General features: G+C 42.5%; 2 protein-coding genes and 1 long non-coding RNA gene across 8 annotated transcripts in view; 1 reads left to right on the top strand and 2 right to left on the bottom strand.

The window, feature by feature from the left end:
• Positions 1-44,048, bottom strand: part of UBAP1 (ubiquitin associated protein 1) — a 61,425-nt gene extending 17,377 nt beyond the window's left edge. For 2 of the 5 annotated variants that reach the window (XM_082694613.1, XM_082694614.1), the window contains exons 1-3: positions 43,814-44,016; positions 30,126-30,205; positions 12,209-12,249 (exon numbers count right to left, since the gene is read on the bottom strand). In XM_082694613.1, coding sequence (XP_082550739.1) covers positions 12,209-12,242 — 34 coding nt within the window. In that variant the 5' untranslated portion in view covers positions 12,243-12,249; positions 30,126-30,205; positions 43,814-44,016. Of the gene's footprint in view, positions 1-10,089; positions 10,158-12,208; positions 12,250-30,125; positions 30,206-43,813 lie in introns of all 5 variants that reach the window. The other 3 variants (XM_082694616.1, XM_082694615.1, XM_082694612.1) reach the window with 3 other exon arrangements.
• Positions 44,049-79,501: 35,453 nt separating this feature from the next.
• DCAF12 (DDB1 and CUL4 associated factor 12) lies at positions 79,502-109,382 on the top strand. Of its 2 annotated transcripts, none has more exons than XM_082694618.1 (9): positions 79,502-79,663; positions 82,188-82,442; positions 94,644-94,850; positions 95,961-96,021; positions 100,136-100,329; positions 101,308-101,373; positions 102,467-102,629; positions 106,563-106,741; positions 107,280-109,382. In XM_082694618.1, the coding sequence occupies exons 1-9, from the start codon at positions 79,640-79,642 to the stop codon at positions 107,436-107,438; spliced, it is 1,308 nt and encodes a 435-aa protein (XP_082550744.1). In that variant the 5' UTR covers positions 79,502-79,639; the 3' UTR covers positions 107,439-109,382. The 2 variants fall into 2 exon arrangements, with proteins under 2 accessions (XP_082550744.1, XP_082550743.1); XM_082694617.1 differs by lacking the exon at positions 79,502-79,663 and adding an exon at positions 80,304-81,112.
• A 9,818-nt stretch (positions 109,383-119,200) lies between these two features.
• On the bottom strand, positions 119,201-123,551 carry LOC309846053. Its single transcript, XR_014301711.1, has 2 exons — positions 120,910-123,551; positions 119,201-120,699 (listed from the first exon to the last, which is right to left on the bottom strand). It is a non-coding gene; the product is annotated as an uncharacterized lncRNA (long non-coding RNA).
• Positions 123,552-144,179: the final 20,628 nt, after the last annotated feature.

The raw sequence follows: 144,179 nt of genomic DNA, 5'->3' as shown, positions 1-144,179 counted from the left end.
GTTCTGCTATTATCTTACATCTAGGATACAACATAAATTTATGCTATCCTAAAACTAGAAGTTAGAGACTTGCCGCTCTGACTGCTTACCTTCTCCTGACCTTAGACCTCTGTGGAGGAAATCCTGCTTGAGCCTACTTGATCTTACTAGGGTTTATTTTCAATTACATTTAGTATAAATGCCAAAGAACTCATAGAAGCCTAAAAGGCCTCTCCAAATCCCACTACACTAACTCACAGTAACTGCTCCTCAACCACGACAAGGTCAAACCCACCTCACAATTTCTGCAGTGGCTGCTCCTTCTATCTGAAATGTCCTTCCCTGAAATATTCACGTGACTTATTCCTTCGACTTCTTCAAGTCTTTGCTCAAATATCACTCTCTCAATGAAGCTTCCTATGACCACTCTATTCAAAACCACCTGACCCTCGTTGCAGTACTCCCATGTCACCACCTATCCTTTCGCCCACAGCACTTATTACCATCTAACATATTAAGGAATTCATTTTCAAATTATATTTACTGTCTGTCTGGCCCAATGGAATATAAGCTCCTTGCAGACAAGCAAATAAGTCTATTTTATTCACTGACGTACTGCCAAAACCTATACATATTAGGCACTTAATACTGATGAATTGACAGAACATCCACAAAAGAACCTCTTTGACTAGGAGTTCTCTATTTTAGAATCATTTCTAATTAATACAAAGAATTACTCTGCATTTTTTTATTTTTTAAAAGATTTTTATTTACTTATTTGACACAGAGAGAGAGATCACAAGTAGGCAGAGGCAGGCAAGGGGGGGAAGGTGTGTGCGGTGGGGAGAAGCAGGCTCCTTGCTGAGCAGAGATCCTGATGCGGGGCTTGATCCCAGGACCCTGAGATCATGACCTGGACCAAAGGCAGAGGCTTAACCCACTGAGACACCCAGGTGCCCCTACTCTGCATTTTTTAAACTATATTCTGCAGCAGATGTAGAAATATTCAAGAAGCATAGCACTTATGAAAAAAGGAAAACCAGGGGTGCTAGAGTGGCTGTCAGTTAAGGGTCTGCCCTCAGTTCAGGTCATGAACTCAGGGTCTCAGGATCAACTCTCACATCGGGCTTCCCTGCTTGGTGCGGAGTCGGCTTCTCGCTCTCCCTCTGCTCCTCCTCGCTGTTCATGGTCTCTCTTAAATAAGTAAATAAAAACAAACAAACAAACAAAACAGACAAGATTATGGGAATCAAAAAAGGATTAATCAGGAGATATAAACCACATACAGCTGAACTGCTCTAACTCCCTGAAGGCTAAATAAGCCTAAATGCTGAATCATACAGAAAGACCAGGATATTATCACTGATTTAGAGTCAGACAAAATGAGAGTGGCTCTTATATATGACTCTAACTATACACTCCCAATTGTACATGGTTTCTTTTCTGGACCAGATCTGGGGCTAACTTACTGGCAGAACCATCATGGACAATGAAATAGTTCCTACTTTTTTACTATTAACAGCTAGTAAAATAAGGATTGTTGGGACACCTGGGTGGCTCAGTCAGTTAAGCCCCTGCCTTCGGCTCAGGTCATGATCCCAGAATTCTGGGATCAAGGCCCAAGTTGGACTGCCTGCTCAGTGGAGAGCCTGCTTCTCCCTTTCCTGCCTGCTTCTGCTCTCTCTCTCAAATAAATAAATAAAATCTTTTAAAAAAGGATTGCTTCTGGGCCTCACACTAGTTTACTTCCTTGAATGCTTAGAATTATAGACAGAATATTACAATTACAAGTATATATACACAAATAATATATATACAAATAATATACAAATATTAGACAGAATAATACAATTACCCCTCTTCCATGAAGATAGCTTCTCTCCCTTTCTAAAAACAGATTTCAAGACTTAACAAACTCAAGATATATTTGAAATCTTCTCATCATTCCCATTTCCTGAAGTAAATACTGCTCTGATACACCTGAAACCCTCCAGCAGAAAGAAGGCCCCTAGTTGCACCCTTGGGGCTGGCGTCTCTCGTTTCCCTATCTTCTAGTCAGAACTGAAACATTTTATGTATCTCCCACTCAGCAAGCAAATTAAATTCACAATCGTGCTCAATTTAACAATTTTTCTGGGGAATAACCATAATTTTTAATACTCTAGGATCTTCATTGGTCATATCTATAGATGTACTATTTTCTCAAATGGCAATACCTATCACATTCCCACCCTTTTTTTTTTTACTTGATTATTTCTAGTCCTGTAAGAATGAGCTTAACAACTTCCTTCTTAATCTCAGAACACCCAGTTCATACCAGCACCTCAGGTCTTAACATTCTGTGCCTAGACACTCTGAGTGAAAATCCTGAGTGTCCCTTAAGAAGGGATAAATGCTTTTTATCTACACCTCCCAACCCCAGCATAACTGGCAGATAAGATGCTCAGTAAGAACAAAAAAAGAAGCATGTTCTATACTTCTTTCATATTTAACTCTCACCCCTATGCTAACTCACATTCGATTAACTTTTATTAAAATTCAAAATGATTTACCTAAAATGGCAAGGCTACTCATAAAAATATACGAGGTGCTTCCCCACCAAAGTATCAGGTATCATCACAGGTTGCCCAAAAAAAAACAAGTACTGGTTATAACCCTAAAACCCTGCCACTTAAAAAATATTTACATTATAGAAATTAATAGCAAAGTTCTAACTTAAATTTTTTTTATCTGTCTTCCATGAAAACAGGTGCTCAAATTTTACTAGAGATTAGATTTTAACTTTAGCTAGAGCCCTGATAGGAGACAAAGCTGAAACTAGCATTTTCTAAGAAGCACTGGCAAGATTTACAGTCAAATTAACAATCACAAAATTAAGTCTAGTTTCACAATGTTTATTCATTCAAAGTAAGTTAATTATCACACACTCACACACACACACACACACACACACACACACTCTGAAAAATATCCTACCCATAATAACATAAAAGTGTATGATATACAAATATTAAGAAAACCCATCCAGGGGCGCTTGGGTGGCTTAGTGGGTTGAGCCTTTGCCTTCAGCTCAGATCATGATCCCAAAGTCCTAGGACTGAGCCCCAGTTTGGGCTCTCTGTTTGGCAAGGAGCCTGCTTCCCCCTCTGTCTCTGCCTGCCTCTCTGCCTACTTGTGATCTCTCTCTCCATCAAATAAATAAATAAAAATCTTTAAAAAAAAAAAATCCACACTAAAACTAACAAAATTTTCTTTTTCCTAACAAAATTTCTTAAATGAACAGTTCTATTGCAGAATGGTGATGGGAGCTGAAGGAGAAAATTATTTATAAAAAATAACATACTTAACATATCTGAGCCAAATGAGTTATCTTTCAAAGGGTGTTCAGTTTCCTTGCCCAACTTTCAGTTCGGAAACTATGACAGTGCTGTATACACTGATGATTTCTATTCTGTAAATTGAAGTAGGCCCTGGCATAGGGAGAGATGGATCAAGTATTGTACCTTTAAACAACTGTTTCCCTTCCTTAACACCAATTAAAGGTTTCTGCTTTTAAAAATCAGTTTCAGGGTCACCTGGGTGGCTCAGTGGGTTAAGCCTCTGCCTTTGGCTCAGGTCATGATCTCAGGGTCCTGGGACTGAGCCCCGCATTGGGCTCTCTACTCGGCGGGGAGCCTGCTTCCTTCTCTCTCTCTCTGCCTGCCTCTTTGCCTATTTGTGATCTCTCTCTGTCAAATAAATAAATATTAAAAATAAATAAATAAAAATAAAAATCTGTTTCATTTCACAAACAAAGGCAATGCCAAGGTCACTTGGCACATCCTCTAACTCCCTGGTCTTGATCCTTTAAACTTTGTTGGTAGGGAATGAGCCAACAGTTAGGCGTTTACTGGGGAAAGGGGGCGGGGGGAGAATAAAGGGCAAAAACACATTTAGGGAAACCTGGCTGGCTCAGTTAGTAAAGCATGGGGACTCTAATGCAGAGATTACTTAAAACCAAAAAATCTTTTAGGTAGTCCGGTCAGTTAAGCATCAAACTCTTGATTTTGGCTCAGGTTGTATGATCTCCGGGCCATGAGAACAAACCCCCACAGGGCTCTGTACTGGGCATAGAAGTTGCTTGGGATCCTCTCTCTCTCTCTCCCCTTGTCCCTCCGACCCCGTCAACCCACCTCGTGGTGCATGCTCTTTTATTATTTTCCCTTGTTTTTAAGATTTTTATTTATTTGAGGGGCAACTGGGTGGCTCAGTGAGTTAAAGCCTCTGCCTTCACCTCAGGTCATGATCCCAGAGTCCTGGGATCAAGACCCATGTCGGGCTCTCTGCTTGGCAGGGAGCCTGCTTCCCCCTCTCTCTCTGTCTGCCTCTCTGCCTACTTGTGATCTTTGTCCAATAAATAAATAAAATCTTTAAACACACACATACACACAAAAAGATTTTTATTTATTTGAGAGAGAGACAGCAAGAGAGGGAACACTAGCAGGGGGAGTTGGAGAGAAAGAAGCAGGCTTCCCACTAAGCAGGGAGCCGAATACAGGGTTCCATCCCAGGACCCCAGAATCATGACCTGAGCCGAAGGCAGACGCTTAACAACTGAGCCACCCAGGGGCCCCTCTCTTTCTCTATTTTATTTTTTTTTAATATTATTTATTTATTTATTTATTTATTTATTTGACAGAGAGATCACAAGTAGGCAGAGAGGCAGGCAGAGAGAGAGAAAGGAAAGCAGGCTCTCAGCTTAGCAGAGAGCCTGATGCAGGACTCGATCCCAAAACCCTGAGATCATGACCTGAGCCGAAGGCAAAGGCTTAACCCCACTGAGCCACCCAGCTGCTCCTCTCTCTCTCTTTAAAAAAAAAAACAAAAAACAAAACAAAACTTTTTGGGGCACCTGGCTGGCTCAATGGATGAAGCACATAACTTTTGATCTCAGAGTTGAGAGTTGGAGACCCACACTGACTGTAGGGATTACGTAAAAATAAAATCTTTAGGGGTGCCTGGGTGGCTCAGTGGGTTAAGCCTCTGCCTTCAGCTCAGGTCATGATCCCAGGGTCCTGAGATCAAGCCCGCATCGGGCTCTCTGCTCAGCAGGGAGCCTGTTTCCCTTCCTCTCTCTGCCTGTCTGCCTACTTGTGATCTGTCCAACAAATAAATAAATAAATAATATTTTTTTTTTTAAAGTTAAATAAATAGAACCTTTTAAAAAAAAAGGCATTTAAAGAAATGGCAACAGGGGCGCCTGGGTGGCTCAGTAGGTTAAAGCCTCTGCCTTTGGCTCGGGTTGTGGTCTCGGGGTCCTGGGATCAAGCTAGGCATCGGGCTCTCTGCTCAGCAGGGAGCCTGCTTCCTCCTCTCTCTCTGCCTGCCTCTCTGACTACCTGTGATCCCTGGCTATCAAATAAGTGGATAAAATCTTTAAAAAAAAAAAAATAAAGAAATAAAGAAATGGCAACAAAGCAAACAACCTTTTGAATGGACAGAAGACTACCGTAGTTTAATTAATGATCATACTTTGAGGATTATAAAGAACGTATTTTGCAAATATAACTGTGCCTTACAAATTATTCATTTTAATCCAATAAATCAAAATACATATAATTAAAGACAACAATTTCTCATTTCTAATTACACCTTATTTTTTAAATAGATTCAATAAAACTCAATTAACTACATGGCCCAGAGAATTAAACAGTGTGACTAACAAATTTCCAGCTTACCCCAAATACTTTTCAGTTTCAGTCTTTATTACTAAATATCTTTCTAAAATGTCTAGCTCACTTTCTTAAGTTCAGTTTCAAGAAAGAAAATAAGTCTATCTCTGATGGCTATGGCTGTGTCAGTTCCCTGAAGTCAGTTTCTACACCTGACCTTGCATTACACCACAGTGGAAGAGAACCGGCTAAAAATGTAATAAATTAGGATAAATTCTCAGAAAGCATCAGAGTGATTTCTTTCTTTTCAAATTGCTGATATGCTTATAATCTTGTCATCGGCATGTTTTTCTGCAAAAAAGTTATAATTCCAGAGAAGAGGAGAGATGAATTCATAATGGAGGGTAGAAACCAGATTATGCTTAATTCAGGTTTTACTGTGACTTCAAATTGAGGATTCAAATTGAAGTTTTTGAAAAAGACCAAGAGTAAAGACCAAACTTAAAATTTAGTGAAAAATACAATTCCATGACCAGGTATCACTATCTTAAAGCCATTAGGCTGGTTTTAAACTTAGATTAGGGGTGCCTGGGTGGTTCAGTAGGTTAAGCCTCCAACTCCTGATTTCAGCTCAAGTCATAATCTCAAGGTTATGAGACTGAGCCTCATGTGGGGTTCTATGTCAGCACAGAGTCTTCTTGAGATTCTCTCCCTCTGCCCCTTCCCCTGCTGGTGCATGCACCCCACCTTTGATAAATCAATCAATTAATTAATTAAAGTTGACAGACACACATGAAGACAGATTCACACATTATACAGATATCTGCTACAGGATGTAAAGTTACAAGAAAATGCAACTCATACCTTAACAACAAAAGCCAGACAACCTACAAAATCAGCTCCCCCCCCCCAAAAAAAAAAAAATCAGCTTTTTAAGATACAATGTCTGGCATTCAATCAAAAATAAGACACACAAAAAAAGCAAGAAAATGTGATCCATCATTAAGAGAAGAACCAGTCATCAGACCCAAACTGAGGGATAGCAAAGATATTGAAATTATCAGAAAGGCTTAAAATAACTGTGATAAATATACCAAAGAATCTAATGGAAAAGATGAACATGTGTAAGCAGATGAGAAATTTCAATAAGAGACATAAATATAAGGAAACAAAGCAACAATGCCAGAAATGAAAAATGCAGTATCAGAGAGAAAATCTTTGATGGTTCATAACCAGGCTGTCCTGATAATCAGAAAATATTTAGCAGAGGAAAGAACCAGAGACCCTGAGGGTAGGTCAAAAGAAATTAACTGAACTGAAACATAAAGGTGAAAGAAAAAAAAAAAAAAAGAACAAAACGGAACAGAGCCTTAAGAGATATTTAGGACAGTATCAAACAGCCTAATATGTGTATGATTAGAGTCTTAAAAGGATAAGAGAGGGGCACCTGGGTGGCTCAGTCATTAAGTGTCTGCCTTCGGCTCGGGTCATGATTCCCGGGTCCTGGGATCAAGCCCCGCACTGGGCTCCCTGCTCAGCAGGAAGCCTGCTTCTCCCTCTCCCACTCCCCCTGCTTCTGTTCCCTCTCTCGCTGTGTCTCTCTCTGTCAAAAAAAATAAATAAAATTAAAATATATTTTTTTAATTTAAAAAAAAAATTTTTTAAAAAGGGGGGGCAATGCAAAAAACAATGGGGCAGAAGTAATATGAAAGGAAATAATAGCTGCAAATTTTCCCAGAGTGATAAAAGATATCAACCCACAGATCCAAGAAGTTTAGCTAATTTCAAGCAGGATAAATACACAGAAAATCATACGAAGGCACATCACAGTAACAATGCTGAAAACAAAGATAAAATTCTTGAAAGATGGTGGGGGAAGGAGAGCAATGATTCAATGACAGCCAATTTCTTTACATTACACTGTAAAGCAGTAACAGATCAACTTTAAAAACAATTTAAAATAAAACATCTTCATTACTCAGCAGAATAAGTATTTCAATATCCTAGGAGAAATTAAACCAAAGGCATAATGAACCTCCCTAAGAAGTTAGCTACCTCAACGGTCATAAACAGAACAATGTGGCTTTTCAAAGGAAAGAGTTTAGTTTTATTAAGTTTTATCTGATCATACAGACTTATTTTTTTCCTAAATTAGAATCTCAAGGAACTTTCTCAGATATTAAAAAAGGAATCTTTTTGTTGAAACTTTTTTCTCCATTTAATTTATTTGAGATAGAGCGAGAGAGAGCAGGGGAGGGGCACAGGGAAAGGCAGAGGGAGAGGGAGAAGCAGACTCCCTGCTGAGCAAAGTGTACCATGCTGGGCTTGATCCCAGGACTCCCTAGAGCATGACCTGAGCCAAAAGCAGACTCTTAACCAACTGAGCAACACAGGTGCCCCTGTTAAAACGTTTTTAAAAACCCACTTCTGGGGGCACATGAGTGGCTCAGTTCAATAAGGATCCACCTCTGGCTTTCCCTCTACCCCTCCCCCAATGCTTACACAATCCCATGCACCCACACACTCTCTTTAAAAAAAAATAAATAGGGCGCCTGCGTGGCTCAGTCGGTTAAGTGCCTGCTTCAGCTCAGGTCATGGTACCAGTTTCCTGGGATCAAGTCCCACATTGGTTGGGGAGTGGGGGGTGTTTCTGCTCAGCAGGGAGCCTGCTTCTCCCTCTCCCACTCCCCGGCTTGTACTTGGTATCAAATAAATAAATAAAAGCTTAAAAAATAATAATAATAAAATCTTAAAAATAAAAATAAATGTAAAAAGTGACTTCTGGAAAATAACTTTTTCTTAAATAAAGTAGAAAATACGTTAAAAACTAAAGAGAAGTAACATGTTAAAACACCAGACTCCCAGAAAGGCCTGATTTAAACTGAGCCAAGGGTTTGCAATTTACATAATATAATACAAGCACAATATTTTTAAAGGGCTTTAAGAATTAACTGCTTATTCTCTTATTCTGTCATTTAGGGATATGTAGTTATTAATGACAGTGGAAGAAGTTCTGCCTTAGTTGAAAAAGATGAACTTGAGGAATACCTGGGCGGCTTAGTTGGTTAAGCATCTGCCTTCAGCTCAAGTCATGATCCCAGCTTTCTGGGATCCAGTCCTGCATTGGGCGCCTTACTCAGCGGGAAGCCTGCTTGCCCCTCAGCCTGCCATTCTCTCTGTTTGTGCGCACACATTTCTCTCTCTCTCTGACAAACAAATAAATGAAACCTTTAAAGGGGGGGCGGGGGGCTGGGTGGCTCAGTGGGTTAAAGCCTCTGCCTTCAGCTCGAGTCATGATCCCAGGGTCCTAGGATCGAGCCCCGAATCGGGCTCTCTGCTATGCGGGGAGCCTGCTTCCTCCTCTCTCTCTGCCTGCCTCTCTGCCTACTTGCGATCTCTGGTCTGTCAAATAAATAAATAAATAAATCTTAAAAAAAAAAAAAAAAGTAGAGGGGGGGCACCTGAGTTGTTCTCGTTGAGCGTCTGCCTTCAGCTCAGGTCACGATCCCAGGACCCTGGGATCAAGCAGCACACTGGGCTCCCTCCTGAAAGATAACCCTGCTTCTCCCTCTCCCACTCCCCCTGCTTGTGTTCCCTCTCTTGCTGTGCCTCTGTCAAATAAATAAATAAATAAATAATCTTTTTTTTTTTTTTAATGAACTTGGAAAGTAAATCAAATAGTAGTCATAGCACAGGATCTAGTCAGCCCAAATATTTAAAAAGACAAAAAGCAATTTAATATCCAGTCGCAATAACAAATGTTACCTCCTTCTCCACATCTAAAATGCCCTGAAAGAATTATATACACACATACACTCATTAATCCTAATGAACCAGTCAGATAATACCTACCTTAGGGAGATTCAATCCACAGGCCTATAAGCTAGGCTGTACCAATCAGATCCTCCCTTCGCCAAAAGACAGAAAAACTTTTAGCTACATGATGTTAGCCACTTAAACTGAAAGATCAAGTAGCAAGCAGTATAATAATGGGGGGTGGCCATTTTTGACCCTACGTACTCTACACAAGTAGGTCAAAAAAGCAAGTCTATAAACAGAAGAATAAAAATGGAGCACACCTGCAGAGAAAAGCCTAAGAAAAGGCTATGTAGCTTCCTGAGAGATGGAGGGATTATGAGCCTTAGCTTCCTGGCTTTCTAATTTCAGCTCTGTAAGACCAGGCTGAATTTGATTTCCTGCACTCAGATGCCAACAAGATTGATATTCTCCCCCCACCTTTTTTTTTTTTTTTTTTTTTTGCCTATTCCCTTTAATTTCTATTCCTTAAACTACATAATATCTAAAAATAAGATTTTTTACTCTTAAAAACTCTAAAGCTACAGACATTCAAGTAAGAGCTCCGCAGTTAAAAGCAGAAGCTGAAAAAAGAAAGAAAAAAAATCTTTTCTCAGGGCACCTAGATGGTTCAGTTGGTTAAGCATCTGACTCTTGATCTCACCTCAGGTCTTGATCTCAGGGTTGTGAGTTCAAACCCCACGCTGGGCTCCACAATTAGCGTGAAGCCTACTGAAGAAAAGGAAAAAGAAAAGGGAAAGGAGAAAGGAGAGAAGAAAGAGAGGAGAAAGGAAAGAAGAAAGGAAAGGAAAGAAAAAAAAATATTTCTCAAATTTTACTCATGTAGAATGCTTCACTTAAACAACAAAATTTTGGTGAGGAATGTAAGGAGATGGAGAAATTTCTTAAAAAGTTACTGAGTCCTTAAAAAAGTGATCCAAAAAAAAAGTGATCCAGAGACAACTTCAGATCTACCTCTCTACTATCATTTGAATACTTTTAAAGTATTGTCTAATAATCCTTAGACAATAGGAAATACCTTACCTGGCAGATCTGATGCCTAACCTGCTATAAAGAATGCAAACTCCTGGAGCACCTGGGTGGCTCAGTCAGTTAAGTGTGTACCTTTGGCTTAGGTCATGATCCCAGAGTCTTGAGATCAAACCCCGCATTGGGTTGCCTGCTCAGCAGGAAGCCTGCTTCTCCCTCTCCCACTACCCCTGCTTGTGTTCCTTCTTTCACTGTCTCTAATAAATAAACAGTATTTAAAAAAAAAAAGCAAATCCCTGAGCATGACTGACTTAACTCCAAAATGACTTAACACATACAACTGATGTATATAAGCATATGCACAATGGTAATTCAAAATACTAAACTGTTATATGAAATATGCAAGCAAGTTAGAACCCCAGTGACTGCTGCTGCAGCCTGATTGAGCTGACTGATTCAATCAAGCAACCAGAAGAGCATACCAATGTATGCTGCCATGTAATCTGGCAAATCATTCTTACAATGACATGATTTTAAAAATGGAAGGATATGGGGCACCTGGGTGGCTCAGTGGGTTAAAGCCTCTGCCTTCAGCTCGAGTCATGATCCCAGGGTCCTGGGATCGAGCCCCGCATCGGGCTCTCTGCTCTGCGGGGAGCCTGATTCCTCCTCTCTCTCTGCCTGCCTCTCTGCCTACTTGTAATCTCTGTCAAATAAATAAATAAAATATATATTTTTTTAATGGAGAATAGCTTTAAAAATCTTCATTTTGGGGGGGCACCAGGGTGGCTCAGAGGGTTAAGCCACTGCCTTCGGCTCAGGTCATGATTTCAGGGTCCTGGAATCGAGTCCCGCATCGGGCTCTCTGCTCAGCAGGGAGCCTGCTTCCCTCTCTCTCTCTCTGCCTGCCTCTCCGTCTACTTGTGATTTCTGTCAAATAAATAAATAAAATCTTTAAAAAAAAAATCTTCATTTTTTTAAGTGGGGAAGAAGCACAGGGCAGAGAGACCATCTTAAGCAGGCTCCACGCCCAGTACAGAGCCTGAAGCAGGGCTTGATCTCAACCCTGAGATCATGACTTAAGCAGAATCAAGAGTCAGATGCTTAACTGACTGAACCACCAGGCATCCTCAAAAACCCTTTTCAAATAACTGTGTTGTTTGGATTTCTGGTATTTAATTCTTATCTTCTACTGTATGAAAAGAGAATCTAACTTTAATTCTTAGGCACATCCATTCCTCCCAAATGCAGATAATAAAGCTTATTGAAAGGTTGTATCACAGAAAAGGATGATAAACTATTCATTTCAAATACAAAATTGTAATTACTACCACTAACATGTCTGTAATTACTGATCATGGTTTATTTGTAGTCATTATTTCCTATGACTGTGGGGCAGGAAGGGAGGATGACAGGGATAGACACTAAAGCAAAACATTATTAAGTACTAAGTTTTAGAGTGTTTCACACCTGAGACAACGAAAAGCTATGACCAGAGAGTAACAAAGGGAATGTTAAGGACTTCAAAACAATAAAAATAGATAGGCTCCCCATCCATCTCTGGTAGTTTCAAGTACAATAACCACAGAGACTCTAAAATGTAACTAACTACTTCAATACTTCAATATTACACAACCTGAAATCCAGTAGAATGTATAGGCTACACTGTTGCACAACTTTTTCTCAAGCTGTTCATTTAAATAAACAAAAAGGGGCATTTACCTAACGCTAAGTGATTTCAAATCCTCAGAGCAAATCATAACTTAAACCATGATATCTAACAGTCCACTTACCATGAAAATCTGCACCCAACTTCTTAGAAGCCATTTAGAACCTGAAAAACAAAGAAATATTTTTAAGCACAACATGCTCTGAGGGGATAAAAACAAATCATTATGAGAATATTGAGACTACAAAAAAAGAAAAAAAAAAACCCAGAATACAGTCTTCAAACTTCTCAGTCCCAAAATCTCAAAAAAGGAGAAAGGTAGAGATACTTGTTTTCTAGAGAAAAGTTAAATATTTCTAAAATCTGTATGTTCTAAAAATGTATGTGTGGGGACACCTGGGTGGCTCAGTCAGTCAAGCGTCTGCCTTTGGCTCAGGTCATGAACCAGGGCCCCTGGATGGAGCCAGATTTCAGGCTCCCGGCTCTGCAGGTAGTCTCCTTCTCCCTCTGCCTCCCCCAACTTGTACTCAGGCTCTCTCTCTCTCTTTCTCTCAAATAAATAAAATCTTAAAATTTTTTTAAGTAAAGGACAAAAGCATAAAACCACACGTTTGCATTTTCATTCCCTATAAAAGTAGGTCTGAAGTCCTGTCTCAAACAAATAATCTGAGCTCTTAAACCTAAAAGTCGGTCTACTGCTTCCCCCTCTCTCTCTGCCTGCCTCTGCCTACTTGTGATCTCTTTCTCTCTCTCTCTCTCTGTCAAATAAATAAATAAAATCTTAAAAAAAAAAAAAAAAGTCTCATGCTCTTCCAACTAAACCAGCCACACACCCCTATGTACTTTAAATGGATGAACTGACAGGGACACCTGGGTGGTTCAGTTAGTTCAGCTTTCTGACTCTTGATTTCAGCTCAGGTCATGATCAGGGTCCTAAGACCTCCCTCCCTCTGCTCGTCCCCATCTCTCTCTGTCACACTCTCTAAAATAAATAAAATCTTAAAAACAAATAAATGACATGGAGGTTCCTCAAAAAGTTGAAAATAGGGGCACCTGGGTGGCTCAGTGGGTTAAAGTCTCTGCCTTCAGCTCAGGTCGTGATCTCAGGGTCCTGGGATCAAGTCCCACATTGGGCTCTCTGCTCAGCAGGGAGCCTACTTCCCTTCCTCTCTCTCTGCCTGCCTCTCTGCCTACTTGTGATCTCTGTCTGTTAAATGAATAAATTTTTTTAAAAATCTTAAAAAGAAAAAATTTAAATTTAAATTAAGAAAAAAAAAAGTTGAAAATAGAGCTACCCTACGACCCAGCAATTGCACTACTGGGTATTCACCCTTAAGATACAAATGTAGTGGGCGCCTGGGTGGCTCAGTGGGTTAAAGCCTCTGCTTTCGGCTCAGATCATCATCCCAGGGTCCTGGAATTGAGCCCCACATCAGGCTCTCCACTCAGCAGGGAGCCTGCTTTCTCCTCTCTCTCTCTCTGCCTGCCTCTCTGCCTACTTGTGATCTGTGTCTGTCAAATAAATAAATAAAAATCTTTAAAAAATAATTTTAAAAAAAAGATACAAGGTAGTGATCTGAAGGGACATGTGTACCCAAATGTTTATAGCAGCAAGTCCACAATAACCAAACTATGGAAAGAACCTAGAAGTCCATCAACAGATGAATGGATAAAGAAGATGTGGTATATCTATATCTCTCTATATATATACATACACATATATACATACATACAATGGAATACTATGCAGCCATCAAAAGAAATGAAATCAACATTTGCAACAATGTGTATGGAACTAGAGGGTATTATGCTTAGCGAAATAAGTCAATTGGAGAAAGACAAGTATCATATGATCTCCTTGATAAGAGGAAGTGGAAATGCAACATGGGGGGTTGGGGGTAGGAAAAGAATAAATGAAACAAGATGGGATCGGGAGAGAGACAAACCATAAGAGACTCTTAATCTCATAAAACAAACTGAGGGTTACAGGGCAGTGGCAGGAGGGAAGGTGGGGAGGGAGAGGGTGGTGGGGTTATGGACATTGGGGAGAGTATATGCTATGGTGAGTGCTGTGAAGTGTGTAAACCTGGCAAGTCACAGACCTGTATCCCTGGTGCTAATAATACATTATATGTTTCTAAAAAATTTTTAAATTATTAAAATAAATAAATAAATAAATGGATGGATGAAATTGTACACGGTGTAACACAACTACAACATGGACCAATCTCAAATGTATTATGGTAAGTGAAAGAAGCCAGGCTCCAAAGGTTACATATTATATGATTCTACTTATATATAACAAACTACAGGAATAGAAAAGAGGCAAAACTATAGGAAAAGTAATCTAGTTACCAGGGACTCTAAAGGGTAGAAAATATTATGTATGGAGCACCTGACTGTGACTCTGATCTCAGGGGTGTAGATCTGAGCCCCTTGGATGTAGAGATTATTTAAAAATAAATCTCTTAAAAAATGAATAAAAATTTTTTAAAAAGTGGCTGCCTCTAGGTGGTAGGACTGGGAATAATTCATAACAGTTCTCTACGGTTTCTGAACATTCTACAGTAAACAGGTATTTATTTTATTATTTTTTAAGATTTTATTTATTTATTTGTCAGAGAGAGCATGAGCAGGGGGAGAGGCAGAAAGAGAAAGAGGCTCTCCACTGAGCAAGGAGCCCAATGTGGGACTCGATCCCAGGACCCTAGGACCCTAGGATCACGACCTGAGCCAAAGGCAGATGCTCAACCAACTGAGCCGCGCAGGCATCCCTATTTTATAATTTCTTTAAAGCTTTACTTTAAAAGTTTCAGTTTTCCAGCATGATGTGGGGACAAAATATTCTGGTTGATATTCTAATCAATTCTAGTGGAGAGCTAAAATTATAAAGTATATGGATCATCCATTTTCAAAGAAGTAACAAACCATGCTAAAAATTATTAAAATTGGGGCGCCTGGGTGACTCAGTCCCTTAAGCGTCTGCCTTCGGCTCAGGTCATGATCCCAGGGTCCTGGGATCGAGCCCCACATCGAGCTCCCCGCTCAGCGAGAAGCCTGTTTCTCCTTCTCCCGCTCCCCCTGCTTGTGTTCCCTCTCTCACTGTGTCCCTCTCTTTCAAATAAATAAAATCTTTTTTTTTTTAAAGTTAGTTTTAAAAAAAGATTTAGAACTTTTGTGTGCAGAAGATATTTCACTGGCATACATGCTACAAAGCCATCAAAATGTACGTAAATCACAATACTGTGAGACTCCTAAAACCAAGAAGATTCTTTGCAGTCTGACCCTTCACACATGGGCACTTAGCAGAAATGTGCTTCAGTCTCTGGTGGGAAAAAAGCAGTATTTAAGCACCCACCAAAGACAGGTGCGACACAGAGATGCAGAAAATGAGCATTTTCATCTATGTGTCGCTAGTATTTATTAATACTGTGGGATATCAGCTGTTGGAAAAAGCGGGTGTTTTTGAGGTAAATGGGTTAGGAGAAACTCCTTGAGCCTCTGATTTAAAAAATAATTTTGCGGGGCACCTGGGTGGCTCAGTGGGTTAAAGCCTCTGCCTTTGGCTCAGGTCATGATCCCAGGGTCCTGGGATCGAGCTCCACATCAGGCTCTCTGCTCATTAGGGAGCCTGTTTCCCCCTCTATCTCTGCCTGCCTTTCTGCCTACTTGTGATCTCTGTCAATCAAATAAATAAATAAAATCTTTAAAAATAAAATAAAAATAAAAAATAATTTTGCAAACAATTCCCAGAAGAAACTAACTTCATAAATATTTTAAGAAGTTTCAACAAATGGGGCGCCTGGGTGGTTCAGTGAGTTAACCTCTGCCTTTGGCTCAAGTCATAGTCTCAGGGTCCTGGGATCGAGCCCCGCATGGAGCTCTCTGCTCATCAGGGAGCCTGCTTCCCCCCTCTTTCTCTGCCTACCTCTCTGCTACTTGTGATCTCTCTGTCAAATTAAAAAAAAAAAAAAAATCTTAAAAAAAAAAAAAAAAGTTTCACCAAAAGTCGGCTCTACACCCAACTTGGGGCTTGAACTCATAACCTGAAATCAAAAGTTGCATGCTCTACTGACTGAGCCAGCCAGGTGTCCCTAAATGGATTCTTAATGGCTTTTTTTGAAAAGGTTCAAACAAAAGATAACCCACAGAATGGAAGAAAAATATACTTGCAAGTGATGTATCCGATAAGGGGACTGTATCTAGAATACATAAATAACACCACAACTCAGTAATAAAAAGACAACCCAACAAGAAAACGGGTAAAAGAATACGAATAATCGGGCGCCTGGGTGGCTCAGTGGGTTAAGCCGCTGCCTTCGGCTCAGGTCATGATCTCGGGGTCCTGGGATCGAGTCCCGCATCGGGCTCTCTGCTCGGCGGGAAGCCTGCTTCCCTCTCTCTCTCTCTCTGCCTGCCTCTCCATCTACTTGTGATTTCTCTCTGTCAAATAAATAAATAAAATCTTTAAAAAAAAAAAAAAAAAAAAGAATACGAATAATCAATTCGCCGAAGAAGACATATAACCAAAAAGACAGATAACCAAAAAGCACATGAGATGATGTTCAATATCATTATTCCTTAGGCAAATACAAATAAAAAATTCTCCTCTGTATCTCCCATGTTAAAGCATGCATATTATGTGCAAAAAAGCAAAATCTCTATTTTAAAAAGTTAGAATTAAAATATAGTACCCCTATTACTAAATAAAAGGATGTAAATTTTTTTAAGATTTATGTATTTATTTATTTATTTTAAAGATTTTATTTATTTATTTGACAGAGAAAGATCACAGGTAGTCAGAAAGGCAGGCAGAGAGAAAGAGGAAGGGAAGCAGGCTCCCTGCTGAGTAGAGAGCCCGATGCAGGACTCGATCACACGACCTGAGCCAAAGGCAGAGGCTTTAACCCATTGAGCCACCCAGGCGCCCCAAAAGGATGTAAATTCTTTAAAAATATGCCCCAACACAGCTGATAATATGCAGATTTTATAGGGAGGAGCTTCGTTTTTTGGGTTTTTTTAAGTTTTTATTCATTCATCTGTTTGACAGGGAGAGAGAGAGCACAAGCAGGGGAACAGCAGGGGAGGGAGAAGGAGAAAAAGACTCACCACCAAGCAAGGAGCCCAACATGGGGCTCAATCCCAGGACCCCGAGATCACGACCCGAGCTGAAGGCAGATGCCTAACCAACTGAGCCACTTAGGTGCCCCTCTAGGGGGCTTCTTTAAATATTAAAATACTTTACTGAATGCAACTTATGTTTCCCACAAACCTTAAGAATTTAAGAAATTCAGGGGCACCTGGATGACTCACTTGGTTAAACCACTGCTTGGGTCATGGTCCCAGAGTTCTGGGATCAAGTCAGGCTTCCCCTGCTCTGCAGGGAGCCTGCTTCTCCCTCTCCCTCGGCCTGTCCCCCTGCTTGTGCTCTCTCTCTCTGTGTCAAATAAACACAAAAATCTTTAAAAAAAATTTTTTTAAAGAATATATATACATATGTATATATATATATATATTTCTTATCAACTTCCTATATTTTATTTAATTATAACCATTTCTTATAATACCTTTCTATAATCTAAATGTTCAAATTGGGGAAATGATTGAATAAGCAATGGAAAACTCAAACGTAAGTTGCAATGCAATTAAAAATTATTAAAAACACTGGAAAAATAAGTATAACATTCTTTCTATTAAGATTTATTAATCTAAGAGATAGAGATAGCATGTGCTGGGTGGGCAGGAAGGAGGAGGGGCCAGAAGGAGATAAAGAATCTCAAGCAGATTCCCCACTGAGTGCAGAGCCCAACAGGGGACTCAATCTCACGACCCTGAAATCATAAGCTGAGCCAAAACCAAGAGAGAAACACTGAACTGACTGAGCCACCCAGGCCCCAAGTATAAGTTGTAAAATGCTTTTACAAGTTGAACTGAATTACTTAACATGTTAAAAATGTACACAAAACAAGACTGAAAAAAATACATTTGCCCCCAACATAAAACTGTTAAGTGCTCATAGGGGGAAAAAAATCCTAAATAATCATAAATTTCCACTAAAAGATATATAAATGCATATATTAAAGGAAAAGTATCAAGTAGAAATAAGAACACATTCTTTTGGGGGGACAGACTTTTTTTTTTTAAGATTTTATTTATTTGACAGAGAGAAATCACACGTAGATGGAGAGGCAGGCAGAGAGAGAGAGGGAAGCAGGCTCCCTGCTGAGCAGAGAGCCCGATGCGGGACTCGATCCCAGGATCCTGAGATCATGACCAGTGCTGAAGGCAGCGGCCTAACCCACTGAGCCACCCAGGCACCCCTGGGGGGGGGGGGGCAGACATTCTTAACTCTTAAGATTTTACACTAATAAAATGTAGACGTCCCTGAAGCACGAAAGAACTTAACAGCAATGTTCTATTTTGCCAGTTCAGTGCCACTTCAATTCAACTGCTACAGAAAGAAAAACCAGTAACTTAAAATGTTCACTAATCAAAAACATTCAAGAACAAAAAGAGTCGGGGAAACAGGTGAAAAGAACAGAACTATAGGAGAGGAGGAGCTAGACTGCAAGAAACAAAAGAGATAGAACAAGGATTGGAACAAGAGCAAGGTGAGGAGGGTAGGAGTAGAGGACCAAGAGAAAAAGCAAACACCAACCAGCCAACACACAGGCCCTTTCCAAGGGGGAAGAGAAAGCCCAAGACAATTGTACTGATGGTCTCATTTTCTTTCTTCCCTTTCTTATATCATTAAATTCCTATTACATGAAATTACATTCTTACAAAGTTTCCTAATACATAGAAATTGAGTATCTCAGTAAGCTATCACAGTCACACATTATACTGCAATAAGAGCTGCAATGAGGAATTTCCCCAGATACAAATTAATCCAGGAAACTCTCTTACAGAAAAAGATGGCACTGGGAATCAAATTTCAAGGCTAAAAACAAGTTAACACCCATACAACTAGCATTCATACCAACATGTATATGACAAAAATCACACATGTAACGGCTATTAGTATGTCAATACAACGCTATACTATATTCATCAGAAAAAGCTTTATTTTCTCACAGATCTCAGAGATATTTTGGAGTCTTAGTTCCTTCAACAGTAAAATAAAAGGGTAGGAGACTGAATAATCGGCCAACCCTAAACATACCATGAATCTGTAACAGAAGAATAAAAGAAAAGTAAAAATATTTTGTTCCCAAATTAAATATTTATTATTCAGAACAAGTAACATCATTTCCTATATACAGTAACTTTTTTTAAAAAGTTTTATTTAGGGACGCCTGGGTGGCTCAGTGGGTTAAGCCTCTGCCTTCGGCTCAGGTCATGATCTCAGGGTCCTGGGATGGAGCCCCGCATAGGACTCTCTGCTCAGCAGGGAGCCTGCTTCCTCCTCCCTCTCTCTCTCTCTCTCTCTCTCTCTCTCTCTCTGCCTGCCTCACTGCCTACTTTTGATCTCTGTCAAATAAATAAATAAAATCTTTAAAAAAAAAAGATTTAATTAGGGGGGCGCCTGGGTGACTCAGTGGGTTAAAGCCTCTGCCTTTGGCTCAGGTCATGATCCTAGGGTCCTGGGATTGAGCCCCTCAACAGGCTTTCTGCTCAGCAGGGAGCCTGCTTCCTCCTCTGTCTGCCTCTCTGCCTACTTGGGATCTCAGTCAAATAAATTTTAAAAATCTTAAAAAAAAAAAAAAAAGATTTAGGGGCATCTGGGTGGCTCAGTGGGTAAAGCCTCTGCCTTTGGCTCAGGTCATGATCCCAGTGTCCTGGGATGGAGCCCCACATCAGGCTCTCTGCTCAGCAGGGAGCCTGCTTCCCCCTCTCTCTCTGCCTGCCTCTCTGCCTACTTGTGATCTCTGTCTGTCAAATAAATAAATAAAAATTTTTTTTAAAGATTTTATTTATTTATTTGACAGACAGAGATCACAAGTAGGCAGAGAGGCAGGCAGAGAGAGAGAGAGAGAGAGAGGGAAGCAGGCTTCCCGCGGAGCAGGGAGCCTGATGCAGAGCTCGATCCCAGGACCCTGAGATCATGACCCGAGCCGAAGGCAGCAGCCCAAACCACTGAGCCACCCAGGCGCCCCTAAATAAATAAAATTTTTAAAAATATATTTATTTATTAGAGAGAGAGTGCAAGCAGGAGGCGAGGGCGGGAGGAGAGGATGAGGGACAAGCACACTCTTCTAGCAAGCATGGAGCCCCATGCAGGGCTCGATCCCAGGACCCTGAGATCACGACCTTTATTCTAAGACTTTTTCATTTGTTTGAGAGAGAGAGAGCACAAGCAGGGGGAATGGCAAGGAGAAGGAGGGAGAAGTAGGCTCCCCGCTGAGCAGGGAGCCAGTTGCGGGACTCGATCCCAGGACCCTGGGATCATGACCTGAGCTGAAGGCAGAGGCTTTAACGCACTGAGCCACCCAGGCGCCTCGCCTTTTTGTTTTCTGATGTCATTAATTCCTAATTTATTTTTGGCCTTTTGACTATTGACTGTGCTGTTTCTGATTTTGAATATTTATTGGAATTTTCTTTGTAGCCTAGTATTTACTTAGGTTTTTATAGTGTTCTTTGGATACTTGTGGTATATCCTGCTTTCAGGGTGCTTTTGATATGATATAAATTATATCTATCTTATTAATTATATATTTCTATTTAGTTCTTCTGCTTCCTGTAGTTTCTGTTTCATGCTTAGTGATACAGTGTTACTTGGGTCAGTTCGTAACATTAGCTCTTCATCATGGATTACATTCTTTATCCTCAAAAAAGTGAAACAGCTGTTATACTTCCATGAAGTCTGTAACCTAGGACCATTTGTATGGTATTATTATTGGTCTTAGGAACTACTGATTTATTGGGGCGCCTCGGTGGCTCCCCTGATTGTCTGCTCAGCAGGGAGCCTGCTTCCCTCTCTCTCTCTCTGCCTGCCTCTCTACCTACTTGTGATATCTCTCTGTCAAATAAATAAATAAAATCTTTTAAAAAAATCAGAAATTGATATACTAATAAATAAACCCAAGAGAGCTGGTTCTTTGGAAAATACATAAACCATCAAAACTAACTTTTTCTTTCTAAAATTTTATCTATTTTAAAAAAATATATTTCATTTATTTATTTGATAGAGAAAGAAAGAGAGAGGGAAAAAAAGCAGGAGAAGAGGGAATGGGATAAGCAGGCTTCCCGCAGAGCAGGGAGCCCAATGTGGGCCTCAATCCCAGGACCCTGGGATCGTGACCTGAGCTGCAGACAGACACTTAGCAACTAAGCCACCCAGGCACCCCTAACTTAACTTTAAAAAGAGAGAAAAAAGTGTACAAAACAGAGAAAATTAAAATAATCCAAAGACACTGCTTTGTTCATCTCCATGAGAACCTGGATAAAATGATCTTCCAGGAAAGTATTATTTATGAAAACTAACTCCACAAGGGGGCGCCTGGGTGGCTCAGTGGGTTAAAGCGTCTGGCTTTGGCTCAGGTCATGATCCCAGGGTCCTAGGATGGAGTCCCCGAGAGTCTGGCTCTCTGCTCAGTGAGGAGCCTACTTCCCCCCTCCCCTCTCTCTCTCTGCCTGCCTCTCTGCCTACTTGTGAGCTCTGTCTGTCAAATAAATAACTAACTCCACAAGAGGCAGAAATCTTAACCAGATGAGTACACTACAAAGGAAACAGAAAAACTCATCAAAGAGCTCTTGCAACCAAAAGAAACCTAACTGTAGTTTGAGTTTAACACACAGGAAAGCTTTAAAGTTTTTTTTTTAAAGCAAGCATAATACTGATGCCTTTAAAGAGAAAATTACAGAAAAATCTCATGTATGCACAGAGATTTTAAAAATCCTCAAAATAGGGGCACATGTGGGGGGCTCAGTGGGTTAAGCTTCTGCCTTTGGCTCAGGTCATGATCTCAGGGTCCTGGGATTCAAGCCCTGCGCTGGGCTCTCTGCTCAGCGGGGAGCCTGCTTCCCCCTCTCTGCCTGCCTGCCTCTCTGCCGACTTTTGATTTCTCTCTCTCTCTCTCTCTCTCTCTCTGTGTGTCAAATAAATAAATAAAATCTTTCTTAAAATTTCTCAAAATAAAAAGGACAAACCAATTTTAATAATACATTATAGGAATACATCATGTCCAAGTAGAAAAATTTAGTCCACAAATTCAGTATAGCTCAATACTATGCATCTGTTGGTACATTTCACCATTCATTAACAGATTTAAGAAAAGTCATATGGGGGGGGGGGGGGCGCCGGGGTGGCTCAGTGGGTTGAGCCCCTGCCTTCAGCTCGGGTCATGATCCCAGGGTCCAGGGATCGAGCCCCGCAACAGGCTCTCTGCTCAGCAGGGGACCTGCTTCCTCCTCTCTCTCTCTCTGCCTGCCTCTCTGCCTACTTGTGATCTCTGTCAAATAAATAAATAAAATCTTAAAAAAAAAAAAATCATATGGTCCTCTTCTTAACATGAGGTTAAAAGCAACAATGAAAACCATCTCCCTCAATACCAAAGTCAGAGAATGCTGACTCATGGGGAAACAAGATTCCTGCTAAGCACAGGAACACTATAATGATGTCCATTATTATCATAATTTTTTAACATTGTTATTTAACATTAGATGAAAGAGGTTAAAAGATATAAAAAGTTAGAAAAGAGACTGCTTCCCAGGGAAACCCCAGAACTAAAAAATTATTACAAATATAAGAGAATACAATGAAGTGTTTCCGGGTACAAATTAATACAGGCACACTTTGCCTTACTGTATTTTGCTTTACTGCACTTCACACAGTTTTTTACGTACTGAAATTTTAAGACTTCAGTGGACAAAGTAAGTGCAATGTGGTAGAAATAGAAAAGGAAACAGAAGTGGAGCCTGAAGATGTGTCTGAATTGCTATAATCTCAGGATAAAACTTTAATGGATGAAGAGTTGCTCCTCATGGATGAAAAAATAAAGTGGTTTCTTAAAATGGAATCTACTCCTGGTGGAAATGCCTTGAAGACGGCAGAAATGACGACAAAGGATTTCAGATGTTACATAAAACTTTTTTTTAAGATTGTATTTATTTATTTGACAGAGAGAGACACAGTGAGAGAGGGAACACAAGCAGGGGGAGTGGGAGAGGGAGAAGCAGGCTCCCCGCAGAGCAGGGAGCCCAATGTGGGACTCAATCCCAGGACCCTGAGATCGTGACCGAAGCCAAAAGCAGAAGTTTAATAACTGAGGTGCCCCAAACATTACATGAACTTAGCTGATAAAGTAGCAGCAAGGTTTGAGAGGATCGACTCAATTCTGAAAGGCTACTGTGGGTAAAATGTTACCAAACAACATCTCATGCTAAGAAGTAATTGTTATGGAAGAAAAAGTCAAGGATGCAGCAAACTACATTCCTGTCTTATTTTAAGAACTGGCCACAGCCACCCCAACCTTTAGCAACCACCATCCTGGATCAGTCAGGAGCCATCAAGACTGAGGCAGGACCCTCCACCAACAATAAAATTACAAGTTGCTTCAGGGGTACCTGTGTGGCTCAGTGAGTTAAAGCCTCTGCCTTTGGCTTGTGAGCTCATCTGTCAAATAAATAAAATCTTTAAACATTTTTTTTATTTTAATTTATCCATTTGACAGACAAAGATCACAAGCAGGCAGAGAGGCAGGCAGAGAGAGGAGGAAGGAGGCTCCCCGCTGAGCAGAGAGCCCAACTCAGGGCTCGATCCCAGGACCCCGAGCCGAAGGCATAGGCCCTAACCCATGAGCCGCCCAGGTGCCCCAATAAAATCTTTAAAAAAAAAAAAATTGCAAGTTGCTGAAAGCTCAGATGATGGGCAACATTTCTGACCAACGAAGTATTTTTTAATGGAAGTAGGTATATTGGTTTTTTTAAACACAATGCCATTGCACACTTCAAAGACTACAGTATAGTGTAAATATAACTTTTACATGCACCTAGAAACCAAAATATTCATCTGAATTGCTTCATTGTGATGTTCAGTTTATTGTAGTAGTCTGGAACCAAAGCCAAAGTATCTCCAACATGTATTTTGAAATAAACAGCCTTCATGTATACAATAACTAGATAAGAAATATAATGGAAACATACAATTTGCCCCAAAAGATAAGAAGCAGGAATAAACTTAAGATACAACAAAAGAAACTAAAGCTCTACTGAAAGAAAAGAGGACTTACATAATTGGAAAAACATATGATAAACCTTGATTAGGACATGCAACATCATTAAGATCAATTCTCCCTAAGTTTCTCTACTTAGCAAGATAAAAGTGAAAACTACAGTCTTCTGTTTAATTAACTAGAAAAGATGACTCTAAAGTACATACGGAGGAGCGCCTGGGAGGCTCAGTCATTAGGCGTCTGCGTTCTATTCAGGTCATGATCCCAGCATCCCGGGATCGAGCTCTACATGGGGCATCCTGCTCAGCAGGGAACCTGCTTCTCCCTCTCAGCTCCTCCGAGCTGTGTTCCCTCTCTTGCTATCTCTATCAGTCATAAATAAATAAAATCTTTTTAAAATAAATAAATAAATGTAAATAGATAGATAACACTCATACAGAAATAACAATATATGCAACAATAGCCAAGAAAATTCTAAAGATAATAATGGAAACTAGCCTATCAGATATTAAAATGTTTACTGTAAGATGTAACACAGCTATGCCATACTGGCACACAGATCAGTGGAACAGAACAGAAATCCCTAAAAAATTACCAAAATATGGAAATGTAGTATACAGTAAAGCTGCCATTTAAAATTTGTGCAAGGAAACGTTGGGATGCCTGGGTGGCTCAGCTGGTTAAGTGTCTGCCTTTGGCATGGGTCATGATTCCAGGGTCCTGGGATAGAGTCCCCCCCCCCCCCCAATCAGGCTCCTTGCTTAGCAGGGAGCCTTCTTCTCCCTCTGCCGCCACTCTCCCTGCTTGTGTGTGCACATTCTCTCTCTGACAAATAAATAAATAAAATATTTAAAAAATAATAGAATTTATGAAGTAATGAACAACAGGTAGTCACCTAGAAAAAAGCTGGATGCTCCCCTCATACTCCATCCCAAAATAAATTCCAGATCTATCAAAGGCATAGTAACATGATGCAACTGCCCAAATACATAATTCCTATTTTCATTCTACTTGGAAAGGTACTGAGCAAAAATAACTGAGACTTATAATCCAATAAAATGCTTATCCTATGAAAAAACTAGAATATGATGGTTATTTTTTTTTTATTTATTCTTAGTAATCTATGCCCAACGTGGGGTCAAACTACAACCCCAACATCAAGGTGTTCATGCTCTTCCAACTGAGCCATCTACATGCCCCAGAAAATGAAGGTTATTTTTTTTAAACTGTATTTTTTTAAATTTTATTTATTTATTTGAAAGACAGAGATCACAAGTAGGCAGAGAGGCAAGCAGAAAGAGAGAGGGGGAAAGCAGGCTCCCTGCTGAGCACAGAGGAGCCTGATGCGGGGCTTGATCCCAGAACCCTGGGGATCACGACCTGAGCCGAACGAAGGCAGAGGCTTTAACCCACTGAACCACCCAGGCGCCCCGGCTCAGACAGTTGAACATCCAACTCTTGGTTTTGGCTCAGGTCATACCTCAGGATCCTGGAATTGAACCCTGCATCTGACTCTGTGCTGGGCATGGAGTCTACCTGAGAATTCTCACTCCCTCTACCCCACCCCAGCCTGCATGGACTCTCTCGCACTCTCTCAAATAAATAAATATTAAAAGGAAAAAAAAAGACAAACTGCTGTAATGCACAAGTTTTCTAATTATTTTTGCAAATGAAGTTTTAAAAAAGTTATTAGGGGCGCCTGGGTGCCTCAGTGGGTTAAGCCTCTGCATTCTGCTCGGGTCATGATCCCAGGGTCCTGGGATCAAGCTCCGCATCAGGGTATCTGCTCATTAGGGAGCTTGCTTACCCCTCTCTCTCTCTGCCTGCCTCTTTGGCTACTTGTGATCTCTGTCAAGAAAATAAATAAAATCTTTTAAAAAAATAAAATAAAAAACTAAAAAGTTATTAATCATACAGCATACTTAAGGCTATAAGAAGAGCAACTAGTGGGGCTCCTGGGTGGCTCAGCCCATGATTCCAGGGTCCTGTGATCAAGTCCTGCATAGGACTCCCTGCTCGGCAGGGAGCCGGCTTTCTCCCTCTCACTCCCACTGCTTGTGTTTCTTCTTTTGCTGCCTCTTTCTCTCTCTCTCTGTCAAATCAACAAATAAATAAATCTTAAAAGGGGGGGGGGCATCTGGGTGGCTCAGTGGGTTAAGCAACTGCCTTCAGCTTGGGTCATGATCCCAGGGTCCTGGGATCAAGCCCCACATCAGGCTCCCTGCTCAGCAGAGAGTCTGCTTCTCCCTCTCCCTCTGCCTGCTGCTCTGCTGCTTGTGTTCTCTCTCCATCTAATAAATAAACAAAAATTCTTAAAGAAGAAGAAGAAGAGCAACTCAATACAAAGTTAGTTTCACACAGTTTAATACAAACTGGTTATAGGAGAATATTAACTTGCTAAAATTTAAAAAGCAACATGAAGTACATAAAAAGATAATATAGTATTGTCAAAGTAAATTACTACTCCAATCTGATTTTATGAGGACTGCAGTTAAGAACTCTAGCTAATTCAGGGCACCTCAGTGGCTCAGTTGGTTACTTATCTGCACTCAGCTCATATCATGAATGATCTCAGAGTCCTGGGATCCTCACAGGACCAGGCTCCCTGCTCAGTGGGGAGCCTGCCTCTCCCTCTCCCTCTGTCCCTTCTCCTTCCATGCTCTTGCTCTCTTTTTCAAATAAATAAAATCTTAAAAAAAAAAAAAAAAAAAAAGAACTCTAGCTAATTCCAAATTGGGTCAGGAAATCCAGACAAGGATTTTCCTCAATGTTGGGTTCCTCTTAATCCTATCAGCACCTAGCACCATGTCTAATCTTTAGAAGGGGAGGTCTTTTCATATTTGCTTGACATCTCCCCTTAAACTTTCTGAAAATATGATTTTATAACTAATATTCCCAAATAATATGTATTTTGAAAATATAACTAGACAAAAAAATACCCTTACAATGAGAAAGTTTGTTTTGTTTTTGTTTACAATGAGAAAGGTAAGCAATGACTTTTGTAGTTACCAGTAGTCTGAAATCATAAGGCCTATAAGACTAACAAAATAGGGGCACCTGGGTGGCTCAGTGGGTTAAAGCCCCTGCCTTCGGCTCAGGTCATGATCCCAGATCCTGGGATCAAGCCCCACATCGGGCTCTCTGCTCAGCTGGGAGCCTGCTTCCTCCTCTTTCTCTGCCTGCCTCTCTGCTTACTTGTATTCTGTGTCTGTCAAATAAATAAATAAATAATCTTTAAAAAAAAAAAAAAAAGACTAACAAAGTACAGCAAAGTAATGGCTAATTACAAGTAAACAGGGAGTCGTAACATAAGGTATTAGCTAATTAGAAATTTTTAATCCGTATAATTCTTCTTTTTATCCTTAACCCCTCTACATTAGCCAATTCATTAAAATTCTTAAATTAATTTTTTAAAAAAATGTTAATAGGGTACCTGGGTGGCTCAGTCAGTTAAGCATCTGCATTTGGGTCAGGTCATGATCTCAGGGTCCTGGAATCAAGCCCCACATCAGGCTCCCTGCTCAGTGCTTCCTCTTCCTCAGTTCCTCTCCCCACTTGTTCTCTCTCAAATAATCTTTAAAAACATTTTTTAACATAAAAAAAGTCCCAAAAGGAGATACAGCCATAAACCTATCAATTCTATTCTTTTTAAAAGATTTTATTAATTTATTTGAGAGAGAGTAAACAGGGGGAAGTGCAGAGGAAGAAACAGACTCCCCTGCTGAGCCTGGAGCCTGACATGGGGCTTGATCCCAGGACCCTGAGATCATGACCTGAGCTGAAGGCAGATGTTTAGCCAACTGAGCCACCCAGGCACCCCTCAATTCTTTAAACTGTGATTTAACATTGGGGGGAAAATAATTTCAAGAGGTAACTGAAACAAAAATGTCATCTCCTCCCCAACTCTCAAAAATCACATCACACCGGAGTGCCTGGGTGGCTCAGTGGGTTAAAGCCTCTGCCTTTGGCTCAGGTCATGATCCCAGAGTCCTGGGATTGAGCCCTGCATTGGGCTCTCTGCTCAGCGGGGAGCCTGCTTCCCTTCCTCTCTGCCTACTTGTGATCTCTGTCTGTCAAATAAATAAATAAAATCTTTAAGAAAAAAAAAGAAAAGAAAAAAAAATCACATCACACCTCACGTAAGAGAGAAAAGAGCACCCTGGACAGTTAAAAACATGAGTACCAGTCTTAACTCTTCCATCAATTTGGGATGGTTTAGGGCCTATCAAAACCTTTGGGTGGAAAAAAAAAGAACTCAGGGCTACTTCTGTAAAAAGAGAAGTCTGGAGTAAATGATCTGACAACATTTTCAAAATTCAGGGTCTGGATCTATTCTTTTGTAACTATAGACTTTAGAGGCTTTTATGCGCTCATACACATAAGAAAAATACCACAAGACTTCCTTCATATTCTTAGTTATGAGAGCACATAAACACATGTAATCACTTGCTGAATCTATGACTAAGTATACACAGTCCACACCCACTTTTTTAAGAAGAAAATGCTTACTATTTAACACTAATAACCCTACTTTACAAGTAGCCAATATGATAAATTAGGTAACTTTTATTTTACACAAGCTAAATATCACACCATGGGTTATGAATCTGACCTGAAGGAAATAACAAACAAATTTTTTATTCTTCCAGGAGTCTTGTGGATTACATTGTTCTGACTGTTGGGAGTCATGTGAAATTTGAATGGTTTTTCCCATGGAATCAAAAATCTAACAGAGCCCTGTTCACCAAACTTGAGAATTCACCCCAAAGGGAACACTGTGCAGTACACCAGGAAACAAACAATATAAAGATGGCACAACCCCATAGAGGGAGATGGTCTTCCTTCCGACCTATCATCAGAAGGTCAACAGTAACCTAATGGTATGTCACAATGCCTACGTAACTTATCTCGCTTCAACACAGACATTTTATCATTTCACAAGAAGTACAGTATAATGAGATACTTCGAGACCACATTCACACAATTTATTACAATATATGTCATTATAATTGCTCCATTTTATTACTGTTGTTAATTTCTTACTATGCCTAATTTATAAATTAAAATTGATCACATCTAGGACAACTGATTGGCTCAGTTGGTAGAGCAGGTGACTCTTGATCTCAAGGTTCTGAGTTCAAGCCCCATGTTGGGTGTAGAGATTAAAAATAAAATATTTTGGGACACCTGGATGGCTTAGTGAGTTAAGTACCTACCTTTGGCTCAAGTCATGATCCCAGAGTCCTGGGATTTAGCCCCAAGTCAGGCTTCCTACTCACAGGGACCCTGCTTCTCTCTCTCCTCCCTGCTCATGCGCTCACTCTCCCAAATAAATAAATAAAATCTTTAAAAATTAAAATAAAATAAAGTCTTTTAGGGGTGCCTGGGTGGCTCAGTCAGTCAAGTAGCTGACTCAATTGATTTCGGGTCATGAGATCAAGTCCCATGTCAGGCTCTGCATTGGCCTTAGAGCCTGCTTAAGATTCTCTCCCTCTTCCTCTGTTCCTCCCTCCACCCTCGTGCACTCTCTCTCATACATAAATAAATAAATAAACAAACAAACAAACAAAATCTTCTTAAAATTAAATAAAATTGATCATATGTATATCTGTACAAGAAAAAATATAGTACGGAACTTCATCAACTTATGATGGAGTGATATCTCAATAACCCTATTATAAATTGAAAAAAATCCTAAGTCTAAAACACATTTAATACACCTAACCTACTGAACACTATAGCTTAGTCTCACCTACCTTAAGTGTGCTCAGAACATTTATATTAGCTTACACATGGGCAAAATAATCTAACACACAGTCTATTCTATAATAAAGTGTTGAATATCTCCTTTAATTTACAGAATACTATACTGAAAGTAAAAAACAGCTGTATGGGTACAAAATGGTTATAAGTGTATCTGCTGTTTACCTCATGGTCAGATGGCTAGCTGAGAGCTGCAGCTGCTGTCACTGCCCAGTATCATAAGAGAGTATCTCATACCAGGGTGCCTGGGTATGATAAAATAAATAAATGCATATTGCTTTCACCTCGTAAAGTCAAAAAACTATAAATCGAACCACTTTAAGTTGGGAAACATCTGTATATAGGGGGTTCACACTACCCAAAGTTTCAGGAATCCACTGGGAATCTTGGAGCATATTCTCTGCAGATAAGGGGGAACTACTGTACACAACAGAATCTTGCTTCTCTCTTTTACAACTGAAAAACCTTAACATGAAATGATTTATAATAAAAAGACACAAAAAGGACAGAGATCTTTAAATTAATCTTAACCTGCTATGTAAGTATCTATCAAATAGGTATCTATCAAAATAGGTTGTAATTTATCTCTGATAACAAAACTTAATGCATTCTTCTTATGAATAAAAACAAAGATTAATAATAGAAGAAAAATTAAATTAAATGGTACAATGGAGTGAATCGAAGAAGGGTTAGTATAAAGATTAAAAAAATAATATAAGCAATAGTTACTAGATTTACTAGCACCTCCTCGTCTTCCTAATCTTTTTTTTAAGACTTATTTATGTTTTTTAAAGATATTTTTTATTTATTTGACAGAGAGGTCACAAGTAGGCAGAGAGAGAGAGGGGAAGCAGGCTCCCCGCTGAGCAGAGAGCCCAATGCGGGGCTCAATCCCAGGACCCTGGGATCATGACCTGAGCTGAAGGCAGAGGCTTAACCACTGAGCCACCCAGGTGCCCCAAGACTTATTTATTTATTTGACAGACAGAGATCACAAGTAGGCAGAGAGGCAGGCACAGAGCAGTGGCGGGGAAGCCGGCTCCCCAATGAGCAGAGAGCCCAATGCCGGGCTCGATCCCAGGACCCTGGGATCACAACCCGAGCCGAAGGTAGAGGCTTCAACCCACTGAGCCACCCAGGCGCCCCCTTAAATCTTTTTAAAACTGTTATTTATTTATTTGAAAGAGAGCAACCAAAAGCAAGGTGAGGAACAAAGGGAGACACGGGCTCTCCATTTAGCAGGGAGCCGGATCAGGACTCAATCCCAGGACTCTGGGATCATGACCTGAACTGAAGGCAGATGCTTAACCGACTGAGCCACCCAGGTAGCTCCTAAATCTTATATTAATAAAAGTAGTTCCACATGTCAATGGCTTGTACTTACTCTAAGGAACAAAGAAAGGTGGTACCAGAAAACCATCACCTATAGTAAAAAACCCATATATTTTTATATCAGTTCCTGGTAATCAAATAGAAAACCCTCTATAAAAGTTAAAGACAAACAGAGCAACAGAACAGAATCCAAAAACAGACCCACATATACGCAAAATATTTTTAAAACAAAAAAGCAATCAACAGAGAAAGGGTAATTATTTCAAAAAAAGGTACTGGAACAAATAGATATCTACATCCAAAAAAATTTTTTTAAAAACACAAAACCTCCCATCCACACTTCTCATCATATACAGAAAAATTAACTCAAAATGCACCACAGACGTTATAAAATCTAAAACCATAAAACTTCTAGAAGAGAACATCAAGAAAATCATTCTGACCTTAGATAATCATTCTGATGTTAGATAATAATTTCTTAGATATAACAACTAAAACACAAACCATTAAAGAAAAAATAAAGTGGACTTCATTAAAAACTTCTCCTAAAAAGACACTGTAAACAAAACAAATAATAACCAAATGTATGAAATATAGTTTAAAATTAACTGTTTATAAGCATAGAAAAAAAATGAAAAGAGAACACACAGTAATGGAGGTAAGTTTTGGACTAAGAAAAATCAGAGTCTGAGTCACAGTTATGCCACTTATTAGCTGTGTACCCCTTGAACAAATTAACATAACTGAACTTCAGGTACCCAACCTATAAAATGGGGATAATAATAGAAACTATCTCATAGGATTATTTTAAGGATTAAACAAGATAATGAACTTCAAGTACTTAAAACAGTCCTCCATAGGTATGTTTTCAATCAATGTTAGTTATGCAAACATTTTATGCAAGTATTATAATAGCCGGTATTTCAAATGATGGGTTACAAGTAAGTTTTACTTTTCCTTATCTCCATATTGAGTTTTCAAAGTAACTATGTATTACATATTCCAAATAATAAAACTTAACTTTTTAGATCCCTAAATGATTACAAGTTGAAACAAATAAACCTAACTGTAGGGGCACCTGGGTGGTTCAGTGGGTTGAGCCTCTGCCTTCGGCCCAGGGTTATGATCTCAGGGTCCTGGGATCAATATCCACATCGGGCTCTCTGCTCAGCAAAGCGCCTGCCTCCCCCCCTCTCTCTGCCTGACTCTCTGCCTACTTGTGATCTCTCTGTAAAATAAATAAATAAAAATCTAAAAAAAAAAAAAAAAAAACAAAAACACCTGGGGCACCTGGGTGGCTCAGTGGGTTAAAGCCTCTGCCTTCAGCTCAGATCATGATCCCAGGGTCCTGGGACTGAGCCCTGCATCGGGCATTCTGCTCGGCAGGGAGCCTGCTTCCTCCTCTCTCTCTGCCTGCTTCTCTGCCTACTTGTGATCTGTCAAATAAATAAATAAAATCTTTAAAAAAAAAAAAACCTAACTGTACATAAAATTAATGACCATACCCAGAAAATTATTTCATTGACTCCAGAACTCAGTATTCTAACTGCATATTAGTGTGTTATGTTCCAAAAACATAAAGAACTAGAAAGATTTTAGATTTTTTTTTTGTTAGCGATAATATTAGTATTACCATTTTAAAGCCATTTTATGTGAATATCCAATATAGTAAATAATTACGCTTGTATTGTAAGGAACCAAGACTTTTTATGTAAGAGAGAGAAAAAAGACAATTACAATATTAAAGAAGTAAAAACCCTATAGTTCCTAAATCTGAATTATAAAAGTCAATATGAACTTGTGATTTTTAAAAAATGTGTGTAAGGGTACCTGGCTGGCTCAGATGGTATAGCATACAACTACTGATCATTAGTTTAAGTCCCATATGGTGCATGAAGCCTACTTAAAAATATAAAAAATTAGGGGCGCCTGGGTGGCTCAGTGGGTTGGGCCGCTGCCTTCAGCTCGGGTCGTGATCTCAGGGTCCTGGGATCGAGTCCCGTGTAGGGCTGGCTCTCTGCTCGGCGGGGAGCCTGCTTCCTCCTCTCTCTCTCTCTCTCTGCCTGCCTCTCTGCCTACTTGTGATCTCTGTCAAATGAATAAATAAAATCTAAAATATATATATATATATATATATATATAATTTTAAAAATTTTAAAGATTTTATTTATTGGGGGGCACCTGGGTGGCTCAGTTGTTATACATCTGCCTTCAGCTCAGGTCATGATCCCAGGGTCCTACGATCAAGCCCCGAATCGGGCTACCTGCTCCACAAGAAGCCCGCTTCCCCTTCTCTCACTCCCACTGCTGTAGTCCTTCTCTCACTGTCTCTCTCTCCATCCAATAAATAAATAAAATCTTAAAAAAATAAAAAAGATTTTATTTATTGGGACACCTGGGTAGCTCTGTCAGTCGAGCATCTGCCTTCAGCTCTGATCATGATCCCAAGGTCCTGGCACCGAGTCCCACATCGGACTCCTTGCTCAAGAGGGAGAGCCTGCTTCCCCCACTGCCTGCTGCTCCCCCTGCTTGTGCACAACCCCCTGCTCTCTCTCTGACAAATAAAATCTTAAAATATTTTTTTAATTGTATTTATTTACTTGACACAGAGAGAAAGAAAGTACAAACAAGCAGGGGAAACAGCAAGCAGAGGGAGAGGAAGAAGCAGTCTCCCTGCGGAGTAGAGAGCCTGACATGGGGCTCAATTCCAGGACCCAAGTGTCCTAACCTGAGCCAAAGGCAGATGCTTAACCAACTGAGCCACCCAGGCACCCCAAGAAAGAAAATAAAAAAATTAAAGATCTATTTATTTATTTCAGAGATAGAGAGTGAGCACAAGTTGGGGTAGGGCAGAGGAAGAAGAGAAGCAGACTCTCAGCTGATCAGGGAGCTCAACTCAGGGCTCGATCCCATGACCCTGAGATCATGAACCTAGTCAAAGACAGACACTCAACTGAATGAGCCACCCAGGTGCCCCCAAAATAATATTTTTAAAAATGTTAAATAAAAATATTTGTAGAAGCCAGGACAGTATCAGGGAGCATCCCTGGCACCACATGTTGAGCTCTTGATATCAGTTCTGCATTAATTCTTAAAGAAATGGTAATACAGGAAGAATTTGTAAGATTACCCTGGGCCATCTGTTGTATACAAAAAAAGCCTTTCAAAGATTTATAGTTCATGGGGCACCTGGCTGGCTCAGTTGGAAGAACAGGTGACTCTCAATCTTAGGGCTGTTGAGTTTGAAGCTCATGTTGGGTGTAAAGAGGACTTAAATAAATAAAACTCTGGGGGGAAAAAAGGATTTTAGATCAGCTACCAACCTGAAATGGTTCCCATTGATAAAAAATCTAACAACTTGGGGCGCCTGGGTGGCTCAGTGGGTTAAAGCCTCTGCCTTCAGCTTAGGTCATGATCCCAGGGTCCTGGGATCGAGCCCTACATCAGGCTCTTTGCTCTGCGGGGAGCCTGCTTCTTCCTTTCTCTCTCTGCCTGCCTCTCTGCCTACTTGTGATTTCTGTCTGTCAAATAAGTAAATAAAATCTTAAAAAAAAAAATGAAACAATTTGTTCATAAAAAAGAACACCTACAGGTAGAACATACAATTCTTGATCTTGGGGTTATAGGTTCAAACCCCACACTGGGTATAGAGATTACTTAAAAATAAAATCTTAAAAAAAATGACTATAATTGCTCAAATACATGGTATAAATTTAGGAGTTTATGATAATACTCAAAGAATAGATCCTTAGAAAACCAAGTTGGGGCACCTGGTGGTCTAGTCAGTTGGACATCTGCCTTCCGCTCAGGTCATCATCTCAGGGTCCTGAGACCAAGCCCTGGAGGGAGAAGCTCCCCCCACCCCAACTCATGTACACTCAATCTCAAATAAAAAATAAAATAAAATCTTTAAAGAAAACGAAAAGTCAAAAAGGGTGGGGGGCGCACCTGAGAGGCTCAGTTAGTCAGTTGAGTGTCTAACTCTTAATCTCAGCTCAGGTCTTGATCACACAGTTGTTGAATTCAAGCCCCACGCTGAGCTCTACACTAGGTGTGGATACTTCAAAAAAAAAAAAAAAAGAAAGAAAGAAAGAAAGAACTCAAAATAGTCTGTTACCATAAGAAGAAACTGTTACACTAACTCTTTACTTTGAAATTGATTAATGAAAAGAATGCAGCATTCATCCTCCCTTTTTTTATTTTTACTATTTTTTATTTTAATTCCAGTATAGTTAACATGGTATTATAGCAGCTTCAGGTATACAATATAGTAATTCAACAATTCTCATCATGGTAAATGTTCTCATCCACCCTTTCAAATAGGAACTATACTTCAGTATAATCCTGCTGCTGAGGGAAAGCTCTTTAGAGAAGAACAGTACTCAAAAACATAAATGTAACAGAATTAGCATGATGATGGTAACATTTCACAACTTTTTTCTAAATTTATTTATTTGAGAGTGAGAGAGAGTACAAGCAGAGGAAAGGGAAAGAAAAAGAGCAGACTCCCCGCTGAGCAGGGAGCTCAATCCCAGGACCCCAGGATCATGACCCAATCTAAAGGCAGACACCCACCGACTAAACCAATCAGGTGGAGCCCGCAACTCCTAATTAAGTAACTGATTCAAGTATCATTAGTGGATACTAAACGATTAAGTTAAGATTAATAGGAAACATAGGGCCTCTGGGTGGCTCAGTTAGTTAAGCGACTGCCTTCAGCTCAGGTCAGGATCCCGGTGTCCTGGAATCGAGTCCCCTATCAGGCCTCCCTACTCTGCAGGGAGCCTACCTCTTCCTCTCCCTCTGCCTGCCACTCCCCATTTGTGCATGCCCACACACCCTCCTGCTCTCTCGCTCTCTCTCTTGCATTCTCTCTCTGTCAAATAAATAAAATCTTTAAATAAAAAAAGATTAATAGGGAATATTATAGTAGAATATCAGGCTGACACCATCTGAACACAATAAAATCACTGAAAGTGATTTTATATATCCTACTGTGATGCAGAAGTAATTACAGAGCACCACCTATGTGGTGCTATTCCCCCCACCATCAGAAAATAAAAATAAAAAACATGAATTAAATCAAGCTTCTAGGGGCGCCTGGGTGGCTCAGTGGGTTAAGCCACTGCCTTCGGCTCAGGTCATGATCTCAGGGTCCTGGGATCGAGTCCCGCATCAGGCTCTCTGCTCCACAGGGAGCCTGCTTCCTCCTCTCTCTCTCTGCCTGCCTCTCTGCCTACTTGTGATCTCTCTCTGTCAAATAAAAAAATAAAATCTTTAAAAATAAAAAAAATAAATAAATAAATAAATAAATCAAGCTTCTAGGGCACCTGGGTGGCTCAGTAGGTTGTGTGTCTGCCTTAGGCTCAGGTCATGATCCTGGAGTCCCAGGATCAAATCCCAAGGCAGTCTCTCTGCTCAGCAGGGAGTCTCCTCCCCCTGACCCTGCCCCGTTTCACACTTTCTCTCTCTCTCTCTCTCCCAAATAAATAAATAAAATCTTTGAAAATTTTGTATTGTATTGCAATCAAGAAAATATTGCCCAAATACCCATAACCCAATGAATAATATGAAACAATTTTCAAATTTTAAAACTTGGATATACACCTTAAATATGTTAAAATTTTGTCAAATACACCACAAGAAAAAAAATACACATATATACCACAAGAGAACTGAAAAAAACAATAAATTATTAAAAAAAATAAACAAATCAAGCTTGTAACCATGGTTCAGTGGGTTAAGCCTCTGCCTTTGGCTCAGGTCATGATCTCAGGGTCCTGGGATTGAGTCCTTCATTGGGCTCTCTGCTCTGCAGGGAGCCTGCTTCCTATTCTCTCTCTCTCTCTCTGCCTGCCTCTATGCCTACCTGTGATCTCTGTCAGATAAATAAGTAAAATATTAAAAAAAAAAAAAAATAGAAGATAGGGCGCCTGGGTGACTCAGTGGGTTAAAGCCTCTGCCTTCGGCTCAGGTCATGATCCCAGGATCCTGGAATCAAGCCTCGAATCGGGCTCTCTGCTCTGCAGGGAGCCTGCTTCCTCCATTCTCTCTGCCTGCTTGTGCTCTGTCAAATGAATAAATAAAATCTTTAAAAAAAAAATTAGAAAAGCAAGTGGGAAAAAATAAAACCACAAGAATACAGATACTGAATGTAGCATAGCTACAGAACAAATGCCCTGGTTTCTCCAATGAATCAATCATATGAAAAAGGGGTACTTATCAAATAAAAAAGCCTTGGACATGAAAGCCAAATAAGTGATAAATACAGACCTTATCTGAACTATGAATGGCACAAACTGCTTGTAAAATGACACTTTTTTTTTTAAGATTTTACTTATTTATTGGAGAGAGAAAGAGCAAGCACAAGGAGAGGGAGACAAAGAAGTAGACTCCCTGCTCAGCAAGGAGCCCCAAGTAGAGCTCAATCCCAGGACCCTGGAACATGACATGAGCTGAAGGCAGTTACTTAACCGACTGAGCCATCCAAGAGCCCTAACACTTTTCTTTTTTTAAGATTTATTTATTTGAGAGAGATAAAGTATATGAGAGTATGAATGGAAGGCTCCAGAGAAGGAGATGAAGAATCTCCAGCAGACTCTGAGCTGAGAGCAGAGCCTGACTTGGGCTTGACCTGATGACCCTGACTGAGATCACAACCTGAGCCAAAACCAATAATTACATACTCAACCAACTGCACCACCCAAGCACCCCCTAAAGTGACACTTTTAAGACAGTAAGAGAAATTTTAATATAGATGGCATTAGATTATAAAGGACTTACTAATAATTATCATATGGGATAATAGCATGGTGGTTATGTTGTTAAAAGAAAGCCTTATCAGAGGTTCATAATAATGTGTTTACAGGAAAGTTGGGATTTGCTTTAAAATACTTCAGGCCCTGGGGCACCTAGCTGGTTCAGTCTGTAAAGCAAGTGACTCTTGATATCAGGATCGTGAGTTAGAGCCCCACAATGGGGGTAGAGATTACTTAAAAAATAAAAAAAAAAAAAACTTGGGGCACCTGGGTGGCTCAGTCAGTTATCAGCCCAACTTGATTTCAGCTCCAGGTCATAATCTCAGGATCTTGTGCTCAAGCCCCACATCAGGCTCTGCACTCAGAAGTCTACCTGGGACACTCTCTCCCTCTCCCACTACCTGCCCCCCAACCTGGTCACACTTTCTTTCCCTCTAAAATAAATAAGTAAATCTCAAATAAATAAACTTAAAAAAAAAAAAAAAAAAAAGAAGCATGCCTAGCAGAGAAGGGTTTCCTAAATGAAACAAAGAGCACAAACCATAAAAAAACTGAAATTTTGGGTGCCTGGGTAGCTTGGTGGGTTAGGCCGCTGCCTTCAGCTCAGGTTATGATCTCAGGGTCCTGGAATCGAGCCCTGCATCAGGCTCTCTGCTCAGCAGGGACCCTGCTTCCCTCTCTCTCTGCCTGCCTCTCTGTCTACTTGTGATCTCTCTCTGTCAAATAAATAAATAAAATCTTAAAAAAAATAAAAAATAAATAAATAACTGAAATTTCCAATTAATTAAAATTATGAACTTTTCAGGGCATCTGGGTGGCTCAGTTGGTCAAGTTGGTTGGTCTTTGGCTCAAGTCATGGTCCCAGGGTCCTGGGATCAAGTACAGCACTGGGCTACCCCCTCAGTAGGAGTCTACTTCTCCCTCTCCCTCTGCCTATTGCTCCCTCTGCTTGTGCATGTGTGTGTGCTCTGTCAAATAAATAAATAAAATCTTTTTTAAAAAAAGTCTTAAAAGTCAATCAGAAAAAGAGAAACAACTCAAAAGAGGCAAAGAACTTGAATATACACTTCACGGAAGAAGCACAAATAATGAACACATAAAAGGATGTTTAACTTAAGGAAATGTTAATAAAAACAAAATACACAATATTTCAAACCCACTAGGTTAGGAAAAAATTTAAAAGTTTGACAATATTGGGGCGCCTGGGTGGCTCAGTGGGTTAAAGCCTCTGACTTCAGCTCAGGTCATGATCTCAGGGTCCTGGGATCGAGCCCCACATCGGGCTCTCTGCTCAGCAGGGAGCCTGCTTCCTCCTGCCTCTCTGCCTATTAAATAAATAAAATCTTTAAAAAAAAAAAAAAAAGTTTGACAATATTGGGGCGCCTGGGTGGCTCAGTGGGTTAAGCCTCTACCTTCAGCTCAGGTCATGATCCCAGGGTCCTGGGATCGAGCCCCACATCGGGCTCTCTGCTCAGCAGGGAGCCTGCTTCCTCCTGCCTCTCTGCCTATTAAATAAATAAAATCTTTAAAAAAAAAAAAAAAGTTTGACAATATTGGGGTGCCTGGGTGGCTCAGTGGGTTAAGCCTCTGCCTTCAGCTCAGGTCATGATCCCAGGGTCCTGGGACCGAGCCCCGCATCGGGCTCTCTGCTCAGCAGGAAGCCTGCTTCCGCCTCTCTCTCTGCCTGCCTCTCTGCCCACTGCCTACTTGTGATCTCTCTCTCTGTAAAATAAATAAATAAAATCTTTAAAAAAAAATTAAAAAATAAATAAAAAATAAAAGTTTGACAATATCAAGTGTTGTGGAGGAAGTGAGGCAACCAAAACACATACTGCTGGCTCTTGACTCAGTAACCACAAGATTTACAAATACCATAAGCCAATTCAGTGACTCAACCACTAGAAGGGTTTGGTAAGCAATTAAGCAACTGATAATGACCAATCCAGACTTATGAGAACACATACAGACTACTGCCAAATACGAATTTTGGCCTTTCATGAACTGAATGCTACCTGACTCAGCAATACAAGTAAGAAAACTTTAGTCTCTTACCCAGTTTATCCAGTTTATTTTGTTAAGTACAAAATATTCAGGTATTCATCTCCTCCTAGAATACTAATGACATCTTAGTGACTACAATTTTAATGAACTATTATCATCCTAGTTACACTACTATTCCAAAAAGAACAAGTAGTTTTAAATGTCATTATTTTAAAAGCAGTGGTTATACTTTAAATTTACTTGACAGGAATTGGAACAACCTTGTGACTGCCTAAGAGTCACAAAGGTGTAACAGATATAGTTTGGGTACTGAAGTGTAACAAATTCAAGTCCAAATTCAGACTCTACCATTTTATCTCTGTAACCTTAAATGACTGAATTCACTGATTCTCAATTTCCTCAACAGCCAAAAAGCATGTGGATCCCAACCTGCCTACCTAATCATATTGCAAAGATTAAAAGATTATGTAAAGTGCTTAACAATGCCTTCCTCATTAGCTTAGGCCCAGTGTTAGCACTCTTCCCTTTTTAAATCTTGCTACTCTCACCTAAATTTTTTTTTTCAAAGATTTTATTTATTTATTTGACAGACGGAGATCACAGGTAGGCAGAGAGGCAGGAAGAGAGAGAGAGAAGAGGAAGCAGGCTCCCTGCAGAGCAGACAGCCCGATGCGGGGCTCGATCCCAGGACCCCAGGATCATGACCTGAGCCGAAGGCAGAGGCTTTAACCCACTGAGCCACCCAGGCGCCCCTCACCTAAAATTTTTAAAGCATAAAATTACAACTCTCAATTCATAGGAAAATATTACTCTTAATTCAAATAATTTCTAATATTACAAAATTGTGCAGTACAGGTTAGAAGAGAAACACCTGCTTACTTCTTCCTCTACCCGAAAGGCTTTCCTAAATTATTAGATTCTGGAAAAAACGACAGATTTTCACTTATCTTCATGATACAAAAGCAGGGATGCCCAAGCTATGCTAAAATCTAAACTCAGTTGATTTCTAAGATTCAAGGGTTTTTTGATTCTAAGAAAACCCCTTTTTTTGGGGGGGGGGGGTTGAGAATCTTAAGCAGGCTCCACACCCAACACGGAACCCCACGCGGGGCTCAATCTCATGACCCTAAGATCGTGACCTAAACTGAAATTGAGAGTTGGCTGCTTAACCTACTGAGCTACCCAGGCACCCAGAAAAAGCTATTTAATATTTAAAGTACTACAGACTAACTTTTGCATTTCTTAAAAAGCCTACCTAAAGAAAATTACCTGATTAATGAATTGATGGTACTGTTTTTTTTTGGCGGGGGGGGGGGGGGGGTTGCTTGTGGGAAAAAGATTTACTTAAAATAATCTCCATGTTAAAAAACTCAAAACAGGAGAGCCCAGGTGGCCCAGTCAGTAGGCCCAAACTCTTAATCTCGAGGTCATGAATTCAAGTCCATATTGAGTGTAGAGCTTATTTTAAAAACAAAACAAGGGGCACCTGGGTGGCTCATTTGTTAAGTGTCAAGCGTCTGCCTTTGGCACAGGTCAAGAGATCCCAGGATCCTGGGATCCAGCCCTGCATCAGGCTCCCTGCTCAGCAGGAAGCCTGTTTCTCCCTCTCCCACTCCCCCTGCTTGTGTTCCCTCTCTCGCTGTCTCTCTGTGTCAAATAAAATCTTCAAAACAAAACAAAAACTCTCAAAACATTCAATGATTTAAATGGAGATAAGGAAAAATTTAATACTGGCATTTATATTCTGGGGTGATGAAAATACATTTGTAATGCTGAAAATACTTAGAGATAGTCACGAAATTAAACTTCAAGAATCCTCATTTTACTCAGTGGGTTAAGCCTCTGCCTTCAGCTCAGGTCATGATCTCAGGGTCCTGGGATCCAGCCCCACATCCGGCTCTCTGTTCAACAGGGAGCCTGCTTTTCCCTCTTTCTCTGCCTGCCTCTCTGTTTACTTGTGATCTCTCTCTCTGTCAAATAAATAAAATCTTAAAAAAAAAAAAAAAAAGAATCCTCATTTTAAGTATGTTGCCATATTTAAGATACAAAAGAAAAGACGCACAAGATAAAGTGACATTTGCCAGTCTAAGAAATGTGAACTAACAACCACTGCAAGAACTGTCTATAGACCTAATATTATCACATCAGGACTTTGTTACTGTTATCGTAAAAATCAAAATGAAAAATAAAATCTCCCCTGGAGCAAATAGTACCTTATATGTTAATAAAAATAATTAGTAAAAAAATAAATAAAATAAAAAATAAAATCTTTCACAGGCTCTAGCTGGCTCAGCTGGAAGAGCATGCAACTCTTAATCTTGGAATTGAGTTCGAGCCCCACATTGCATCTGGAGATTACTTTAAAAATTTATAAAATCTTTCAGATCCACATATGTCAGAATGAAGTAATGGGTCAAAGAAAATTTCAGGAACTTCTTATAGCCACACTGTTTCATTTTCTTCCACAGTCATCATTTCCAAAGTAACACTTTTTCTTCCAACAAGGTAAGAGCAAGTTAGTAAGTTTTTTATTGTGCAGTGATACAGAAACATTAATTTTCCTATTTCCAAAATGAGAATGATTCTTAATGCAATGCATAGTAGGCATTAAATGTTAAATAATAAAAGAAAAACAGAATAGAACTGATTAGAAATAAAAATCTAATTTATAACATTCCACTTAATAAGTTAATGCAGAAAATGCAATTCTTTAAGACTATGAAAATTTCACATTCTTTGTTATAAAATAATAACACAAACTTTCAGTTTAACTAGTTCAGGACATTAATTAGAAAGAACTAGCTATCACTAAAGATTAAGTGCCCTGTCTTCCCCCGATCAAGTGTGACAAAATTCCAAAAAGAAAGATCCATCATGTCTATCCAATTTCTCAAGTGCTAATAACTACAACTGAGGAAAGAGAAAAAACACTAATAAGTTAGAACACCAAGTATTTAATAGTTAACTAAGTTACCAAATCTCGTTTTCTAACACTCTATGGTGTTTAAAAACTCAATTTTTTATTTCGGCTTAATATAAAATGTATTTTGATTTTCAAGAGGCTAGTCTGTGTGGAGACAATCAAAGGTCAGAGATCCCTGATAGGTATCAAATAAATGACAAGTTGATGTTCCACAGTGAAGATTTGGGACTGCTTCTGAGGCCCAAGTGGACTGTACAGGTTAAGGCTCCACCCAGGAAATAAACAAAAGAGCAAATATAAACATACTGGAGAAGACCAGACAACGTCAAAGAAATCCCCAAAGACCCCTCACCCTGGCTCCTGGTTCCTCCCTTTCTCCCTAATCTCAACGCCTCTGGGAGAAGTAAATCTGCATCTCACTTCCCTAACTCAATCTCAACTCCCTATCACTCGCCTTCTTTACTAAAACCTGGATCCTCCTCCCCGACATCCTCTAATTCCCACCTAGCTCTCACTCCAGCCAGATACACATTTACTGCGCCTGTCTTCCAGTAAGGTATTAGTCCCCTTAATCCGAATTCATTTTTCGCATCCCATCTGCCTTCCGCCCTTTCAACTCTGGTCCCCTTACTCCGACCTTTCTCCCAGAATCCTCACCAAGTCACGGATCTCTGGCCCCTTTTTCCTCCTACCCCCTCAACTATACCTCCTTTCTTCCCACTTAGCCTCCAACCTCTTCCCAGGGAATCCTCCCCGTTCAGTCTCCCGGTACCGGTCCCCTCCCCCAACTCCGCCCCTCTCTCCCCCCCCCCACTTCTCCCAGCGGGAGGCCCCCTCACCTGAACGCCGCTGCCGCTGTCGTCCCAGAAGCCGAAACGCGCTGGCGCCGGACGGCCTTTCAGGCTCGGTCCCCGCTGAGCTCCTGACGACCCTAGGGAAAGCGAACGCCACCACCTCCAACTCTGCCCGCCCCGGGCCAGGCCGTCACCGTAGCCACTGCCAGTACCACAGCCGCCATGTTGAAGTCCTACTTCCCTCCTCCTTCCCCTCACCACTCCGCCTCTTTGGGCGTCTGGCGTCACGGCGCCGCGCTCCACCCTCCCTGGGCCAATGGGAGGAGCCGACAGTGACGTAACTAATCTCTCTTCCACGCCCCACAACTCCAGTTACCTGGACCGCTGCAATTGGAATGGGTGGACCTTGCAATGGGAAGGCTGGGGGTCACTGAAAGGGTAAGGTGTAGAGGCTGGGGCCCAGGTAAGCACCTGAGAGGTTGGAACCGCCAAGGGACGCACAAAGACTTGCTAATGAGACCTATTTGGGAATCAGAATATCTGGCTTCTTGTCCGAGTCCGTGGCCTGGTCTTTCCGGGCCTCATTTTCCTCGTTTACAAAGATTGGGTTGAAAGGCGACCTCTAAATCTCCCTCCATTGTGACATCCAGAGGTTTAAACTAGGTAATCCAATCCCAGACATTTACTGCCGTCTGCATTTATCGGATGTCACTTGGAATCAGGTGCATAGAGGGTTCATAACTGCATAAAATGAATCTTTGTTCCCAAAAGTTCCTACTTGGTAAGAGAAATCGAAGCATTAACAGTTAACTCTTCGAAAAATCAGAGAGTGATAATGACCTGACAGGTGCATTAATTGCTCTGGAAAAATTGGTTTTTGGCTAAGAGGTTAGGAAAGATTTACATCTCTACCCTCTCTGGGTACATAAAGAATGTGTAGATTCTCGTGCCTAATTCTTCAGCCCTGTTTTCAGAATTCCAGAGAAGATCATATTCGTATTTTGAAGGATGCAGCGATTTTAATCCACAATGAAAGAAGGTGGGCATTCCAGAAGGGGGAATTTAAAGTAAGCAGAGAATAGCAAATCATCAATTCTGGATTATTTGCTGATTTAATTCAGCAAATAATGGGCAGCGATATAAGGTTTGTGGAAGAGCAATGAGCTGAACAAAACTCTTCATCAGGAGAATTAAAATGGCATCAGTGAATAAAATGGACTGGAGACTCCGTGGCAGACTTATGCACTGAGTAAAAGATTCACACCTGAACTAAAGCAGAGACAGCAGGGGTGGAAACTAGGGAATGAACTGAACCAAGATTTAGGGGACTCACTCAACAATATTTTCATGTGGAGACCTGCTGCATGAAAGAATAAATGATAAAGAAGAAAAGCCAAGTTCTGGGGGTCTATTTTTAACAGAAACAAGAATGAAGTAAGGTTTACTGAAGTACTAAGAGAGGTAAAAATGAGTTCGGCTGTCCAAATTATGATGGCACGTTTTCTGGAGGGATGCTCAGGAGGGAATGTGACCTTAGAAATCAGAAAGAGGTAAGGACTACACATGTGTGGTATACTGATACTCCTTGGGCAATTAAACTTTTCACTCATCATTAAATAAGCATTTACTGATTGCCAGTAGGATACCAAGCACTGTTCTATGTATGCATTGGGCATATAGCAGTATGTAAAAGAACCACCCCTCCCCCCAAAATTCCTGTTTTCACAGTGCTTATATTCTAGAGGAAAATGACTAATAATAATAGTGATAGGTTAAAAAGAAAAACTAAAGCAGAGGGAAGGAAACAGAAAGCATCCATGACTGAAATTTATAAAGAATGGTCAGGAAAAGGCGACATTGAATAAAGACCCGAGTAAAGGAAGTGAAAGATTTGCAGATGTTTAGGAAAAGAAAACACCAATCCATGGGAATACCAAGTACAAAGGCCCTGAGATGGAAGTTCACCTTCTATATTCTAGGAACAGTGAATGGAATGGAGTGAGTAAAAAGCATAATGGAAGATGAAGTCTGCGAACAGGGGACTAAATCACATACCAACCTGTAGATCATCTTAAGGAGTTGGGCCTTTACTGTTAAGTGAACTGAAAGTCATTGGAGAGTTGTGAGCAGAGAAGGGAAATCATCCAACTTTTTAGCGGGATCACTCTAGCTACTACACTGAGCATAAACTAAGGGCAAGGGTGAAAGAAGAAACGCCATTTATCACAATAATCTAAGTAGGAAATGTAGGTAGTACTACAGAGTTTTAGTAGCACTGAAGGTGATTAGAAATGGTTAGGGTTCTGAGTACATTTTGAATTGGTAGATGAGTAAGAATTAGCTCACAGATTAGATGCACAGTGTGAGGAAATGGAAGAACTCAGGATGACTTTTAAGATTTTTTTACTTCAGTCAAATTCTCACAGGTTTGGGGAGAATAGAAAATCAGATTAATTAAAATTCCTAAGGATAGGACCCTTTGGAACACTGACAAATAGGGCATGGGAAGAGGAAGCAGATAAAGAATGGAAAAGTAGTGACCAGAGAAGAAGAAAAGGAATCAGAAGTTTATGGTACCATGGAGGATTAGGAAAGGAAAACCTTGGGGACGCCTGGGTGGCTCAGTTGGTTGGACGACTGCCTTTGGCTCAGGTCATGATCCTGGAGTCCCGGGATCGAGTCCCGCATCAGACTCCCAGCTCCATGGGGAGTCTGCTTCTCTCTCTGACCTTCTCCTTGTTCATGCTCTCTCTCACTGTCTCTCTCTCAAGTAAATAAATAGAATCTTTAAAAAAAAGAAAACCTTGGAGGGCTAGGCCTGTGCCCCTTACAGTAGAACTCCCTGAGACTAGAGACAAGCCTCCCCCATCAGATAAGAACTTTCTAAGATTTCCTCACCAGCCTTGGTCTCCTGACCCAATAATTTTTCCTTCTCCTTCTTGTTTTAGGTGGGCATCTGGTTTCTGACCATCAACTCCTAGGCCAGCCTGCTGTGTCTCCCTATCCCCCATAGACACAAACCCATTCTTAAGAAATGGAAATGAAGGGGTGCCTGGGTGGCTCAGTGGGTTAAAGCCTCTGCCTTTGGCTCAGGTCATGATCCCAGGGTCCTGGGATCGAGCCCTGAATTGGGCTCTCTGCTCTGTGGGGAGCCTGCTTCCTCCTCTTTCTGCCTTTCTGCCTACTTGTGATCTCTGTCTGTCAAATAAATAAGAAAAAATTTTTTTAAATTTTAATTTAAAAAAAAGAAATGAAAATGAAGCGGGAAACAAAAACTACACCTTTCTGGGAATGATTCATCCTTGACAATTTCCATGTGTGAATCCCAAAGGTAATTCTCATGGGTCCAGAAGAGACTGAATTGGACACCAGTCCTCTATTACCCCTGCCTGTCTTTCATCACCAACGCATCTGGATGGTACCTGCCCACCAGCTCGTCTACAAAGCAGCACTCTAAGCCAAGAACACCAATTTGTACTCCTCCCACTTTTCCTCTTCTTTCTCCCCCACTTCATACACTAGGCTTTTGGGGTGAGTCTAAGAGCAGAGACAGGAAAGACAACAAGCTCTCAATCTTTAGCCATCTAGCATTTACTAAGTCCTACCATATTCCAGCCATCCTGAGTCTACAAAGATACTCTTGAGGAGGTTAAGTAAGGGAATCAGACAGGTGTGCAAATAATGGTAGTACCTGGCAGAAAATTATCTTAGTTCCTAGGTGGCACATTGTATGTATCAGAGTACAGAGGGGAGAAAGTTTGGGTAGACTTGAGAAATCAAGGAAGACTGCATGGAAAATTGAAATATTTAAGTTAGGCCTTAAAAACAGGTAAAATGAAGGATGCCCAAAGCAATGAGTACAAAGCAATTTAGGCAAAGGCATAGATTTAGGAAAGTTCCATAAAAATTCAGAATCAGTAAAGGTATACATAGGAGAGCAGAGGAAGATAAGATAGAAGAGACCAAGCAAGAAGAGGCTTGGCTTGGGTTTAACAGGTATTTTTTTTTTTTTAAGATTTTATTTATTTATTTGACAGAGAGATCACAAGTAGGCAGAGAGAGATGGGGAAGCAGGCTCCCCACTGAGCAGAGAACCCAATGCGGGGCTCAATCCCAGGACCCTGAGATCATGACCCAAGCCAAAGGCAGAGGCTTAACCCACTGAACCACCCAGGTGCCCCTCTTTTTTCTTATTTTTATTTTTAAGTGATCTCTACACCCAAACAGCCAGGCATCTCTAAGGCTTAAGAGTTCTAAGGCTGTAAGTAAAGTCACTAGCAGCCTTTCCCCTGGGAAATTCAAGAGAAAATTCTGGATAAATCCCTAAAATCTTGAAGATCAGGTTGAAACCCTTTGCTCTTCCCTAAAAGCTCAAGGTAATAGTTAAGGACTCAGGTCTCTCGGTGATCTCTGGGGTTTCTTCTTATTCTGAGATCTATGTGATGACCATCATATGAAGATGCAATTATCCTGATAACCACAAATGGATAAAGATGATTTTGAATTCCAAAAGGATGAAAATATGAACACACATGGTAATTCTAAAATATTAGAAGATGAGCACCTGGCTGGCTCAGTCAGTGGAGCATGTGACTCTTGATCTCAGAGTTGTAGGTTTGAGCCTCACATCGGGTAGAGAGAATACTTAAAACTCTTTAAAAAAAAAAAAAAAAAAGCATTAGGGGATGCCTGGCTGGCTTAGTCAGCAGAGCATGTAATTCTTTTTTTTTTTTTTTTAAAGGAAACACATTTTTTTTTTTTTAAAGATTTTATTTATTTATTTGTCAGAGAGAGAGTGAGCGAGAGCGAGCATAGGCAGACAGAGTGGAAGGCAGAGTCAGAGGGAGAAGCAGGGGTCATGACGCTGGGATCATGACCTGAGCCGAAGGCAGCTGCTTAACCAACTGAGCCACCCAGGCATCCCGAGAGCATGTAATTCTTGATCTTGGGGTTGTAAGTTTGAGTCTCACATTGAGTATAAAGATTACTTAATAATAAAAAAATAAAAAAAATAAGTATTAGAAGAGAATATAGAAGAATATTTTTTAAATCATCGGTTAGGAAGAACATTTCTAACGACATTTCTAATAACATTTCTTTTTTTTTAAGATTTTATTTATTTATTTGACAGAGATCACAAGTAGGCAGAGAGTCAGGCAGAGAGAGAGGAGGAAGCAGGCTCCCTGCTGAGCAGAGAGCCCGATGCGAGCCTCGATCCCAGGACCCTGAGATCATGACCTGAGCCGAAGGCAGCGGCTTAACCCACTGAGCCACCCAGGCGCCCTCTAATAACATTTCTAACGAACATTTCTAATAACACAAAATTCAGAGCCCATAAAGGAAATAGCTGAAAATTTTGATAATGGCAAAAGATCCCATATGCAAAGTAAAAAGACAAACTGGAAGAAAATATTTGTGATCTGTAATAGAAAAGGGATTAATTTCCCCAATACACAAAAAGCCCCTACAAATCAACAAGAAAAACAGAATAGTTTAATAGAAAAATATGGTATAATTTGTCAAGAGGCAATTCACTTAAAAAGAAATGCAAATGGGGTGCCAGGGTAGCCTACTTAAGTGTCCAACTCTTAATTTTGGCTTAGGTCACGAGATCCTGCCCTATAGTGGGCTTGTACTAAGTGGGGAGCCTGCTTCTCTCTCTGCCTGCCACTCCCCTGCTTGTGTACTCTCTCTTTCTTTGACAAATTAATTAATAAAATCTTTCTTTAAAACTTTAAAAATAAATAAAAGACGATTACATCCAGTGCCATTGTGGATGGAGAAATAAGCATACTTATATACTGTTGATGGCAGTACAAATTGATAAAAATCTTTTGGTAGAGCAGTGGGGCAGTAACTGCCACAATCCATTGTGAAGTAAAAAGCAAATTACAGAATAATGCATATTGTATCCATTTTTTTTTTTTTTAGATTTTATTTATTTGACAGACAGAGATCACAAGTAGCCAGAGAAGGAGACAGAGAGAGAGGAGGAAGCAGATTCCCCACTGAGCAGTGAAAAAGAGCAAGAAGCATGGCAAGGATCATCCTGTGGAAGAGTAAAAGACAAGGACCCCTGAGTAGCACAGTCGGTTAAGCTTTTCACTCTTGGTTTCAGCTCAGGTCATGATCTTAGGGTTCTGGGATGGAGCCCCGAGTCGGGCTCCCCACTCAGTGTGGGGTCTGCTTGAGAGTCTCTCTCTCTCTCTCTCTCTGCCCCTCCCACTCGTTCTGTCTCTCCCTCTACCTCTCCCTCAAATAAATAAATCTTTTTAAAAAAGAGTAAAAGACAATTCATTAATACTAAGTAATAGTAAAAGATAATGTTATTAAATGTGTTTAAATGGTGTGGGTAGACTGTCCTGGCCCTGAGCTAAAAGAGCTCTGTCTCTAGTAATCATTCAGCTTATATACCGAGCTCTGCTATACACCAAATGCTGTGCTACGGGGGAACAAAGATTAAATAATACAAGGTTTCAATCATCAAAAATTCGGGGGGCACTTCTTGGTTCAGATAGGTAAGCCTCTGACCCTTGATTTTGGCTCAGGTCATGATCTCAGCGACAAGAGATCCAGCCCCGCATCTGGCTCCATGCTGGAAGTGGGAACCTGCTTAAGACTCTCTCTCTCCTTCTTCTGCCCCTCCCCCCACCAGTGGCATATGCATTCCCTCTGTTAAAAAAAAAATGAAGAAGAAGAAGAATCTTTGAAGAAAGACAAACATATAAACAGACAGTTACAATACTTACTTAGTGAGCTCGAAGACAAGGCCAGCCGCTAGGCTAAACTGTGACTTTGTCCAGAATAGAAAGTGTCATCCTTCTGAGTGGATGCAATGCCAGGCTACAAAGCTTGGCAAATTGAGTGCAGCTGGATTGTAACCCTCTCTGGACCCCTCAGCCAGCTCCTTTTGTGAGCACAAAATACACATCCATACAGAGCCGTGGGTTGAGGAGGTAGAGTCTGGCCCAATGGAAGGAGAGCAAAGGCAGCCTGTGAGGACATGCATCTGTGCAACAGGAAGCTCGGAAGCTCAGCCTCTGAGCCCAGAATGTCATTAGAAACCTCAATGATTCCATTTGCTTCTGGTGCTGCTGTGACAACGCATTCGCAAAGAGAACCCTCCGCAAGTTTGGAAAGACTCCTTTGGAAGGAAAAATTAACAGATGGTGTTTACAGCTTTGCTTTGGTTCTCCCATCAGTGTGAGTGCCAGATGTTTTCTTCTGGTTTCCAAGATAGTGTATGAGATCAAAAAGGTTCCTTTGCCCAACGATAATGAAATATCAAAATAACTTAAGCGTGAGTATGTGAGCAAGTGAATCCAGGGCCAGTTCAGCAAAGTTTGATTTGCTGCTACGGTGTTACCGTTCTAGTTTTTCCTTTAAATGGTATAACAGCATCAGTGTCCCATAATAGGGGTTTGGCTGGATAAATCCACATGAGACAGTGTTATGCAGCCATTAAAAAGGATGATATAAGAGTCAAAATTATAAACATAATAAGATCAGTGGTTGCCAATGGCTAGGGAAGGAGCATAACTAGGTGAAGTACACAGCATTTTTAGGGCCATAAAACTATTCTATATGATACTGTAATGGTGAGTACATGACATTATACATTTGTCAAAATTCATAAAAGTGTATAAAACAAAGGGTGAACCTTAATGTAAACTATGAACTTTAATAATAATGCATCAATACTGGTTCACTAATTGTAACAAATGGACCACACTAATGCAAGGTGTTAGTATTAGGGGAACCTGCAGTGGGTTTGGGGGTTTATGGGAATTCTCCGTATTATCTGCTCAATTTTTTTCTGTAAATCTAAAACTGTTCTAAAAAACGGCTGTTATAGATGTAAACATGAAAAGATGCTTATAAAACATTGCTAAGTTTAATAACTTTACTAACCATATATTCAATATGCTCATTTTTTGTAAAATTATACACACATACACAATATAATTTTGAATTTGAAATTCTGAAAGGACATATGCCAAAATATTTACAGTGGTTAACTCTTGGTGAAGGATTATGAATAATTTGTCATTTCTCCTTTTTGTTTGCTTATTTAAAAATGCACTGGGGGGGCACCTGAGTGGCTCAGTGGGTTAAAGCCTCTGCCTTCGGCTCGGGTCATGATCCCAGGGTTCTGGGATCGAGCCCCATATCAGGCTCTCTGCTCAGTTGGGAGCCTGCTTCCTCCTCTCTCTCTGCCTGCCTCTCTGCCTCCTTGTGATTTCTGTCAGATAAATAAATAAATCTTTAAAAAAAAAATGCTCTAGGGGTGCCTAGCTGGCTCAGCTTGTAGAACACTGGACTCTTGATCTTGGGGTTGTAACGACAAGCCCCACGTTGTGTAGAGATTCCTTAAATACAAAAAGTCTTGGGGCACCCGGGGGGCTTAGTTGATTGGATGTCAGGCATCTGCTCAGGTGAGGATCCCAGAGTCCTGGAATGGAGCCCTACATTGTGAGGGGAGGGGCTCTGCTCCACAGGAAGTCTGCTTCTGCCCCTCCCTGATGCTCATACTCTCTCTCTCAAATAAATAAACGAAATCTTTTTTTTTAATTTTTTAAAAGACTTTATTTATTTGACAGAGAGAGATCACAAGTAGGCAGAGAGGCAGGGAGAGAGAGGAGGAAGCAGGCTCCCCACTGAGCAGAGAGCCCAATGCAGGGCTCAATCCCAGGACTCCGGGATCATGACCCATGCCGAAGGCAGAGGCTTTAACCCACTGAGCCACCCAGGTGCCCCTAAACAAAATCTTAAAAAAAAATAAAATGAGATTTGAGAGTGGGATCACTCACCAGCCCGCTGACAACAAGAAGACCATCACTAGTGGTAGGTGTTGGATTGCAATTGTTAAAATTTTCACCAGTGATAAATTGGGATGTTTTGCCTGAAGAAAGGAATGCATAGGGGTGGGGAAAAACAACTCAAGCATTTGAGTAGTAATCAGATGTTTGTTGTTGAGAGTAATAGATACTTTGAAGAAATGCTAAGTGTCAAAGTTGAAGAGCCTTTTCCCACAAGGTCGAGTCTATCATCTCCTGCAGCCAGAGGGCAGAAAAACCTGAGGATCAGGATTAGGCCCAGGACTTAATTATACAGATTTGCAGAGCTCCAGGGAAGTTGAATTGCCAGTCATAGTAAATTGGCTACACCCAGGTTGGAGTTCTGATTGACAAGGAGTGGAAATGGGAAGCACGGGATGGCAGTATCTGGGTCTATATCTTTACTTGGAAATCTAGAACCTCCAGTTTCCTGGAGGGTTTATAACCTCTAGGACTTTATAAGTTGCCCACTCCTTCTTGTTAAAGATTAGATTTGGGGGGCACCTGGGTGGCTCAGTGGGTTAAACCTCTGCCTTCAGCTCAGGTCATGATCTCGGGGTCCTGGGATCAAGCCCCACATGGGTATCTCTGCTCGGCTGGAAGCCCGCTTCCCCATCTCTCTCTGCCTGCCTCTCCGCCTACTTGTGATTCTCTCTCTCTGTGCCAAATAAATAAATAAAATATTTCAAAAAAAAATAGTTTTTGGTGTCCCTGGATGGCTTAGTAGGTTAACTGTCCAACTCTTTTTTTTTTTAAGATTTTATTTATTTATTTGACAGAGAGAGATCACAAGTAGGCAGAGAGGCAAGCAGAGAGAGAGGAGGAAGCAGGCTCCCCGCTGAGCAGAGAGCCTGACTTGGGGCTTGATCCCAGGATGCTGGGATCATGACCCGAGCCGAAGGCAGAGGCTTTAACCCACTGAGCTACCCAGGCACCCCAAGTGTCCAACTCTTGATTTCGGCTCCGGTCCTGATCACGGGGTTGTGAGATTGAGTCCCGTGTCTGGCTCCACACTGTAAGTGGAACCTGCTTAAGATTCTCTCTTTCGGTCTCCCTCTACCAACTCCCTCCACCCTCTCTCTCCTACTAAAATATATATATATATATTTGTTTTCTCCCTTGCTTGAAGATGATGCAGAAATCTCTGCCCTATAAAAAAATGGGTCTCCCCATCTGGATCTATCCCAACATCTCAACCTGGCCATTAGGCCAAGATCTAAGATTAAGTGACAACACAAATGACCAGGGCATGGTAGGAGAGGAAGGGAGCATATCTAACAGACCTGTAGAACATGACCAATGTATACTGACTGAGGCCATGAGGATATAAATTCTGAGAATTCTTTCTTTTTTTTTTTAAAGATTTTATTTATTTTATTTGACAGAGAGAGAGATCACAAGTAGGCAGAGAGGCAGGCAGAGAGAGAGGGGGAAGCAGGCTCCCTGCTGAGCAGAGGGCCCAATGCGGGGCTCGATCCCAGGACACTGAGTTCATGACCTGAGCCGAAGGCAGTGGCTTTAATCCACTGAGCCACCCAGGCGCTCCTAAATTCTGAGAATTCTGAGGATTGATCTAAGTAGGGCAAAGTTGAACCTCAAGTTAGATGAGGAAGAGACTATCAATATGGGAACATTGTCCTGGGACACAGGATTTATTTATTTATTTATTTACAGATTTTATTTATTTATTTATTTGACAGAGAGAGAGATCACAAGTAGGCAGAGAGGCAGGCAGAGAGATGTAAGGGCCTATTCAGCCAGAGCCGCCCCACCCCTGTTGAACAGCCATTTTGTTGTTTATGCAGTAAAACTTAACTGGACCCTGCCCCCCTGGGGAACTTACTTAAAAGCAAGTTGGGGAAACCAGTCCCAGGTAACAAAGCCCAAATAGTAGGATGGGTCAGGTCAGGTAGAAATAACAGCCCAAATGTGGGGATGAGTCCGGTAAGGTGGAGACATCCAATCAGTAAAGCACGCGTGCTGTCTCCCTAGTTACCAAGGAGTGTGGGCCCCACCTTTTGGGCACCAATTCTGACTAAGGATAGGCTAGTTCAAATAAACTACTATGGGGTGAATTGTAATTCAAGTGGCCACCCATGTGTGACCTAGCATGACTGTGCAGATTTCTCTGTGTATTACAATCACATTTGCCACCTGTGTGTGGCCAGGCCCAGCCACATGGCCTTTGGTCTATAAAAGTTAGTCTGTGAGGCAGGGAGGGGTCACCCTCTCTGTAAGGGGCAGCCCTGACCGGTCTGTTTGACGGTCAGTTTGATTCTCGATGCTTGGGACGAAACAAAGCTTTGCTCGACCTTTGCTTTGTATCAGTCTCGCTCCTTTGACCATGGACCTATTATTGGGAGACCCAACAGAGAGAGAGAGGGAAGCAGGCTTCCCACCGAGCAGACAGACCAATGTGGGACTCGATTCCAGAACCCTGAGATCATGACCTGAGCTGAAGGCAGAGGCTTAACCCTCTGAGCCCCCCAGGCACCCCTGGGATACAGGATTTAACACCCTGACAAGGACCCTGAGAAACACTGCTAACATGTTGCCAGGATGGTTCTTAAGAGCTTGGAGAAAACTCTGGGTCAGAACAAGTGAAGTAGAAATGTCAGAACTGCTATAGGAGATGCTGAAAACAGGGCTCAAAAAGCTCAGAGAAAAAGGATAAACTGAATATAGCCTGTAAAACCAGAAAACTCACTAAATGACTCTGTTCCATGGGAGGGACCTGAAGAATATTCTGAGGAAAGGTCCACAGGCATCACTGAGAAGCTCCATAGTGGCTGCCCCTACATTTTCAGAACAGGGTTTCTTGATTGCAAGTGAAAATGATAGGATCCTAACATACTAGAGCCAGATGGAACCCCTAACATCAGAAGCAATGTAAATGCAATTATTGTAATGAACTGTGGTTTGAATGGCAGCCAGAAGCATTTGACTTACAGAGAGCTATGGAGATGGCTGATAGTACACAATGTTCCTAAGGGCAAGATGGCCAACATAGTAATTAAAATAAACCAAGGGTGAAAGATCAAGGGGCTGAGTCACGATTCATTGCCCATTTTCTGGACTAGAACTTACGGTTTCCAGAAAGCCAGTGACTAATGGAGAGGCCAGGTCTCTAGAAGCAAGGACTCTGCAACATCATGGCAAGTAGAGATGGCAATGATAACTTCAGTCCTTCCCCAAAGGGGTCTACTACCATTTACTTGGGCAGCCAGCACAGAGGGAAGGGAAATACTAGCCAAGGAATTCAAGGACTGTTGAGCACAAGGAATTCAGAAGTGAGATGAAATTGATATCAAGGGTGCCTGGGTAGCTCAGTGGGTTAAACCTCTGCCTTCAGCTCAGGCCATGATCTCAGGGTCATGGGATCGAGTCCCACATTGGGCTCTCTGCTCATCAGAGAGCCTGTTTCCCCCTCACTCTCTGCCTTGCCTCTTTGACTACTTGTGATTTCTCTCTCTCTGTGCCAAATAAATAAATAAAATCTTAAAAAAAAAACGAAATTGATATCAAGGGACCAAAAACATCATCAGGGTCCCCTGGTTAGAGTGGGGACATATGGAGATCATATAATAAATGGAGTGCTGGCTCAGGTTCAATTTACAATAGATCCACTGTGTACACAGACACACCCATGAGTAATTTCCCTAATTCTCAAATGTACAAATTAAATTGACATATTTGGTAATTAACAGAACCACCACATCGGTCCTGTAAAGTGACCTATAAAGTAAGAGTTATCATCATAGAGAAGGCCAAGTAGGAATCTTTGAAACTTCCCCTTAACCCAGCCAAGATAGCAATAAGAAGTATCACATCTTATAAGAAATGACAAATTAGTGACACTCTTAAAGATTTAAAGGATTTAGACATAGTGGTCCCTCTCATATTTTTAATTTGGCAGAATCCTAGACAGACTCTAAAGGATGGCAGTGGACTAGGCAAACTCCCAAACGTAGTAGCCCTGATTGGAATTGCTATACCAAGTTTAGTATATTTGCTAAAGCAGATTAGCATTGCTTCAAATATATGATATGTGAACAGTGATTTGCTGAATGGATTATTTTCCATTCCAGTGAGAAAGAAGGATCAGAAACAGTTAACTGTCACATGGAATAGAAAATAGTATACGTGTATAGTCTTGCCCCAGAGCTATGTTAACTTTCATGCCAGTATCATAATATATTCTGAAGAAATTTGAACCGTCTGGACATACCTTAGAACATCACATTGGTCCCAATATTGAAGATGGAATATTAATCTGACTGGATAGGGTAAAAGTGGCAAACTTATTGGAAATATTTGTAGAGATTTCCATGTGCTTATTTATTTATTTATTAGAGAGAGAGAGAGCAGGGGGAAGAGCAGAGGGAGATGGTCAACATGCTCTGTTTGATCACTTCAGGGGCGCCTACGTGGCTCAGTTGGTTAAGCATTTAACCAACTGAGGTTGGTCAGGTCATGAGCCCGGTCCTGGGCTTGAGCCCCAGAATGGGCTCCCTTCTCAGCCAGGAGTCTGCTTCTCTTTCTCCCTGTGCCCTTAACCCCACTTATGCTCTCTCTCATGCACTACCTCTCAAACAAATATATCTTTTTAAAAAATCTTTTAAAAAGTTCTTATCACAGGAAAATTTTATTTTTTTATTTATTTTGAAAGATTTTATTTATTTATTTGACAGAGAGAGACACATCAAGAGAGGAAACACAAGCAGGGGGAATTGGAGAGGGGGAAAAAAAGCAGGCTTTCCACTGAGCAGGGAGCCCAATGAAGGGCTCAATCCCAGGGCCCTGGGATCATGATCTGAGTTTAAGGCAGAAGCTTAACAATTGAGTCACCAAGGTGCACCAAGAAAAATAAATTTAAAAAAAGAACAAGAAGAAAAGGAAATAAGGGATACCTGGTTGGGTCAGTTGGTAGCGCTTGTGACTCTTGATCTTGAGGTTATAAGTTAAGAGTCCCACGTGGGTGTAGAGGTTACTTATTTTAAAAAATCTAAAAAAACAAAAAACTCAAACATTTAATTTGACCTAAGTATCCATCAACAGATGGACAGAGAAGAAATGTACACAATGGAATATTACTCAGCCATAAAAAAGAATGAGGGGTGCATGGGTGGCTTGGTGAGTTGGGGCCTCTGCCTTTGGCTCAGGTCATGGTCTCAGGATCCTGGGATCGAGCCCCACATCAAGCTCTCTGCTCCGCGGGGAGCCTGCTTTCTCCTCTCTCTCTGTCTGCCTCTTTGCCTACTTGTGATCTCTGTCAAATAAATAAATAAAATATTTTTAAAAATAAAAAAAGAATGAGATCTTGCCATTTGTGACAACATGGATGGACCTAGAGGGTATAATGCTAAGTAAAATAAGTTAGAGAAAAGTAAATGCTAATTACCTTCTGATTCCACTTCTATGTGGACAATAAAAAACAAAACAAAACAGAGACAGGGGCGCCTGGGTGGCTCAGTGGGTTAGGCCGCTGCCTTCGGCTCAGGTCATGATCTCGGGGTCCTGGGATCGAGTCCCGCATCGGGCTCTCTGCTCGGCAGGGAGCCTGCTTCCCTCTCTCTCTCTCTCTGCCTGCCTCTCCATCTCTGTCAAATAAATAAATAAAATCTTTAAAAAAAACAAAACAAAACAAAACAGAGACAGACTCATTGATAAGAAGACAAATGATTTTACCACAGTGGGGTGGGGCTCGTAATGGGGCAGATGAAAAGGTGAAGGGGATTAAGAAGTATAACACGGGGGCACCTGGGTGGCTCAGTGGGTTAAAGCCTCTGCCTTCGGCTCGGGTCATGATCACAGGGTGCTGGGCTCTCTGCTCAGCAGGGAGCCTGCTTCCTCCTCTCTCTCTCTGCCTGCCTCTCTGCCTACTTGTGATCTCTGTCTGCCAAATAAATAAATAAAATCTTTAAAAAAAAAAAAAAAAAGAAGTACAATACAGTGGTGCTGGGTGGCTCAGTTGGTTAAGCGTCTGCCTTTGATCAGGTCATGATTTCAGGGTCCTGGGATCCAGCCCAGCATCAGGCTCCCTGCTCAGCAGGGAGTCTGCTTGTCCCTCTCCCTCTGCCCTTCCCTTCTGTTCATGCTCTCTGTCTCTCTCAAAAAAATAAATAAAATCTGAAAAAAAAAAAAAAAGGGAGTACAATATAGTAAGTCTTGGGAATGCTTTGTACAACATAGGGAATACAGTAAATAATATTATAATAACTTTGCGGGGTGCCTGGGTGGCTCAGTGGGTTAAAAGCCTCTGTATTCGGCTCAAGTCATGATCCCAGGGTCCTGGGATAAAGCCCCACATCAGGCCCTCTGCTCAGCAGGGAGCCTGCTTCCCTTGCTCTCTCCCTTCCTGCCTCTCTGCCTACTTGTGATCTCTGTCAAATAAATAAATAAAAATCTGTTTAAAAATATTATAATAACTTTGCATAGTGACAGATGGAAACTAAGCTTATCATAGGGGTCATTTCTTTTTTTTTTTTTTAAGATTTTATTTTTTTATTTGACAGACAGGGATCACAAGTAGGCAGAGAGAGGGGCGCCTGGGTGGCTCAGTGGGTTAAAGCCTCTGTCTTTGGCTCAGGTCATGATCTCAGGGTCCTGGGATCAAACCCCACATCAGGCTCTCTGCTCAGCAGGGAGCCTGCTTTCCTTCCTCTCTCTGCCTGCCTCTCTGCCTACTTGCGATCTGTCAAATAAATAAATTTAAAAAACAAAAAACAAGAGAGAGAGGAAGGGAAGCAGGCTCCCCGCCTAGCAGACAGCCCAACGCAGGGCTCAATCCCAGGACCCTGAGATCATGACCTGAGCCAAAGGCAGAGGCTTTAACTCACTGAGCCACCCAGGCGCCCCACAGGGGTCATTTTTTAATGTGTGAAGATATCAAATCACTATGATGATATACACCTGAAACTAATACTGTATAGACATTGTATGTCAACTATACTTTAAAAAATGTTTACCTTAAACTAATCAAGACTTTGTTTTAAAGATTTTATTTATTATTTATTTGAAAGAGAGAGCATAAGCAGGGAGAGTGGCAAGCAGATGAACTTACTGTTCAATAAAAGCATCTTCTCAAGAGAGAAGAACTGAGGGGCACCTGGGTGGTTCAGTCGTTAAGCGTCTGCCTTTGGCACAGGTCATGATCCCGGGGTGCTGGAGTCGAGCCTTGCATCCAGCTCCCTGCTCAGCAGGAAGCCTGCTTCTCCCTCTGCCACTCCCCCTGCTTGTGTTCCCTCTCTCACTGTGTCTTGGTCAAATAAATAAATAAGATCTTTTTAAAAAAATTTTAAAAAGAACTGAAAATAAAAAATAATAAATGAATAAATAATTGGTAGTACAAAAGACTGAACAGTGAAAAGTCTCCCTCTCACAGATATCCCTACACCTCCAGAGTTAAGAGTTGTTACTAATTTCTTTTTATAAAGCTTCTATTTATTTATTTGAGAAAGAAAGCACGCACGATCAGAGGCAGAGGGATAAGCAGACTCCCTGATGAGCAAGCATCCTGATGTGGGACACCATTTCGGGACCCCGGGATCATGACCTGAGCTGAAGGCAGACACTTAACCAATTGAGCCACCCAGGCACCCTGATGTTACTAATTCCTTTCTTTTCTTTTCCTTTCCTTTCCTTTTTTCTTTCTTTCCTCTTTTTCCTTCCTTCCTTCCTTCCTTCCTTCCTTCCTTCCTTCCTTCCTTCCTTCCTTCCCTCCTTCCTTCCTTCCTTTTAGTTGGCTCCCTACCCTGAGTGGAGCCCAACATGAGGCTGGGGCTTGAACTCACAACCATAAGATCAAGATCAAGATCAAGAGCTGATGCTTAACCAACTGGGCCATCCAGGTGCCCCATTATGCAAACTTCTAGAAATATATATTGTTTTTGCACAAATGAAAGCCTATTCCATACAATGTACTATATATTTCTTTCTTTCCTTTGTGACTTCACATTATATCTTAGAGATCATTGCATACTAGGACGTTCTACTTTATTCTTTTCTTTTTTAAAAGATTTTATTTATTTATTTATTTGAAAGAGAGAGAGAGAGCGCGCGCATGAGCAGGGAAAGGAACAAGGAGAGGAGGAGAAGCAAACTCTCCTCTGAGCTAGGAGCCCAACAAAGAAGGACTCAGCCCCAGGACCCTAGGATCACGACCTGAGCTAAAAGCAAACACTTGACCAACTAGGCCACCCGTGTGCCCTACCTTATTCTTTTCTAACAATTTCATACTATCCCATTTTATTCATGTATCAAAATTCTATCTATTCATTAATTCAATAAGTATCTTTTTGTTATCTATGCACCATGTACTAGTGAAAGAGTAGAAACTCATGCAAGTACATGGAGAAGGGGACATTTAGGGAACAATAAGTACAAAGGTCTAAGACAAGAAAATGCTTAACATGTTCAAGGAGCAGCAAAGCCAGTGTTGGTAAAAAACAGTGAGGGAGGATGAAAGTAGAAGGGAGTAAAATGGAAGAGGTGGCCAAGAGTCAGATCATACAGTCTTGCAATGTCCTAAAAAGACTTTGATGTTATTTTAGAAGTGGGGAAAATCATGGAGGGTTAGAGCTAGTGTGTACCATGCTCTGACTTATATTTATGATTTTTTAAAATTTTTTTCTAAGATTTTATTTATTTACTTGACAGAAAGAGACACAGCTAGAGAGAGAACACAAGCAAGGGGAGTGTGAGAGGGAGAAGCAGGCTCCCTCTGGGATCATGACCTGAGCCGAAGACAGATGTTTAACAGCTGAGCCAACCAGGCGCCCCAAGATTTTTTTTTTTAAGATTTTTATTTATTTATTTGACAGACAGAGATCACACGCAGGCAGAGAGGCAGGCAGGGAGAGAGGAAGGGAAGCAGGCTCCTCACCGAACATAGAGCCAGATGCGGGGCTGGATCCCAGGACCCCGAGACCACGACCCGAGCCAAAGGCAGAGACCTCAACCCACTGAGCCACCCAGGCGCCCCAAGATTTTTATTTTTAAGTAATCTTTATACCCAGTGTGGGGCTCAAACTTACAATCCGAAGATCTAGAATTCCATGTTCTACTGACCAAGCCAGTCAGGCATCTCTGGTTTATATATATATATATATATATATATTTTTTTTTTTTTTTCCTGGTTTATATTTTAAAGGGATCCCACTGGTGGGGCGCCTGGATGGCTCAGTGGGTTAAAGCCTCTGCCTTCAGCTCAGGTCATGATCCCAGGATCCTGAGCCAGGCATCTGGCTCTCTGCTCAGCGGGGAACCTGCTTCCCCTTCCTCTCTCTGCCTGCCTATCTGCTTACTTGTGTCTGTCAAATAAATAAATAAAATTAAAAAAAAAAAAAAAAGGATCTCGGGGCGCCTGGGTGGCTCAGTGGGTTAAGCCACTGCCTTCGGCTCAGGTCATGATCTCAGGGTCCTGGGATCGAGTTCCGCATCGGGCTCTCTGCTCAGAGGGAGCCTGCTTCCCTCTCTCTCTCTCTGCCTGCCTCTCTGTCTACTTGTGATTTCTCTCTGTCAAATGGATAAATAAAATCTTTAAAAAAAAAAAAAAAGGATCTCACTGGATCCTGGGTGGTGAATGGATCATAAAAGGGCAAGAATGAAAACATGGAGAACAGTTAAGAAATGATTATAGTATGTACTCTAGGCTAGATATGACAATAGCTTACACTAGTGAAGTAGTAAAGAGTTGAAAGGTAATCACATTCTACATGTTTTATCCTTTTTTTTAAAGATCCTATTTATTTATTTGTCAGTGAGAGAGAGAGAGAGAGAGAGTGAGCACACAAGCAGGGAGAGTGGCAAGGCAGAGGGAGAAGCAGACTCCCTACTGAGCAAGGAGCCTGATGCAGGACTTGATCCCAGGACTCTATGATCAAGACCTGAGCTGAAGGCAGCCGCTTAACCAACTGAGCCACCCAGGTGTCCCAGATTCCACATGTGTTAAATGTAGAACTGGTAAGATTTGCTGATAGATTGGGAATTTCACCTGAATCGACAATATAGACTGATGCCAGTCTAAGTACAATAAAAAGTCCACTGTTTAGGTTGTCCTGAAGCAGAATACTCCATATGTGTTGGCAATATGAGAGTATGGGGATTGCTAGGAGTAGGTAAACAAATAAGAAAGAACTAGCATTTCTCTAACATTTGTGCAGCAGTGTTCTGAGGTTGCAAATAACAGAAACTTATTCTATCTAATGTGATACAGAAAAAGGAAGTTACTAGAGCGCCTAGGCAGCTTAATCAGTTAAGCATCTGACTTTAGCTCAGGTCATGATCCCTGGGTCCTGCGATCAAGCCCAGCATTGGGCTCCCAGCTCAGAGAGGAGTCTGCTACTCCCTCTCTCTCTGTCCCTCCCTACTGCTTGTTCTCTCTAGCTCTCTCAAATAAATAGTCTTAAACCAAAAAAGAAAGAAAGAAAAGGAAAGGAAGTTCTTGGAAAGACATGCAGGTGCCAGCAGTCTTGAAAGAACAGCTGAACTACCAGGCCTTAGAAAAGACAAGAACCAGATGGCTCCAGGAATCTAGAAGGCAAAAACTATTGGCTTGTCTCTTCAGGGTGACACCTGGCATGAATCAGCTCCAACCCATGTCCATCTCTGATTCACCCTTCAAAGGACGCAAATTATAGAAATTAAGGATCTGGCTAGCCTCAATCAGGTCAGCTGCCCACTCAGCCAGAGCAGAAAGGCATCTTTTTAAAAAAAAAATTATTTATTTATTTATTTATTTTATTTATTTATTGTTTATTTATATTATATATAATATATATTATTTGTATTATATATAAATAATAATATGTATTATTTATATTATATATTTTATTTATTTGACAGACGGAGATCACAAGTAGGCAGAGAAGTAGGCAGAGAGAGGAGGATACAGGCTCTGAGCCGAGAGCCTGATATGGGGCTCGATCTCAGGACCCTGGGATCACAACCCAAGCGGAGGACAAGGCTTTAACCTACTGAGCCACCCAGGCGCCCCGCAGAAAGGCATCTTAACTGACAGATCTACCCTTAGAGTATGCAACAGGAGAAAGGTAGTACCCCCAAGGAAAAATCGAAATATGCTACTAGGAAAAGGGAAATCAGGTATTAGTATAGGCAAAAACAATAGATAGCACCATAGCTTAGCATGTGTTTGGCATACACATACTTCATCTCATTTATTCATCGCAATAACCCTACGTGATAGATATTAACATCTCTTGGAAAGGGTCAAGGAGGGGGGCGCCTGGGTGGCCCAGTGGGATAAACCTCTGCCTTCGGCTCACGTCATGATCTCAGTGTCCTGGGGGGCCTTCTTCCCTTCTCTCTCTCTCTCTGCCTGCCTCTCTGCCTACTTGTGATCTCTGTCAAAGTAAATAAATAAAATCTTAAAAAAAAAAAAAAGAAGAAGCAGGGGCGCCTGGGTGGCTCAGTGGGTTAAGCCGCTGCCTTCGGCTCAGGTCATGATCTCAGGGTCCTGGGATCGAGTCCCGCATCGGGCTCTCTGCTCGGCAGGGAGCCTGCTTCCCTCTCTCTCTCTGCCTGACTCTCTGCCTACTTGTGATCTCTGTCCAATAAATAAATAAAATCTTTAAAAAAAAAAAAAAGAAGCAGCAGCAGCAAGGGTCAAGGAGGTTACGTAATTTATTCAAGATCATGAAGGAGCTAGGCAGTATAACTAGCATTTGAACTAAGGTCAAAACCCTATCTTTAAAACCTATGCTCTTTCTGTTACACGATGCTATTCTACTGGGCAGAAGATTAAATTTTCACTATTCCTCAGTTTTCCCATCACTGGAAGAAGTAATTACTTTCTCTGAGTCTCCCAAGTAGCTTGACTGTTCAAGTTAACAGGTTTGCAGAGTAGCCAGGGCTCCCTTGGCAGTGAGTGGCTATTCCCTTTATTCCTTTTGTTATTGATTAGAAGAGAAGTAGAAAAAAATAGTTTAATGAAATACATAATATTGGGCGCCTGGGTGGCTCAGTGGGTTGGGCCGCTGCCTTCGGCTCAGGTCATGATCTCAGGGTCCTGGGATCGAGTCCCGCATCGGGCTCTCTGCTCAGCAGGGAGCCTGCTTCCCTCTCTCTCTCTCTGCCTGCCTCTCCGACTACTTGTGATTTCTCTCCGTCAAATAAATAAATAAAAATCTTTTAAAAAATAAAAAAATAAAAATAAGAAATACATAATATTAGCCATTTTTCAAATGCTTAGTATGTTCTGAACATAGTGCCTTATATCCATTTTTGCATTTAATTCTCCTAATAGTCCCATGAGATAGATAATATCATTAACCCAAATTTATAGTGAAGAATACAGGTTTAGAGAATGGGAGTTATTTCCCAGTATCACTGGCTTTCAAACCCAAGTTTCTCTGACTCCAAAATTGGCACTCTCAACCATTCCATTGCACGGCGCTCTCCTGCCCTGGTTGGACCGGGGCCAGAGGACGTTCACTTTACTGGTCATTCTTGGCCAGAGGAGGGGTTCTCAGTTTCCTCTCGGACACAATAAGAGAGTCAGATTTGCTTATCTTTGAGGGCCCCCCTAACTCTGATTTCTGCTTCCACAGACAAGGCAAAGAGCTATTATCTGTGTTATCCAAATTGTTTCCTAAAAATATTACCTAAAATTTGTGCTTCAAGTACTTCAGACATCAATTCCTCAGAGGGTAGAGGTCCTTGCTACTGTACCTCCAGGCCCCAGAAAAAGCCCAGCCATCAGGTGATTCACTGTGACTCTTCTGATGGTAACTCAGGCTGGAAGATTTACCAGAAAAAGGAGGAGCATTTCTAACTAGTGAGAGTGATTATAAAAAAACAAAAACAAAACAAAACAAAAAAACAAACCTGTGAGCTCACACTGATTTCCTGGGGGCATTACACTCAGAAACACAATGAAATTCTCCTAAAACACAGGCAGAGGGAAAAGCAAAGTCCCACTTCATGGACTTTGTGCCCTAACCAGGCAGGAGTTCTGAACCAAGGGGTGTGGCTTATTCCAGTAAAGAAGGAGGTTCTTGGGGGCACCTGGCTGGTTAAGTCTGTAGAGCATGAGACGGTTGATCTTGGGCTTCTGAGTTAAAGTTCTATGTTGGGCCTAGAAATTCTTTTTTAGAAAGTGTGGGGGGCACTCTCTGGAAGACTGAGGATGGAGAGGTGGAGGGCAGATCAGCCTTAGAAATGGCTGGGTAGAGTAAACAGTGCTATATAAAAGTGAAGTGGGTTAGAAAAGCAGACCACCTTTTGAAATAAGCAACTTTCTTCCTTTTCTATTTCCTCTTGCCCTCATTTTTAGCTCTATTTTCTTTTTCCCCCATATTCTTTGGAGACTAGGGAGAAGTAGGGGAAATTGAGGGGAAATTGCTCAAAGGCAAAAAAGAAAAAAAGATGCAAGAACTTAAACCAACTTTCTCCTCATTCTAGATGATAAATAGTAATCAGAAAGTTTTTGCTTATGATTTTTCACTATAGAGAATAAATTTCCACCAGACCAATATACTATCTTTACTAGAATTCTGCTATAATGTCACTAACCTGTATTTAACTGTAGAAAAGATATTCCCATCCTCACCCTGATGACTCAGCTTTGAAGTTAAGTCAGGTCTGCAAAAGGGAGATAAAGCTGCAAGTCTCCATAGGGTGTGTTGGGGGGGGTCACTTTTTCACTCACATGCAGCTCTTGGATATTGGTTAGTGGCCAAGAGTGAGCTGATGTCAAATGGTTCTCTGATGTTTGCCAGTCACCAGGGTATCAGGAGCACAGCTGGATGGGGAGGATTTCAGCCTAGAGCTCCATCTCCCAGCCCTCTGAAAAGAGTGATCCCATAGCCAGATGGTAGGGATGGGAGTGAGGAAGGCTGGAGAAAGGGAGGATTTGTCAGATTAGCACGTGGTTCCTTCACTAGAGCAGGGGTTCATGCATCAAGGCAGGGCACAGATGGTCTTCCAAGTAATTAGTGAAATTAAATCCCCAGTATTTTTAATCCTTTAAAAAAAAACAAAGGAAGGGAAGATGTGAAAAGCCCTTTGAATCTTTGCTTAGCTAAGATGCTACATCTTGACATTCCTTTCCAGAAGCACTAGGGGTTCTCATCTTCCTTTTTTTTTTTTTTTTTTAAGATTTTACTTATATATTTCAGATAGAGAGAGCAAGAGAACACATGTGGTGGGGGGGCAACGAGGCAAAGGGAGAGAGAGAAGCAGATTCTTGGCTGAATAGGGAGCCCAGGACTCTGAGATCATGACCTCAGCTGAAGGCAGGTGCTTCACCGACTGAGCCACCCAGACGTCCCCTCATCTTCCTTTTTTACAATTTCCTGAATCATTGTTGTTTTATTTTTGTTTTGCTTTGCTTTGTTTTTTAAGTAAACTCTATGCCCAGCCTGGGGTTCAAACTGGCCACCCCAAGATCAGGAGTCACATGCTCTACCAATTAAGCCAGCCAGGTACCCTTCCTGAGTCATTTCATCCCTTGCTCTTCTTCTGGGCCCCCACTCTCTCCCATCTGGCTCATATATTAAGGAGAATTGGCTGAAATCTGATCTCTTGGCTGTAGCCAGAAATTTCTCTCTTACGGGTTCTTGCTGATTATTTCAGCTGAATTCCCATTAACGGTAGAAAAACTCCATTGTCTACATACTCAGTAATGTTACGACCTGACCTAGGAGTCTGGACTGGTGATTACCACTTGATTTTGACCCCACCTTTAACTAGTTGGAATGGACAACTACCCCGACCCTTAACTAGTTGTCACTAGAGGTGATTACAAACTCATGGTGACAAGTGTGCAGGTTCTGGTTTGAGAAGTACCCTTTGACTCTGGCCAAGGAGAGGGGACTTTACAAAGGACAGGAGTAGGGTTCATGGGTGGCTCCGTTGATTAAGCCCCTACCTTCAGCTCAGGTCATGATCCCAGGCAGGATCCTGGGATGGAGTCCTGTATCAGATTCCTTGCTTAGCAGGGAGCCTGCTTCTCCCTCTGTCTGCCACTCCCTCTGCTTGTGCTCTCTTTCTCTCTCAAATAAATAAAATCTTTGAAACAAAACAGAAACAAACAAACAAAAAGGGACAGGAGAGGTAAATGATCTTAGCTGAGCTACCTGTGTGTAGAATGAACTTCCCAGAGTGTGATGGGTCTTCGTATTTTATGAGGTTTTTTTTGTTTTTTTAATTTTTTAAAATTTATTTATTTTACAGAGATCACAAGTAGGTAGAGAGGCAGGCAGAGAGAGAGAGAGAGAGAGAGGAGGAAACAGGCTCCCCCCTTGAGCAGAGAGCCCGATGCGGGGCTCGATCCCAGGACCCCGAGATCATGACCTGAGCCAAAGACAGAGGCTTTAACCCACTGAGCCACCCAGGCACCCCTTTGTTTTTGTTTTTAAAGCAATCTCTACATCCATCGTGGGGTTTGAACTAACAACCCCAAAATCAAGAGTCACATTCTCTTCTGACTGAGCCAGCCACGTGCCCCTAGGCCTTTGTGAGTATTGATCGCATCACTACAGAGGGTGTATGATGCCCTAACAGTGTGATATGAGGGAAAATTGGATGGCAATTGATAAGGTTTCAGTCCTGCCTCTGCCAGTCACCCACTATGTGTTTTATGCAAGTTGCCTCACTTCTTTGAACCTCAAATCCCTCCTCTTTAGAATAGGGATAATAGTGTTCAGAGATTTTGAAAGGCTCAAGTAGAAGTGCTGTGATATTTTGAAAAGCATAGGGGCACCTGGGTGGCTCAGTCGTTGGGTGTCTGCCTTTGGCTCTGGTGGTGATCCCAGGGTCCTGGGATCAAGCCCCACATCAGGCTCCCTGCTGCTCCAGAAGCCTGCTTCTCCCGCTCCCACTCCTCCTGCTTGTGTTCCCTCTCTCACTGTCTCTCTCTCTCTGTCAAGTAAATAAGTAAAAAAAAAAAAAAAATCTTAATAAAAAAGCATAAAAGATTACAAAATAGAATAGAATATGACTTTACCTGTCTTCTCCCCAGTCACTCTTTTATATTTTAAATATATGAATGAGTCCCTCACCCAGATGCTTACTCCCAACAGGAGAAAGTTGAACTGGATTATGCAATGATTTCAGAAGGCACCAGGCATGAACTGAAAGGGACTTGAAGAGATGTAGATCATTGGGCCATGATTTAACAGGTTCACTGGGGGCATGTGTTCACTCATTCACACAACAAGTAAGGCAAAAGTAGAGGTCTTCTTTTCTGTTGCTACAACAGCTTGCAAAGGCCTCTGGCCAATTGCTCTATCTAACTACCATGCTGAGCAATCAGCTTCTCTTACCCAAGCAATCAGTGCCTGGGTAAGAGAAATGCAGTTGTTGGTCTGCTCTTTCTGAAGGCTTTGGGGATGTTGATTTAGGAGATTTTTTTTTTTTTTAAAGATTTTATTTATTTATTTGACAGATCACAAGTAGGCAGAGAGGCAGGCAGAGAGAGAGAGGAGGAAGCAGGCTCCCCACTGAGCAGAGAGCCCGATGCGGGGCTCGATCCCAGGACCCTGGGATCATGACCTGAGCTGAAGGCAGAGGCTTTAACCCACTGAGCCACCCAGGTGCCCCGATTTAGGAGATTTTTAAAACCATCTCCAGGTGACTGGAAACATCATTAACAGGTTAAAATGTAGCAAGTAGCTGGGTTGTTTTTTTTTTTTTTTTCAAACTAGCAAATATTAAGACAGTAACAATAGTCACTATTGGCTAGGATGTGAGAAAATGGGCACTCTCACAAAGTATAAATTAGTAGAATCTTTGGAGGATGATGTAGTCATATCCATTCCACTCCACCCCAAATTTCACAGCAGAATCAGGGTATAGAAAAGAAGAAGGATATCCGTAGATGCTGAAACCCCATTTTATTATAATTCTGAACATGTTTAAAGCATTTTACAATTTATATATGTGACCATGCATGAGCTGCATATAGTTCAACAACACGTACATAATCATATATCCATTTAACAGATAAAGAAACCACCAAGGTTCAGATTTACCACCCCTATTTGTTCAGAGGCTCATTGTTAACAAGTGGTGGAGGTAGGATTATGAACCCTAAATTCCAGGTGATACTTTTTTCCCAAACAAAATGTTCAGGGCATAGAGAAAGGAGTTTTTTGCCTGAACGGACTCACAATACTTTCTGGAATAAGATAGAGCATAAGTAAATTAAAAAAAAAAAAAAGTTACATTTAGGGGGCGCCTGGGTGACACAGTCAGTTAAGCATCTGCCTTTAGCTCTGATCCTGGAGTCCTGGGATTGAACCCCATGTTGGGCTCCCTGCTCAGTGGGGAGTCTGCTTCTCCTTCTCCCTCTGCCCCTCCCCCGGTTTGAGCTCTCTGTCTCTGTATTTCTCTTTCTCTCTCTGTCTGATAAATAAATAAAATCTTTTAAAAAAAGAAAAAGAAACATTTGGATACGCATAGTATATGTGTCACTTAGGTCACTTAGGGAGTTGAGAAATGGTTTTGATGTCCCCCATGGATTATCAAAACATGTTTGGTTGCAAGTAACAGAAAGTGACTGAAACTGCAGGAGGTTTCCAGACAGATTCATCAGGGCTGGTTTCTATCTCTTTTTTTTTTTTTTTTTTAAGATTTTATTTATTTATTCGACAGAGAGAGATCACAAGTAGGCAGAGAGGCAGGCAGAGAGAGAGGAGGAAGGAGGCTCCCCACCGAGCAGAGAGCCTGATGCAGGACTTGATCCCAGGACCCTGAGATCATGACCTGACCGAAGGCAGCGGCTTAACCCACTGAGCCATCCAGGTGCCCTCTATCTCTTGATTGTTTTCCTCAGTGTTGACTGTATTCTTAGGCTTCCCCCTGGGATGGCAAGCTGATTCCAGCAGCTCCAGCCTTGTTTTCTTCTAGTATAGTAACTCCTGCATTATGAAGCCTTGTCCCTAATACTTCCAGAACAAGATTATGTATCCCACCCTAGAGTCAAATGGCTGGGTCAACTCTAGGCCAAACCATGTGAACTAAAATTGAGAGTAAAATCAGGATTCTGGTATCAAAAGCACAGATACTGTGAAGATCAAAATAATACAAGACCCTGTACGGTAATAAGGAGAAGTTAGAGGTTTTGGCAAAAATAAAGCAGAAGGTTTTTTTATTTTGTTTTGTTTGTTTGTTTGTTTGTTTAAAGATTTTATTCCTTTATTTGACAGGGAGAGATCACAAGTAGGCAGAGAGGCAGGCAGAGAGAGATGTGGAAGCAGGCTCCCAGAGAGCCTGACTCAGGGCTTGATCCCAGGACCCTGGAATCATGACCTGAGCTGAAGGCAGAGACTTTAACCCACTGACCCACCTAGGTGCCCCAAGAAAGCAGAAGTTTTGATGGAAAAAGAGAACATAAGGTATCTGTAATTCCCACATTGAAGACTTCCTCAAATGCCCTTTTACAAAAAGAGAGAAAGCTTCCCAGAAAGAAAACAGCTCCTTTATTCCCTACGAATCCAACTGTACAAGGAAGGCAATCTCCTCTGCTCTCTGTGACAAGGGAGATGTGCCTGTCCACTGCCTGGCCAGATGCCTACTGCCTTGCTGTGCTGTGGGGAGAGCTTCTGAGGGAGGAAATGGTTTCCATCCATAGGGCTATTTTACTGGAAGGTGGAATTAGCAGGAAAAACACAGAAGATATGAGTCCATTGATATGTCTAGAGCTAAAAATATGGAACCAGTGGGATATAAAAGAGCAAAGATGTGTGTGTGTGCGTCTATGTGTGTGTATGTGTGAATACATTTATATATAACGACAGGAAAAGGAGTATGGATTAAAAGAAAGGAAGGGAAGGGGGACCCTGGGTGGCTTAGTTGTTAATTATCTGCCTTCGGTTCAGGTCATAACCCCAGGGTCCCGAGATTGAACCCCATAGCAGGCTCCCCACTCAATGGAGAATCTGGTTCTCCCTCTCCCTTGGCCCATCCCCCACCTTGTGCTGTTTCTCACTCTGCCTCACTCTCTCACATTAAAAAAACACAGCAATTTATAAGTATTATAATAATACACAAAAAGCAAAATTTCAGGAAACAATGAGGCCATTTTTTCACCCTGTACAGAGGAATTTTTGCCTAACAGTAAAGATTTTCTTAAGAGTTAAAAGATGTGAGGTACCTAGGTGGCTCAGTGGGTTAAAGCCTCTGCCTTCAGCTCAGGTCATGATCCCAGGGTCTTGGGATCGAGTCCCACATCAGGCTCTCTGCTCAGAGGGGAGTCTGCTTCTTCCTCTTCCCCCTCGTTCCACTTGTTCTCTCTCTCAAATAAATAAATAAAACCTTTTTTTTAAAAAAGGTGCAAAAAATTGCAATGATTAATAAGTAATTTTTTAAAGATTTTATTTATTTATTTGACAGAGAGAAATTACAAGTACACTGAGAGGCAGGCAGAGAGAGAGAGAGAAGGAAGCAGGCTCCCTGCTGAGCAGAGAGCCCGACTGGGACTCGATCCCAGGACCCTGAGATCATGACCTGAGCCGAAGGCAGCGGCTTAACCCACTGAGCCACCCAGGCGCCCCTTAATAAGTAATTTTAACTTTAAAAATTTCTCTTCAAAAGGCAGCAGCTGACCCAGAGAAAATACAAACCAAAAACAAGGAAAAATTTTTTTCAACTGTACATGTGACAAGAATAAGTGTTTATATTAAAAAATACTATGGGTGGGGGTACCTGGGTGGCTCAGTGGGTGAAAGCCTCTGCCTTCAGCTCAGGTCATGATCCCAGGGTCCTGGGGTCGAGCCTGGCATCGGGCTCTCTGCTCAGCGGGGAACCTGCTTCTCCCTCTCTCTCTCTCTGCCTGCTTCTCTGCTTAGTTGGAATCTTTGTCTGCCAAATAAATAAATAAATTGTTAAAAAAATATACTATGGGTGGGCACCTGGGTGGCTCAGTGGTTGAGAGTCTGACTCTTGATTTCTGCTCAGGTTATAATCTTTGGGTGGAGGGGTTGAGCCCCAGGTTGGGCTCTGGGCTCAGCCAGGAGTCTGCTTCTCCTTCTTCCTTTGCCCCTCCCCCCACGCATGTGGGCATTCTCTCTCTTTCAAATAAATAAATAAAATCTAAAAAAAAAGAAGGAAGGTAAGGAAAAAAGAGAAAGAGACTTTGGCTTCCTAAGTAGGTTTCATATTCTCATGGCCTTTCTTCTCTTCTTCCTGCTTCTCTTAACATACTGACTAGGTAGAGAAAAAAACATCAGTGGCTTAATCAAGGTGAAAGTTTCTTCCTCTCCTAGGTAAAAGTCTGAGTTGGTAGACCATGAAGACTGGTCAGATCAAGGGCTCTGCTACCCAAGGTCCTCCTGGGACTCAATTCTGTCCATCCTGTTACTTCACTGTGGTGTTATCATCCTCATCCACAAGGTCAAAGTTGACTCACCATTACATCATCCCATGGAGAGGAAGAGAAGGCTAACCAGCTTCCTGTTAAATGTGTGACCTGAGAGTTGCCAAGGTCATTTCAGCTGACTTCCCTTTTGGCCAAAAGATAGTCATATTGTTCAACTCAGCTGCAAAAGAAGTTTAAAGCATAGAATAGTTGACTGCCAAGCACCTAGCTAAGCTTAAGAGGAATCTATTACCAGCTGGAAGCTGGGCATATTAGGGACCAATTAGCAGTCACTGTCCTTCACCCTTCTAATCAATGCCAGTTTCTATCCATCGTTCTCCCTTAAAACTCTCTACATCCTTCAAGAATTAGTTTATGTAACCTTTTTTTCTTCTTTTCTTCTTTCCTTTTTTTTTCTTTTTTAGACAGAGAGCTCATGGGAACAGAGGGGAGGGGCAGAGAGAGAGAGAGAGAGAGAGAGAATCTCAAGCAAACTCCCTGCTGCGCAGGAGCCACCATGGGCTCTATCTCACAACCTGGAGATCATGACCTGATCCAAAATCAAGAGCCAAACACTTAAGCAGCTGAGCCACCCAGGTGCCCCAGGATGACCTCTTTTAAGAAGCCATTCGAGATCCTCTTGCTCCACTGAGCTCCCATAAGTCTTTAGACTATATTCAACAGTTCAACAGTTTCTCCTACTCTTCTTGTTCCTTGAGGGCAACAATGAGATCCGAGTCAGATCTCTGACATCGACCACACCTATCACACAATAGGGCCGAAGAAATGATTACTAAATCAGTGAAACTTCTTCTCTTTTATGGACCTTTTGAGAGTAAGTTGGAAATATAATTAGAATGTTGAAAAAATTATGGACACCTGGGTGGCTAAGTTGGTTAAATGTCTGCCTTTGGCTCAAATCAGGATCCCAGAGTCCTGGGATCCAGTCCCACACTGGACTTCCTGCTCAGCAGGGATTCTGCTTCTCCCTCTGCCTACTACTCCCCCTGCTTGTGCTCTCTGTCAAATAAATATACAATCTTTTTTTAAAAGATTTTGTATATTTATTTGACAGAGAGAGACACAGCGAGAGAGAGAACACAAGCAGGGGGAGTGTGAGAGGGAGAAGCAGGCTTCTAACCAAGCAGGGAGCCGGATGTGGGGCTTGATCCCAGGAACCCGGGATCAAGACCAGAGCCAAAGGTAGATGCTTAATGACTGAGCCACCCAGACACCCCATAAATAAAATCTTAAAAAAAAAAAAAAAAAACACTGCTGTATTTAAGATTTATAGGAATGACATGACCAGAGTCTTGTCTGTACACAAAGATCAACTGACCAAGGACAAAGAAGTTAATGACCTTCCTATGTTTACAGATGTCAATCACCTTTTGATTTCAACCTCCCATACCCACTTCTCCCTTTTGCTAATGTAAAAGAAGAAAAGAAGAGTGAATTTCATGCTGAGGGGATACAATTCCCTGAGACAATAGTCCATCATCTCCCTGGTTTGCTGGCTTTCTGAGTAAAGTTGGCTTTCCTTGCTGCAATATCTTGCTTCTTCTCAACTTGGCCTTTCTTGTAGTGAGCAGAACAAGCTTGGACTCAGTACCAACAACTGTACTTTTCCATTTTAGGAAATCCTTTTTGGAATTTTTAATTGACTCATTTATTTTTTTAAACTTTCCACTAAGAAAATTGAGGGGAGCACCTGGGTGTCTCAGTGGGTTAATGACTCTGCTTTTGGCTCAGGTCATGATCTCAGGGTCCTGGGATAGAGCCCTGCATTGGGCTCTCTGCTCATCAGGGAGCTTGCTTTCCCCCCACCCCTCTCTGTCTGCCTCTCTGCCTACTTGTGATCTCTCTCTGTCAAATAAATAATTTTTTAAAATTTTTTGTTTTTTAGTTTTCTCTATACCCATTGTGGGACTTGAACTCATGACTCCAAGATCAAGAGTCACATGCTCTTCTGGGTTAACCAGGCACCCCTAAAGTTTCCTTTTCCCCTTTTTTTTTTTTTTAAGATTTTATTTATTTGATAGAAAGAGACACAGGGAGAGAAGGAACATAGCAGGAGGAGTGCGAGAGGGAAAAGCAGGCTTCCTGCTGAGCAGGGAGAGGGGTAGTGGGGGGCGAGGGGGGTGCTTGGTGCAGGGTGTGGGGCTCAGTGCAGGATGCAGGGCTCCATCCCAGAACCCTGAGATCATGACCTGAGCTGAAGGCAGAGGCTTAACTGACTAAGCCACCCAGGCATCCCCTCTTCTTCTTTTTTTTTTTTTTTTTTTTGAGAGAAAGGGAGAGTGTGGGCAGGAAGGGCAGAGACAAGGCAAGAGAGAATCTTAAGCTCAACACCCAGTCCTGAGCCTCATGAGGGGCTCAATCTCACAACCCTAAGATCATAACCTGAGTCAAAATTAGAAGTCTGATACTTAACCAACTGAGCCACCTAGGCACCCCTAAACTTTCCATTTTTATTTTATTTTTTTTAAGATTTCTATTTTTAGTGATTTCTACACCCAATGTGGAGATAGAACCTACAACTCCAAGATCAAGATTCATACACTCTACTAACTGAGAAGCAGGCAGATGATCCAAACTTTCCATTTTTAAATGATCTTAGATGTATACAAGTTACAAGAAATTATTGGGTTGAGCGTGTGACTCTTGGTTTCAGCTTGGGTCATGATCTCAGGGTTCTAGCCCCACATAGGGCTCTGCACCCAGCAAGGAGTTTGCCTCAGAATTCTCTGTCCCTCTGGACCTCCCCTCACTTGCACACTCCCTCTCTCTAAAATAAATAAATAAAGGGGCACCTGGGTGGCTCAGTGTGTTAAAACCTCTGCCTTAGGCTCAAGTCATGATCCCAGGTTCCTGGGATCAAGCCCCACATCCTGCTTCCCTTCCTCTCTCTCTCTGCCTGCCTCTCTGCCTACTTGTGATCTCTGTCAAATAAATAAATAAAAACTTACTTACTTACTTACTTAATTAATTAATTTTTAAAAAAGATTTATTTATTTATTTATTTGACAGAGAGAGATCACAAGTAGGCAGAGAGGCAGGAAGAGAGGCAGGCAGAGAGAGAGGAGGAAGCAGGCTCCCTGCCGAGCAGAGAGCCCGATGTGGGACTCGATCCAGGACCCTGAGATCATGACCTGAGCTGAAGGCAGCGGCTTAACCCACTGAGCCACCCAGGCGCCCCTAATTAATTAATTTTTTTTAAAAAGGCAGAAGGCCAAAACCAGGAAACTGGAAATTTATAAAATTTATATCAGTTCCTGAAGGACTGGAAATTGTCTGTACTTATCACAAAATCCGGGCACCTGGGTGGCTCAGTCGTTAAACATCTGCGTTTGGCTCAGGTCATGATCTCAGGGTCCTGGGACTGAGGCCTACATCAGGCTCCCTACTCAGCAGGAAGCTTGCTTCTCCCTCGGCCCCTCCCCCTGTTTGTGTTCCCTCTTTATGTCTTTCTCTATCAAATAATTAAATAAAATCTTAAAAAAAAAACCAAACCCACAAAGTCCAACAGTGTGCACCAAATTATACATACAATATAGAAATAGAATTTTTACTCTCAAAGTAGCTGATGCTCTAGATAAAATATTTCAGGTTCTGAAAAAAGAAAAAAATATGAAAGTATTGGGAAAATGCTAAAATAAAGACCACTTGCAACTTCAACTAGACCCAGATATTTAATGTGGCAGAATTGAAAATAAACTAGAGCAGAAATCCTGGGTTCCAGTCCTCAACTTATCCACTGTCTGACTGCATGACTTGACTTTTTTGGCTTCAGTTTTCTGTAAGAGTATGACTTTAACGAGATATGCTTTCTCTCTAATATCTTCCATCTTTAGTAATCTATGCCCCAGGATATGAAAAATATTATTATACACAGGCCTTGGAGACCTCTAACATCTTTACATTACCAGAGAGCAGTTACTGAGTGCTTACCATCTGTCCCTGTTCATGTTCCCATGTCCTCCAGGTCTCATCTTGCTGTTTTCATTATGGTTTGTATGAATTAAAATCCCAAATCCTTTTTCCTAACAGAAACGCTTTCCTCCCAAGCCCTTTGCTAGCAAGGATAGTTAATTAGCTCCAACACATTAAGGGTAGAGTCATACAAGGAATTGTAGCAACATCTGCTTTGTTTGTTCCAAGGAATCTGTGCAAATAAACAGGAGGAATTACTATTACTGAGCATGTAGAACATAATTATATTTGTCCAAATATTTTAGACTATTTTCTTGTTATTTATTCTTCCTGGCAAGACCAAGTCAAAGAGAATATAAAAGGTAAGCAGGTGCTGGGTCCCCAGACCATTGATGGGCCTCCTTCTGCACATCACATTGTGAGGAAAAGGCTGCAAGGACTGACTTAGAGGGGTGGGAGTAAAGACGATTAGAACTGTCAAGGTTTTTATTTAAAGCTATAAAATAGGGGTGCCTGGATGGCTCTGTCATTAGGCATCTGCCTTCAGCTCAGGTCATGACCCCAGGGTCCTGGGATGGAGCCTCACATCAAGCCCCACATTGGGCTCCCTGCCAGTGGGAGGCTTGTTTCTCCCTCTCCTGCTACCCCTGCTTGTGTTCCCTCTCTCGCTGTCTCTCTGTGTCAAATAAATAAATATTTTTTTTAAAAAGCCATAAAATACTAAGCTTGAAATCATCTTTATTTTATTTTTTAAAAGATTTTATTTATTTGACAGAGATAGAGCTAGAGAGGGAACATAAGCAGAGGGAGTGGGAAAGGGAGAAGCAGGCATCCCATTGACCAGGGAGCCCAGCCCCATGCAGGGCTCCATCCCACAACCCTGGGATCATGACCTGAACCAAAGGCAGGCACTTTACAACTGAACCACCCAGGCGCCCCCGAAATCATCTTTAAAAAGAACAATATAGGGGTGCCTGGGTGACTCAGTGGGTTAAAGCCTCTGCCTTCGGCTCAGGTCATGATCTCAGAGTCCTGGGATTGAGCCCACATCGGACTCTCTGCTCAGCAGGAAGCCTGCTTCCTCCTCTCTCTCTGCCTGCCTCTCTGCGTACTTGTAACCTCTGTCTGTCAAATAAATAAATAAAATCTTAAAAAAAAAATTTAAAAAGAATAATATGAGGGCACCTGAGTGGCTCAGTGGGTTAAAGCCTCTGCCTTCAGCTCAGGTCATGATTCCAGGATCCTGGGATAGAGCCCTCCATCGGGCTCTCTGCTCAGCAGGAGCCTGTTTCCCCCTCTCTGCCTGCCTCTCTGCTTACTTGTGATCTCTATCAAATAAATGAATAAAATCTTAAAAAAAAAAAAAGAACAATATGTAGGGTGCCTGGGTGGCTCAGTCAGTTAAGCATCTGCCTTTGGCTCTGGTTGTATATCCAAGGTCCTGGGATTGAGCCCCATGTTGCCTTGGGCTCCCAGCTCAATGGCAAGTCTGCTTATCTCTCCCTCTCAAATAAATAAATAAATCTTTTTAAAAAAAGATATTTAGGGGCGCCTGGGTGGCTCAGTGGGTTAAGCCGCTGCCTTCGGCTCAGGTCATGATCTCAGGGTCCTGGGATCGAGTCCCGCATCGGGCTCTCTGCTTAGCGGGGAGCCTGCTTCCTCCTCTCTCTCTCTCTCTCTCTCTGCCTGCCTCTCTGCCTACTTGTGATCTCTGTCTGTCAAATAAAATAAATAAAATCTTTAAAAAAAAAAAAAAGATATTTATTTGAGAGGGAGAGAAAGCACCAGCAGAGGGGAGAGTCATAAGGGGAGGGGGGATGCAGACTCCCCACTGAGCAGGGAAGCCTGATGTGGGGCTCCATCCCAGGACCCTGAGATCATAACATGAGTTGACAGCAGATGCTTAATGGACTGAGCTATCCAGGTGCCCCAATAAATAAAATATTAAAGAAAAAAATTTATTGCACACTAGATGCCTTCCTGTGTTCTCCTTCCCATTAGTAACCAGTTAGTAGAGTTAGTAATGACTACCTTGACTTTTTTTTTTAAGATTTTATTTGACAGAGAGAGAGAGCCCGCCTAAGTAGGGGGAGTAGCAGGCAAAGGGAGAGGGAGAAGCAGGCTCCCCTGCTTTGTGGGGAGTGGGGCTCGATCCCAGGACCCTGGAATCATGACCTGAGCTGAAAGCTGATACCTGACCTACTGAACCTCCCAGGTGCCCCTACTCTGATTTCTACTACTATAGTATTGGAATATAAGATACCTATTTGGTCTTTGTTTTGGTTCCTAGCACAAGAGTTCCTAAAACTCTTGTAATTTTCTAAGTGATAATGGTGAAAATGCACATCTTTTGTTATTTATAATAAGTCCTTTTCAACCAAACCTGAGGATGCCAAGATGAAGTGCACTAACCTTGAGGATAAGCCTGCAGCCTCTGACAGGGGCAGATACCAGGATCCAAGTGCCACTCATCATGAGCCTAGAGATTCTCAAAGGGATTCCAGGCTCTTGCCCAATGGGCTCCTGGGTCACCGAGGGCATTGTGAGGCAAGACAGAACTGGAACAATAGGCTCAAAAAGGAAGGTGAACCACTTCTGACCCATTCACTCTGTGCATGTCTCTGAAGGGATAGGCCTGACCAAGTAAGATGGGGTTGCCTTTCCCAAGGTGGCATTAGAGATTAGTGGCAGTGCCCACTTGGGATGGCAGAGGACCCTGTCTCAATCTGGTCTTTGTTTCGACTTGGAAAACAAATCCAAATCTTGTAGGCAGAACTTCAGATGGGTCAACAGAACTCCCTGGAGGTATGAGGCCTGAAGCAAGCAGCAGGTAACTGGGCACTAAAGCCCGAGGCCGGTCAACCCTAAGCAAGAACATCCTGTTTCCTCAAAGGGTTTCTTTGCCTGAGGAAAGTGGAAGCCAGCAAATTCCTACAAGATCTTCTGAGAATGGAGGCAAGGGTGATCCTGAAGAAGCCCCCTTATCTGACTGACAAGCATCGTCCACTCTTTGTGGTTCAGTATATCACCCAATCTGCCCTCATTGAGATGTAACCAGCGTCCTGAGTGAGAGGCAGGCAGCGGCAGTCCCCCGTTCCTGTCGTCAATTTAGGACCGCATGGGAGGCGTAAGAAACAGATGAATTAAGGCGTGAGGTCTATTGCAGAAAGCACAAAAGACAGTTTGGCCAGCAGGTCATGAGAATCTAAAGGGAGGCGAGGTTGTAGCTGGGAGAAAGAAGATTTGAGGGGCTGTTGCGGTCAGAGCAGGAGAAAGGGTTAGGCGGGGCAGGTGGCCAGCAGGGAGGCAGGAGACTGAGTGGAGAATGGAGCTTGAGAGCTCTGGAGGGGTGGGAAGAGGCCAGAGGCCTGGGGAGCAGTCTGGGCTGGTCATGCCAGGCAGGGCAGGTAGGTACTCTTCAGAGGAAAAGTCTGGCACGCGGTTGTTGATTCCGGGCCGGACTCCACCTTGCGAGGGTGGGGGAAGGAGGTCCTGCCTCCCCGCACAGAGTCCAGCCCTTGGTGTCATTGCTCCGTTTGTGATAGGTTCCGGGAAAGTGCGGCGCTCAATAAGAGATAACCAGTGGCAGCTGCCGGGTAAAGGCGTGTGCTGGGAGGCATTCCTTCCCGGAGCGAGGACAGTCGTCCTCACTTCCGGGTGCTTGCGGATGGGCAGGCGGGCGTCCGAGGTCGACCTCCAGAACGCAGATTCCTCGACCCCAGGTCTTCCACCTACAGCGGCCATCTGACGACCGTTGGAAATGCGCGGGCCGCCGCAAAACAACTGCTGCGGACTCTCCACTCGCAGGCCCTAAACCCCACCCCTGAAGGCCCGGCAGCGTCTCCGTGGCGACAGGCTGCGAAGTGCGGCTGCGCAAGGGTGACAGAGTGCGGGCGAGGGGGAGGGGGTGTTTTGGTTCTCGCCGCTCGCCGTCCTTTCAGACTCGTTCGTCTGAAAGCTTCTCGTTCCTTCCTACCCTACCCCTTCCCTTTCCCTTTCCCGGCCCCAGTCCTCCCTCCCTCCTTTCCCTCTGCCTGCCTTCCCGGGTCCGGGCCGTTTTCCGGGCCAGACGCACAAAAGTGCGCGGCCCCGGGGCCCAGTATATGACCCGCCGTCTTGCTAACCCTCGCTACCCCCGCCCCATGTGGCTGCGGGGCCGCTGCGGCGCTGCCCACTATGGCCCGGAAAGCAGTTAGCAGGAAGCGGAAAGCGCCCGCCTCGCCAGGAGCTGGGAGCGACGCTCAGTGCCCGCAGGTGAGGTCTAAGAGGCCTGGACCCGGCTTATATCACCGAAGCACCCAGAGAGAAATAGGGTTCTAAGGTCGGGGAACTGGAACCGGGGACCGAGGTCTGTAGTCGGAGGTGGGCAAGAGCAGAGCCCCAGCCTTTTGGGACAGGGCCGGGCCCTCGAGAGTTCATAGGAGATCAGAAAGGCCGGAGGAATGAGGAGCTAAAGGGAAACTTGGGAACGAGGCATACTCCGCGGAAGGCCTGCAGCCGGTAATGGGGCTTAAAGGGAAACTAGAATCTTGGCTTTGGAGGAAGAAAACCGACGTTGAGGAGGATCAGGAACAAAACCTCCCAGAAGATACTGGGAGGGAGAGTGAAGTCCCCCTTCCGGGGCCCTGGGAAGTGGAGATAATTGCGTCCCTTATATGGGAAGGAGTTTCCCTTTGGATACCTCAAGCCCTGAGGTGGGCTTTTTGGTCTTGGACCTGTATAAAAAACATCAGTTCTCATATATCATCCCTGTAACGCTCTCGTTGAACGCGTATTCGGACTCTTATTTCACATGCTTCCTACCTCGCTGGTGTTTGATTTTTCGAATTCTTCAACGGCCTGGGGACGGGGTCGCCCTGATAGAGCATCCTTGGAAGGCCTGGTACCCCATGCTGGCCCCAGCTGTACTCTCCATGCTCCATAGGGAGTACAGACTGAGAGTAAGAAGGGTCCTGAGTAGAGATGTAGCCCAGGTCGGTGTTGTAATTATTTGGTACTTCGTTCTGTTCTCTGTCAAGGATAAGTTAAGGGGCTTTGCAACCTTCAGCCCTAACAGAGCTAGTAAACCTTTTGACCTCTTTTCTGCTTCCTTTCCGTTGTCTTTCAGCCCTTGTTTCTTGTAGATAGGTTTGTCTATGAGCAGCATCTTCTCAGTGTTGGAAGAGTTAAACTGGACTTGCTATGTTCAGATTTCTGATCTGTTGTAATTGTATTTCTGTTGTATGTAAATCCTGCAAGATGAGTTCTTGGTGAGTTCTCTGATACAGAAGGATCCCTTATTCTGAAGGAAGGTAGCCAAATCCCTAATTTCTAATGTTGCTTTCCACAGTTTGGCTGGGATCACTCATTGCACAAAAGGAAAAGACTCCCCCCAGTGAAGAGATCCTTAGTGTACTACCTGAAGAATCGAGAAGTCAGGCTTCAGAATGAAACCAGCTATACTCGAGTGTTGCATGGCTATGCAGCACAGCAACTTCCCAGTCTCCTGAAGGAGAGAGAGTTTCACCTTGGGACCCTTAATAAAGTGTTTGCATCTCAGTGGCTAAATCATAGGCAAGTGGTGTGTGGCACAAAATGCAACACGGTAAGTGTCTGGGGGGGTAAGTGAACCTTATCTAGGGGCTTGGATACATTTTGGCTCTAGATGTTGTAGAACTTCTCACTGCTCATTTTCCTATCAGTTTCTTTTGGGTGGAGATCACCTCACTCTGCTTTCCGTTCCCTCCTATCTGTTGATAACCTCTTCCTCTCTTTTTGTCCCTTTCCCCACGTCCTCATCTTCCTGATAAATCTTCAGAGGAGTCTGTTTCTTTAGGCCTTTTGCCATACAGCTGTTCCACTGCTTTTAGAGTTTTTTTGGCCTCAACTTTTTAATGTTGCTTTTTAAGTCAGAGATCTTAGGGGATCTTAGAACAAAGACTTAGGAAAGAATGATGCTCAGGGCATCATTCAGGATACATAAAAGTGGAAACCTAGATCTTATCTGCTAAACTAAGGGCATATATAAAAATATTTTAAGTAGCACTTGGAGAGCACTTTGATGCAGTTGGTTAAGTGTCCGACTCTTGATGTTGACTCAGATCATGATCTCAGAGTCATGAGATTGAGCCCTGGGTTGGGCTCCACAATTAGCATGGAGTTTGCTTGAGATTCTCTCTCCGTGCCTTGGCCCTTTCTGCTCATGTGCTTGCACTCTCTCTCTAAAACAAATAAATCGTTTAAAAAAATAATAAAGTAGGGCACCTGGGTGGCTCAGTTGGTTGAGCAACTGCCTTCAACTCTGGTCATGATTCTGGAGTCCTGAGATCCAGTCCCTGGTTGCTCTCCCTGCTCAGCAGGGGGACATGCTCACTCTCACTCATTCTCTCTCTCTTTCAAATAAATGGATAAAATCTAAAGTAGCACTTCGTTCAGGATAGGAATAAAGCAAACCTTTCCCCCCCCTAAACATTCTCTTTCAGGGAGTAGAATCTAAAGTAGAATTAAAGATATCCTTTAAGAAAGGGAAGAGAATGTGTATTTGGTGATATATTTCAGGATGTAAATGTTTGTTCTTGGCAAAGTAGCCTCCTGAAAATGATTCAAAAGAGAAGAATTAAGTATTACATGAGGAGGAGAGTGTTTTTACACAGAATGAGTTAGAAAATAGCTATAAGTGAATGAAAGGAAAAATTTATCACCTATATAATAAGCACAGTTGTAGGCATAGATAAAATATATCAATTCAGGATTGGATATTGCAGATATGATTGGAACAGGACACAAATATGATGTCAGAGGAATGGCAAGAGGCAGCGCCTGGAGGTGAAAAATTATTCCAAATGAAGCATGAAAAAAGATGGGTTATAAACACAACTGCTTTCTCTGTTTTCACCTTAGCTTGGGTGGATAGACAAGTTGTGTCATGGTGGTTGGGTAAATTCACTTTAGAAACACATCTTGGATTAATTGAAAGAGAAAAGGTTGCTCTAGATAAAAAGTGTCTTAAGCATTAGAAATGTTTATAAACGAGGGACGCCTGGGTGGCTCAGTTGGTTGTGCAGCTGCCTTCGGCTCAGGTCATGATTCCAGCGTCCTGGGATCGAGTCCCACATCGGGCTCCTTGCTCCGCAGGGAGCCTGCTTCTCCCTCTGACTCTGCCTTCCACTTTGTCTGCCTGTGCTCGCTCTCGCTCGCTCTCTCTCTGACAAATAAATAAATAAAATCTTTAAAAAAAAAAAAAAAAGAAATGTTTATAAACGATACAGGCAAAGATTTAAACATGAGTTTTAAGGAAGGAAATAATAATGGTGGTGGTTGGGGCCCAGCTGGCATTTCCTCTTCTGTTGAAGGTTTTAGCTTATCATACAGAAGCCTTTCAAAACTGAGTAGTGGTAGCAAGCCTCTACAAAACTTCCTTTTCCTAGTCTCTCAGGCCACCACTCATGGTTTAAGAGAACTGTTATTATTGTCACTTGAAGTAGAAAGAGTCTTTCAGGGCGCATGGATGGCTCAATGGGTTAAAGTCGCTGCCTTCGGTTCAGGTCATGATCCCAGGGTCCTGGGATTGAGCCCCGAATCAGGCTCTCTGCTCAGCAGGGAGCCTGCTTCCTCCTCTCTCTCTGCCTACCTCTCTGCCTACTTGTGATCTCTGTCTGTCAAATAAATAAATAAAATCTTAAAAAAAAAAAAAAGAAAGAAAAGAAGAAGAGTCTCCCATTGGAGGACTTCATTATACTCTCCACATACACCATTATAGTGTTTTGCCCAGCAAATGTTGAATTATAAAAGTTAATCATAGTGTTCTTCTTGAATTTATTGACCGTGTTTTGAAAGTTTGCATAATGTTAAGTAATAATCTAATGTACTCTTAATACCTACCTCTTTCTGTCTTCCTGTTTCTTAACCTAACATGTTTAAGTGAGGTCCTGTTTTCTTTATAATTTGTCTTGTTACTTGCTTAGCTTCCAGAGCCAAAGCAGAGAACCAGGAATGCTGCTCTTTGAACTTTGTGACATTTGGCAAATGATTTCCCTATCTGTGCCTTTGTTTTTCCATCGGTAACATGGGAGTAGTAATATCCAGAACTGAGAAGGTAGCTGTGCACATCTTGGGAAATTCTTGATGTTAGCAATATCATTCTTACACAAAAATAGTAGTGGTGATAATGAATGCAAAGCTTCATTTTTTTAAAAAGATTTTATTTATTTATTTATTTACTTGTTTGACAGAGACAATCAATGGAAGCTATTTTGTAACAAAAGGAGGGGTGCCTGGGTGGCTCAGTCAGTTAAATGTCTGCATTCCACTTGGCTCAGGTCATGATCCTGGGATCAAGCCCTGTGTGGGCTCTCTGCTCAGCAGAGTTGGCTTCTCCCTCTTCCTCTCCTTCTGCTCCTCCCCCTGCTCCTGCCCATGCACACTCCCTCTCAAATAAATAAAATCTTTTTTAAAAAGATTAATAAAAGAATACTTGAGTACTTTATGGTAAATCACATCTGCATGATATTATGCAGAAATTAACATAATTGTGAATACTTAGAGCGCACAGCTTTGCTATTTTTTCTTTTTTTTTTTTTTTTTCCAAGATTTTTTTTGGGGGGGCACCTGGGTGGCTCAGATGGTTAAGTGTCAGCCTTCAAGCTCAGGTCATGATCTCCTTGTTCTGGGGTACAGCCCTGCATCCCTGCTGAGCAGAGAGTCTACTTCTCTCTCTCTGCCCTCCCCCCCCCGCCCCAAATGCTTTCTCTCTTTCTCAAATGAATAAATAAAATCTTTTTTTTTTTTTAAGATTTTATTTATTTATTTGACAGAGAGAAACACAACGAGACCAAGTACACAAGCAGGGAGAGTGGGAGAGGGAGAAGCAGGCTCCCTGGTGAGCAGGAAGCCTGATGTGGGGCTCCATCCCAGGACCTTGGGATCATGAGCTGAGCTGAAGGCAGACACTTAACCGACTGAGCCACCCAGGCGCCCCAATAAATAAACTCTTTTTAAAAAATATAGGGGTGCCTGGGTGGCTTTGTCTGTTAAGTCTGCCTTCAGCTCGGGTCCTGATCCCGGGTCCTGGGAGCAAGCCCCGCATCGGGGTCTGCTCCCTCTCCCTTTGCCTGCTGCTCCCCTTGGCTTGTGCTCTCCCTATCTCTGTCAAATAAATAAGTATTTTATTTATTTATTTGAAAGAGAGAGAAACCACGAATGGTGGGTAGTGAGGAAAGGTAGAGGGAGAAGGAGAAGCATACTCCCCACTGAGCCAGGGGGCTTGATTCCAGGACTCTGGGATCATGACCGGGTCTGAAGGCAGCCGTTTAACCAGCTGAGCCACCCAGGAGGCTAAACACACAAAGCATTTGATGCCTTAAATGTAACAAGACACAAAATTATTACTTGTTTTTAAATTTACTTATTTTAGTAATCTCTACACCCATCCTGGGGCTGGAACTCACAGCCTCGAGATCAATAGTTGCATGCTTCTCTGACTGAGCCATCCAGGCGCACCAAGATACCAGAATTCTTATTTCTGCTTATTATAGCTATACACAATTATGCATGCATGTGGTTAAGGACTAAACAGGAACTGGACAAATGAAAAAAAACAGATTTGAAAAGAGAGAGGGGACACCTGGCTGGCTCAGTCAGTGGAGTGTGTGCCTCTTGATTCTGGGGATCATGAGTTCAAGACCCATGTTAGACAAAGAGTTTACTTAATAAAAATTTTAAAAAGGGACATTTGGGTAGCTCAGTTGGTTAAGTGTCTGCTGTTAGCTCAGGTTATGATCCCAGGGTCCTGGGGTCGAGCCCTGCATTGGGTTCCCTGTTCAGCGGAGAGCCTGCTTCTCCCTCTCCCTCTGCCTGCTACTCCTCCTGCTTGTGCTCTTGCTTGCTCTCTGTCAAATAAATAAATAAAATGGTTTGTTTTTTTTTTAATTCTTTTTTTAAAAGAGAGAGAGGATTCGGAGTGCTCTGTCTTGCATTTTATAATTTCCATTATTGATAAAATAATGTTAATAAACTTTTTAATTTATTTATTTATTTTATTTATTAGGGGGCCTGGGTGGCTCAGTGGCTTAAGCCTCTGCCTTCAGCCCAGGTCATGATCTCAGGGTCCTGGGATCCAGCCTGGCATCCGGCTCTCTGCTCAACAAGAGCCTGCTTCCCTCCTTTCCCTATGCCTGCCTCTCTACCTACTTGTGATTGATCTCTCTCTCTCTCTCTCTCTGTCTAATAAATAAAATCTTTGGGGGAAAAAAAAATTTTATTTATTTATTAGAGAGAGCACAAGTGGAGTGAGGGACAGAGGGAGAAGCCGATTAACCCTGCTGAGCAGTGAGTCCATTGTGGAACTCCATCCCAGGACCCTGGGATCATGATCTGAGCCAAAGGCAGACACTTAACTGACTGTGCCACCCAGGCACCCTATACTTTTCTTTCTTTCTTTTTTTTTTTTAAATGTTACTTCAGCTACATGAATGTTGTTGTTAAAGATTTTATTTATGGGGCGCCTGGGTGGCTCAGTGGGTTAAGCCTCTGCCTTCGGCTCAGGTCATGATCCCAGGGGCCTGGGATCGAGTCCCGCATTGGGTTCTCTGCTCAGCAGGGAGCCTGCTTCTCCTCATCTCTCTCTCTCTCTGTCTGTCTCTCTGCCCATTTGTGATCTCTCTCTCTGTCAAATAAATAAATAAAATCTTAAAAAAAAAAAAAAAAAGATTTTATTTATGTATTTGACACAGAGAGGTCATGAGTAGGCAGAGAGGCAGGCAGAGAGAGGGGGAAGCAGGCTCCCTGCCGAGCAGAGAGCCTGATTCGGGGCTTGATCCCAGGACCCTGAGATCATGACCTGAGCAGAAGGCAGAGGCATAACACACTGAGCCACCCAGGTACCCTGAATGTTGTTTTTTCTTAGCCTAAAACAGTGGTGGAAATGGCCTTGCTCAGTTACCATTCATTGCTTGTCTGCTGACAAAGATTGAACACAGTTATATATTATACATCTCTTGTGGAGAGGGAATAAAATTGGTGGTAGGATATATAACAAAAGGAGTTTCCTTTCTGAGTCACACAGGAATTTTTTGGAGCCCAAAATAACATCTAGAGATCTTGCTTCTTATGGGACATAACCATATTGTCCTCTTTATGCTATAATGCTCAGGAAGTAAAAGTGAAAGAAAAAGGATTATATAGTATTATCATTGTTTTAATACTGTTATTACTGAAAGCTTACAATTTCTTAATATGCCCAGATAAATAATTAATATGGGACTGCAAACTCTATTCTCCAGTAATTTGTGGCTTAGATGTAAGGCTCCCTGCTAATTCTGATTAGATGGCTCTATACCTAAAAATGCTGTAGGGGAAGAAAAAGGTGAGAATATCTTGTACAGAAATTGTTTTCCTCTGTATAATATGTACATAAATATTAGCATTTTTGAGTGCTGTAGAAAATCAATTTCTGTCTTCCATAGGAAGAAGTGATGACTTGTGTAAAGACAGATAGTAAGCCAGTTCTTTATTTACCTTCTACTTTCTTTTTCTTTTTTATTTTTATTCATTTGGTTTTTTTAAAAGCTGGGCATGGACCCCAACACAAGACCTGATCCCAGGACCTTAGGATAATGACATGAGCTGAAGGCAGCCGCTTAACCGGCTAAGCCAGGCAGGCATCAATTCTGTTGGGTTCTGATTTTACAGTTTGAGAGTTTTAACCAAATGTTTGTCAAGGTGCTTTAAGTAGCTGAATCTCTGTGATATACTGTCAGAGACTCTTTACTGGCTGACTTTGGGTGGGTACTAGGCAGAATCTTAGGTGTCTTGCTTAAAGGTGACTTTGGGACTTATTTTTACGATTTTTTAAAATTTATTTTTAATTTTTTTAGTAGGCTTTATGCCCAACGTGGAGCTTGAACTCAACAACTCATAAATCAATAGTTGCATGTTCTACCAACTGAGGCAGCTAGGTGACGTCATTTTTCATAGAGCCCTCCAAAATCAGGAATTAGAAATCAACTTATTGGGGGCACCTAGCTGGCTCAGTCAGTGGAGGATGCTACTCTTGATCTTGCAGTTGTAAACTCAAGCCTCATGTTGGTTGTGGAGATTACTTAAAAATAAAATCTTAAAAAAAAAAAAAACTTGGTTATTTAATACCATACCATGGACGGCTCTCCATGCTTTGTTTTGTTTTTTAAGATTTTATTTATTTATTTGACAGAGACAGCAAGAGAGGGAACACAAGCAGGGGAAGTGTGAGAGGGAGAGGCAGGCTCCCTGTGGAGCAGGAAACCCCATGTGAGACTCTATCCCATGACCCTGGGATCATGACCTGAGCTGAAGGCAGATGCTTAACAACTAAGGCACCCAGGCACTCTGAACAGTTTTCCATGTTAATAAAAACCCTCTACTCCATTATTTTTTTTTTTTTAAGTAAACTACCCCCAACAAGGGGCTTGAACTCATGCCCTAAGATCAAGAGTCGCGTGTTTTGCTGAGTCAGTCAGGCGCCCCATTCTTTTTTTTTTTTTTTTTCTTTTAAGCTTTTATTAAGTAATCTCACCCAGTGTGGGGTTCAAACTTACATCTGGAGATCAGGAGTTGTATATTCTTCTGACTGAGGCAACCAGGCACTCTTGAGCACCCCATTCTTTTTTTTTTTTTTTTAAAGATTTTATTCATTTATTTGACAGAGAGATCACAGGCAGGCAGGGAGAAGGGGGAAGCAGGCTCCCCGCTGAGCAGTGAGCCAGATGTGGGGATCGATTCCAGGACCCCAAAATCATGACCTGAGCCAAAGGCAGAGGCTCAACCCACTGAGCCACCCAGGCACCCCTGGGCACCCCATTCTTAAAAGCTCTGTAATAGTCTATTGTGTGGCTGTACCCAACCCCTGTGGTGTCTCACTATTTAAAATTTTAGGTGCATCTGGATGGCTTGGTTGGTGAAGCATCCAGCTCTTGATTTCAGCCAGGTCATGATCTCAGGGTTGTGAGATCAAATGCTGCGTCAGGCTCTGCACTAGGCAGGGAGCCTGCTTAAGATTCTCTGTCTCCCTCTCTTCCTTCCCCCATCCGCTCTCTCTAAGTAAGTAAAAAAATAAATGCTCACTTTATTTTTTAAAATTTATTTATTTATTTATTTGATAGAGAGAGTGCACACACAAGCAGGGGGAGTGGCAGGCAGAGGGACAGGGAGAAGCAGGCTACCCACTGAGCAGGGAGTCCAGTGTGCAACTTGCAGGACCCTGAGCTCGACCTGAGCCGAAGGCAGAGGCTTAAATCAACTGAGTCACCCAGATGCCCCTTCATTTTATAGTTTTTTAAAGATACACCCAATGTGCCCATTATGGGGCTCAAACTCAGCAATACCAAGATCCAGAATCGTGTGCTCCATCTTACTGAGCAAGCCTGGTGCCCCCAAATTAATGTATTTAATTAAAACTGTTTACTCGTTTCCTTAGCAGAAGTTTCTAAAATTGAAACTGTAGTGTTTACACTGTTCAATTTTTGATGCGTACTGTCTGAATATATTCTTTTGTTCTTTGTCTTGACTCTTTTCTTTGCTCCTACCCATCTTCTTGGTTTGGGATAAGGAATGGATTCTTCTGCTTCATTTTCAGTTGTCTTCTCTTTGCCCAACTTTCAGCAGATTCAGGCTGTCCACTTGGCTTTTCCTTTCCTGTCTGACTTAGTATAATTTATTTTGTTGTCTGATCTAAGTGGATTTGCTTTCCTTTCCTTTATTAGGCTGCAGCTAAAACACTTTGCAGTTTTAGAAACTTTGTGAGCTCCTCTATCTTATTAAGCTGTCTTGATCTCTCTGTGTGCATTTTGCATGCACCTATATGCACTTTACATGCATTTGGAGATGTACTCTCTAGTCTTATAAGCTTCCTGATTGTAAGGACTTTGCTTTCTTTTTTCCCCTCTCTGTTCTAGAATGTAAGGTGCAGGGAGCCATTGAGACTCAAACTTACCTTGCCATGCTTCTGATTCCTGGCAGGGATCCCAGTAGGTTAATGTAGAACAGCCCCATTCTGGGATTTGTTAACAGAAGCTTCATGAAGCCTTGGCGCCTTGTCAGTGAGCTTGGGGAGATATTTTGTGGCAGCTCATTCACAACCCTTTCCCTTGCTTTGAAAAAGCAAAAGGATTCTGTCCTTCACATGGTGCTTTGTCATTCCTCTGCAAGAGTGAGGTTGTGTGGGAGCGCCTGGGTGGCTCAGTGGGTTAAGCTGCTGCCTTCGGCTCAGGTCATGATCCCAGTGTCCTGGATCCAGCCGTGCTTCCTCCTCTCTCTCTGCCTGCCTCTCTGCCTACTTGTGATCTTTGCCTGTCAAATAAATAAGTAAAATCTTAAAAAAAACAAAAACCACAAAGTCTTAAGTGAGCAGTTAATTTTCCTTCATTAAACATTTGAGGAGCTATGTTGTATAGAGTTCATTTGCTCTAAAAGAGTAAGAAACCCACTCATGTTTATTGGAAGGGATAGTTCGCAAACCCCCAAAGCGCGAAGAATCTCTAGATCTCAAAATGAAACAGAACTTGGAAAACCATTAGAAACTAAAGGTGTTCATGCTATTTCTCTTCTATTTCCTTCTATCTGGGAGCTGGCTTTGGTAGAAATTAGCCATCCATACAGTTTGGTGTAGTGCCACTGAGGCTGTTTCACCTTCCCGAGAGAATTCGATCCATCTGGTATAGCCTCTGGACTGGTCCTCCCTGAGTGAGGAGGGATAGTTCTCCTCTCTGGGTAGTTCTCCGATCTGGAGGTCTGGTCTTACATCAGACCACCTAGATGTGGGGTGTCTAACATTTTTGGGCAGCCTGCCTGAAAGATGTCTTCTACAAGCACTTAGCACATAGCTTTGCATTGTTGAGGCAGGATCGTAGAACCAATTAAGATAGTCCCCTGCTCTTTGAATTGGGAAGGCATTATTAGCTTGCAGGGGGAAAAAGACAAGATTTTAAAGCAGCGTGATACAATCTAAGTGTTGTGGGTAGTTAGCTGTCTGGAAAACCTACAAAAGAAAAATTTAACCAGCCTGAATATTTAGGGAATATTCAGAGAGGACATGTCTGAACTGAATCATGAAAGATAAGTACACGCTGTCCAGGTACAGAAAAGGGGGGGCATTTCTGGCATTGTGAAGAGCATGAGCATGAAACAAAACAAAAAAATTACATTTTGTTGCAGATTTTTGTGTGAATAATAGTTAATAAGCTGTTATTAATAAGCTGTTAATAAGCTGTTATTTCTAGAGCATAGATCCATGGCAGGATATAAAGCTAGAGAGAAAGGTTGGAGCCAGATTGAAGAATCTTGATGCCCTGATAAGGAATTTAGATTTAGGTAAAGAGAAACCAATTTTTTTTTTTAATATTTATTTATTGGGGCACCTGGGTGACTAATTCAGTTAGGCATCTGACTCTCAGTTTCAGCTCAAGTGGTGATCTCATGGGCTGTGGGCTTGAGCCCCTTGTCAGGCTCCTTGCTGAGTGGGGGCGTTTGCTTGAAAGATTCTTTCCCTCTCCCCTTCCCCGTGCTCATTCTCTCTCTCTCTTTCTCAGATTAAAAGAAAGATTCAGGGGCACCTGGGTGGTTCAGTGGGTTAACGCCTCTGCCTTTGGCTCGGGTTGTGGTCTCAAGGTCCTGGAATCAAGCCCTGCGTCAGGCTCTCTGCTCAGTGGGGAGCCTGCTAACCGCCCCCCCCCACATCCCCACCTGCTTCTCTACATGCTTGTGATCTCTTGTCAAATAAATAAATAAATAATAAAAGAAAGATTTAGTTTAGACAGAGAACGTTTGCATGCAAGTGCATGAGGGCAAGGGGAGTGGAAGAGAGAATCCCCAAGGAGACTCCCCACTGAGCCAGAATCTAACGCAGAGCCCAATCCCACAACCTTGAGCCCATGACCCAAGCAGAAATCAAGAGCTAACTGCTCAACTAACTGAGCCACCCATGAGCCCATGGATATTTATATTTTATCTGTGTATACACACACACACACACACACACATATATAAACCTTTAAGTATTTTTATTTTTGCACATGAGAGAGAGCATGCTTGAGTTTGGGGGAGGAGCAGAGAGAGAAGCAGGCTCCTGGATGAGCAGAGAGCCGGATGTGGAACTCTATCCCAGGACTCTGGGATCATGACCTGAGCCAAAGGCAGGTGCTTAACTCACTGAGCCACCCAGGCATCCCACCTATGGATATATATATATATTTTTTCTTTTCAAAGATTCCATCTATTTATATGACAGACACAGATCACATGTAGGCAGAGAGGCAGGGAGAAGCAGGCTCCCCGCTGAGTAGAGAGCCCGACGCGGGGCTCGATCCCAGGACCCTGGGATCACGACCTGAGCCGAAGGCAGAGGCCTCAACCCACTGAGCCACCCAGGCGCCCCCCACCTATGGATATTTTTAACTGATTGCTGTTTTTATAAAGATGACCGATACAATATAAAGAACAGTTTTGATGGTGGCCTTGCTTGAAGGCGTAAAGACTAGTTGCAGTTGTCCAGACAGGTGATGAGAAAGAGGATGAGAGGCAGGAGCCAACTGAAAGAATAGTTCTCCTTTCATAGATCTCCTTCCGGTGCAAGCGGGTTACTTTATACAGAGATTTGACATGATTTTGCTTCATCACAAGAATTGCTGAGAGGCTTTTAAGCTACCTTCCTCTGTACTAAGGTATATGGTCACATTGCTAGCACCTAGAACAGTACTTGGTATTTTAGTTGGTGCTGAATGAATAGGAGAGTGAATCATTTAATCCCATAAAGAGTTTAATAAAGACAGGAATGGGGGCGCCTGGGTGGCTCAGTGGGTTAAGCCACTGCCTTCGGCTCAGGTCATGATCCCAGGGTCCTGGGATCGAGTCCCGCATCAGGCTCTCTGCTGAGCAGAGAGCCTGCTTTCCTCTCTCTCTCTCTCTCTCTCTGCCTGCCTCTCTGCCCACTTGTGATCTCTCTCTCTCTCTCTCTCTCTCTCTCAAATAAATAAATAAATAAATAAAATCTTAAAAAAAAAAATACAGGAATGTTCTTTCTTAGAGACCGATCTTTTCCATAAAACGTTTCTTTGAGTTAAATCTGGCAGAGTAGAAAGGTGTTAGATTGGAAAAGAGGTGGAGAAGAGCTTGTCATATCTCTAGTCACTCCAACAAACCTAATGTTTACAGTACATTTAATAGTCATTGTGATGGGCTCTGGGAATTTCATTTTTAAGTTTTTATACATGGGTAGATGAGAATTAGATATATAAAATACGTCCAAGGGGTGCCTGGGTGGCTCAGGGGGTTAAAGCCTCAGGTCATGATCCTGGGGTCCTGGGATCGAGCCCCACATCGGGCTCTCTGCTCAGCAGGGAGCCTACTTCCCCCCCCTCTCTCAGCCTGCCACTCTGTCTACTTGTGATCTCTGTCTATCAAATAAATAAAATCTTAAAAAAAAAAAAAAAGTCCAAACTGGCAGAAAACCTTTAGTCGGGTTCTTTAGGTCCGCAGTCTAATACACGTCCTCTTTGAAGCTGTCTTTGAATCCCAGGCAGAATTTATTGCTTGCTAATCTGTGTTCATGTAACATGTTATCCTTGTCTCTATTGTATTTTCTTATTTTCATATTTCATTTGACTAATATCCCTGACTATGCCTTTAGCAATTCCCAGGGTCTAAAAGGGATAATTGAGTGAATAGGTAGTAGACATTAATTAAAGTTCAAGGGATAATTGAGTGAATGGGTATTTGGACCCCAGGTTAGCCACATGAAAGAGAAACTGTCAACTAATGTGTGTCCCTTTTCTTGTAGCTGTTTGTAGTGGATGTGCAGACAAGCCAGATCACCAAGATCCCCATTCTAAAGGACCGGGAGCCTGGAGGTGTGACCCAGCAGGGCTGTGGCATCCATGCCATCGAGCTGAATCCCTCCAGAACTCTGTTAGCCACTGGAGGAGACAACCCCAACAGTCTTGCCATCTACCGGCTACCTACACTAGATCCTGTGTGTGTGGGTGATGTAAGTTTCCCCAGTAACTGTAGAGGTAGCTTTGTTCCCCAGTAACTGTAGAGGTAGCTTTGTTCTTAAGGAGAGCCTGGTAAGTAACATGGACCTTCCTTCCACATGCCCCCTGGGAAGGAATAGTTTCCTCTAAATTTCCGCTGACTACAAGGGTATGGGGGTAAGTTGTGAGGGTAGAAATACCAAAATGGGAACTGAACACCCCATAGGGAAGTATATTGACAGCGTGTGTTTGATAAGGGGATGAGCAGCATACTTTAGGGCCAGCAGCAGTGGTTTGGTGTTTTAATACAGTGTCCGTGTATGTCCCATTGCCCATAGTCACCAAAGTTTATTAAATCATTCAGTAACTATTTATTGAGCTTTTTATGTCTGGGCATTGTTTCAGAAACTGGGGACAATGTGGTGAATAAAACAGATAAAATTTTCTTATGGGGAGGGAGAGACCTAAATTTTCTTATAGGTCTGCCTCTTAGAGGGAGACCTATAAACCAATACATAGACCAATAAATATTTTTCCAGCAGTATATCAGAATGTGGTAAGTGCCCTGGAGAAGAGTAAAGGCAGATTAAAGGGATAGTGGTGGAGAATGCTGTTTAGAGGATGGATGGTCAAGGAAGTCCTCATTGCTAAGAATGACATTTGAGTAGGAAGACACAGAGGAAGTGAGAGTGAGTGCAAGTCATGTTGATGTCTGGAGGAGAAGAGTTACAGATAGGAGGAACAGCTCAGGTATAGCTGTTGTAACAGGAAGGACAGAGAAGAGTGGTAGGATGAGGTTAGAGGAATTAGAGGTGGGTGATCGTGTGTAGGAGCCCAAAATGAGATATCCAAAGGTTAGAGGGCAAGACCTGTGTATCTACCAGACATGTTCATTGCCTGTAGTAATGCCAGTTTCATTTCAGCTTTAGCTCCTCAAGACAGAAGTTAAAAATTGTGAAAAATAAAAAAAAAAAAAAGAAGTTAAAAACAGTGGGATCCTGCCCTATGTGTTAAGCTCATCAGAGATCAGAATTGTAATTTTTACAAAGATATTTTCAGTCATTTTAAAGAGTGTGACTTGTAATCCTTTTTTACCAATTTCTTTTTTTTCTCCCCTCTCCAAGGATGGACACAAGGACTGGATCTTTTCCATTGCATGGATCAGTGATACTATGGCAGTGTCTGGTAAAATTGACCTTTTGTATGGAGTTTTTGTTTTGTTTTGTTTTTTAATTTTATTTATTTATTTGACAGAGAGAGAGATTACAAGTAGGCAGAGAGGCAGGCAGAGAGGAGGCAGCAGACTCCCCGCCAAGCAGAGAGCCAGATGCAGGGCTCGATCCCAGGACCCTGAGACCATGAGCTGAGCTGAAGGCAAAGGCTTAACCCGCTGAGCCACCCAGGCGCCCCTTTTGTATGGAGTTTTTTTTGTTTTTAAAGATTTTATTTATTTATTTGACAGACAGAGATCACAAGTAGGCAGAGAGGCAGGCAGAGAGAGAGGAGGAAGCAGGCTCCCTGCTGAGCAGAGAACCCGATGTGGGGCTCAATCCCAGGACCCTGGGATCATGACCTGATCCGAAGGCAGAGGCTTTAACCCACTGAGCCTCCCAGGCACCCCTTGTATGGAGTTTTGATGTGGCAGAAGTTAAAAAGGATAGCAGTGTGATTAGAAATAGCCCAGTAAACAGACCATTGACTAGGAGATCTTATTACCAGTATTGGCTCTTTCTCTACTTTACTGTGTCTCCTTGGATAAGTCATTTCCCCTGTATATTCCTGATCTGGCAAGAGGAGTTACCAGCATTCTTCATTTATTATTCATACTCTGCCTTGTTCCCAAAAGTATGTGTGACAGCATGTTATCCACAACGTTTTTGTGGGCTTCATTGTAACAATGTTGTGAAAGTGTTTTTGGAATAGTTGATGTGAAGTATTAGGAGTAGTTATTTACTGTACAACTATATGGTGTGTTTCTTGTTGATAGAAGCTATAGGATTGGGGGGAATTTCTTTCCCAGTGGAAGACATCAGAAAAAAATACATGGAAGTGAGTGTAGAGAAGGTAATCTAGAGAAACACAAATGCTTTCTGGATACCCACAGCACCCTAGAAAGTAGGCTCAGAGTGCTAACGAGTTTTGCTCGGGACCCATATGTAAAAATATAGTACCCCAGTTCTAGATTCTTATAAAAATTGTATGTCACTAAGAAAAACCTAACAGAAAACCCTCTTAGCTACAGTTTCTTTACTATCTTCTCTGCTAGCATGCTTATTATCTATATCTTGAAATACCCCTGATATCCATCCATATTTTTTCTCTGCTTCTCTTCTGTCTTCTCCAGTCAATCTTCATGATGCTGCCATACTAGTTCTTTAAATTTTGTCCGGGTCTCCTAGGTGGCTCTGTTGTTTGGGCATCAGTTCAGGTCATGATCCCAGAGTTTTATATTGAGTCCTGCACTGGGCTCCTTGCTCAGTGGGGATCCTGCTCATTCTGCCTGCTGCTCCCCTTGCATATGCACTCACACGCTCTTTCTCTCTCTCTCTAGCAAATATGTGGGTAAAATATTTAAAAAATAATTTAAAAAATATTTTAAATATTTTTTCCTTATTATAAAAGTAATAAGTGTTTATCATAATTTTCTATATATATATTTTAAGATTTTTTTTTTTTTTTTTTTTTTTTGAGAGCAAGAGCACAAGCAGAGGGAGAAGCAGAGGGAGAGGGAGAAGCAGGCTCTCTGCTGAGCAGGGAGCCTGACGCAGGACTTGATCCCAAGACCCTGAGATCATGACCTGAGAGGAAGGCAGACACTTAACTGACTGAGCCACCCAGGGGCCCCCATAAGAAAATTTTTTTAATACAGATAAACAAAAAAGACAGTAAGAATTATCCTCGATATCTCTACCCAGGGATAATCACTGTCAATATTTTTAAAATACCTTGCCAGTCATTTTTCTGTACCTATTTTTTAGTTGGTTAAAATGGGATCATACAGAAGGATGAATATGTAGATAAATGTGCCAAGTACAATAAAATGTTGATTGTAGAATATAGATGTAATCGAACAGTTCATTGTAAAATTCTTTCAATATTTCAGTATGCTTGAATTTTTCATTATAAAACTTGCGTAGTTTTATTTTTTAATTTGCATAATAAACCATGCATAGTTCTCCAGATATGTCCTCTCTGGCCTTTTCTAGATTTCACATGTGATAAAACCTCTGCATTAAATCCCTGCCCATAAGCCTTATGGCTTATTCAGTAGATTTGCAGTGTGGAAAGGAGAGTTGGTAAATAACTTTACTGGAAAGGAATTTTATTTTTATTTATCTACTTATTATATTTAATATATAAATATATTTATATAATAAATTTTCAAGCCCCACACTGAGCTCTAGCTTGGAGCCCAGTGTGGGGCTTGAACTCAGGACCTTGAGATCAAGACCTGAGCTGAGATAAGGAGTAGGATGGTCAACTAACTGAGTCACTCAGGTCCCCCTAGAAAGGAATTAGGTGCTTCATTTTTGTATACTAGGGAAAACTATATTTTTAAGTATTTATTTTTTGTAGAACAGTCGTTATTTATTTTTTAAGTAATCTCTGCACCCAACATGCGGCTTGAACTTACAACCCCGAGGTCAAGAGTGGCATGCTATACCAACTGAACTGGCCAGCTGCCCCATATAGTCATTCCTAACTTGGGGCTTATGGTCCCTCTGGACCCATGGAAAGCCTTCAAGAGGTTCATGAACCTCCCTGAAGTTGAATGTGCAGTGTGGTTTTTGGTGTATTTTTCTAGGGAAGAGGGTCTTTAATATTCCTAGGTCTCTCAGAGGCATATAGTCAGAAAAGATTAAGCATCACTGATTTCAGGTGGAGGGTCCCAAACCCTACTGCCAGACATTGGTCGTGCATGCATGCCCAGGTGACCAAGCCAAATGTTTGGCTTGGAAAATTACTGAGTTTTCTCAAACTCTGTAGTACTCTCTTTTAAAAAATCTAGTGCCCAGCTAGCTCAGTTGGTAGAGCATAAGACTTAAAAAATTGGGGCGCCTGGGTGGCTCAGTGGGTTAAGCCTCTGCCTTCAGCTCAGGTCATGATCTCAGGGTCCTGGGATTGGGCCCTGCATTGGGCTCTCTGCTCAGCGGGAAGCCTGCTTTCCCCTCTTTCTCTGCCTGCCTACTTATGATCTCTCTATCAAATAAATACATATATATAATCTTAAAAAAAAAAAACGGGGCACCTGGGTGGCTCAGTGGGTTAAAGCCTCTGCCTTCGGCTAAGGTCATGATTCCAGGGTCCTGGGATCGAGCCCCGAGTCGGGCTCTCTGCTCGGCAGGGAGCCTGCTTCCCCCTCTCTCTCTGCCTGCTTCTCTGCCTACTTGTGATCTCCATCTGTCAAATAAATAAATAAATAAAATCTTTTAAAAAAAATCTCTTAAAAAATCCCAGCAAAGGAGGGCGCCTGGGTGGCTCAGTGGGTTAAAGCCTCTGCCTTTGGCTTGGGTCATGATCCCAGGGTCCTGGGATTGAGCCTCACATCGGGCTTTCTTCTCCGCAGGGAGCCTGCTATCTCCTCTCTCTCTGCCTACTTGTGATCTCTGTCTGTCAAATAAATAAATAAAATCTTTAAAAAAAAAAAAATCTCAGCAAAGGATGCCTGGGTGGCTCAGGTCATGACTCCAGGGTCTTGGGATTGAGCCCATATCAGGCTCCCTGCTCAGCAGGAAGCCTGCTTCTCCCTCTCCCACTCCCCCTGCTTATGTTCCCCCTCTCTCTCTATCTCTCTCTGTCAAGTAAATAAAGTCTTTTAAAAATAAATAAATAAATAGTAAAATTAAAAATCTCACCAAAGGTTAAAGGTTATATTTTAGCTCCTACATCTTAGTTGAATCATTCCTCTTGTAGCTCTTTTTTTTTTTTTTTTTAAAGATTTTATTTGTTTATTTGACAGACAGAGATCACAAGTAGATGGAGAGGCAGGCAGAGAGAGAGAGGGAAGCAGGCTCCCTGCTGAGCAGAGAGCCCAATGCGGGACTCGATCCCAGGACCCTGAGATTATGACCTGAGCCGAAGGTAGCCGCTTAACCCACTGAGCCACCCATTGGTGGCTCTTGTAGCTCTTAAGAGCTCTTGTAGCTCTTAAGAGCTCTTGTAGCTCTCTGTTTTGCAGTGGGCCACCTGACCAAGCTTTAGCACATATGAGGATGATGTACAAAGATCTTGGTTTCTGTAGGACTGTCCCATAGAGAGTTGGGTTATGTCTGACATCTGTGGTTTCCTTGCCCTGTAGGCTCACGTGATGGCTCTATGGGACTCTGGGAGGTGACAGATGACGTGTTGACCAAAAGTGATGCAAGGCACAATGTGTCACGGGTCCCTGTGTATGCTCACATTACTCACAAGGCCTTAAAGGACATTCCCAAGGAGGACACAAACCCTGACAACTGCAAGGTCCGGGCTCTGGCCTTCAACAATAAGAACAAGGTATGAGCTCGCCATGGAGGAAGGCTTTTCCTATTGCTTCAGCTTCTGGGCTTATATCTTGGCACTTGGCTTCTCCTTCCAAGTCAATACTTGCTAATATAGCTTAGTTCTGAGCCCATAGAGGATTGAAGGCTGAGGGTTGCTGGTGAGAAATTATAACTGAGATTCTGAAACCCATCCCTTGCACTGAGCTCTGCAGTATTTCTCTGGAGGGTCCATCTTTGTGGGTCAGCCATGCAGAGTTACCCTAGGGACACTAAGGACACTTTGATTTGACTGTCTCTCATTTGCACATGCCTTTGCAGGTGCTCTATTTTGGGTGTGATTTTCATACATACCTCTGAAGACGATGGCTTTTTTTCTCTTTGGTATTCAGTTTCTCGTCATGCTTCACTGCCTCTTCTCAACCTACCAGCAGGTCTTACCTAATAATTTAGTCAGATCTGAAATTGAGGATATTAAGTAGAATGTTGGGATGGGAACTCAGAGCCAAAAGAGAGGAAAAGCTCCCAAAATCTCAGGCCACATTTTAAAGGGTAGTTCCTTAATCTCCTCTAACTTCTGGCTATAACTGTAGCCTAGAGATAGATTGAGATTCTCCACTGATAGAAGCTCTCATACTGCCATTTATGAAACTCTCCTTCATCCTTTTATTCTGCTGGAACTATCTAACAGGATGTCATGGGAATGATTGCATAGTAAGAGCTTTTGGAATCATGGGTGTTTACATTACTGCTAGAACCTGGCCTGGCTTCCTTCTTGAGTTCTCCCAAATAGCAACCTTAATTTAATATGCCATCCAGCTGCATTCCATGGAGTGAGGTGATGGGCTGACCATCCCTGGCCCCCCTGCTGGAATCATGGGATAAGAATGAATGACGAGTGGGAGGACCCCAACCTTCAGGGTCCTCCCCTGCTTACCACCATGTATTAGTTGCTACAGATTGAAATATAACCTGTTTTTCATTGCTCTTGTAGGAATTGGGAGCAGTATCTCTGGATGGTTATTTTCATCTCTGGAAGGCTGAAAATACACTGTCTAAGGTGTGATGAACATGACTTAGTGGTTTTACCTGAAAATTCACCTTTTGGTTAAAATACTTTTATTCTTCCTGAGCCTTTTCATTCTTGCCTAAGTCACCAGTTTTCCAAGGGTCTGGGCATGTTAATGCACAGTGCATGGAACTCTGAATCTAACATGCCTCTCTTAAAAGTCTTTTAAAAAGATCAGAGGGGGAGAATCTTTCACATTGCAAGGACTTGCTGTCTGCAAGCCGTCCTCTAGTCCACAAGGCATTTAAGTATTAGCTTATGGATTATTGGCAATTTAGAATGTTGAAAGGGCAGGAAAACCTAGAAGTTAGAATTACCAGCTACTGAAAATCAATTAAACTAGATAAACTATCTCTGAAATAATAGGTAATAAGAATATTTATAATCTTTACAAGCAACTTCTGCACAAAGTGAAACCTACCTGTGGGTCCCTCTTGTCCCAGACTTCTGCTGCTTATTACTTCTGTGATAGACTCTTTCTCAAGAGGAAGCAGAATTCTAGGAATAACTGACTCCTTCATGTCAAGCAGCCTTTGAGCTCCACTGACCTTGGTTGGTGCCTTCTATGCAGTAGGCACCCACTAAGGATGGGGTGAATGAAAAGGATCCAGGATTAAGGCTGAGTGTTGTTAGCTGAGGTTGACCCAGTCCCATGAGTATGCTGTTTGTGGTGTGTAACTCCCATACAATTGGGAAGCTAGGCTGAGAGTAGCCAGAAATCAGCCCCTTTATCTGAAGAACAGTGAGGAGGGTGTAGCAGAGAGGGTCATGGCAGAGAACAGCGTGACCATGGCTGGAAATAACCTGTAGGTCTAAGCCTTTCTGCTTCTAATTATTTAATTCCAAATTAATCTTTTTCCCTAATCAGTCCTTCCTATTACTGAGATCTTACTGCATATTAGTTACCCTCTCTTTCTCTTACTTAGTGGTGAAACAGGGCATTATTTTTGTCTTTTTGTCTCTGTGATTTTATGTGGCTTGTGTTTGAAGGAAGCCCACGGTATTGGGCATCTAACTAAGAACACTCCCCTGTAGGATGCTCTCTGGTACTGCCGTGGGTCCCTCACTTCTTTCTCTGTTTCAGCTCCTCTCCACCAAACTGCCATATTGCCGTGAGAATGTGTGCCTGGCCTATGGTAGTGAATGGTCAGTATATGCAGTGGGCTCCCAAGCTCATGTCTCCTTCTTGGATCCACGGCAGCCATCATACAACGTCAAGTCTGTTTGCTCCAGGGAGCGAGGCAGTGGTAAGAGTCGTGGTATGGCCCCTGTTTGGTAGGAAAATATTGCAGAAGATGAGACCTTCCACCTTAAACAGCCTTAAAAAATTAAGGGTCATATAATTTTTCAGGGGTAGATGATGAGGAAGCCGAAGGCTAGCTGAAGACAAAGCGCAAGCTGACATCCTGCAGCCTCCCCCTCACCCCCTACTCCTTACTCCTGGGTGGGACTTGTGTGGCATTCTTCCAGGGATCTCTGAGCTAAATGTTAATACCTTGCTAGAGGAGAAAACAACTTGACAGAGGCAAGACCCCTGGTATCTTGTAGATGGGTCCTCTTTAGCATATGAAAGTTCTTTTTGAAACCTCCCTTTTCCTTACTTCCCGCACCTCAGGAGTCTATAACAGCCACTCCTCAAGACCTGGGGCAGTGGCTCTTTCTTCCCGTGGGTCCAGTCTCTGTGCTTTAATAAACCACCATTTTGCACCAAAAAAAAAAAAAAAGGAAAGAAAGAAAAAGAGAGTCCCACTGTGCCCCACCTTAGAAGTACATTGCAGATGGGTTTTTTTTTTTTTTTAAAGATTTTATTTATTTATTTGACAGAGATCACAAGTAGGCATAGAGGCAGGCAGAGAGAGAGAGGAGGAAGCAGGCTCCCCGCCAAGCAGAGAGCCCGATGCGGGACTCCATCCCAGGACCCTGAGATCATGACCTGAGCCGAAGGCAGCAGCTTAACCCACTGAGCCACCCAGGCGCCCCAGCAGATGGGTTTTGACTTTAAGTTTCTGCGTTGGTTGCAGAACAAGTATAGTGATATTTATGAAACCTGGTGGAGGTTTTTGGTGACAGAAGAAGGGAGCTTATGAAACTGCAAATGGAAGCAGAGCCTCAAGCCACCAGAAGCAAATTTGTGGCCACATGAAGCCTTTAGTGAAAACCAATAGGATATTGGTGGTTTTCATATTCTTTCACATATCTTGACTTTCTGTCCTTTGGCAGTTTTTTGCTGGTGCCTTGCCTGAACAGTAAACTTCATTTATGCTAAGAGTTAATGTGCAGTGAGGGAGTTTACAGAGGGCATGAGGAAACTTGAGGGTGGCGGATAGGTGGTGGATATATTCCTTATTTTGATTGTGCTGGTAGTGTCGTGGCTATATACATATGTTAAAACTTTAGATGGGGGCTGGGTGGCTCAGTGGGCTTAGCCACTGCTTTTTGCTCTGGTCATGATCTCAGGGTCCTACTTTAAATATGTGTAGTGTATTGTTTTTCATTTATACCTCAGTAAAAACTGAAGAAAATACTTAGTTTAGTTCTTTTTTCTTTTTAGTTCTTTTTTTTTTCTTTAAAGATTTTACTTATTTATTTGACAGAGAGATCACAGGTAGGCAGAGAGGCAGGCATGGGGGAAAGGGGAGCAGGCTCCCTGCCAAGCAGAGAGGCTGATGCAGGGCTCGATCCCAGGACCCTGGCACCATGACAGAGCTGAAGACAGAGGCCTTAACCTACTGAGCCACCCAGGTGCCCCCTTTTTGCTTTTTTTTTTTTTAAAGATTTTATTTATTCACTTGACAAAGAGCGGGAGATTATGAGTAGGCAGAGAGAGGCTGGGGAAGCAGGCTCCCAGCTGAGCAGAGAGCCCGATACGGAGCTTGATCCCAGGACCCTGGGATCATGACCTGAGCCGAAGGCAGAGGCTTAACCCACTGAGCCACTCAGGTGCCCCACTTAGTTTAATTCCACTGGGAGTGAATTCAGCTTCAGCCACCCATCTTTTTTTTTTTTTTAATTTATTTTGAGAGACCGCTCAAACGAGAGCACAAGCAGGGGGCACAGGGAGAAGCAGACTCCCTACTGAGCAGGGAGCCAGATGTGGGGCTAAGTCTCAGGACCCTGAAATCATGACCTGAGCTGAAGGCAGTCGCTCAACTGACTGAGCCACCCAGGCACCCCAGCCTCCCATATTTTTTTTTTTTCTTAAGATGTTGTTTCTTTATTTGACAGATCACAAGTAGGCAGAGAGGCGGGCGGGGGGGGGGGCAGGGGGCAGGGGTAGAAGGCTCCCTGCTGAGCAGAGAGCCAGATGTGGGGCTTGATCCTAGGACCCTGGGATGGTGACCTGGGCTGAAGGCAGAAGCCTAACCCACCGAGCCACCCAGGCACCCAGCCTCCCATCTTTTATGATATATTTTCTCTGAGAGGACTCTTTATTTATCAAGGAATAAAAAGACTTATGTTTGTACTGTATCTTAAGATTTCAAAATACCTTTATCTGTGGTCTTACTTCATCTTACCTGGAACCCTGTGGGAAGCAGGTGGAAAAACACAAGGTTAGTGTTAACCCTTTTTTATAGATGAGGAGACCGAGACCCAGAGCAGTTAAAGTAACGTGGACCCAGAGCAGTTAAAGTAACATGCTCAACATCATACAGATTGGTGGGAGTACAGCCATAAACTAGAATCCAGATCAGGTTAACAAAGTATATTTTACCTCGCTGTTGCCTTTCTCATGCAAAAATGTAGATGCATTATCCTGGAAGTCCTAAAAGGCACACTATGGATTACAATTTAGCCTCTCTCTTCCAAGTATTGTTTATTTTTATGCAGATACTGCAAAAGTGGCTTTTGTTTGGGGTTGGTTTTCAGTTATAGTTAAGACATTCATGTTTCAGCCCCCAGAGAATAATATGTGCAATGAGAGTTGTAAGGGGAAGAATAAATTGGCTTGGCTGGAATAATGTCTGCAATGAAAAGTTTTAAGAGGGTCGCCTGTCAGGCTCAGTCGATGGAGAATGCGACTCTTGATCTCTGGGTTATAGATTCAAGTCCCATATTGTGTGTAGAGATTACTTAAAAATAAAATCTTTAGGGGCACCTGGTTGTCTCAGTAGCATGCAATTCTTACCTTGGGGTTGTGAATTTGAGCCCTATGTTGGATAGAGAGATTATTTAAAAATTAAAAAAATCTTTAAAAAATTAAAAATTTGAAGTATCTGGGTGGCACAGTCGTTAAGCTTCTGCCTTCGACTCAGGTCATGATCCCAGTGTTCTGGGATCAAGCCCTGAGTCTAGTCGGGCTCCCTGCTCAGCAGGAAGCCAGCTTATCCCTCTCCCACTCCTCCTGCTTGTGTTCCCTCTCTCACTGTGTCTCTCTCTATCAAATAAATCTTTTAAAATATGTAATTTAAAAATTAAATGAAATCTCTTTAAGTAGGCTCCATGCCAAAATGGAGCCCAGTGCAGGACCTGAACTTAACAGCCCTGAGATTTAAGACCTGGAGTGAAATCAAGAGTCTAATGTTTAACCAACTGAGCCACCCAGGCACCCCTAAAAAAAATAAAAATAAAATAAAAATTTAAAAAAGCTTCATGAGATTTTGGTTACTATTACAGGAGTAGCTTTCATGCCTAATAAGGAAATACTGATTCTATAGATATTATTGAGCCCCTCTGACGTGCCAAGAGACATCTTTGTATCCCATGCACTTATTTGATCCACAGATGCAATATCAGATAAAGACCTTGCACGTAGTGGTTTTAGGTCAGATAGGAAGAAGTCCTTTTTAACATGATTTGTAAATAGCAGATTACCCTGTTTCAGTATAGGTTAGAAACATACTGAAAGAGAGTTTAGAGTTCGGAAAGATGACTCCACAATGAGTCTAGGGGAGGGAGGTTCTGGGTACACTTAGGGTCTTAGGCCAAAGGCATCTTAGACATCGTCAGGCCTCTAGCACTTCTCTAAGGCTTATGGAAAGGTTCCTGTTAGTGTCTGAATGGGCATTGTGCCACCAGAGTTCTCAGGTTTTCACATGAGCTATTCCTGCCATAAACACCTGGGAAAGCCACTGTCTGGTATTTGGAGGTGCCATGTGACCTCAGTGCCAGAGAAATACAGGTTAGCAGATTGTCAGTGTGTGCTCTCCCTACTCATTGTCCTTTACTTTTGTCTCTCTCAGGGATCCGGTCAGTGAGCTTTTATGAGCACATCATCACTGTGGGTACAGGGCAGGGTTCCCTGCTGTTCTATGACATCCGAGCTCAGAGATTTCTGGAAGAGAGGCTCTCAGCTTGTTATGGGTCGAAGCCCAGACTAGCAGGGGAGAATCTGAAACTGACCACTGGCAAAGGCTGGCTGGTGAGTAAGCCCCTTTCTGACATGGTTACTGAACAGTGACAGAAAAATTGCCTTCAGTCTACCCACCTCTTCCCACCCCCACTGATAACATCAGCCACCCACATACTTTTTTGATGGTAAGAGGTACTCCTTAGAGCAGAGGAAGGCACTCCCCCTTGATTTTGCTTCTGTGTCTACATGTCCATGGGAAAACCGAAGCTGAGTAAGATAAGCTAGTTGACTCGGGATTCCCCCCAGGTGATAATAGATCCGGAAGGAGGAGGACCCCCGCACTGTGGTGGCCACTGAATTACTAAAGGGTTTGGTTCCGGCTATCCTGAGACTTTGGGTTGGTATAGCAGTTGTTCATCCTGTTCCTGCCTCATGTTCATTTGGGAACGTGAAGCTCCATTTCCCATGAACACCAGTCACAATCTCCTGACATCAGGCTAAATGCAGGACCCTCTCCTCAAGACCAGAAGGCATTCCTGTCTCTTTCTGTCCTCTTCTCTGCCCCATGGCCTAGAGGTGCTAACAGAGTCTTGTTTTCTTCCCATAGAATCATGATGAAACCTGGAGGAATTACTTTTCGGACATTGATTTCTTCCCCAATGCTGTTTACACCCACTGCTACGATTCGTCGGGAACGAAACTCTTTGTGGCAGGAGGACCCCTCCCTTCAGGGCTCCATGGAAACTATGCTGGGCTCTGGAGTTAATGACAACTCTCTCCCAAAATGCAGAGATTTACACTAACTTCCATCCTTAGTTTTCTTGTTTCTTTTTATTTTCTTCCAGTTGTGTGAGGCCCTCATGTTAGTGGGAACAGGAGAGTTTGCCTATGGTTTAGGCACTTGACAGGAAGCTCTGTACAGAAATCTGAAGCCTTTTTTGTTGTTGGTTTTTTTTCTTCAGCTTTTGGTAATCAGAATTTTACTGTCTTTTTTCTTTCTGGCTTCTCAACCAAACACTGTTAATTCTTATTTTTTCCTTAAGTGACACACACTCTCCCCTTTTGGTTCTTTAGGCTGGCATACTCATTCTCACCCTTACTTCACTCTTGAGAGGTAGGGCTCCTTTATAATTATGTGGTTGCTGTCAGACTTTCTGTGAAAGTTTGGGGGCTGTGTGTGTATCTGTTGTGTGTGTGTCTGTGTGAGAAAGAGAACTTGGATGCCTGCAAACACTGTGTGTCACTGAAAGTACCTGGAGTAAGAATTACTTGTAATTAAAATATTTATAAAAAAAAACAACTTTATTCACAGAGTCAGCTTTGGGACTAGTCTTTATCTTGTTTTGTAAAAGTCTAACAGCACTGATTATAGGAATTAAAAACAGAAAAACAATCACCACCAGGAAAACCCTTTGAGTTAGATTGCAGGCTTCCTAGTGATGCTCATCCCAGGACTCCAGAGTGATCCGTCCCCTATCTAACTTCCCAACTTGGTGTTGCCCAGGTGAGAATACTTCTGTGTGTCATTTCCACTTTAACTTCCAATCTGCTTAGCCAGTGGCCACTCCCCTAAAACATCAGGGTTTCTATCCTGATGCAGTTCTGGAGGCTGCAGAAGGCTTGGTAGAACTTGGTAAAGAGAATCCCCATCCCAATCTTCCTTTTCCTTCTTCAAACAAGATGCAATCTGGTATTATCTCAGGGGCCTGGAGCAGGGGGCCTTAAGTCTGCTAACATTCACATACTCAGTCCCCTTGGCTTTGGGGAGAAACTTCTCCTTTGCCTTTCTTCTAATCTCCCCAATGGGTTTTGCTTTGCTTTTCTAAATTGGGTTCAGTCCAGGAGGGTGGGGGTAAGCAGGGGGTCTATCTGTGTATAGTGAGTCCTTCATGTGTGTAATGTTCATTTTCTTATTACAGTGGGGCTGGGGTTGAAGCCACCTCTCCCTCTCGGCTCAGCCCTGGGATGGTGGTAGGTGGCCTATAGCCAGCAACATTGTGCATGTAAAAGCATTGATGTGACTAGTAATTTGTTCCTCCCTTGAACTCTGTTTAGTCTGAGGTTTTGAAACTTGCAGGCAACTGACTGACCGTAATGTCCAGTTATTCCTTGCTTTTTACGCATCATGTTGCAGATAGCAGCTGTTCCCACCCACAGATTCCTCCTCTATTCTAAGCACATACTCTGCTTCTGTCAGCAGCCTATCCTGGGGAAAGGAAAAGTCATATTTATTCCTGCACTCTAGTTTCTATATTCTCCCAGTTATTCCCCTCTGCTCTGGGTCTAAGTGGGGTGATTGAAAAAAAGAGTGCCTTCTCCTTGATAGTGGGGGCTGTTGGGGGAGACAGCAAGTCCACCCTATCTTCGTGATACACCAGGTGCACACCACAGGTTCTAGAATTCTCATCTAACCTAGAGAAATAGGTGCTATAAACAGGGAATTAAGTAAAATGCTGGATACTATAGATCTTTTAATTGTCTTAATTTTTTTTTCTATTAAACTACAGTCTGTAGATTTCTTAGTTCTCACAGAACTTCTATCATTTTAAACCAACTTCTATATTAAAAAAAAAAGTCTTAAGTAGGATGTTTTGTACTGTTGCCAGACCCTCTTCTGTGATGGGTAATATGTTTGATTGTTTGAGATTTTGTTTTTAAAAATGTAGCACTTGACTTTTTGCCAAGTAAAAATAAATATTCCAGTTGCAAATTGGTTTGAGTGAGCATGTATAGCCAAGGGACAGCAAGAAAAAATGATGGTTGGAGGGCTAGGATTGCTTGGAGCAGAAGAGGAACAAGAGTTCCCTCACAGTTAAAGACATGTCAAGTGCAAACACACAGATACTAAGACCTGCTTGCTTCTGGTCTCTAGCCCTGGCCCAAGATCAGTTGCTCTGGGAACCAGTGGAAGATGAATATGCCCAGGCTGAAGATGAGCAAGAAGGCTGCTAGTCCTTGCTCTGAATGACTGGATTTGAGTAAGGTGACCAGCTCCTCTCCCCCAGAAGGGTTGGTGATAGGTTCTATCTGCTGGAGTGGAGGGTTCCCTGGGAATGACTAAAAGTGGCTGCTCAGTGCCTAGGGAATAGGATATCATTTTTTTTAAGTTGGCACCACAGCTCCTAGCTGCCCTTTATAAGAGGAGGAAACAGTGACCATAGTGACTGATGCTCTTCCCAGAGCTTGTTTGGGGCTGTAGCTGAGAGAAAGGCAGACTGCTGAATCATACCACCTTCCTTAGCTGATTCTGGAAGACCCATCAGGACTGAGCCACAGAGCCAGGCAAGGCAGTAGATTCCTCTGTCACACAGTACTTGTTCCTTTTTAGGCAAGCTAGATAGAGCTGCCCTTTGCACCTGCCTTGGAGGCTGACTAGTTCAGAATGATTCATGCAGGTATCTGCCTATATGATCAAAGGCCAGAAAACAGTAAGGGGGAAGTAATTAAGCGATCAAGAGGGCTTCCTAGAGGAGAAGAGCCTTTCCCAAAATGAGATTTTTAGAATACCCAATCCATGGTATAGTGACAGGTATTTGCAGAATGTGCCATGATCAAGTTATTCCTGGGAAATGCAGATTTAAACAAAGACCTGGTGCTTTACTCCCCAACCTCAGGTTTTGGTTACTAGGGGACTTGTGTTTATGGAATATGCTCCGAGAAAGATGACGGGATATGAGAGCTACCTGACTTGGGCTCCTGTCCTCCGGGCAATCTTGGCCTGCTCCTGTTTTCTAGCCAGACTTTGCAGCAAAGTATTTATCTCACAGAAAAACTTCGTGGACTTGATAGGTTCCCTCCCTTTCCTGCCGTAGTCCCTATTCCCAAGCCATGAAAGAACTTCCTTGTTCTCCCTCAGGCCACATGCCTCATTCCAAATGGTCTACTCCCTCCTCCCATCCTCCTGTGGATCCTCTTACAGACAGCTCTGGAAACATTCATGCTCTAGGTTCCCTACCCTTGCCATGTTGATTAGTATTTCTAGTAACGACTTTCAAGCTAGGCTTATCTGATCCAGCTGCCACACAGAAAATAACAAGTCAGGGTGTCAAGACCCTTGGCTTAGCATTGGGGTCAATTACAAGAGTCAGCCTATGACCCAAGTGTTTTTTCCATTCCAGTTGGCTGATGTCTGGGAGTCAATGGATCGGGATTGGGGAAGAATCACTCAATGTTACTTGCCATTAACCATATCTCATTTCATGATAGTGAGCTGAGATGGCTTGAAGCTTTGAAGGTAGAGACATATACTAAGTCTGGAACCACCAATGAAAACAAGAAAGTGTGGGTTTCTTAGCTTGGTTCTTCTGCCCTTACTTCAACTCTTTCAAGGAATAATCCAAAGAAACGTGAGGAATTTGTTTCTATGCTACCACTAGAGAGAAAGGTGTGAACCAAGCTGCTCCAAATGGGGCTATAAGCCCTGTTATGATTCAGCTCTCCAAGACAGGGCTGTGAGCTGTCCTCTCAAATTCCTGCTGGGTTGAGCCTCACATTGGAACACTCCTCTTGATTAGTGTGTAATTGCCGAAGTCAGAATTTTTAAAGGATAATAATACTCATTAACTGAGCTCAGAGTCACATGTTTACTGCATTTTGTTAAGCACCACTCAGAGCTGTAATTAACATCCCTAGTGCTATGGACAGGAAGAAAACAAATGCTCAACTTCAGTCTTAAAGAAAACAAACTTCCCGGGGCGCCTGGGTGGCTCAGTGGGTTAAGCCGCTGCCTTCAGCTCAGGTCATGATCTCAGGGTCCTGGGATCGAGTCCCGCATCGGCCTCTCTGCTCAGCGGGGAGCCTGCTTCTCTCTCTCTCTCTCTCCCTGCCTCTCTGCCTACTTGTGATCTCTCTCTATCAAATAAATAAATAAAATCTTAAAAAAAAAAAAAAAGAAAACAAACTTCCCTCACTTGTAGCTACTTTTTTCCTTAACTGGTGGCAGCCTAACCAGAGGACTGGAAATAATAATGAGGCTCCAGGGTCAAGGCCATTTGCCTATTGCAGATAACATTGTACCATGGCCTGAGGTGTGGAGGCAGTGCACTGCTTATGTAAGAAACATCCTTCCATCTTCACCACCACCACGCGCACTCTGCTCCTCTAGGATCTTTTGCTTAAAACACGAAAGATTATTGTGTCAACCACCATGTTTTAGTTTTCCCCATTAGATCCTCCCCCACTCCACCCGCAGCTGGGGAAGAGGTGTAGTCTACCACCGATTAGAGATAATCTTGCTATTCCGCAAGGGGAATCCACCCCACCCCTGCAAGTGCTGACCAACCTCTCAGGTAAGTGTGAACCAAAAGGGAAAAGTATGGGTTCTTTTCTAGTTCTACTGCAGCTGCTTGTGGCCATGACTGAACAGGTTTTTTCCTCTCTTTAGATTGTTTTTTCGTCTTCTACCATGAGAAGAGTTGAGATTAGACATTAGATGATTTCCTGGGTCTTTAACATCCACAACTATTCTAGTGCAGGCAAGTCTCAGAAGAATAGGAAGCAATCCCTCTCCTCAAGCCGTTTGTCCTCAAAGCAGGTAAATATTATAGCAGGGCTTGTTAAATTTCTTACTTTCCTAGTGACTTACAATAAAACATTGAGAATTGTGGGTTGAATAGTGTCTCTCCAAAATTCAAGTCTACCTGGAACTTCAGAATGTGGCTTATTTGGAATTGTAGATGTAACTAAGGTAAGAATCAAGATGGAGTCATATTGGGTTAGGGTAGGCCCTAACTGCAATGAGGGTGTCCCTCTCTTGCATGTGTGCTCGCTTTCTCTATCTCAAATGAATAAATCTTTTTTTTTTTTTTTAAGATTTTTTTATTTATTTGACAGAGACACAGCAAGAGGGAGCAGAAGCAGAGAGAGAGGGAAAAGCAGGCTTCCTGCCAAACGGAGAGTCTGATGTGGGTCTCAGTCCCACGACCCTGGGGTCATGATCTGAGCTGAAGGCAGAGACTTAACAACTGAGCCACTCAGGGGCTCTCAAATAAATAAATCTCAAAAAAAAAAAAAAAGTAAAGGAAAGGACATACAGGAATACACAAAGAAGATAATGTGGAGAGAAGTGGAGATTGGGGTGATATTTCTTTAAGCAAAGGAACACCAGTAGCCCACAGAAGAAATTTTCTGATAATACAAAGATGAACAGTACTCACATAATAGTGCTAAGACTTGTAAAAGAAAAATTAAAGCCCAGGCGGCGCTTTGGTGGCTCAGTTTGTTAAGAGTCTGCCTTCAGCTCAGGTCATGATCCTAAGATCCTGGTATCGAGCCCTGAGTCAGCTTCCTTGCTCAGTGGGAAGCCTGCTTTCCCTCTCCCACTCCCCTTGCTTGTGTTCCCTCTCGCTGTGCCTCTCTCTGTCAAATAAATAAATAAAACTTAAAAAAAAAAAAAAAGAAAGGGGAGCCTGGGTGGCTCAGTGGGTTAAAGCCTGTGCCTTCAGCCCAGGTCATGATCCCAGGGTCTTGGGATCAAGCCCCACATCAGGCTCTCTGCTTGGCAGGGAGCCTGCTAACTCCTCACTCTCTGCCTGCCTTTCTGCCTACTTGTGATCTCTATCTGTCAAATAAATAAATAAAATCTTAAAAAAAAGAAAGAAAGAAAGAAAAGTAAAGAAAAGAAAAAGCCCAGAACCACACTTGAATTGATTCTGCCTGGAAGATCCATTCCTTCTAGGGCCAAGGCAGTAATCCCCAAACTGCTCACCGCTGGTTCTTTTTTCCTACCTATTTCAAACTGTCTGAATATTTTTAACTTTTACTCAAGGTCATCTTTTCACAGTACAGACTATAGAGTCAGGATGCTTTCCTATCCTGAGTTTATTGGCCAGTAACACATACAGCTATCTGCATTCCCCCTGGATTGTAGAAGATAATAGATCTAACTAAGGCCTGTCATACCTAAATTTGCTCTACTGTAGGATCTGCCTTGTACCTGCCTGTGCAGACCTAGTTACTACCCAGAGTGTGAGAAAAGATCCCCAAGATCAAGGATGCATGCATGAGTCAAGGATGGAGGATGCATGAGTCATTAGATAAAGCTGGCATTGACTTTATTGTTTCTAGGCTACCGGTTAATCTAACTGGTGCCTCTGGACTTTATTAGGAACCCTTAGCCTATCGAAATAGATTTATTGTGTTGAAAAATTATTGATTATTGACCCAGCAGTTTCACTTCTGGGAATTTTAGGAAATGTTTTAGGCAAGCATGCAAATATAGATGTATCAGGATGGTTTGTCATGGCATTAATTACAAAAAAAAAAAACAACACCTGGAAGTATCCTAAGTCTGTTAATAAGGAAATGGTTAAATGAAAATTAAAAAGGAAAAGAAAATGTAAAGTATTTGCAGGTCATCAGGTGCCTGGGTGGCTTGGTTAAACATCAACTCTTTTTTTTTTTTTTAAAGATTTATTTATTAGAGAGAAGGCACACACATGTGAGCAGGGGAAGCAGCATAGTGAGGGAGAGAGAATCTCAAGCAGACTCCTCACCAAGCAGGGAGGCCGATGCAGGCCTCAATCCTACAGCCATAAGATCATGACCTAAGTCAAAATCAAGAATCAGTCATTTAACAGACTGAGCCACCCAGGCACCCCAAGCATCCAACTCTTGATCTCAGCTCAGGTCTTTAAATCAGGGTTGTGAGTTAAAGCCCCATGTGGGGCTCACACTGGATGTGGAGCCTACTTAAAATATCTGCAGGGGGGCCTGGGTGGCCCAGTGGGTTAAACCTCTGCCCCTGGCTCAGGTCGTGATATCAGGGTCCTGGGATCAAGGGCCACATCAGGCTCTCCACTCAGCGGGGAGTCTGCTCCCCCCACCCCACCCTGCCTGCCTCTCTGCCTACTTGTGACCTCTCTCTCTGACAAAGAAAGAAATCTTAAAAAAAATTTTTTGCAGGTCAAGCTCATCACAAAAAGACCACTAGCTATTATATGCCTCCTGCTGGGTTGCAACAGGAAGTTTGTTTTTAAGATTATATATATATTTTTAAATTTTTTTTAAAGATTATTTATTTATTTGACAGAGATCACAGTAGACAGAGAGGCAGGCAGAGAGAGAGAGAGAGGGAAGCAGGCTCCCTGCTGAGCAGAGAGCCCGACGCGGGACTCGATCCCAGGACCCTGAGATCATGACCTGAGCCGAAGGCAGCGGCTTAACCCACTGAGCCACCCAAGCACCCTAAGATTATATTTTTAAGTAATCTCTATACCCAGTATGGCACTTGAACCTATGACCCTGAGATCAAGAGTCACACATTCTACCTACTGAGCCATCCAGGTGCCCTTGTGACACAAACTTAATAGAAGTACCTAAGAAGTGTTCCTGCTAGAAAACCAAACTTGATTTAAACAAACACAGATCTATCATCTCTAAGAAAATACAGTGGTAGAGGAACGTATTAATGGTATAATGAGCATGCCATTACATGCAAATACAGGATTTTCCCAAGAAACCCAGAAACTTCTAGGGAGACTGGGTAAATTCTCCTTTGAGCTAGTGAATCCATCATCCACCCAGTAGGGGGAGCCAGAACTTAGTTCCCGAACTCTGGAGATAGCATTGCCACCTAAACGCAGTATGGTGTGAGCAAAGACGCACACAATACATGATTTTTGAGGAGGGAAAGAGAAGGGGCAGACAGAGCTTTAATACCAGTCTTGAAGGAGGGTTTTGTTGTTTGTTTGGGGATGGGTTTGCTATAATGAACTTTTCAGAGTAGCAGTCCTTGAACCAACCTCCCCTTTACATTTATGAACAGATTATTTACAAAATGATATGCACTCAACTTCTAAAAAGTGTGTGTATATGTGTTTGTGGCTTATTTTTTTTTAACATTTTTTTATTTTGACAGAGCACAGGCAGAGGGAGAGGGAGAAACAGGATCCCCGCTGAGCAGAGAGCCTGATGTGGGGCTCAATCCTAGGACCTAGGATCATGACCTGGATAAAAGGCATACATGGATTAAAGTTAGGTAGGAGGCAGCTTGGAGGAAGAGCGCTGGATCTGAGGTCATTGTTCTTAGTTAAATCCTGTCTCTAATGATTAACCAGCTCGTTGGCTGTAAGCTGTTTGAATCTCTCTTCACAGATAAGGGATATGAAGATGCTTTGAAATAGTGCACAACTATAAAGCTTTCCCATGGCTCCCAACAGCCTGAGCCATCTGTTGAGATTTCACAGTCCCAGGGATGTAGCAGATCTCCCTCACTTAAGCTCAGTCCAAGTAATTGTTACTGTGGGGCAGCCAGGAGCATGGGGACTAGCTGGTGTTCACTTCGACAAAAAACTTCAACTCCTCAAGCATCCAGCCAGGCTTTTACCTAAGCAGGAACCATGGGCTTCTGTATCCCTTCTGGTTGCAGCTTCCCCTTTTAACCAGAGAGGTGAGAGGCTTAGCCAGACTGCCCATGCTAAAGTCAGAATCCATGTGTGGCCCTTCCCCCAATACACAGGTGGCTAAGCAACGCTGGAGAGAGCTCTGAGCTCTCTGAGAAATGATGGAGAGGTAGCTTCTCAGATAACACTACAGACTCTGCTAAGAGCTGAGCTGGGAGAATTAGAGAAAGACGTTTCTCTGAGCCTGGGTGGCTTAGTGGGTTAAAGCCTCTGCCTTCAGCTCAGGTCATGATCCCAGGGTCCTGGGATGGAGCCCTGCATCCGGCTCTCTGCTCAGCGGGGAGTCTACTTCCCTCCTCTCTCTCTGCCTGCCTCTCTGCCTACTTGTGATCTCTGTCTGTCAAACAGATACATAAAATCTGAAAGAAAGAAAGAAATACAGACAGACAGCGGACTTTGGTACTCATACTTCTCATACATTATTGCTGATGAGGGTCAGGGAGTGACCAGCACCAGCTTTGTCCCACTGGGCATCTACAGGTCCAGGTTGGGTCCACCTGTGTTTGGCATAGGTGCTGATTTGTGTTTGTGTTTTTCCTGAGTTCTTTTCCCAGTCCAGGTCTCACCTTCTGTAGCTGGCTGTGGCTACAGCTGGGGACAGCAGTTTTCTGCAGGGGCTCTTCCTCAGCAGGGCATGTTCAGGCCTGTAGGAACTGGCTTAACTGGCTTCTCAGAGTCTTGACTCCAGCCCAGACTCCTTTAGCTTCAGGGAAGAAGGTTTGGGGGGCGGGGGGAGGAGGAGACAAGATACAGCCAAAGGGAACCATGAAGTCTGGAAATCCCTGGACAGGTAACTTTATTCTGACGGGAGGATTCCTCAGGCTTCCCTGAAGTTCCACCAACCTATCGCCTTACGGGTCCCAGAACAGAGACTCCAGCCTCCTATAGTTTGCATCACTTCTGATTCTCCATAAAGTTGTGCTCTTAGCGAAGACTTCCATGCATGTTCTAGCTCTCTAAAAGCAGTCATCTATGGTCAGGACTCTCTCTGTAAGATTAGATTCAGGCTCCTAAAGGTCAGGAACTGAGCTTTTATAAATTATTTTTTATTTTTTAATTGTATTTATTTATTTGAGAGAGAGAGCACGAGGGGGTGGGCAGAGGGAGAGGGAGATCATTTATTTATTTATTTGAGAGAGCAAGAACCCCAGTGGGGGAAGTGGCAGAGGGAGAAGGAGAAGCAGACTCCCCGCTGAGCAGGAGCCCAACTTCTAGCTTTCTCGACTCCTGTTTTATCCTATGTTCCTGATGGTTTGCTGTATTGCACACTTTGAGGCCAAATTAAGGGGTCATAAACAGCATTATTTTAAAATTCCAGGGATGCCTGGGTGGCTCAGTTGGTTAAATGTCTGCCTTTGGCTCAGGCCATTATCTCAGGGTCCTGGGATCAAGTCCTGCATAGGGACTCCTTGCTCAGCAGGGAGCCTGCTTCTCCTTCTGCCTGCTGCTCCCCCTGCTTGTACACTCTCTGGTTCTCTCTGACAAATAAATAAATAAGATCTTAAGAAAGAAAAAAGAAAAATTCCAGTAAATAAAATGATGAGAGACATGCTTTCCTGTACCCCTCAATCTCAGAAGCACTAAGGAGTGCTTCTGTCTGGTCTCTTAGTAACAGCGTTCCTTGTCCCTAGCTTTTGATTATGTTCAGCCAATGGAGACAAGGAGGAAGAAGGAGAGGGATGTGAGAGTGTTTATTCTCCACTACACAGTCCACCTCCTAAAAGCAGGGTCCCTGCAGACCTCTATCAGGTATCCCTTCCCATATACTGTGCAGTGATTACATTTCCCCAAGGTTACTAGCCCTGGGATACTACATCACCTCTAGTTGCCTTTCTTTTGTTCAACTCTCTTCAGAAAACAAAACAAAATGAAAACCTCTTCAGTTATTCCTTTCTTGTTGGAACCCTGAAAAGAGGGGACAGATTCCACAGAGATATATGATTCACCACCTAATCTAGCTCTGTCACTTGTCCATTGGACCTTGACAGGTAACCCAACCTTTCTGAGCCTCATTTTCTTCATATATAAAATACTATATAGTAGGCGCCTGGGTGGCTCAGTGGGTTAAGCCACTGCCTTAGGCTCAGGTCATGATCTCAGGGTCCTGGGATCGAGTCGCACATGGGGCTCTCTGCTCAGCAGGGAGCCTGCTTCCCTCCCTCTCTCTGCCTGCCTTTCTGTCTATTTGTGATCTCTCTCTGTCAAATAAATAAATTAAATATTTAAAAAAAATACTATAGGAGGTACACCTGGGTGGCTCTGTTGTTTAGGTTTCTGCCCTTGGCTTGGGTCATGATCCCAGCGTCCTGAGATTGAGTCCCATCACGTCAGGCTTTTTGTTCAATGAGGAGCCTACTTCTCCCTCTGCCTGCCTCTCCCTCTGCCTGCCATTCTCTCTGTCTCTGTCTCTCTCTGATAGATAAATAAATAAATAATCTTAAAATACTACAGGGAGTGAAGAGGTGCTCTGGGGTCACTTTCATCTCTCCAAATCTTTGGTTCTAAGGTGATAAGTGTAGCTGCAGAATTCAACCAGGAAAACATGGACCTGAATGGAAAATTACGTAGAATTATTGCATTGAGCATTTGGGTATAAGGGTTGGGGGGTTACCCCAGACTTAGGAGTTGGTAGGGAAAAAGTCAAGAAATGCCTCCATCTATGCTGCATATATATATATATATATATATATATATATTAAGATTTTATTTATTTATTTGACAGAGATCACAAGTAGGCAGAGAGGCAGGCAGAGAAAGAGGGGGAAGCAGGCTCCCCGCTGAGCAGAGCGCCAGATGCGGGGCTCTATCCCAGGACCCTGAGATCATGACCTGAGCTGAAGGCAGAGGCTTTAACCCACTGAACTGCCCAGGCACCCCTGGATATATTTACTTCAAACAGTCTTTCAAGAAATTCTCTAGAGTTATGAGAGGAATCAGCTCAGTTAAGTGTTAGGCTCTTGATCTTGGCTCAGGTCATGATCTTGGTTGTGATTGAGCCCCGCGTGGGGCTCTGCACTCAGCATGGAGTCAGCATGAGAGTCTTCTCCCTCTCCCTCTGCCCCTTCCCCCTTCACATCCTCTCTCTCTCAAAATAAAGTCCTTTTTTTAAAAAAAAATTTTAAAAAGATTTTATATATGTATTTGACAGAGACACAGCAAGGGGAGTGGGAAAGGAAGTAGGCTTCTCACTGAGCAGGGAGCCCGATGTGGGGCTCGATCCCAAGACCCTGGGATCATGACCTGAGCCAAAGGCAGACGCTTAACAAAAAACTGAGCCATCCAGGCACCCCTAAATAAAGTCTTTGGTGGGGGGGAAGGAGTGCTCACTTTGGCATCACATATACTAAAATTGGAATGATACAGAGAAGATGAGCATGGCCCCTGTGCAAGGATGATACACAAATTCCGTATATATATATTTTAAGTTTTCTGTTTTCTTTTCTTTTTTTTTTTAAACTTATTTATTTGACAGAGAGAGAGAGATTACAAGTAGGCAGAGAAGCAGGCTCCCTGCTGAGCAGAAAGCCTGTTTCAAGGCTGGATCCCAGGACCCTCGGATCATGACCTGAGGCGAAGGCAGAGGCTTTAACCCACTGAGCCACCCAGGCACCCCTTCATATTTTTTTTTTTTAAAGGAAAATGCAGAGAAATTTTCTCCTACTGCTTTTTTCTCCATTTCACTATTTCTTTTAATCTGTTTCTATATATATAGTCTCTCTCTGTATTTGTTTCCTTTCTATTTCTGTTTCTTTCCATTAAAACAAACAAAATCCAAAGATAAGACATTTCCCTTAGCACCTCTTTAGCAGGTGAGAATCAGGAAGTTCTTAAACAAAGGTACCTGGCAGGCATACAAATGTGACAGCAAGAACTGACCAGCACCTGGAGCTGCCAGTTAGAGTGAAGAAGTCCCAGATGCTGGAAACTTCCCCCTGAAGAAATTTTCCCCTGCTAAGACCAAGGTTGACCATTTACTTTAACTCTACACATTGGTCTGAATTTATTTTGGACAGAATTCACCTGGCTGTCTCTTGCACCACTCAGGTGCCTTATACCTTTTATTTCAGGAAAAGCTGCTTAAAAACCAGATGGGATGCCTAGATGGCTCAGTTGGTTCGGCGTCTGCCTTTGGCTTGGGTCGTGGTCCTGGGGCTCTGGGATTGAGCCCTGCATGGGGCTCTCTGCTCAGTGGGGAGCCGGCTTCTCCCTTTCCCTCTGCCCCTCCGCCCCACTATGCTCTCCCTCTCTGGTTCACTCTCTCTGTCTCAGATAAATGAAATCTTAAAACAAAAATAAAAATGCAGAAAGGGAGGCTGAGATTTCTCTTTAACTAGAGTCATGGGTGGCCCTAAGATTTCTAGAGCTGAAGGGACTTCAAAGACTATATATAATAGATCTCTTTGTTTTACAAATAAAGGAACTAATATCTAGAGAGAGGAAGGGTTTTGCTTAAAGTCACACAAATTAATCAAGAGTAGAGCTGGGGCGCCTGGATGGTTCAGTGGGTTAAGCCACTGCCTTCGGCTCAGGTCATGATCTCAGGATCCTGGGACTGAGCCCCACATCAGGCTTTGTGCTCCGTGAGGAGCCTGCTTCCTCCTCTCTCCCTGCCTGTCTTTCTGCCTACTTGTGATCTCTGTCAAATAAAATCTTTTTTTTTTTAAAAGATTTTATTTATTTATCAGAGAGAGAGAGGGGGAGAGAGCGAGCACAGGCAGACAGAATGGCAGGCAGAGGCAGAGGGAGAAGCAGGCTCCCTGCTGAGCAAGGAGCCCGATCCCAGGACGATGGGATCATGACCTGAGCCGAAGGCAGCTGCTTAACCAACTGAGCCACCCAGGCGTCCCTGTCAAATAAAATCTTAAAGAAAAAAAAAAAAAGTAGAGCTAGTAACAGTTAAAAGGTATGTAATGCCGGGCTGTGCTCTGAGTGCTTTTCATACATCAATGCATTAAATTTTCACAACAGGGGGTACCTGGGTGGCTCAGTGGGTTAAAGCCTCTGCCTTCGCCTCAGGTCATGATCCCAGGGTCCTAGGATTGAGACCCGATTCGGGCTCTCTGCTCAGCAGGGAGACTGCTTCCCCCTCTCTCTCTGCCTGCCTCTCTGCCTACTTGTGATCTCTGTCTGTCAAATAAATAAATAAAATCTTTATTTTTTTTTTTAAGATTTTATTTATTTGTCAGAGAGAGGGAGAGAGAGCGAGCGCAGGCAGACAGAATGGCAGGCAGAGGCAGAGGGAGAAGCAGGCTCCCTGCTGAGCAAGGAGCCTGATGTGGGACTCGATCCCAGGACACTGGGATCATGACCTGAGCCGAAGGCAGCCGCCTAACCAACTGAGCCACCCAGGCGTTCCTAAATAAAATCGTTAAAAATAAATAAATAGATAGATAAATAAATAAATAAATTTTCACAATAGCTCTCTAGAGGAAGCATTTGTTATTATCATTTCATTTTACAGATGAGGAAACTGAGGTTCACTGGGCAAAGAAACTTGCCTGCACTGGAATCTGTATTCTCTCTTACCTCACTTTATCATCACCAGGATTATATTATAACTTGATATAGCTTGATGTGTCCTATAATTTGAAATAGATGTGGTGGGGCTATTTATGTCACAAAAATCAGCAAATGCTACAAATCAGGGCTTGTTTTCTTGATTATCAAGTCTTTAAAAAGTGATATGGGGTGCCTGGATGAATCTGCCAGTTAAGCTTCTGACTCTTGATTTTGGCTCAGGTCACAATCTCAGGGTCCTAGGATCAAGCTCCAGTTGGGCACTATGCTCAACAGAGAGTCTGCTTCTCCCTCTCCCTCTGCCCCTCCCCTGGTTCCTTCTCTCTCTCAAAATAATAAAATCTTAAAAAAAAAAAAAAAGAGTAAAAAGCTGATGTAGATGAAGAGGCTTAGGGAGATGCAGAGACCCCATTAAATAGATGGGAGGATCACCCCCAAAACAGCCTTGAATCTGAATAGCATCCAGATGGATGGCACTCCCACACATGTGTAACTTTTATTTCTTTTTAATTTTTCTCAAGATTTTATTTATTTATTTCAAGATTTTATTTATTTATTATTTATTTATATATTATTTTAAAAATTTATTTATTATTTATTATATACACAGAAATAGCACAAGTACATAGAGCGGTAGGCCGAGGGAAAGGGAGAAGCAGACTCCCCGCTGAGCTCAGAGCCCAATGCAAGACTTGATCCTGTGGCCCTGGGATCATGACCTGAGCCAATGACAGCCGCTTAACTGACTGAGCCACCCAGGCACCCCCAGTAAAATCCTTTTAGGGTACCTGGCTGGCTCAGTTAGAAGAACATGCAACTCTTGATCTTGGTGTCATGAGTTCAAGCCCCATGTTGGGTATAAAGACTATTAAAAAACAAAAAAAACATATTTTTTTTAAGTCTTCCTCATATTAATAGTTGGTAAATTCCAGTGGGGCTGTGTTTAGATATAATTTATGTAAAATAATTCACAGCTGTCAGATATTCAGTTCATTTTGTTTTCACAATGTGTATATATATATACATATATATATATATACACAGACAACAGTTCTCCAGATAAGGCATAGAACATTTCCTTGACCCCAGAAAGTTCATTCAAGCCTCTAACCAGTGAATTTCCACCATGGCTACAAACCTGCCCTTCCCCGACCACTTTCTTTCTTTCTTTTTTTTTTTTATTTATAAAGATTTATATTTATTCATTTGATAGAGATCACAAGTAGGCAGAGAGGCAGGCAGAGAGAAAGGAAGAAACAGGCTCCCTGTTGAGCAGAGAGCCCGATGTGGGGCTCAATCCCAGGACTCTGGGATCATGACCTGAGCCGAAGGCAGAGGCTTTAACCCACTGAGCCACCCAGGTGCCCCCCAACCACTTTTTATTTCTTTCAATGATGTTTCAGTCTTCCAGTTGCTCAGGCCAAAAACCCTGGAGTCATCCTTAACTCATCTTTTTCTCTCACATCCCACATCCAAACCATCAGCATTTCCTGTTAGGTAGATTACAAAATATATCTAAAATCTCACTGTACCCCTGCTGGGGCAGTGAGTCTGTGTGGGAGCCTGTGTGGCTCACTCATTAAGCATCTGCCTTCGGCTCACCCAGCTCCACGGGAAGCCTGCTTCTCCCTCTTCCACTCCCCCCGCTTCTGTTCTTGCTGTTGCTCTCTCTCTCTGTGTCAAATAAATAAAATCTTTAAAAGAAATCTAGCAGGTGCCTGGGTGGCTCAGTGGGTTAAGCCGCTGCCTTCAGCTCAGATCATGATCTCAGGGTCCTGGGATCGAGTCCCGTATCGGGCTCTCTGCTCAGCAGGGAGCCTGCTTCCCTCTCTCTCTTTCTGCCTGCCTCTCCGTCTACTTGTGATTTCTCTCTGTCAAATAAGTAAATAAAATCTTTAAAAATAAAATAAAATAAATCTAGCTGCTAAATATATATATTTATATATAACATATAAGTATATAAAATACATGTATATAAATATAATATATAAATATATATAATGTATATACCTATATAAAATGTATGTGAAATATATATTAATGTATAATGTATATTATTTATAAAATAAATAAAATCGAAAAATCTGCTTCTCATCAACTCCACTGCTGTCTCTGTGGTCCAAGCCACATCATCTCACCTGACTGGTCTCCAGCTTCCTCACATTCACATGCTCCACCCCTACAGTCTGTTCCCACAGATGCCTGAGTGATCCTTTAAAAATCTAAAAGTTCAGGGGCACCTGTGTAGCTCAGTCAGTTATTAAACATCTGACTCTTGATTTCAGTTCTGGTCATGATCTCAGAGTGCTGCAATGGAGTCTGCTTAGGATGCTCTCTCCCTCTCCCTCCACCCCTCCCCACTCATATGTGCTTGCTTTCTTAAAAAAAAAAAGGCATGTTCAGGTCAGGATACAACTGTAAAACACTCCAGGGCTTACTGTCTCTTAGAGTAAAATTGACCTCAAAGTCTCTATTACTGACCTACAAGGTCCTCTCCATCTTTTGGATCTCACTCTATTCCTTTTCACTGGCTTACCAGGCTCTAGCTAAACCAGATTTTGCTATTCCCCTAAACACACAAACACATTCCTATCTCACAGCCTTGGTCCTTGCTGGTTCCTCTACTTAAGACACTCTGCACATGGCAGAGTCCATTCAGGTTTCTGCCTAGTTCCTATCTTCTTAAAGAGATCTTCCCTGGGGCATCTGGGTGGCTCAGTGGGTTAAAGCCTCTGCCTTCGGCTCAGGTCATAATCTCAGGGTCCTGGGATCAACCCTTACATTGGGCTCCCTGCTCGGCTGGGGGCCTGCTCCCCGCGCCACCCCCCCCCCCCCGCCTGCCTCTCTGCCTACTTGTGATCTTTGTCTGTCAAATAAATAAAAATCTTAAAAAAAAAAAAAGGAGTTCTTCCCTGACTGTCCATGCAAAATAACGTACTCTTCTGACACTCTGTCCCCAGATGGCATGCTTTATGATTTCTTCCTAGTGCCTAACACCTCACATTATATTTGTTTGTTTATTGTCTGTTTCTTCCAGTGGTTGTGCTGTTAAAATGTTAGCAACCAGCTCTCTGAAAAGTATGAATGCATAGATATACACACATAATTGTATTTATAAATTTCACTGATATAAAGATGTATACAACACAATTTGCAAATAATCGCAAAACGTACTCTTTATTGTAAATTCCCTATTTTCTCTTAATGCTTTTGTTATTTGCCAAATTCAATGTAGTGTAACCATAGCAATCTATCTCTGCAACTAATAAGTGTAGTTTCAATATAAATGTGGCTGAGATTTTCACTTACAGGTGGACTGTTTTACACCACCACCAAGCAATTCTCTGATTTTCAGGTGTATACAGATTGGGTATCCTACAACTTGACTCAGTTTTAACACTACCTAGCTCTGTCAGTCCCACAAGACTGCCCCTACTTCAGATGCCAACTGGAAGTCCACATTGTCTCCACATTGTCATCTCTGCTTTTGACCAACCTGCTTTAAATGGGAGGTTCCCAGGACTTCTTCCTTGGGTTCAGTGATCTGTTAGAATAGCTCACAAAGCTCAGGGAAACATATACTTGCATTTATCAGTTTATTATAAAGGATGTTTTAAAGGATGCAGATGAATAGGGAGATGAAGAGGTACACAGAGTGTAGTCCAGAAGGGTCCTTGAGTAAACAAGTGCCAACTGGAGTGTGCTACCTTTCCTGGCAGATGGGTGAAGCTTATCACATCTTCCCTTTGGCACTCTGGTCGGTGGGTGGAGCTAAAATTTCCAACCCCCTCATCACTGGGTCTTTCTAGTAACCAGCCCCATCCTCAGGCTACTTAAGGATCCCACCCTAACTCACCATTAGCCTAAACTCAGTTGAAAGAAAAGGCTCCGGATATGTGGGTGGCTCAGTTGTTTAAGTGACTCCCTTCGGCTTAGGTCATGATCCCTGGGTGGTAGGATGAGCTCTGTATTTGGGCTCCTTGCTCAGTGGGGAGCCTGTTTCTCTTTCTTCCTGTTCTGCCTGCTGCTCCCCCTGCTTGTATCCTCTCTCTGACAAATCAATAAATAAAATCTTAAAGAAAAGAAAGAGGGGCACTTGGGTGGCTCAGTCGTCTTAAGCATCTGCCTTCAACTGGGGTCAAGATGCCAGTGTCCTGGGATGGAGCCCCAATCAGGCTCAGTGGGAGGCTGCTTCTTTCTCACTCCCCCGGCTTGGGTTTCCTCTCTCCTCTCTCTGTCTGTCAAATAAATAAATAAAATATTTTTAAAAAGGCAAGGCTTGTTATGAATAACAAAAGACATTTCTATTACTTGGGAAATGACAAAGGTTTTAGAGCTCTGTGCCAGGAATCAGGGGGCAAATATATACCTTATTACACTGCAGAGTGAGGCGAAAGTGGAGGAATTTCACTTATTCATCAGTTAAGTGAGCAACTTCCTTGCTGAATTGAATAATAACAGCTTTGGAATACTGGAAAAAATATTTAATTTTGCTGCCGTCACAGTGTAATAGCTACAGAAATGACACACTTTTAAGTTTAACTGGCATTATTAACATTTTCTGTCATTTTCCCAAGTCCAGACAATGAACAAAACAAGCCCCGATTTGTAACATTTGCTGATTCCTGTAGTGTAAATAATCCCAACATAGCCTATTTCAAGCTACGAACATGATGTCACTGAACACAAGTTAGGAAGAAATGCACAGTGTATAGTTTTCTGCTGTACAAATACAATAGCATAGATAACAGTGAAATTACTAGAACAAAATGAATTTGAGTATTTTTCACCTTTATTTTTAATATAAGTTCTTTAATTTTACATGTATGTCATTTAATTTTTGACAACCTACAAATTCCTGAAAATTTAGTAAATGGCTCTCATGAGCCCACAGAAGCCAGCTCCAGCACACCCTGGGTTCCTTACTGGACTGTAAACTCTGTGAAGCTAACATGTAACAAACTCAATAAATGCTTCTTGAATAAACGAATGAAGGTGATTTTACTGGTATTTAGTTCCTTGACACCTAAAGACCCTGACTAAATTTTGGTAAGGGAAAGTAGGGGGTGAGTACTATTTGAGTTGTTGTTAAGACTCTTAGGTCTTGTCTAAAGAAATCTGGAAGAAGTTTAGATGAAGGGAGTCAATTAGTCAGGGAGGCCTGAAATCTCCATATTGGGAATGAGGAGAGTGGGAATGTCCATAACTATCACTTAAGTCATCCTTCACATTGCCACCATCATTATTATTTTTTAAAAACACGGGATTCCGGACTCCTGGGTGGCTCAGTTGGTTAAGCAGCTGCCTTCAGCTCAGGTCATGATCCCAGCGTCCTGGGATCATGATCCCAGCGTCCTGGGATCGGGTCCCACATAGGGCTCCTTGCTCGGCAGGGAGCCTGCTTCTCTCTCTGCCTCTGCCTGCCATTCTGTCTGCCTGTGCTCTCTCTCTCTCTCTCTCTCTCTCTCTGACAAATAAATAAATAAAATATTAAAAAAAAAAAAAAGAAAACACGGGATGCCTGGGTGGCTCAGTTGATTGGACGCCTGCCTTCGGCTCAGGTCATGATCCTGGGGTCCCAGGATCAAGTCCCGCATCAGACTCCCAACTCCACAGGGAGTCTGCTCCTCTCTCTGACCTTCTCCTTGCTCATGCGCGCTCTCACTCTCAAATAAATAAATAAATAAATAAAATCTTTTTAAAAAATAAAAATAAAAAAAACACATTTCGGGGGCACCTGTCAAATAAATAAATAAAATATTAAAAAAAAAAAAAAGTTTCAGTTTACATCTCTGAAATGTCTCCCAGTCTTCAAGATAAAATTCCATTTAAAAAAAATAGATGTGTGTGTGTGTGTGTGTGTGTGTATTTTAAGATTTTATTTGATGGAGAGAAGGGGATCACAAGTAGGCAGAGAGGCAGGCAGAGAGAGGGGCAGGGACGCAGGCTCCCTGCTGAGCACAGAGCCCAATGTGGGCCTCAATCCCAGGACCCTGAGATCATTACCTGAGCTGAAGGCAGAGGCTTAACCCACTGAGCCACCCAAGCACCCCCTAAAAAATATTTTATTTATTTGAGAGAGAGATCGCGCATGCACAAGCACAAGCAGGGGGAGGGGCAGAGGAAGAAGCAGATTCCCCAGTCAGCAGGGATCTCAATCTCAGAACCCTGACATCATGACCTGAGCGGAAGGCAGATGCTTAACCTTAACTGACCTAGCCACCCAGGTGCCTCTCAAGTTAAAATTCTAAATGTTATATAGGCCCTTCGTGTTTCCAGTTTAATCTTTATCACTCCATTCTTACCTCCAAACCCAATCTTACCAGGCCGTTCACCCTTTCCCTGAACTTTCCCTGGTCTATGCTGTCCTCTCTTAAGTCCTTCCAGTAATGCCCTTCTATTCCTTTCTAGCCCAGAGAAATTTCTCTTTTCACATCCTATTTATATAGTTTTCTTCTCTCTCGTGTCTTAGCTGGTGCCTCACTACCTCTGGCATAACTAATTCTCTATTTCCATACATTTAAAGAATTTACACTGGGGAAAAGAAAGCCAAAGTTGGTGGCATCACAATTCCGGACTTCAAGCTCTATGACAAAGCTGTCATCATCAAGACAGTATGCTACTGGCACAAAAACAGACACATAGATCAATGGAACAGAACAGAGAGCCCAGAAATAGACCCTCAACTCTATGGTCAACTAATCTTTGACAAAGCAGGAAAGAATGTCCAGTGGAAAAAAGACAGTCTCTTTGGGACGCCTGTGTGGCTCAGTTGGTTAGGCAGCTGCCTTCGGCTCGGGTCATGATCCCAGTGTCCTGGGATCGAGTCCCGCGTCGGGCTTCTTGCTCAGCAGGGAGCCTGCTTCTCCCTCTGCCTGCCATTCTGTCTGCCTGTGCTCGCTCTCTCCCCCTCTCTCTGATAAATAAATAAAATCTTAAAAAAAATTAAAAAAAAAAGACAGTCTCTTCAACAAATGGTGTTGGGAAAAATTGGACAGTCACATGCAGAAGAATGAAACTGTACCATTTTCTTACACCACTCATGAAAACAGACTCAAAATGGATGAAGGACCTCAATGTGAGAAAGGAATCCATCAAAATCCTTGAGGAGAACATAGGCAGCAACCTCTTCAACCTTGGTCGCAGCGACTTCTTCCTAGGAACATCACCAAAGGCAAGGGAAGCAAGGGCAAAAATGAACTATTGGGACTTCATCAAAATCAAAAGCTTTTGCACAGCAAAGGAAACAGTTAACAAAACCAAAAGACAACTGACAGAATGGGACAAGATATTTGCAAATGACATATCAGATAAAGGGCTATTATCCAAAATCTATGAAGAACTTATCAAACTCAACACCCAAAGAACAAATAACCCAATCAAGAAATGGGCAGAGGACATGAACAGACATTTCTGCAAAGAAGACATCCAGGGACGCCTGGGTGGCTCAGTTGGTTCGACGACTGCCTTCGGCTCAGGTCATGATCCCAGAGTTCCAGGATCAAGTCCCGCATAGGGCTCCCAATTCCATAGGGAGTCTGCTTCTCCATCTGACCTTCTCCTCGCTCATGCTCTCTCTCACCGTCTCTCTCTCAAATAAATAAATAAAATCTTAAAAAAAAAAAAAAAAAAAAGAAGACATCCAGATGGCCAACAGACACCTGAAAAAGTGCTCCACATCACTCAGCATCAGGGAAATACAAATCAAGACCACAATGAGATACACCTCACAACAGCCAGAATGGCTAAAATTAACAAGTCAGGAAATGACAGATGCTGGTGAGGATGAGGAGAAAGGGGAACCCTCCTACACTGTTGGTGGGAATGCAAGCTGGTGCAGCCACTCTGGAAAACAGCATGGAGGTTCCTCAAAAAGTTGAAAATAGAGCTACCCTATGACACAGCAATTGCACTACTGGGTATTTACCCTAAAGATACAAATGTAGTGATCCTAAGGGGCACGTGCACCCGAATGTTTATAGCAGCAATGTGCACAATAGCCAAACTATGGAAAGTACCTAGATTCATCCATCAACGGATGAATGGATGAAGAAGATGTGGTATATATATATATATATATATATATATATATATATATATATAGTGGAATACTATGCAGCCATCAAAAGAAATGAAATCTTGCCATTTGCGATGATGTGGATAGAACTAGAGGGTATTATGCTTAGCAAAATAAGTCAATCAGAGAAAGACAATTATCATATGATCTCCCTGTCTCCCTGATATGAGGAAGTGGAGAGGCAATGTGGGGGGTTTGGGGGGTAAGAAAAGAATAAATGAAACAAGATGGGATTGGGAGGGAGACAAACCATAAGAGACTCTTAATCTCCCAAAACAAACTGAGGGTTGCCGGGGGGAGGGAGGTAAGGAGAGAAGGTGGTGGGGTTATGGACATTGGGGAAAGTATGTGCTATGAAGTGTGTAAACCTGGTGATTCACAGACCTGTACCCCTGGGGCTAACAATACATTATATGTTAATTAAAAAAATTAAAATTTTAAAATAAAAGAATTTACACTGGGGAGATGTTGGTCAAAGGGTGTAAACTTTTGTTCACATTAAATACCAGGGATCTGGGATGCCTGGGTGGCTCAGTGGGTTAAAGCCTCTGCCTTCAGCTCAGGTCATGATCCCAGGGTCCTGGGATCGAGCCCCACATCGGGCTCTCTGCTCAGCGGGGAGCCTGCTTTCTCCTCTCTCTCTCTCTCTGTCTACTTGTGATCTCTGTCTGTCAAATAAATAAATAAAATCTTTAAAATAAATAAATAAATAAATAAATAAATACCAGGGATCTAAGGTATAGGATGGTGACTACAGTTAACAATATTGTATTGTATACCTGAAAGTTACTACAAGAATAAAGCTTTAATATTCTCACCAAATCAGCAACAAAATGGTAATTATAAGAGATGAAGGATTTATTGACTAACCTTATTGTGGTAACCATTTAGCAAATATGTATTTAGCATACATTTAGCAATGTATGTGTATCAAATCATCATATTGTATGTCTTAAGTCTGCATGATGTTATATGTGCAACTAGATCTCAGTAAAGCTGGGGGGAGGATTAATTGACATATCTGTTGCCTGACTAGATTATGAAAGCCTTGAAGACAGAATCTGATACATTGTCTCTCATCACTTAATACAGTCTCAAGCATTTATCTAGTAGGCAACAACAATTTTTTATTTAAGGGGTGGCTTAGGGAGAGAAAAGCTTAGCAGCTAATTTCTCTAGACCTCCAAGCTCCTCTTTAAAATAAGGCTAATGTTTCCTTGCCTGCCAGGAAGTTGAAGTTGATGAGCTCATAGTCATTTCCCAGACACATGATCTACTTCACAATTTTCCCTAGGGCAGAGCCTAGTATCAGAATTGTTGAGAAGCACTGTGGTTTCATTCTTCAACCAAAAGGCATTTGATCTGACTTTAAGAAGCCAACGGAGTGGGGGGCATGCAGGGAGAAGTCAACAGGTGTAGCCATTCTGTCCCTGCAAAAGGCCATAGTGAACTATCTTTGGCCTGAACATGGGCCAGGCTGCTGGGAGATTAGCATTTGGCTAGGGGAATGTCAGGGAAGGTCTCAGCTGAACAGGTTGTTAAGCCCCCTCCATCGTTCCTCTAGAGTGCTGTGGCAGGTGCACTTTTTTCCTCAGCCAGGCCAGCAATTATACTCATGTTTATCAGAGCACATTTGTCCTGGTGACTACCATGTGTATGTTCTTGGAAGCTCAACAGAAAAGTTTTGTTTAAGTTTACTCAGTAATTAAAAAATGGCACATGGGGGGCGCCTGGGTGGCTCAGTGGGTTAAAGCCTCTGCCTTCGGCTCAGGTCATGATCCCAGGGTCCTGGAATTGAGCCCTGCATTGGGCTGTCTGCTCAGTGGGGAGCCTGTTTCCCCCTCTCTCTCTGCCTGCCTCTCTGTCTACTTGTGATCTGTCAAATAAATAAATAAATAAATAAAATCTTTAAAAAAAAAAAAAAGGCACATGGGTTAGGTGTCTGGGTGCCATATAGTTGGTTAAACCTCCAACACTTGGTTTTGGCTGGGGTCATGATCTTGGGGTCTTGGGATTGAGCCCTGCATGGAGCTGTGGAATCAATGCATTCTGCTTGGGATTCTCTCTCCCTCTCTTTCTTCCCTTCCTGCTTTTGCACACTCTCTCTTGTTCTCAAATGAATAAATACATTTTTAAAAATTTATTTCTTTATTTTTAAATATTTTATTTATTTATTTGGTAGAAATCATAGGTAGGCAGGCAGAGAGAGAGGGGGAAGCAGGCTCCCCACCAAGCAGAGAGCTCAATGTGGGGCTCAATCCCAGGATCCTGAGACCATGAGCTGAATTGAAGGCAGAGGCTTAACCCACTGAGCCACCCAGGTACCCCAATAAATCTTTTTATTTTTTAAAAGATTTATTTGTTTATTTGATAGAGACACAATGAGAGAGAGAACATAAGCAGGGGGAGTGGGAGAGAGAGAAGCAGGCTTCCTGCCCAGCAGGGAGCCCAATGTGGGCCTTGATCCTGGGACCCTGGGATCATGACCTGAGTGGGGAAGGCAGACACTTAACGACTGAGCCACCCAGGTGCCCCACCAATAAATCTTTTTTTTTTTTTAATTGACATGTAGGACCCCTGACTGGTTCAGTCGGTAGAGTATGAGATTCTTCATGTCCAGCTTGTGAGTTCAAGACCCATGTTATACATAGAGCTTACTTTAAAAAGAAAATTGGCATGCCAGTGAGTGCTCAGTGAAAATATTCTTTATTTAGTGACCACAGCTGGCCCACCCTCATGTTGACAGAACTGGCTCCACATCAGCAGAGGATCTAGGGGGTGGCCTCCTCATCTAAAATATCCACCCCTCCACCAGTCATTCCACCACTAAAGCTAATTCCTCAGTATCTTTCAGGAGGCTTTTCTGCTTCTTGAAACCCTACTGATATTCCAGTTCTTCCGGAAAGAGCATTTTAGGAGGGATTAGTAATAGGAGGAAATAAATTCTTTAGCCTAACATTCAAGACAGTGTACAACCAGATGCTACTGACCTCTATAACTTTATCTTTCGCTACATTGATCCCCAAAGAACTTTCCCTTCATCCAAACTGGTCTTTGAGGCTACCTCGTATTTGCTTTCCTCTGCCTATTGTTCACACAGTTTTCCCTGCCTGGAATTCCTGCCTTTCTGGAATATCTGGCCACTCACCCTCTAGCCTTTCTCTTTTCCTTGTCTCAGTAGATGTTTGTTTATCACCTACTACAGTGAAACATTGTGTCGGGGATTTTTTTTTTTTTTTTTTTGGTAATTTTCACAGCACCCAGAATAGAGCTGGGCACATAGTGGGCATCCAATAAAATTTGCCTCTTATTCCTCTCATCTCTAGAATTTGCTAAATCCTAATCTGGATAAAGGTGAGTGTATATAGGTTTCTGTATCTCCTTTGTAAGTAAAATGTAGAAATTAAAAATAATTTTATAGTTTTGTGAAAGCATCACTCTTTATATATTTTATTTTATATATATTTTTCAGAGATTTTATTTATTTATTTTCCAGAGAGAGAGAGAACACAAGCAGGGGGAATGGCAGAGAAGCAGGCTCCCTGCTGAGCAAGGAGCCTGATTTGGCTTTCATCCAGGACTTTATCGGGGACCCTGGGATCATGACCTGAACAGGCCTTTAACCACCTGAGCCACCAATGTGTCCCATCATTCTTCATTTTAAAAATATTTATTGAGGGGCGTCTGGGTGGCTCAGTGGGTTAAAGCCTCTGCCTTCCGCTCGGGTCATGATCCCAGGTTTCTGTGATCAAGCCCCTCATTGGGCGCTCTGCTCAGCAGGGAGCCTGCTTCCTCCTCTCTCTCTGCCTGCCTTTCTGCCTACTTGTGATCTCTGTCTGCCAAATAAATAAATAAAATCTTAAAAAAAAATTTATTGAGGGGGGCACCTGGGTGGCTCAGTAGGTTAAGACTCTGCCTTTGGCTCAGGTCATGATCCCAGAGTCCTGGGATCAAGTCCCATGTCCGGCTCCTTGCTCAGCGGGAAGCCTACTCCTCCCACTCGCCCTGCTTGTGTTCCCTCTCTTTCAGTGTCTCTCTCTGTCAAATAAATAAATAAAATCTTTAAAAGGAAATAAATAAAAATATTTATTGAGTATGCTTATTATTTGTTAGAGACAATGTTAAGTGCTAGAAATACATACATGAAAAGACATAGTCCCTGTCTCAAGAAGCTTACAGTCCAATGGGAAAAGACAAGCAAAAACACTACTGATGCTGGAGAAAATAAAACACCGTGTATGCTAAAGAAAATAAGACACCATGTTTGGAATTAGGGAGACCCGGATTTGACCCCTAACGCTGCAATTTGGTAGCATTAGGATTTTCCAATTAAGTCTTTCTGAGGGGTCATGATAATTATAGAAATAATACTTCAGAGGCTGCCTGGCTGACTCAGTTGAGAAAGCCTGTGACTCTTGATTTCTTTTCTTTTTTTTTGAATTTTATTTATTTACTGGACAGAAATCACAAGTAGGCAGAGAAGCAGGCAGAGAGAGAGGAGGAAGCAGGCTCTCCGTCCAGCTAAGAGCCCAATGCAGGACTCGATCCCAGGACCCCGGGACCACGACCTAAGCCGAAGGCAGAAGCTTTAACCCACTGAGCCACCCACCCAGGCGCCCCTGACTCTTGATTTCTACATTGTGAGTTCAAACCCCACACTGGGTGCAGAGATAACTTAAAAATAAATTTTAAAAAATAAAATAAAATAAGGGCACCTGGGTGGCTTAGTTGGTTAAACGTTCGACTTTGATCTCAGGTCTTAATCTCAGGGTCATGAGTTCCAGCCCTGTGTTCGGCGCCACACTAGGTGTGGAGCCCACTTTAAAAAATAAATAAGAGGGGCGCCTGGGTGGCTCAGTGGGTTGAGCCGCTGTCTTCGGCTCGGGTCATGATCTCAGGGTCCTGGGATGGAGTCCCACATCGGGCTCTCTGCTCAGCGGGGAGCCTGCTTCCCACTCTCTCTCTCTCTGCCAGTCTCTCTACCTACCTGTGATCTCTCTCTGTCAAATAAATAAATAAAATCTTAAAAAAAATAAATAAATAAGATAAAATATGTCATTATTTTAAAAATAATAGTACTTCAGAATTACTGTGGGAAAGTAAAAGTAATTTTTGTAAACATCTTTAAAATGCACTACTTAAAAAATAATAAAATAAAATAAAAAATAGGGTGCCTGGGTGGCTCAGTGGGTTAAGCCGCTGCCTTCGGCTCAGGTCATGATCTCAGGGTCCTGGGATCGAGTCCCGCATCGGGCTCTCTGTTCAGCAGGGGCCTGCTTCCTTCCCTTCCCCTCTCTCTGCCTGCCTCTCTGCCTGCTGTGATCTCTCTCTGTCAAATAAATAAATAAAAATCTTAAAAAAAAAAAAAAAAAAAAAAAAAAAAATAAAATAAAATAAAAAATAAAATGCACTTACTTGTGAAGTCTGGGTGGCTCAGTTGGTTAAGCATCTGCCTTTGGCTGGGGTCATGAACCCAGGGTCTTTGATCTAGCCCCACCTCAGGCTCTCTGCTCAGCAGGGGAGTGCTTCTCCCTCTCCCTCTGTCACCCCCTCATACTCTCTCTCAGATAAATAAATAAAATATATTTTTTAAAGATTTTATTCTTTTGACAGTAGGAAAGGGAACACAGGCAGGGGGAGAGGGAGAGGAAATCCAGGTTTCCTGCCGAGTAAGGAGCCCTTGCCAGGCTCCATCCCAGGACCCCGGGATCATGACCCCAGCTGAAGGCAGATGCCCAATGACTGAGTCATCCAGGCACCCCAAAATAAATAAAATCTTTTTAAAAAAATCCACTCATTCTATAAAAGACAGATATATTGGGGCACCCGGGTGGCTCAGGTGGTTAAGTGACCTTTTTTTTTGTTTCTAAGATCCTATTTATTCATTTGAGAGACAGAGAGAGCACAAGCAGGGGGAGAAGCAAAGGGAGAGATAGAAGCTAACTCCCTGCCAAGTTGGGAACCTGATCCCAAGACCCAAAAATCATGACCCGAGCAGAAAGCAGCCACTTAACCATCTGGACCACCAAGGCACCCCAAGTGTCTGACACTTGATTTCAGCTCAGGTCCTGATCTCAGGGTCATGAGTTTAAGCCCCACATTGGGTTCATGATGGGCATGGAGCCCACTTAAAAAAAAAAAAAAGACAGCTATGCTAGCATCCTTTAAGGAAACACTTATGTGTTAAAGGAGGTCTTTGACCATCGAAAGTTGGGTACAAAGTGGAAGGGTAAGCGTGTTCTATTCTTTTTTTTTTTTTTAATTTTTAAAAGATTTTTATTTATTTGACAGAGATCACAAGCAGGCAGAGAGGCAGGCAAAGAGAAAAGGAGGAGAAGCGGGCTCCCTGCTGAGCAGAGAGCCCGACACGGGACTCATCACAGGACCCTGGGGATCACGACCCAAGCCGAAGGCAGAGGCTTTAACCCACTGAGTCACCCGGGCACTCCCAACTTTTTAAAAAAATTATTTATTGGGAAAAAAGTATTTATGGGGGACACCTGGGTGACTCAGTGGGTTGAGCCTCAGCCTTCAGCTCAGGTCATGATCTCAGGATTCTGGCATCAAGCCCTGCATTGTGCTCTCTGCTCAGCAAGGAGCCTGCTTCCCCCTCTCTCTCTGCCTGCCTCTCTGACTACATGTGATCTGTCAAATAAATAAAGTCTTTTAAAAAATAATTTATTGTATTCTATTTATTTAAGGGTGTTCTTTATTTTTCTTTTCTTTTTTTTTTTAAGATTTTATTTATTTATTTGACAGACAGTGATCACAAGTAGGCAGAGAGGCAGGCAGAGAGAGAGGGGGAAGCAGGCTCCCTGCTGAGCAGAGATCCGGATTCGGGGCTCAATCCCAGGACCTGGGAACCATGACCTGAGCCGAAGGCAGAGGCTTTAACCCACTGAGCCACCCATGCACCCCAAGGGTGTTCTTTTCTTAATAGAATATTAATTCTAGGGTGCCTGGATGGCTCAGTGGGATAGGCCTCTGCCTTCAGCTCTGGTCGCTATCTCAGGGTCCTGGGATTGAGCCCCACGTGGGGCTCTCTGCTCAGCGGGGAGGCTGCTTCTCGCTCTCTCTCTACCTGCCTCTCTGTCTACTTGTGATGGATCTCTCTCTCAAATAAATAAATATTAAGAAAAAGAATATTAATTATATTAACAGAATAATATTAATTATCTAGGTAAGTAGGTCTTTCTACTTCCCAAACTATGGAATTAACAGAACTAAAATAATGTCTTCCAAGAGGAAGGAAGATAATTTTTTGCCAGTTCCTATTCTTCCTATTTCATAGAACCCTAACGTCTCCCCTGTATTAATTTGCTAGTATTGCTCTGAGACAGTACCACAGACTGGGTGACTTAAACAACAGAAATCTATTTTTGACAGTTCTGGAGGATAGAAGTCCAAGATCAAGGTGTTGGCAGGATTCTTTTGTTTTTTGTTTTTTTGTTTTTTCCTGAGTCCTTTCTCTTTGACTTGTAGTTAGCTATCTTCTCCCTTTGTCTTCACATGGTCCTTCTTTTTTTTTTTTTTTTTAAGATTTACTTATTTATTTGACAGACAGAAATCACAAGGAGGCAGGCAGGCAGAGAGAGAGGAGGAAGCAGGCTCCCTGCTGAGCAGAAAGCCCGATGCGGGGCTCGATCCCAAGACCTCGAGATCATGACCTGAGCTGAAGGCAGAGGCTTTAACCCACTGAGCCACCCAGGCGTACCCACATGGTCCTTCTTTTTTCTCCCTCACTCATGCTGGATTACTGCCCACACCAATGACCTCATTTAACCATAATCACCTCTTTGAAGACCCTATCTCCAAATACAGTCACATTCTGTAGTACTAAGTACTTCAACCTATGAATTTGAGGGTGACGTAATTCATCCCATAAATTCCTCTCTTAGGCATACAACTTTTAGTACTGCTCTAAATATTTCATTTGAACATTTTTTTAAAAGATTTTATTTATTTATCTGACAGAGAGAGACCAAGCAAGCAGAAAGGCAGGCAGAGAGAGAGAGAGGAGGAAGCAGGCTCCCTGCCAAGCAGAGAGCCCGATGCGGGACTCGATCCCAGGACCCTGAGATCATGACCTGAGCCGAAGGCAGAGGCCTAACCCACTGAGCCACCCAGGCGCCCCTTCATTTGAACATTTTTAAAATCATATAAGACCTGAGTTGTAAAGGTAATTTGAGGGGCACCTGGCTGGCTCAATCATCAGAGCATGTAATGCTTGATCGTAGGGTTGTGGTTTTGAGCCCCACATTGTAGAGATTATTTAGAAATTGGGGTGCCTTGGGACGCCTGGGTGGCTCAGTTGGTTAAGCAGCTGCCTTCGGCTCAGGTCATGATCCCATCGTCCTGGGATCGAGTCCCACATCGGGCTCCTTGCTCAGCAGGGAGCCTGCTTCTCCCTCTGCCTCTGCCTGCCATTCTGTCTGCCTGTGCTCGCTCTCTCCCCCTCTCTCTCTCTGATAAATAAATAAAATCTTTAAAAAAAAAAAAAAGAAATTGGGGTGCCTGTGTGGCTCAGATGGTTAAATGTCTGCCTTCGGCTCAGGTCATGATCCTGGGGTCCTGGATCGAGCCCCATGTCATGCTCCTGGCTCAGTGGGGAGCCTGCTTCTCCCTCTCCCTCTACCTCTCCCCTGCTTATTCTCTCTCTCTCTCTCTCTCAAATGAATAAATAAAGTCTTTAAAAAAATAGAAATTAAATATTTATTGGGCACCTGGGTGGCTCAGTCAGTTAAACATCTGACTCTTAATTTTGGCTCAGGTCATGATCTCAGGATCATGGATCAAGCTCTGCATGGGTCTCCACACTCAGTGGGGAGTTCGCCTGGAATTCCTCTCTCATTTCCTTCTGACCCTTTCCCCTGCTCTCTCTCTCTCAAATAAATAAATCTTTTTTAAAAAAGTTTTATTTATTTATTTATTTATTTGAGAGAGAGAGAGCACACAAGCAGAGCTGGGGCAGAAGGAGAGGAAGAGGGAGAAGCAGACTACCTGTTGAGTGGGAGCCCAACCTGGGGCTTGATCCCAGGACCCTGAGATCATGACCTGAGCCAAAGGCAGATGCTTAACGAACTGAGTCACCTAGGTGCCCCTAAAACAAATAAGTCTTTAAAAAAATTTTAAAAAGGCTCCCTGCTCTGTGGGAAGCCTGGTTCTCCCACTTACAAAGAGTCCCCCTGCTTGTGTTCCCTTTCTCGCTCTCTCTCTCTCCATCAAATAAATAAATAAAATCTTAAATTTTTTTTTTAAATTTCAAAGATCTTATTTATTTATTTGTCAGAGAGAGAGGGCACCTGGGTGGTTCAGTAAGTTGAGTTTCTGACTCTTGGTTTCAGCTTAGGTCATGATCTCAGGGTTGTGGGATTGGGCCTCCAATCGGGCTCTGGGCTGGGTATGAAGTCGGCTTGAGATTCTCTCCCCCTTCTTCTCTCTGTTCCTACCCCCTATTTATGCTCTCTCTCTCTCTCTCTTTCTCTCTCTAAAATAAACAAATAAATACAATCTTTTAAAAAATAAAATCCTTAAAATACAATAAAGGTAATTTGAAAATATGGAAGTGAAATGGGAAGATGTTACCTATAATCCCTTTATCAATACATGGCCCATATCAATATACTTTTGATGTATTTTTAGTCTTTCTTTCTTATGCATAGTGTTCTTACATAGTTATATTCACTCAGTGATTTGGTTTTGGCTTTTTATTCCCAATGGTATAAAACAAATGTCTTTCCATGTCCTAGGAACGTAAATGTTATTTATAAAAGCTGTATAATATGAAATCTAGTAAGAATGACATAATTTGCTTAGCCATTTCTCTATAGTCAGACATATAAGAAGTTTCCCAATTTTTTTTTTTTTTAAGATTTTATTTGTTGGGGCCCTGGGTGGCTCAGTGGGTTAAAGCCTCTGCCTTCAGCTCAGGTCATGATCTCCGCAGGGAGCCTGCTTCCTCCCCTCTCTCTCTCTGCCTACCTCTCTGCCTACTTGTGATCTCTGTCTGCCCCCAAGCTTCCTACTTTTACTTATAAATAAAGCTGTGGGGGGAAAAAATTAATTAATTAATAAATTAAAGCTGTGAGGAGAACCTGGGTGGCTCAGTGGGTTAAAGCCTCTGCCTTTGGCTCAGGTCATGATCCCAGAGTCCTGGAATCGAGCCCCGCATCAGGCTCTCTGCTCAGTGGGGAATCCTCCTTCCTTCTCACTCTCTGCCTGCCTCTCTGCCTACTTATTATTTCTGTTTGTCAAATAAATAAATCAACTCTTTTTATTTTTATTTTTTTTTTAAAGATTTTATTTATTTATTTGAAAGACGGAGATCACAAGTAGGCAGAGAGGCAGGCAGAGAGAGAGAGAGAGAGAGGGAAGCAGGCTTCCTGCGGAGCAGGGAGCCCGATGCGGGGCTCGATCCCAGGACCCTGAGATCATGACCCGAGCCAAAGGCAGCAGCCCAAACCACTGAGCCACCCAGGTGCCCCTAAATCAACTCTTTTTAAAAAAATAAATAAAGCTGTGAGAAATGTTACTTTCTGCAAAACTGTTTTTCCTTATTTAAAATTATTTCCTGGGGCATATGGCTGGCTCATTTGGAGAAGCATGTGACTCTTTATTTGGAGGTCATGAGTTTGAGTGCCATGTTGAGTGTAGAGATTATTTTAAATAAATAAATAAACTTTAAAAATTTTGAAGTAGGCGCGCCTGGGTGGCTCAGTGGGTTAAAACCTCTTCCTTCGCTTGGGTCATGGTTCCGAGGTCCTGGGATGGAGTCCCGCCTCACCATCTCTGCTCAGCAGGGAACCTGCTTCCCGCTCCCTGCCCCCCTTCCCACCCTCTGTCTGCCTCTCTGCCTTGTGATCTCTGTCAAATAAATAAATAAAATCTTTTTTAAAAAATTGAAAAAAAATTTGAAGTATACGTGACACACAATGTTACATTAGTGTCAAGTGTATAACATAGTGATTTTTAAAAAAGATTTTATTTATTTATTTGACAGACAGAGATCACAAGTAGGCAGAGAGGCAGGCAGAGAGGGAGGAAGGGAAGCAGGCTCCCCGACAAGCAGAGAGCCCAATGTGGGGCTCGATCGCAGGATCCTGGGATCACAACCTGAGCGGAAGGCAGAGGCTTTAACCCACTGAGCCACCCAGATGCCCTACATAGTGATTTTTCAAAAGACTTTATTTATTTGAGAGAGAATGAGAGAGAGTGAGAGCATGAGAGAGGGGAGGGTCACAGGGAGAAGCAGACTCCCCACGGATCAGGGAGCCTGATGTAGGACTCCATCCCAGGACTCCAGGATCATGACCAGAGCCAAAGGCAGTCTCCCAAGCAACTGAGCCACCCAGGCACCCACAACATGGTAATTTGACAAGCCTATATGTCATGCTATGCTCACAAGTGTAGCTGCCATTTGTCACCCTACAATGCTATTACGATTACATTGACTATATTCCCTGTACTGTACTTTTCATCCCCATGACTTATTAATTCCATAGCTGGAAGCCTGAATCTCCCACTCCCCTTTACTCGTTTTGCCCATGACCCCATCCTTTCCTTACTCCCTACATACTTTTAACTATTATCTGCAAAACAAGAATCTGTGTTCTTAGGAATGGAGAGTGAGCAGATGTTTTTGAGGTCTAGCTTAGACTATTAATATTTTTCCTTTCCCTCTGGGTCTTTTTCTGAAGGTTCTTTCTGGTATCTTAATGCTAGGAAGTGTTTATTTTGAAATTAGGATATTTCAGCCCCAATGTTTGGACATTGGAAATAAAGTTTGGACAGCATGGAAATACAGTTTGTAATGTACTATTTTAACCCCTTGAATCAGTGTCTCCTTCCCACTTCAAGATTTTATTTATTTATTTGACAGAGAGAGACACAGTGAGAGAGGGAACACAAGCAGGGGCAACTGGAGAGGGAGAAGCAGTCTTCCTACTAAGCAAGGAGCTTGATGTGGGGCTCCATACCAGGACCCTGGGATCATGACCTGAGCCAAAGGCAGAAGCTTTAACCCACTGAGCCACCCAGGCGCCCCTCACAGCTTTAACCCACTGAGCCACTCAGGCACCCCAAAAGTTTATTTTTAAGTAAGCTCTCTGCCCAACATGGGGCTTGTACTCATGACCCCAAGGTCAAGAGTCCCATGCTCTACCAACTGAGTTCTAGTCAGCTGCCCCCAGGGCAAGCCTCTTTTGAACAAAAGAAAAAGAAACTGGAAGAAAAGAAAAAATATATTTTTTAAAAGTTTCATTTATTTATTTGACAGAGATCACAAGTAGGCAGAGAGGCAGGCAGAGATAGAGGGGGAAGCAAGCTCCCTGCTGAGCAGAGAGCCCGATTCAGGGCTCCATCCCAGGACCCTGAGATCATGACCTGAATGGAAGGCAGAGGCTTAACCCACTGAGGCACTCAGATGCCCAGAAAAATTTTTTTTAAAGATTTATTTATTTATTTGAGAGAGAGAGCGAGCATGGGCAAGTGGGAAGAGGGGCAGAGGGAGAGGAAGAATTCTCAAATAGGCACCACACTGAGCACAGAGCCTCAGTGGCTCTATCCCAAGACCCTGAGCTCCTTCCCTGAGCCCACATCAGGAGCTGGATGCTTAACTGACTGAGCCACCATCACACTCCATTGGAAGAAAATTAACAATATTATGGGATATTGATAATAGCTAATATTTATTGTCCATTTACCATGTGCCAACGTTCTTAGCTTTTTACTTGTGTTAATTTAGTCTTTTTCAATCTGAAGATTTAGATACACTAAAGAGTCAAGCAATCATGGGGCACCTGCTGGCATCAGTGGACCATGCTACTCTTGACCTTGGGGTTGTAAATTTGAGCCCCATGTTTGGTATAGAGATTACTTTAAAAAAATCTTAAACAAAAATCTTAAAAAATAAAAAAGAGGGGCACCTGAGTGGCCCAGTTGGTTAAGTGTCTGCCTTTGGCTTGTGTCATGGCCCCAAGGTCCCAGAATCAATCCCCATATGGGGCTCCCTGCTCCTCACTCTCCTTCTGCCTGCCGCTCCCCTTGCTAGTACACTGTCAAAAGAAAAAATTTTAAAAAATCTTAAAAAAAATACCTAAAATAATCAGTTTAGTGGGTTGTGACCTGCTGGTTTTTTAAAACTTATTTTGAAATAATTTTACACCTAAAGAAAAGGGAATTTCCATGTACCTTCATCTTGCTTCTCTGAATGGAAGAAATCATAGTAAGAAATTAACGCTGGAACAAAAAAAAGGAAATGAACACCAGTACAAAACTTTTAACTAAACTAAACCTTTATTTGCATATTTTCATTTTTCCCATTAATATCCTTTTTTTAAAAATCCCAGGTTCCGGGCGCCTGGGTGGCTCAGTGGGTTGAGGCCTCTGCCTTTAGCTTGGGTCATGGTATCTGGGTCTGAGCCCTGTTTCTGGCTCTCTGCTCAGCGGGGAGCCTGCTTCCCCCTCTCTGCCTGCCTGCCTTTCTGCCCACTTATGATCTCTCTCTGTCAAATTAAATAAATAAATAAATAAATAAAATAAAATCCCAGGTTCCAAATCAAAATACAGTGCATTTAGTTGTCATGCCTCCTTAGACTCTGTGATCTCCCTCAGTTTCTGTTTTCCTTTTTTTTTTTTTTCTTTTAAATGACTTTTGACTCATTTGAAGAGTCCCTTAGTATAACGTTCCTCAGTTTGAGTTTATCTAGTGTTTTCTCCTGATATCCCTCAGGTGGTAGATTTTTGGGAAGAATGCCACAGAGGTGAGGTGTCCTTTGCATTGCTTCATATCAGGGTGTTCATGATATCAATATGCCTTCTGCAGTTAACTTTGATCATTTGGTTAAGGTAGTGTCTGTCAAGTCTCTATATTATAAAGTTATTATTTTTCTCATTCCATTCTCCATTTGTTAGACTTCAGTTATTAGGTGCAGTCCACATTCAAGGTGGAGGGGAATTAAGCTCCAACTACTGATGGAAGTACCAAAGAACCTTTTCAAACACCACAGTAGTTTCTTAAGACACATTTGGATTCACTGAAAATTAAAGAAACAACAACAAACCCACTGTAATAATTCATAGATATTTTGATGGATATACGATTTCTCCTTAGACTTTTGTGCACTTGTCCAGGCACCTGGGTGATTCAGTCATTGGGCATCTGCTTTCGGCTCAGGTCATGATCTCAGGGTCCTGGGATGGAGTCCCACACTGGGCTCCTTGCTCAGTGGGGCTTTTGCTTCTCCCTGGCCAGTTGTCCTTCCCCCTTTCCATTTATTTATTTAATTTTTTTTAATTTGACAGACAGAGATCACAAGCAGGCAGAGAGGTGGGCAGAGAGAGGGAGAGGGAGGCACGAGCAGAGAGCTTGACTCGGGGCTCGGTCCCAGGAGAGCAGAGAGCTCGACTCGGGGCTCGGTCCTAGGACCCCAAGACCATGACCCAAGCCAAAGGCAGAGGCTCAACCCACTGAGCCACCCAGGCGTCCCCCGCTTCCATTTATTTATATCAGTAT

This window comes from Mustela nivalis, assembly GCF_964662115.1.
Source record: "Mustela nivalis genome assembly, chromosome: 13".
NCBI lineage: Eukaryota > Metazoa > Chordata > Mammalia > Carnivora > Mustelidae > Mustela > Mustela nivalis.
Note: the sequence above shows the minus strand (reverse complement) of the source record. Positions and strands in the feature narration are given on the sequence as shown.

Excerpts from the sequence above, each read along its gene's own strand:
- DCAF12 (XM_082694617.1), top strand. The coding sequence starts at position 81,035 with ATGGCCCGGAAAGCAGTTAGCAGGAAGCGGAAAGCGCCCGCCTCGCCA. Across the intron at positions 81,113-82,187 it reads GCGACGCTCAGTGCCCGCAG|TTTGGCTGGGATCACTCATT; the intron begins GTGAGGTCTAAG and ends TGCTTTCCACAG. Across the intron at positions 101,374-102,466 it reads CTGAAAATACACTGTCTAAG|CTCCTCTCCACCAAACTGCC; the intron begins GTGTGATGAACA and ends TCTCTGTTTCAG.